The sequence below is a fragment of the Lygodium microphyllum genome, chromosome 26, assembly GCF_053477565.2.
Source record: "Lygodium microphyllum isolate KBCC chromosome 26, Lygodium_microphyllum_v1.1.10, whole genome shotgun sequence".
Taxonomy (NCBI): Eukaryota; Viridiplantae; Streptophyta; class Polypodiopsida; order Schizaeales; family Lygodiaceae; genus Lygodium; species Lygodium microphyllum.
In genome coordinates, this window is record NC_141160.1 from 75,606,512 (window position 1) to 75,750,690 (window position 144,179).

The 144,179-nt window shown below is 40.6% G+C and overlaps 1 protein-coding gene across 1 annotated transcript; it reads left to right on the forward strand.

Annotated features, from left to right (window-relative positions):
• The first annotated feature begins 56,190 nt into the window (after positions 1-56,190).
• On the forward strand, positions 56,191-116,459 carry LOC148013426 (uncharacterized). Its single transcript, XM_087668133.1, has 10 exons — positions 56,191-56,795; positions 57,398-57,482; positions 68,188-68,451; positions 68,766-69,068; positions 86,120-86,224; positions 87,294-87,393; positions 87,550-87,872; positions 87,973-88,158; positions 114,743-114,865; positions 115,721-116,459. The coding sequence occupies exons 1-10, from the start codon at positions 56,266-56,268 to the stop codon at positions 115,928-115,930; spliced, it is 2,229 nt and encodes a 742-aa protein (XP_087524259.1). The 5' UTR covers positions 56,191-56,265; the 3' UTR covers positions 115,931-116,459.
• The last annotated feature ends 27,720 nt before the right edge of the window (positions 116,460-144,179 follow it).

Sequence of the window (144,179 nt, forward strand, 5' to 3'; positions counted from 1 at the left end):
ATTAAATAAATCAAGGCTATACCAACAGTTTTTCAAGCAACACACTTCTTGTCTATAACTTGTTCAAAAGGTTCAAAGAATATGCTAAAAATAATTATGATAGAATTTTTTTCTCTCTACTACAAGGGAGAGATCAAGCTAATAAGGATATAGAAAGCATAGAAGATTAGAAACACATGTAAATTGGTGCCTTTCTAGAGCCCAACGATTAAATTTATTACTTGTGAAAATGTAGCTATTGATGTGCACTAATCTTAACAATTCATTACTCAACCTCACACTACCCTTGCAACTATTTTTTATGTGTGCAAAGACCCTTGGCCATAAAAGCTCTTGTTAGTCTAATGAGAAAACTTCGTATTTTTGTGCAAATAGTAAGGAATTTACAACAATACCTCATCCTTTTCTACCCATGCTTTATGGGCAATGATATTAGGATGATTGGCACTACCACGAAGGAGAATTGGTCATTCAACTTAGGAAAGTTGATCCCTTCCAAACTTGATCCCCGTACACTTGGAAGCCTTACCAGGCGTTGCAAAAAAATGTACTAAGAATGTAGCACACCTTTGTTTTTGTTCCTTAAAGCATATGATTCTTTCAATAAAATATACTCTCGTAAGAAAATGTTGAAAACACATAACAATGTTACTTAATGGAATTTGAGAACATTCTTCTATGCAAAGTAATGATGTCAATTGTTTATTAAACATAAAATCCTTTTGAACTTTATGCACATTGTTTAATGTAAAAAAACTAGTGTAAAACTTTCAAATGGATTTCATTCGCATCATTTAATGTAAATCAGGTCATAAAGCACAATTAAACAATCACAAACCATGCATTCCAATGTTTAGTTTAGAGGTTAGTGCCAATTGGATGGATTTCAATGGCTTATTGCATGTTAATTGTATTGGTATCCTTATATGTTTTTAAGATGGAGCACAACTTATACTGACTCATGTTGGTAGATTATGAATATGCATCATGTACCTTGAAGTACTAAATATGCATCTAAAAGAAGCTAAATAATTATACTCAATGTGGAGATATTTAATACTTTATATCCTAATATTTGTTATTTGTTATTTATTATTTAGTTGTTACTTGGGTTATGCTTTTTCCATCTTTTAGGATTGTCATAATTAAGTTCAAACAATTAAATTTCCTATTGTTTGTTTGCAAGCCATCTCTCAACTTATCAAATGAGTTGCTATCCTTTTCAATTTTTGGTAACATGAAATGGCCTCATCTTATAATGCATGTGAAGGATTATTTTTTGATGGGTCAAAGAGTCAATCATGTGAAGTGATTGTATTTGGACAAAGAAAGGATGATGTTTGTATTTGGACAAAAAAGAATTGGATGAGTTCCTTTTATTGAGCATGTGAAATTTGAAATGTTCCTTTTTTCATCATAATAGAATGGCTTTTCATATATCCCAACAAAAGGGCATGTGCATTTTTACACCTTACCTTTCAACTTCAAAACTGCCTCTTCCTAATTAAACCTTACTTTTCACCTTCAAAGTGCCTTCTTGTTTTAGAACCCTCAAATTTATGTTGATTTGGAGTAGCTCTATCTTTTCTCAAGGTGTTCATTAGTTGTACTAGTAAAATCTAGGGCCTCATATAGATAAAACTTAGTTCACTCATCACACTAACCAACACAATTGGTATATGTCGATAGGTATATGTAACGTGTGAAAATCTATCTACAATACTCAATTAGTTATGTGAATCTAGCTACAATCTTCAATTAGTGTGTTTGAACAGTGCACAACAAAGAACTTGAAGGAGATCACCAATTACATTCATATGAATTGAAAGATTTGATTCCATTGGTTGTTTTCTTGTGCTTTGTTGTACAAAAACTTGTCTATGTCTATCAACTTTCAAATCATTTCCTCATCAAGAGACTACTTTTCAAACTAGAAAATGGAAAGGTGTGCACAAACCATGTGGAAAATCAATGGGTTAGGAGGGATGTTTTCATATTGATATGGTTGGAGAGTTTGTGACATAAAATAGCAACCAAGAGGAGAATCGTCTTCTTGGGTTAGTTTGAGGGTAAAATGTCAATTTTAACTTCTCTCACAAGAAATAGCAAAAACAATCAACATAGTCGTAAACACCAGTGTTTTCTTGGTGAAGAGTTTTGTATACTTTCATGAACATTGGTTTGGATGATGTGGAGTCACACGATTTTAGAGAGAGGTACATAAAATATGTCATTTATATACATTAGAATAGTCCATTCAAGATAGAAAATGGAAAAATGACAAAAGATTTACATGAAATAATGTTTTCTTACGTTAGAAAAGGTTGTTAGATGTAACTTATTCATGGGATATGTTTGAATGACTTTGAATTTTGAATCACAAGCTACATTATGATAATTTGCAAGATCATATTTTATAGCACTTGAATCAACATGTGAGGATATTGGATCATATATTTATCTAATAAGAAGAAAGAACTAAAGCTAGTACCAAGGCTTTAGAATTTGATCCAAACCTACATAGCATCTATAAAATGATGCAAAAATTTCAAAAAATCATTTTAATAATATAATATATATTTTTAAAGTTCAAGCTGCTCCAGCTCTAACATACACACACATCCACACACACATATAGGAAAGGCAAATAGAGAGAGAAAATGTAGACAAACCTAGAAAAGATAGGGGGAGGAGAGAGAGAGAGAGAGAGAGAGAGAGAGAGAGAGAGAGAGAGAGAGAGAGAGAGAGATCCAGGATTCACACCTATTTTGTGTGAGGCTCACACATGTATCACTTATTGAGAGTGCTACAATTTCCATTGAAAGCTTACATTGCCATTGTCAATTTTGCCAACCAACTAAGAGAAAACATGAGCAACAAAAATTTTTCTTTGTCAAAAGACGATTACATAGGTAATTCTTGTTGTGATTATCAAAACATAGTGTAAAAATATTTGTGCTTATAACTACACCCTCTATCATCAGAGTCACACAATCTCGATATTTTTAGAGGAGGAGGAGGAGGAAAGGTGCAAGGTGCTGATGCATGAGCTAGAGCCGGTGTGTTAAACTCACTACATGGAAATTCCACCTAATTGGGAGCCTAGGTACCAAAGCAAGCACATATTTGTGGTACCAACAAGAGGCATCAATCTTATAATAACTATTGGCATTTACCAAAGGTTGCAAAGAATGGTTTCCTAGATGGCTTCATGTCCAAGGGTTTGTTCCCTAGAGGCTCTCATGTAAAATCACGTAGTGTTTTAATTTGAAATATATTCATTTCTGTGTGCATTTTACATATACAATATGTGTGCTCTATTCTAGTTGAGAATCTCTCATTTATAACACTATATCCTACTAATTATACTTTTGAGAGTTGTAAATAAGCAAAAAGCTTTGTAGAAAACTTGACTCAAATTATATAAAATTTTCATTCTAACCTAGAATATATAAATATTCATGAATCATGATTAATAAAATATTTTGGATTCATTCACCATTCCAAATTCAGAAGATATCAATGATATATTGGAAATCCAACCCACATTTACAACTGAAAAAGGTAGAACCCAAGTAGAAGCACACAAGTAGAAGCAAGAGCTACAAGAGAGAGAGAGAGAGAGAGAGAGAGAGAGAGAGAGAGAGAGAGAGAGAGAGAGAGAGAGAGAGAGAGAGAGAGAGAGAGATATGTGGAAACTCCAACAGCCACAATGTGTGACTGGCCTTTCCTTATTCAAAATGTCACTAAAAGAATAAATAGTGAAGTGACAGTGATGGGCACCCACCACCTATAGTGTACAAGTTTGTGGGTATTGTTAGTGTAATGAATACACATGTAGTTAAATACAGGTGCATTTATCCCCAACAACGTCCCACTCAAAGGCGAATGTGCTCCTAGTGAGGAGAGAACAACATAAAGTGACAAAGTACAACAAGATGAGGAATAGATGTCATCTCATCCTATGACCTCACCTTCCTAAGGTAAAATGTTTCACTAAGAGACTTTTAGTGAGCAAATCTGTAGGATTCTCACTAAACCAAGATCTTGACAAGCTCAAGAAACTTGTCCTCTACCATCTCCTTGATGAAATGATAGCACACCTTAATGTGCTTTTCCTTTGCATGGAAGATTGGATTCTTAGCCAACTAAATAGCACTCATAGAATCCAAATGTACTGTAGGGACCACATTAGTAATATGAAGGCCCACTAAACGACTAGAGAGTCTTCTTGTTATAAGCCTCAATGGTTGGTGGGTGGCTACAACATACTCTACCTTTGTAGTGAAAAGGGCCATGCATTTCTATACCCTAGGGACATCCAAGAAATAACACCTCCAAAAAAGATGAAGACATAGCCAAAGGTGGGCTTCCTACTTTCTACATGTTTTCATAATCAAAGTTGGTGTAACCCATGACTCATGTATCCTAGCCACCATAACATATGCACATACCTGCAATGCCCTTAAGGTACCTCATGATACCCTTCACAACATCCTAATGTTGCTTGCCAAGTGTAGCTATATAAGGTGCCACAACTCCCACTGTAAATGCTATGTAAGGATGAGTGGCTATCATGGCATACATCAAATTGCACATTGTGGATGCATAAGGGATCTTGGCCATGTCGGCCTTCTACTCCAGACTATGCACAATCGGCCTAACTAACCTTTGTATAAGAAGGTAAAGGATAGTCAATAAGCTTAACATCATGCATATGAAACTGCTCAAGAACCATCTAGATGTATTCCTTCTATGACGAATAAAGGAGACCCTTAGAGCGATCGCATGTGATATGCATCCCAATAATATGTGAGGCCTATCCCATGTCCTTCATCTCAAAGCTCTTCTTGAGCTGATTTCACAAGTCATCTGACTCATCATAAGTTCTCCGATTAATTAATATTCATCAATATAGAGTGCCAAAACCATAAGCTTTCCATCACAAGCCTTCTTCATGTATAAATACAGATCCATATTACTATAGGTATATCCTTGGGAATGCATAAAAACATCAAACCTGTGGTACCGTTTCCTAGGTGGCCATAAAGGCTCTTTCTTAACTTTCACATTAGGTGTTCATTGCCTTTTTCCTCAAAGCACTTAGGTTGTTGCATATAAATCTCATCTTACAAGTCCCCATGTAAGAAATTCGTCTTGATATCCATTTGATAAAGGTCTAAATCTAGCTTCCAACCAAAGCCAATACCAAAGATAGGTTTATCATCTTGATGCATAACATTGATCTCTTCAATTTTAACACTGGACTTTGCGGGCACTATGCTGCGATCAAAAGACTTATCCTGCACTTTGTCTTTCCCCTTATCTTTGCGCCTTTCATTGCGCAGTTCATGGCATTGTGGCCTAATATGGCCCTTTTTTCCACAATGGTGACAAGTAACATCTGCATTCTTGCCATGGGATTTGCTACGTGACTTCCCACGAGACTTGGACTGAGATTTCTGATAATCCCGTCCACGGCCACAGCCACTGCATGCTTTCCATATCCATCATTCCTGCCTCTAACTGTCATAGCATGCGACACATGAGAGGCATCCAAATTCTTACGGTTAACCTCTTCCTCTGCAGAAGAGTACTCTCATTATCAGATAACTTCAAGGTAGCAGTAGAGGCACATAATGCAGTGCGGAATACATCCCATGACTCATTAAGAGTACCAAGCAAGAAAAGAGGAGTGACATCCTCTGCAAAAGTGATGTCCTGCGAAGTCAAGTTCTTAAGTATAGCATGGAACTAGCTCAAGTTAGCAGACATGGTCACATTCTTCTTTATGTGCAGATCCATAAGCTGCTTCAGCCAATACATCTGACTCGCTGGACTTTCCTTGTCATATCCCACAACTGCCATGCACTCTGTTCTTCCTCAAGTACATTGTAATGAACCTGTTCTGTGAGAGATAATATAATAGTGGACTTGCATAACTCATCAAGCTCAAGCCATTCCTCATCTGGCATAGTTGCAGGCGGATGCCCGCTCAACCTCAAAGATTTGATCTGCGATTTCTGCACCAACACCTACCAAATCTGGCTCTTCCAATAAGAGTAATTCGTACCATCAAGCTTAGTGATGTTGAAAATAGCATGATCAGTGGATGAACTCGCCATAATGCAGGCTAGAAGACTGTAGACAGTTCAAAACTGCTTGCTGTTTATTGCAGAAAATGACCAAAAAATCACCAAAATAGAGAGAAAATGACGAGAAAAGTGTAACCAAAGCTGCTGCCCACTAAGTACTAGTGAAAGTACATCATTTTAGAATATTTCAGCATGAAAAATCCATGTCAGTCTGGAGTTATATGCTTGCTATAATAAATGACAGTAGGGTACTATGAGAGTCAATTGCTGACCAAATCACTACACCAAGTCAATAAATGACAGCCAAGACATGACCAGCCATAAACGGGCTGGCAAAACTTGACACCAGTAGGTGTATGCTCATAAAAGTGCAAAGCCCAAGCTCAGGTCAAAAGAAATTCCAAGATATTAGTGCATCAACCATGCAACATGTAAGTGTAAGAGATCCCAAAGTCTCAAGTATCTGCAAAATGCTCAAATAGCATAAACCTCCTACTCAATGTCGGTCAAGCATACAAGATGCTCCCACTGGCACAAAAGGCGGATAAACGAGCTCAACAGCTCAATCAAACCAAGTTAGAGTACCAAAGACAGGTAACCAAGACAATGCCTCAATAGCATCCCAAGAGCATGACGGCTACAAAGCAACTATAGGTAGCATCCATGAGCAAGACATACATCCCAATAAATATCTCTGACAACCAAAATAACAGCCAATATAAAATTTCGGAATAGTAAATGAGAATCGAAGCCAAGTCTTCAGAGAGCACTAAAGCTCAACAAGTACATGGTACACTGTGCCAAGACAAATGCATCAAGCCGTAGGCGTCGGGTAAGCATGTACCTAAATAGTATATAAGTGTCAAAGCACTGACCACTGTCAAGCATAGCTCAATTTCAATAAGTGCGGGTTGAAATAAGCTCAAGCTTCCAAAAGCATCTGGATCCAGTGGCAAGCTCAAAGTCGTCCCTCGAAGATCAATACATCATAGCATAACCCAAGACATACATCTGGAACCAATAGGCATATGTCAAAGCATGAAAGACAGCTTTAGCCCAAGAGTATTCAGCATGCATCTATGTTATAAACTAAGTATTTCCAGCCCTACAATTAGGCCAAAATCATAGCATTACATGTAGCTTCAATCCCCCAATCAATCGACATCAGTAGAAGCATCACATAAGCCATAGGCATACAAATACATGTTGTCTCATACCTGAAATCTATGGCAAAATATTCTTTCATCAGAATTTGGCAAATCCAACATCACCATCGTGTCTGGAGCATGCCAAAACCCCAACTTAGACTCTTACCTTGCCTGAATTGGGTTCCGATGCCCGAGATATGACAAAAAGAGTGATTTTTTTGCCAGATTTTAAAATAGGTGCAAAAAATACGTGAGCTGGCTGGGGGGGTCTATTGTCCCACCTGTCAATAATGGGGCCCAAAGGGGGCACAAATGGGGGCCAAAGAAGGTCTACACCAAGCCTCAGCAAGCTTTGGTAGGCTGGAAGCAAGATCCAGGTGAAGGAAGCTCCAAGAGGTGTGAGCTAAGGCTGCCCATAACCTGTGAAAATCTTGTTTACCTAGACCTGTGGACTGAGATAAATCTCTAAAATAATGAAGCAACACCTCAATGTCAATGCCCTGGTGATGCCTCAATAGGTCAGGAAGAAGCTCGGGAAGCCAGTGAGTGACTGGAGCTCAAGAGAATGAGCTATGGCTGTCGGGAAGGAGACCCAATGCGAGTGGGGAGTCAATGGGAAGCTGAGAATGCCGCGAGCTAAGCTCAAGAGTCGAGAAGCCGTGCTCTGGTATCGAAGCTTACACTCGAGAGATATGGCGGGAGAGCAAGAGCAAGAAAGAGAGAGATAAGAAATGGGAACTCCAACAGTCACAATGTGTGACCAGGCCTTCCTTTATTCAAACTGTCACTAAAAGAATAAGGAATAAAGTGACAGTGACGGGCGCCCGCCACCTACAGTGTGCAATGGCGATGATTGTAAATGTAGTAATACACGGGCGGCTAGGCGGAGGCGCCTTTACCCCCAACAACCCCTCTATCTCCATCCAACATCTAGGTGCCTTTGTATTAAGTAAAAGAAAGTAGTATAAGGGTAACTAATGTTTATATCATGGTTAGATTAAATTGCTCAAGTACAAGTTGATATTTTTAGAATCATTACTTGTAAGTGTGCTCTCAAAGAAAAGACCTTAAAGACTTTAAGCATTAAGCCTTAAGAAAAATGTCAAACTCTTGGGAAGAAAAGTATGATGAGACTGATACCTCTTGTAGAGAAATGGTCGGATTGCTTAACAAAAGGGTTATTAAACTGCATTTGAAATTTATATCAAATGGATGTCAAGAATGTTTTCTTGAATGGAACCTTGGAAGAGGAAGTATATGGAATAGTAAAAAATGTGTGTGCACCCTAAGTATCCACATTATATATGGAATCTAAGGGAGGCGTTGTATGGATTAAAGTAAGCACCTAGAGATTGGTGTGAAAGGACTAGGAGGTTTCTATGCCGCATGGGATTTCAGCAAAGCATGGCTGATCACTTACTCTATGTTAAACAATAGAGAATGGAATAGTGGTTTTTATTATCTATATTGACAATCGAATCATAATAGGTATACTTGAAAGAGAGATTGTTGAAGTGAAGCTTGGTTTCCATAAGAAGTTTGACATCAAAGATCTTGGATTGTTCTTGTATTTTTTGGGCATTGAAGTAATTGATACTCTACTTAGAATTTGGTCAGTGCAAAGGAAATATCCCTTGGAAATGTTGGAGAAGTATGGGATGACAACATGCAAGCCAATTGACACATCCTTAGACCAAAGCATAAAGATGGTTGATGATGGATAGCATGCAAAGGATACTACTATGTTTAGGAAAATGATTGGTAGCTTGATCTCCTTAACCATAATGAGATCCAAACAGACACATGCTTTGCTCATGCACTCACTAGGGTGATTGACGTGGGATTAGGACTCTTTGTTGATGCACCACTAGCTCCAGGAATAGTCACATTCCTGGGAAGAGCCACTACCACACTAGAGAGTAGTCTCACATAGGGAGAACTAGGAAACGAGAGAGAGAGAGAGAGAGAGAGAGAGAGAGAGAGAGAGAGAGAGAGAGAGAGAGAGAGAGAGAGAGAGAGAGAGAGAGAGAGAGAGAGAGAGAGAGAGAGAGAGAGAGAGAGAGAGAGAGAGAGAGAGAGAGAGAGAGAGAGAGAGAGGGGAGGGATCAAAAAGTATAAGCTGAAAAAAGGGGAAAATAGAAGAGGAGCAAGAAAGAAAAAGTTAAGCTTCTAGTAGAAAATAGAGTAGCCAACACATGGAAAGAAGGGTAAGGGAAGATAGTGAGGAAAGTTCACCTATCTTAGGCTTTGATGACAAACACACCCCTATGATAAACGAGCAATAACTCAAGCCACAGAGAAAACAAGTAAGAATAAAGTAAAAATAATAGAAACAAAGATGGAGAAACACACTCATGACATTCAATGGACCACCTTATAGTCATTTCCTAAGCAGAGATGGGAAATCAGCCTCACACATTTTCAACAAATTCGAAGAATTATGATAGAAGAAGAAGATAGCTCATGAAAGGAAAAAGAAAAGACCATTGAGACCTTGAAAATCCTTGACCTAGAAATGATTCAATAGCTAGTATATTATATATAAGGCTTGCAAAATAAAATGTCCAATTTGGAGACAATCAAAAGCATTGAAGAAGCCACAACCACTTCACAAGTTGATAGGTTGCAACAAGTAGAGGTCACCTCAGGCTCACAAGAACTTGGCTTAATATAAGTGCAATAGGGAACCTAGAAGCCTAGAACTGCTATGTGAGGATCTTAGAAGGGATAAAGAAGAGGTGGTTCAAGATAAATAGGAGCTATAGGATAGATTAGGAAACACTCTAGAGGCCTACCAACAATCTATAAGACAAGCCAACCATTAGCTTACAAGATCTCAAAACTCAACCAATGGGAAAAGACCTAGCACTAGAAGCAAAGGACAAGGTACTAGAAGAGCTTTTATAAAAAAAAGAAAGAAATGTAAGCTCAATTGGCAAACCTAAGAATGCAATTAGAGTAGGAGAAGTCTAAGACATCTGTACACCAAAAAGGACATTAGGTACAGTTAAGAAGCCCAAGAGTAATTAAAAATGGCTTGTGATGGTCTACAACAAATTGTCTCTAGAACTGAGAACAAAGGGAAAAAAAACTTTGGAGAAGTATTGAAAAAGTTAATTAATGAGCACAAAAGGTAGTTAACATGTTTACTTTAACAAGATCCCATAGATTATGAGTAGACATTGATGGTTTTGGATTGACGAGTTCACATTGACAAATCTACTTTTTGTGGCAGTTTCTTGTTGACAAGATCTTGTTGGCAAGTTCCCATCAAGAAAAACACATTGATAGTGTTACTTTGATAGTTTTCCATCCACGAGTTTACATCAATGGTTTTGGATTGACAATTTTACATTGATGGGTTTAGATTGACGAGTTCATGTTGATACTTTTACCCTGCCAATTTCCATCGATAAGATCACATTGATAGGATTCTAACAGTTGAGATATTGTTGATAGGTTTTTAACTATTGACAAGTTTTTCCCGTTGACAAGCTCCTTCCTATTGATAGGTGTTGCATTGATAAGTTTCTTGCACTAACGGGTTGTGTCGACAAGTTTCCTTCTATCAAGACTAGTTTCTCATGTTGACAAGTTTCTCACTGTCAACAAGTTTCTCCATGTTGACAAGTTTCTCATTGTTGATGAATTTCCCCTTGTTGAGAAGTTTCTAATGCAATTCCAACCCAAGCCAGCTTTTTGATAAGTCTTTTGATAGTTTAATAAGTTTTTTCACATGGTTTACAAATTTTCCCTTTGTGCCTTAACAATTTTGATTTGAGAAGTTTACTTGGGTAAGTTTGGTTTGATACATGTAGGTGGCAAGTTTGAATGAATAGTTTTTAGTTTGATGAGCTAGCTTGGCAAGTTTTGGGTTGATGAAGTCACATTGATAAGTTCTCGTGTTTTTTTTTTTGTCAAAAACTTCCTGTTGATAGGTTTCGTCAACAAGATAGTTTTTGTTGACAAGTAGTCATTGACAAGTTTTTCACATTTACAAGTTTCTCCTATTGATAGGTTTTTCACATTGACAAGTCTCTTCCCATTGACAAGTTTATTGTATTAACAAGTTTCTTACATTAACAAGTTGTGTTGATAGGTTTATCAGATTGACAACGGTATTACATTGATGAGTTGTGTTGACAAGTTGCATTGACAAGTTTCATGTTAACAAGTTTCCTTCTGTTGATTGGTTTCTCACACAGTACAAGGATATAGGGGAATAGCGATGACCAATTGCAACGCATATCAGCGGCGCCACTATTTGCATCGCAAATAGCGACGATACTCAGAGTAAAAAAATCCAGCCGAAACCTGAGCGCGGCATTTTGTCGTGAAGAGCAAAAGAGAGAGCAAAAGAGATCATGTGTTTGTGAGGGAGAGGGAGAGAAAGAGAGAAAGAGAGAAAGAGAGAGAAGGAGAGCTTATCACCACCGCCGCCGCCACTTGCAAAGAAAAGGAGAAAGTGCGCGAAGGGTGAAGAGGAACCGTTATGAAGAGGAGACGAAGAATCCATCCTTGAGCCTTTGCGGTGAGTACATTGCTCCCTCTTGGTTTGTTCTTATTCTTTCTTCTTTTCTTTTGTTTGTTTTTTGTTAAGAATGAGGTGCATCGAGGGAGAAAGAGAGGAAATGAGAGAGGGAGAATAAGAAAGGAAGAGAGAGAGAGAGAGAGAGAGAGAGAGAGAGAGAGAGAGAGAGAGAGAGAGAGAGAGAGAGAGAGAGAGAACATGAAACATAATAAAGAGAGAGAGAGGGAGGGAGGGAGGGAGAGAGCAGAATGAATGAGAAAACATGAGGGGATAGAGAGAAACAAAGAGAGGGTTTGTTCTTGTCCTTTCTTCTTTTTCTTGTTTGTTTTTTTAAGAATGATGTGCATTGAGGAAAAAAGAGAGGAAATGAGAGAGGGAAAAGAAGAAATGAAAAGAGAGAGAGAGAAAGAGAGAGAGAATAAACATGAAAGATAACAAAGAAAGAGAGAAAGAAAGAGAGGAGATAGGGAGGGAGAGAGCAGAATAAGTGAGAAAACATGAGGGGGTAAAGAGAAACAAAGAGAGGGTTTTTCTTGAGAATGAGGTGCATTGAGGGAGAAAGATAGAAAATAAAAGAGGGAGAAGAAGAAAGGAAAAGAAAGAGAAAACGAGAGAGAGAGAGAGAGAGAGAGAGAGAGAGAGAGAGAGAGAGAGAGTAAACATGAAAGATAACAAAGAAATGGGGAGAGAGAGAGAGAGAGGGGGGGGAAGGAGAGAGGAGAATGAGTGAGAAAACATAAGGGGGTGCAGAGAAACAAAGAGAGGGGCAACAAAGAGAGAGAGAGAGAGAGAGAGAGAGAGAGAGAGAGAGAGAGAGAGAGAGAGAGAGAGAGAGAAGAAGAAAGGAAAAGGAAAAGAGAACGAGAGAGAGAGAGAGAGAGAATAAATATGAAAGATAACAAAGAAATGAATTAAGAGAGAGAGAGGGAGGGAGAGAGGATAATGAGAGAAAACATAAGGGGGTGGAGAAAAACAAAGAGAGGGGAAACACAGAGAGAGAGAGAGAGAGAGAGAGAGAGAGAGAGAGAGAGAGAGAGAGAGAGAGATAGGAACTAAGAGAGGGAGAAGAAAAAAGAAAAATGAAGAGAGAATGAGAGTGAGAAAATAAACATGAAAGACAACAAAGAAATGGGAAAAGAGAGAAAGAGAGAGGGAGGGAGAGAGGAGAATGAGTGAGAAAACATAAGGGGTTGGAGAGAAACAAAGAGAGGGGCAACAAAGAAAGAGAGAGAGAGAGAGAAAGAAAGAGAAAGGGGAGAGAACATAAAATGAAGAGCGCAAAGAAATGTGCAAAGAAAGGGGGAGAAAACCAAGACTTTAGTTGATGTTAATTTTGTTGAGTTACAAGAGAAGAAATCCCTTCTCAAACAAATTAAGAAAGAAAAAGAAAATAATAATAATAACAAATTGTTTGTCGTAACGTAGACAAAATGGAAAACGATGAAGGTTGTGATGTTCAAGATCTCGAGGCATATCTTAATCAGTGTGTCCCATGTCCTTACTCTCAATGCAAGCTAGCAATCAGACGAAAGCATCACTGTCTATAGAACATGTACGACGCAACGAGTTTCAATAAGAGATCATTGATCAGACGATCTCAGACTTCGAGCAAACGGTAGGCTTAATGTGTATCAATCATGCATTATATTCACAAACTAATTGAATATCATATACAAAAACATTGGATGTGGCTGTTGTGATGTCTCATCCCAAGAAGAAGTACATCTATTGCGGCCAATAAGAAGAGTTTGTGGGTGTGCGATGAATGGAGTGCCTACGCCAATCCACCACTTGGATGGCACTACCCAATCAATACCATCAACACCAGAGGAGACAGGCAGCCTTTCAGACTTTCCTACAATCTTGGAGCCTGATAAGGAGGCAATGATCAATGCATTCATGCCCATGGATGCCGAGATATCTGATCTGCTTAGAGAGAAAACATCAAACGGCTTTCTTGTCAGAGGATCATGAATTGAGGGAAGGTTTTCTTGGACAACCTCCAACATGAATGAACACCCAAAGTTGGTACGAGTTGAAAATGGTCCACATGGAGTCGCATCCAAACAAAATGTAACGGTTCTCAGTTTTCTACGAGTTGCCATATTGGACCCACTTACAGATCAACCACTTGTTGGATCCCATGCATATTTTCAAGAATGTGGGCAGCTTACTATGGGACCACATCACAGGAAAGAGAGACACTATAGGGGCACGAATGAATTTGAAGGAGGTACGCAAGATGGAGGCGCTTTGGTGCAGATGGTCACTTGCAACTACCTCATACTGTTGGGTTTTGTCCACTAAAGAAGAGCGCATTTATTGTGAAGCAAATTATCACGTTTATCCGCACTGCGACAGGTATGATGCATTCTGTCAGATCCGCTTTTTCTAAAGATAACCAACTATCAAGGCTAAAATCCTATGATTGGCATAAGATATATCAGGTTTGTACTATGAATGGATTGTCAGTGGCCTGCATATTTTGCTATCGAGTCTAGTCGATGTTCGTAATGCTTCTTTATTTGTGGTGGTTTATGCTACCAATCGCGATCGTAGGATGCCTCACTCTAGAAATATACGGGCCGATTTACAGGTTGTCAAATTTAGTGCAATGGATCTCACAAAAGGAGATCAACACATTCTCTATTGAATTTGCAAGGCAGGGAGTAGTGGAGGAGGTTTGTCTCTTTGAGAAGTACCTGCCTACCAGCATACTCACGATACAAACCCACCTCCTAGAGCATCTTGTAGATGAACTGGAGATTGCGGGACCTATCCATACGTGATGGATGTTCTTCTTGGAGCACTTCATGAAAACCCTGAAAGGCTTTGTGCGACAATGAGCTCAGTCAGAAGGTAGCATGGCTGAAGGTTGGTTGGTGTTTGAGGCATTAGTGCATATTTCACAGTGGCTACCAATGGTGGATTCAGACAACAATATGCTATGATCGCTGAAGGATGATGATAGACTGCTGATCGGAGATGTGGTGGTTGAAAATGGGGTAGAAAAAAGGATGGATGCTGCAATGGAGGAGAAAATGAATCGTTTGTGTATGTTGCACCATGCCTCCATGGAGATGTGGCTCACTAGGTACGAGCAAGCTAGGAAAGATCGAGAAGAAGCGCGATCCAAATTTTAACGCAATACGTGCCATCAACCGATTTGATATCCCGAGGGCATGGAGGAGATGTTGCAGTTTATGTCTATGTGATGGTTACATGGAGCTTTGATCGCATCCTCTCACGAAGGGGTGGAGATCTCTACTGAGGAGTGGGAATTCTCGAGGGAATGTAGTCCAAAGGTGACCACATGTTTTATAAGCTGTCGTATCTAGATTTTATATGTGACAACTAATTAACCATTTCAATGTACATTACAAAATATATACTGCATCGTGGTTGTGCGGACGGTATTTTCGCATGGAGCACATCAACAAAATGCGCTCCACAATAGATCGTGGTGTCATGGCAAACTTTGAGCAAGAGAGTCGATGGTGAGCCACGGATCCAAACACCGTTATAGAATAGATGGAGTATTTTGGGAACTTGCAAAGTATTATCATAGTGGATTACCGTAGCTTCTCCATGACCCTATTCGATAGTAGGTAGTGGTTCAAAGTGGTACTAGAAGGAGCCAAGGCAACTGTTTGACAAGGTCCATCTGGATTTCTCAAAATAGATTCCGAAAAAAGATGGATGGATTTGTGTGACATGTTTGTCTTGCTGGCCCATTGTGAATAGGTACATGAACTCATGTTTTTTTAAAATTTTATTACGACATGATATATGTCACAAATGTTAAATCTCTCTTGTATGTGATTTTGAATAGGTAATTTTCTATCCAAACCCTCAACAACCTTGATGGTGGTATGTTGTACCTTCAGCTCCCCAAAGTGCGAGAGTATATGATGAAAGCAATGTTCCCAACGTAGATGAGGACAGTATGCAAACAAAGGGATCGATATTGCAAGGGGTGGAGGTTGCCCAAAGCTTGGAGCATGTAGACGAGGCAGAATCGAGTAATGATGATGGAAAGATAGGAGGCCAAGAATTCTTTGAGAAGGAGGTGGACTCATCCTTTTGTGGTGACCTTTCTATCGACCTTCTAGTGTATGCGGAGTTGTGTCAAGTGATTGACATGGGACCATAGGCTACATCATACTTGTAGCATCCATCTACTCAATTCATTGATGAATCGCTTATAAGGGTACTCTAGAATATGCATTTTAAGTAATCTCATTGTTTTCAAAGTTATATTACCATACTTTGCTTGAATCTTTATATTGCTTATGCTAACATCAATTTTTGTTTGTGTGTAGGTCACCTTTCTGGATATTTGGACAGACGATGAGTCGAGGGATGAGCAACGAGGAGCTACAGGAGGTCTTCACACGTATGTCTCCAGATTAGATGGCTCAATTCAGAGAGATGGTGGACCAGGAGCTGTCTCAGACACCATCAGGCCATTCCGTTAGATCTACTTTGGCACGCTCTGATGCTTTGGTTTCTAGTAGATGAGGTCGACACTTTAAACGTGGGCTAGATAGAGGGAGCGGTTTTGGGGGATACTGCAGAGACATGGATACAGTGAGCATGCGGTTGGCTTGAGATATAGGTGCTACTCCTCGCTCTCGTGCAGGTTCGAGAGAGAGTGGCTCATGTGGTTGTTGTGGAGGTACTGACGTAGTGTCTCCATCTCATCGTTCTACTGGAGTTGGGTCACCTATGGGATTTGCCACACTTGTGGGGACGCCTACCCCAATCACTCTAGCTTTTTCTCAGTCGTCCGCAGGTGGCATCCCTATGGGTGCTACTCCAAGGGATACCACCCCTGTGGGTACACCAGATGTATAGGGGTCTCCTTGATATGCTCAGGAGTGCGGTCGTAGGTGGGAGAGGACACATCTTTGACATACCCCAGAGGGGTATGAATACCTTGTAGATGATAGAATATGAGCCGCCATCATGAATTATGAGGGGAGGAGAGTGATGGCTCGTATGAGAGAGCTGTGTCAACAAGTTTTTCGGCACAACGTCTTGGATTATTAGAAGAACATATTGGAGGAAAGCAAGGACTACATAGTAGCATCCTTGCATGAGGAGTTTTCGGTACCCACCATAGCAGATAGGTTTTCCACAGGGCTGGATGATGGAGTGCATGTGTGCGTATATGTCCCACAGACGATCGGACACATGCAAGGCACTTAAGAGTGGGGCCTCAAAGCTTGAGTGGCTAGATGTAGATGACTGGCACTGACTCAGGGAGGAGGCTATAAATTCTCCAAGACGTTGGAGACAACAGCGCGAGGCAGCAAGGGCACGACTGGAGATAGGAGTGGTCCATCATCTTGAGAGTGGCAGCCACAGGACTTATCTGGAGAAGGACTTTGTAAGTTTTTCTTGTGTTCTTCTCGCTTATTTTTTTGCAATATCGCTTGTACTGACAATCATGTTTTTAACAGCTGTATTTTTTTTTCTTTACAATACTCCATTACAAACCGCGATCCCACTAGCCTAGAGACCCGATATGCAGAGAGACATGGTCTCACTGCATTGATAGATAGATTGTATGCACGCAGTGGCCCAGTAAGTCACTCATCTTTCTTGTTCGCAGTTACTATTTTTAATTAAAATGCATTATTGTATGGTGGATAGATGTGTAGTTGTTTCTTTTTTTTGCATCCGTTCGATGCTCCTTTGCGTCGGGATGAGCTTTCGGATGGCGAGGATCTATAGCTCGCGCTTGGATTCATGGAGCACACATCCTCTTCTTTTTGGGTCTTGTGATTTATGTAGGCATCTTCTATGCACTATGTTATTATCATCCTTTGAATCTTGCCATGATTCCATAAGCGCTTTTATTAAGCAATCTTGTATTTATTATATGTATCAATCTAGTGGATTCAAGTACACTTTGCCTTAATTTTGACTACCATTGTACACTTTATATGTAACCCATTTGTAGAAAGTAATTACAGCACATAGTGATACATGTGGGAGGGCAGCAAGCTGCCCTGCCACTAAAAAAAAGTTTCTCTATAACCGTCGCTATTAGCATCACAAATTTACTGCACACGTCACTATTAGCGTCACAATTTACTTTGCAAAGTGTCGCTATTGGCGTCGCTATCTGTGTCGTTATTGGTGTCGTATTTACGACACCAATAACGACACAGATAGCGACGCTAATAGCAACACCAATAACGATGGTTCTATGGAGATGCTAATAGCGATGTGTTTAGCGACGATGTGGGCATTTTTTTTGTGAACATTTTTGTTGCTTTAAACGTCGGTATGAGGCATGTATCTTGTAGTGACAATTGACAAGTTTCTACCCATTGACAAGTTTCTAAACGTCAACAAGTTTGTGTTGGTGGTTTTAGATTGACGATTTTGTGTTAACAATTTACATCGACAAGAGCAAGTTGACAAGTTCTTACAAAAAGATTATTTCAATATTTTTAAGGTGGGGACAATCCCAAAAGAACAATTTGCTGCAACCACTTTTTGGCAATAGCGACTTCTAGTTGTAACCTCCCTAATCAATGCTCCATTCTCTTCCCTACTCTCTTCCTTCAATGCACCATCCCCCTCCCCAATTTTAATGATGATAAGCACAAACTTTTCAATGTTGAAAACTAATTAACCTATAAGTGGTATCTTATTTGTGTTATTGTAGTGGCAACTCATGCTTAGCTCTAAATCTTGGTGGTTCTTTCTCTATTTAGAAATATTCCTCCCTTTTTGTTGAGATCTCCACTCCTCCTTGTGACAATTGCAGCAAGTCCTCTGATGATATAGTAGAAGCTCCTCTCTATTTGGATGTGGTGGCAGTGACTGTACGGTATGATGGGAAGAGAAGGAGGTGTAGATGGTGAGGGTAGTTGTCATGGTAATAGTGATATTGTATAAGAAACTAGGAAGAGACATTATTTTAGTGATTTTATTAAATAGTATTCTCTCACACTGACATAGGTATACAAGATATTAAGACATTTTTTTCATCATTCATTAATACAAGATTATAGTCTCTTCATCTCACCTTCTTCTCTCAGTTTTCATGGCTTCTCTCACCTCTCTTGTGTCTTCTAGTATTTCTCTCTCCTCTTTCATTAGTCTTTCTCTCTCCTCTTTTCTCTCTCTTCTACACTCTTCTCTCTCCACCACCCTAGTCCTCTTCTTGACAATGGTATTAGAGCACTAGTCTTTGATCCATCTAGTCACATTCTAAACAAGATTTTCCCATTCAGTTAGTCAATCTAAGCTACACAAGTATAGGCTGTACAACTCTTGAAGGGGACTGTGTAGAGACCAAGGGACCTTCACGTAGAGGACAACTTAGTTAGAGCTATTTCTAAGACATGGAGGTAAAGTTAGAGGAAAGATGGACAAGTTGGCATGTTGTCACCAAGATACATGCTATTTTTTAAGGTACTTTGGTTAAAGAAGAGGTCACGAGAGATAGTCAAGGTTTAAACTCCGATTACTTTTTGCAAGAGGCTTTCTCTCTTCTTCCTACAACCTTTCTTTTCAAGCTCATGGTGGAAATCCATTGATTTATTATCCTTCTCAAAAGAAGCATGATCTCTCTCTAACCTTGGGAAAAATATCCTTAACTATTTGCCAAGCATACCAACCACCATTGAGCAACAACATTACTAAGGAGAACATTAGCATATCAACCACAAGTTATCTTCATCTTCAAAGTGATTTGACTCCAAATTTGCTCCCTTTCTCCTCTTCTCTTCAAAAAACCCTAAAATATAACAGTATAGCCATAGCTTCACAAGCTTGAAGCTCTCACCTTCTTCAACTTTTGTCATCCCCTAACCTTCACAACTCTTCCACGATGGTTCTACTCAAAAATGGGACCAAGATTGCAAACACTGAAGAGGATTCAAACATTCAAAGGAATTATGGAGTAACATTTTAGGGATTTCACACATAGAGCTCAAATTTCTCATCAATAATCATTCATAGGCATTATGGATTAACATTTTGGGGATTTCACACATGGAGCTCAAATTTCTCATCAATAAGCATTCAAAGGTGTTGAAGACACTTGTAACTCAAGGCTTATATTCTCTACAAGTATTGGATTGATTGATCTATGGAGATTATGGCTATTTGGGGCTTCTCTTCTACTTGATTGTTGAGGCTTGATTCTCATTGAAAAATCAATCTTCTTCAATCTTTTAAGAGGTAATCTACCCATTTTAATCTTTGAAATCTCTTTTTATCCAATTGTTCAATCCTATCAAATTGTTGATAGGAGATAATGGTTTGCTAAACTATAAATTAGAGATAAATGCCAGTTTAGATTGGTTAAAGCCTCTTGATTACTTTTCCGTGTTCAATAAAGTTCAACTATTATCATATCTCAATTCTTTTATTCTTTTATTGAGAACCCTTGTTTGTACATTGGATCTTATTGTACCCAAGAATATACTAAAAAAGGGTAAGCTATGCAATCAATGAGTCATTTATTTGCAATGGTAAGACCCTCAACCCACTCTTCATTTCAATTCTCTATTTTTGATTGATCCATGCATTGCATTAGAGCTTGAAAGCTTCAATTTCAATGTAGATCATCCTTGTTTTCATAAAGTACCATGCTCTTGCCATAGGAAAAAGATGGATGATGGAAAGATAATGGGAGAAAAGAGAGGTGACCCTCCCTCACTATCAAAGATCTGGAAGGGATGTAACCAACTGACCCGAGGGAAATTTTACCTTGCTCCAATGATTTGGAGCCCATGTAGGGAGCATGTCATACCATTTATGAATGACTTTCATAACAAACCCAATGAAGAAGGTAATCCTACTTCAAGTTGTGGCAGCTCCGACCAATGAAGAAGTACAAGAGACTATGGAAGGATATCATGAGGAGAATGCTCCTATGGATGTGTTTCCATTTGATCTAGGTAGTTGGAAGTATACTAGCAAGGAGACATGGACCTTGTGAAATATACTCATGATGCATATCATGACCTAATGGTGGATAGATTTCCATTTGATCTTGGTGGTTTGTTGAATTTTGTCACAACAAGGCAAATCGCATGAGTATTGGCATGTTTCCATTCGAAGTTTCCTTTGGTTATAAGGTTCAAGTACCCTCAACCCTTTTGTGCATAAAAATATGAATTGTCAATCTAAACAAGAGAAGGATGGAAGCTATCATAACATAGTGTGATTACATGAGTTCTCCAAGAATAGGGTAGCTTGCAGTATTAGATTTCTATCACAAATTAAAGTGCTTTGACTCCATTAAAAATTTTCTATGTGTTGAATGCATGCCTTGTGATTTCTATTTCATATCTACACCTCATTTGACCAAACAAAGTTATCTAGCAAAAGTTATGGGCATTCTTCCAAAGGTAGCCTTGTTCTTGACTTCATGTAAGACACTTACAGTATTAGATATTTACTTGAGTCTACTTTCATCAGAGGACTTCTTCACTCTTTTATGGACCATGATCAGTAAAAGACCTTCATGACATGAGCTTCCTTGTGATGCACCTTACTATTTTTTTAGACCTTAGTAAAGAAAGAAATCATATGAAAGGTTCAAAGCCTACGTTTCATCCGCCTTCACATATAGTCCACAGAGAGAGAGAGAGAGAGAGAGAGAGAGAGAGAGAGAGAGAGAGAGAGAGAGAGAGAGAGAGAGAGAGAGAGAGAGAGAGAGAGAGAGAGAGAGAGAGAGAGAGAGAGTGTGTGTGTGTGTGTGTGTGTGTGTGTGTGTGTGTGTGTGTGTGTGTGTGTGTGTGTGTGTGTGTGTGTGTGTGTGTGTGTGTGTGTGTGTGTGTGTGTGTGTGTGTGTGTGTGTGTGTGTGTGTGTGTGTGTGTGTGTGTGTGTGTGTGTGTGTGTGTGTGTGTGTGTGTGTGTGTGTGTGTGTGTGTGTGTGTGTGTGTGTGTGTGTGTGTGTGTGTGTGTGTGTGTGTGTGTGTGTGTGTGTGTGTGTGTGTGTGTGTGTGTGTGTGTGTGTGTGTGTGTGTGTGTGTGTGTGTGTGTGTGTGTGTGTGTGTGTGTGTGTGTGTGTGTGAGAGATAAGAGAGAGTGAGAGATTGAGGGTCATATGTTTGGTTTGTGCTTGTAGTTTGGAGACCTTCATCGCCCCAAATTCCCTTGCCACATTCAAATCCATCTACTCCAAGGTCAAACCCACCCATATATCCATCTTCTCCATAAATACCTTGTACACTCTCTATCCATTGCCACTAAGCTTACTCTCTTAAGCTAACTTCTCTCTACTCAAATCCTGCCTATACTTCCTTTGAACTTGTTCTCACACTTTGACGAATATCGATTCGAGACTAAAATTTTGAAGAAGAAGGAAGCGAGGAAGATACCAACAAGATATCCCCAAAGCTGGAGCTAGATGTGAGGTCAATGTCCCTGTCATGCAAACCTAAGTCCAATTTGTTTCTTTGTATTCCAAAACGATCTTGTCAAAATAATGATAGAAAAATCTAGACAAACAACGTCCATAATCAAAAATTGCATCTATTAGATGGTCCAGGATCCTTGTGGCTACCTAAGATGTCCAGTTGAAGGACAAATAATCTATACATTCATAGGAGGAAATTCAATTGGGAGTTGCCCTCCCCTAATGGCATAGTTCTCGTATAGGAATCCTTAAACAAATTCGATGTTTTAGAGTAGCGAATGAACAATAGGTTTAGAGGATTCATTGTGAGAAGTTTAAATCTATAACCTAGAAATCTCATAAAGGAAACAAAGAAATATATTAGCCCAAAAACCACTAGGATATATGTTTAACAAAAGTACCTTAAATTAAAGGATAATATTAGTTGATCTCCTAAGGATAGATCCTCGATGCTCAAATAGATGTATCATTGTTGCCTAAAGCAAGATAAACTACCAGGAGATCCAAAACCATAACTTAAACCCATGGAACTTATGATTGTAAACTTGTGGCCTGAATTGGATACTTGTGCACATGACAAGAGCACTTGTCATACTTCTTATTGCATCAAAAAGAATATTTTAAATGCTTGTGCTTTTAGAAAAGAATACCTAAATACAAGTTGAGTGCACTAGGTCTCCCCCTAGAATAGTTGTGTTGGCTCTATACCAAGGGATTTTGTTTATCGCTCTGAATTGCTAGGACTTGCACAAGACATAAGACTCCATAGGGTCTCATTAGGCACCAAGGAGCCAAGGGGACTTTGACCATGATTCCTTTGGCATGCTAGGACTAGCCTACCCCCTACTAGCCCACATGGATCTTCTTGGATGGCCCTAATGCTAGCTGAGGGTGGGACTCTGGTGGTTTATTTTGGCATTTTATGGAGTCTAGATATGGACTAGAATAGTTATTGGAAGAAACATAATAGGATTTTCAAATATACATCTATTTTCTCAAAACAATTATTTTTACTATATTCGTATTTGTATCTAAATTGTGTGAATGAACATTGTTTAAAAGGGCTAATTAATGAAGTTTATTTTTATATGCCCAACTAAGGTGTGCTAGATTAATTAGAAAACTTAAGATACTACTTGAGGGAAGTGAGTGGTTAGATCCCTCACAAGTCTTTCTAATGACAAGGTGGTCTTGGTTAGCTAAGAGGCTTCCGTCATAAGTCAAATGGCATATTAGACAAGCTAGGAAGGGCAAACATTGGCTATCCTAATATGATGTCTTGAACCCAAAAAGTGCTATTTTAGGGGACCAAAGTTGAGACTATGCCTCATGGGTAGAGGGGTCGATGTACATTGCTCCCCTCTTTTCTCACTCTCTTTGAACCAAATGTGGCAATGATTCACTTTGGCTTGAGGGATTATAGCAAGGTAGTCACCTTAGAAGCTAATACTAGATGGCTAATAGGAGACTATGGTATTTCATAATAAGTCCCAATTTTGAGGTGGATCTTTATTCGGTTGAGACAAAGCTTTTCATGTGAGGTAGATTTAAGTAATTCAAGGTTACGAATGTTCAGTTATTCTAAGGATTTTAGAACAATTGTGATCTTGATTACTTCTTGATCAACTACTAAAATGCATGCTATCAATATTGGTTAGATAGACATATTACACTTGATATCAAAGCAAAGGTTAAATATTATTTGTAAGTTATTAAGGTTAGATATGAACCAAATTAAGAAGAAATTTTTATGATTTAATTTATCAACAATATCTTACAAAATTGTTCCAAAATGACAAATATTGGAACCTTTCCTTGTGTTTCAATCCATGTTCACATCAACCATGCACTACTTCAAATTTGGATGGAGAAATTGGTTCATGCACATGCTAGACCAAATTTATAATCCTTCCCTATTGTATCGTGAAAGACAATGGACACAAAATGGACTATATTGTTTCATTGATACCAATTACTTTTCATACATTAGAACTAACCTTGAAAGGCTACAATGGATGAAAAATGTGAAAGTCATTCACATATTTACTTTTGAAGAGTCTAGATTTAATCCAACTATTTAGGAGTATGGCAAGTCTATCTAAACAGTTATATTTATGACAAAGTAATCAAAGTAACCCCAACCAATAGAGTTGGTTTTTTAGGAAACTCTTGTTGAAACATTTATTATGAAGAAGGTTGCCCTAACCTTCCTTCCAAATACATCATCCTAGATGTGTTTGTCGAACCCCCATCTTATCATACTATTAATATATCATAGTTCCATGGTAAATCTCATAGTAGAACCCTATTCATGATGTAATATCTCTAGCTGCTAAAAAATAAATTGAATAAAAGATGTTTCTTTTCTCTTCAACCTATACCAAAATTATAGTCCTTAAAGAAAATCTTAAGTTGAAATGTGAAAGATATTTATATATGTGTATTAAACTAGCTCTTGCATATTTTTAATCCCAAGACATTCCATCTAAGAATAATCCTATCAAATTGCAAGAGAAGAAATCTCTTCTCAAAAAGATCAAATCTTTCAAATTTGATGGGAAGGGTAAGGGTGTGGAAATAGAAGCTAAAGTCTAGATTAAGTCTATGGAAAACTATTTTCGATCCATAAGGTTGAGCAGCCCTAATCAAACCGTATTGGCTAAGCTAGAAACTAACAAGGAAAGCATGTCACTAGTGAAAGAAATGGTGCACAGATACTAGGGTCTCAAAAACTACTATTACATGGGAACTCATAAAATAAGTTATGCATGGAAGGTATCTTATGCCTTCCTATCATGCCTTGAAGACGAATAATTTTTTTGAGCCTGGCCAACTAGGGTTGATATTGGAAGGGTATTACTCTCAATTTGTAACTCTTCAAAAGTATGCTCTAGTTATGGATATTTCCCAACAAGAGCCAAGTTTTGTCAAGGCCTAAATCCTCCCTTGGACACTCCAATTGGAAGCCATGTGCCCCATAGATATATAGAATACCTTGATAAGAGCCAATTTGCTTATTCTCCAAGCATGATTAAGAAACATAAGATATTATGGTCGAGGATTGCCCAATAAAGGACCTCGTGCCTTCATAAAGAGAGCACAAGGCAACAACAATTTGATGCAATGAAGAAGGCAAAGGTTAATTCAATTGGCATCTTCACTTGAATAAATCAAAAAACTAGTGCATAAAGATGTTTCCATTGTAGCAAATTGGGCCACTATAAAAGGAAATACCCCAAACCAACCATCTTGACAAGAATAATTTCATGGCCAAAAAAGAGGGGCAAGAGGAAGCGGAAGAGTTTCTGCAATAAACTTTGTTGAAGAGGGAGAAGAGGAAGAACCCTTGACATGAATCACAACTCGGCATTGTTCTTCAACCAACGAGAGCATACAAGCTTTATGCCAAGAAGAAGTGTGCATTTTTCAAAAGATAGATTGAATATCTTTGGTTTATAGTGTCAAAAGAAGGGATAGTTATAGATCCTACCAAAGTTAAGGATGTATAAGAATGGCCACCCTTAACATCAATCAAAGAAGTGCGTAGTTTCCTAGGATTGATTGGATGGTACTGGGTTTTTGTCAAGGACCATGCATTGATCACCATACCTCTTATAGACTTGCTAAAGAAGTAGACCTACATTGTATAGACTCTAATCAAGAAATCTAGCTTTGATCAACTCAAGCAAAGCTTAGTGATGGCTCCCATTTTGAAGCTTCTGCACGGGTTTTAGACCTAAATCAAGAATTTGAGATTGTGACAAATATAAGCTCTCTCGCATTAGGCCATGTACTCATGTAAGAGGAGAATCATATCACCTATTCCTCATCAATAAAGCTAAAGAGTTATGAAAGAAACTATGCAACTCATGACTTAGAGTTGTTGGCTGTGATCCATGCTCTTAAGCTATGGAGAAATTGCCTAATTAGCAATAAATTCACCTTAGTAATAGATCAGAAAAGTCTAAATGGATCTTTACCTAGCTGGATTCAAACATGAGGCAATGAAGATGGATTGAAGTCTTATAGGAGTATGACTTTGAAATAAAATATAAACCAACAAGGAGAATGCAAGTTTGGATGCTTTAAGCTATAAGGTATTCCTTCTCATTATGGAAGAACCCTCAATGGCAAAATCATTAGCTACTATAAAATCAATGCCCCACAACCCAATCATCCAAATGGCAAAGGAAGAACCTACAAGGGATCCTAAGTATCAATAGTTAAGGAAGAAAGTGCAAGTAAAGGATCAAAATCCTAAGTCGCAACTCAAGTACTAAGATTTCTATGCTGAGGAAAGAGCTAGTGTACTTCAAGAAAGATTATGCATTCCTTCTAGCCATGATCTAAAGAAAAAGAAACTCTGGAAAGCACATGATTCTCCTTTATGAAGACATCTTGGCTATGCTAAGACACTCAATGTAGTAAGGAAGAGCTATCACTGGGAAATACTCAAAGCTAATGTACTTAAGTATAACACTAAATGTCTTAGCTATCAAAGAGTGAAAGTGGAGTGTTTTAGAATGCCAAGAAAACTTCAACCTCTTGATATCTCTTAGATGAAGTAAGAATTCATTAGCATGGATTTGTGGTAGGTTTACCTTCAATCCAAAAAGGATACAACTCTATGATGGTGATTGTAGAGATGCTAACAAATGTTTCTCATCCCATTCTAGTGAAGAAAAACTACAAAGCTTTAGACAAGGTTGTTTGTCAATGAGATCTTTAGGCTTCATGGACTGAAAAAAGAATCATCAGTGTGATCAAGATTCTCTTTTTACTTCTCGATTCTAGAAGAGCTTATTTGAATCTATTGGCACGCAATTATACTTTAGCATAGCATATCACCCACAAATAGATGGTCATAGAGAGCCAATTAATTAGGTATTAGAGGATATTCTAAGGGCATTACTATTGCAAAGAACCTAAATAGTGGATGCAATATTTATCCTTAGTGGAATTTGCCTACAATGTCTCTTACCACAAAGCATTAAGATGGTTCCATTTCAGGCCTTATATGGGAAAAACTATCTTACTCTGCTCAACTTCTCCAATCCAATACTAAAGGTAGAAGCTTTTGAGAAGATGCTAAAGGAGATTAATGAGCAAGTTAAGGCCATCAGACAAGATATCCAAGCTACCAAGGATCATCAAAAAGCCTACATTGATCTTGGAATACAAGAGCAGGTCTTCAAAAAATGAGATATAGTGTTTCTATGTGTCCATCTAAAGAAGAGCTCACTATCATTGTATGAATTTAAGAAATATTGTGGACCTTACAAGACCCTCAAGTACCTAGGAAGCAATGCATACAAGTAACAACTTCTAGAGTGCTTAAAGATCCAAAAAAAAATCCATGGTAGTTTACTAAAAACTTACGTAGACAATCTTGATCGTGTACTAGATTATTAGTAAATTATAACTCCAAGCCAAGGGATCCTTGAGCTCCAACTTGAGAGAATACTCGATGTTAAGGAGAAAGTCCTTGGAAGTAAAACTTTAAAGGAGTACCTAGTACAGTGAAAGGATTATCTTGAAGAGGATGCCAAATGGATTGATGACAAAGCCCTTTATAAACAATATCCCCAATTTCTCTCGAGATGAGGACATCTCGATTCCTTTAATAAGGGGATAGGATCAAATACCCCTTAGTATTTTTTTAAACCTTAGCAAAGAAAAAAATCAAAATGAAAGGCTTAAATCCTTTGTTTCAAGCGTCACTTGTCCCTCAGTCAAATTTAGCAAAGCCCTATCGTTGCCACAAAGTTTGTCAACACAATCATCATCACAATCTTAAATTAGTGAACTAAAGAGAAAAGCTCGAATCATGACCATACTCAAGTTCAACCAGATCATATCATAAAGCTAAGTATGTTGAAATACTAGTCAAGCCAAGGCTATATAAGCCATGCGCCACTAAGGCTTATGCTTTTTAGTCGATCTAATACCATATTAGAGAATTTGGCAATCTCCCAAGTTCCACTTTCAAATAAGGAGTAAAGATTTGACCAAATGGCTAAATATTAACCCCATATTTGAGAGTAGGACTTGGGGGGATTGCTTATATAGTATCTAAGGAAAATCTCACCTTCAAGTAATAGGATAAGATTTGACCATGTGTCCAAATATAAATCACATTAGGAATTCCCAAATTTTATGAAAATTTCCAAATTCTTGAATATGTTGTTATATTATTAACATACCATTATACCCTAACTATGAGATATATATATATATATATATATATATAATATGAAGAGAGGGAGAGATGGTAGGAGAAGGGGATAAAGATATAGATAGTGAGAGAGAGAGAGAGAGAGAGAGAGAGAGAGAGAGAGATACTAAGAAAAGAGGGGTGTGTGTGTGTGTGTGTGTGTGTGTGATAAGAGAGAGAGATAGATCGAGGGTTGTGTGTTTAGTTTTTGCTCATAGTTTAGAGATATCCATTGCACCAAATTCCCTTATCACATCTCAAATCCACCTACTCCAAGGTCACAAATCCACCCATATATCCATTTTCTCCATAAATACATTGTACACTCTCTATCCATTACCACTAAGCTTACTCTCTTAAGCCAACTTCTCTCTACTCAAATCCCACCTATACTTCCTTCAAACTTGTTCTCATACTTCAACAAATCTTAATCCCAAACTCTAATTCTAAAACTGAAGAAGAAGGAAGTGAGGAATATACCAACAAGATGGTCCCAAAAGTGGTAAATGCAAGAGCTAGTTGTGAGGTAGTGTGTGAAGCAATACCGCCATCATACATACCCAAGTCTAGATTGTTTCTTTATATTTCAAAGCAATCTTATTAAAATAATGATAGATAAATTTATATAAACCATGTTGATAATAAAAATCACATCTACTAGATGGTTCAAGATCCTTGTGGATACTCGAGATGTTGAGTAGAATGACAATAAACTATAGATGCTTAGGAGGAAATTCAATTAGGTATTACCCTCTTGTGATAGCACCTAATCCTCATATACAAATCCTTAAACAAATTGGATGGTTTGCACTAGCAATCTTGAATGATGGGTTTAGAGAATTCATTGTGATAAGTTTAAATCTGCAACCTAGCCATCTCATGAAGGAAACTAAGAAAGATATTAGCCCAAAAATCACTAGGATGGATGTTTAACAAGTATCTTACTAAGGTTAAAACATAAGGATAATGTAGTTGATCTCCTAGGATTAAACCCTCAATGTGCAAATAGATGTATCATTATTTCCTAAAGCAAGAGACCCAAAATCATATCTTAAAACCACGAAATGTATGCTTGTAAACTTAGGGCCTAATTGGGCATTTACACACAAGAGCACTTGTCATTCTACTTGTTGCATCAAAAAGAATGTTTGAAATGCTTGTGGTTTCTAAAAAGAATACCTAAATATAGGTTCAACTTATGGTTGATTGCACTAGGCCTTCCCCAAGGATAGTTGCACTGGCTCTATACCAAAGTGAGTTGATTTACTACTCCAAATCACTAAGACCAACACCGAATGCAAGAGGTCTCTTTGTAGGGACTTGTCGTAGGCTAGGAGGAACCAAGGAGCCAAGGGGGATATGGCTATAATTTCTTTGGTATATTAAAACTAGCCCGCCCGTTGCAAGTCTGGGTGGATCTCCTCAAAAGGTCCCAATGCTAGTTGAGGGCGAATTTATTTTGGCCTTCAGAGTCAGACACGGCCTAGAACATTTATTGGAATAAAAAATAAAAAAAAATAAATATTTTTTTAAAAAATATTACTTTCCTTGTATTTGTATTTGTGCTAGAATTACGCAAACAAACATTGTTTAAAAGGGCTAATTAATGAGTGCGTGCAAGAAGCTAGCTTTTGGAGTGAGCTTTTGAGCAAGCTTTTTTGGCAACCTCAAGTTTTATTCCACATAGTCCACTTGGTTCTCTTTTTCTTTTGGACATATATCAAGCACCAATGCTACTCCTCCATTGCTACCACCACCACATCTTAGTCTCCCCCTCCTCATTAGAGCCACAACCAATTCTCCTCTCTCTCTCCTCATATGTTGGGGACCAACCATCAACATCTCACTCCCCTCCAATGACATTACCACCACTAGTACCACCACTACACCACCACATCTTACTCTCCTCCTCATCAGAATCACAATTCATTCTCTCTCTCTCTCTCTCTCTCTCTCTCTCTCTCTCTCTCTCTCTCTCTCTCTCTCTCTCATATCTTGGAGACCCACAACATGTATCTCCCTCTCCTCCTCCCCCTCAATAACACCCTCTCTCCTTCATTGCTTTACATCACTACACTAAGCTTGTGTGATTATTTTTTATAATATTATCACAATGTTAGTGGTTGAATTACACATACACAAGTGATATCACACTCCGTATACATTCACATCTCCCCTCTCTCAATTATTTGTATATATGTTATAATTACATCATGATGTATTAGTACTTCTATTGTGCATACATAGCAAAACCAGATACACTTACACATTTCTCTCTCTTTCTCTCGCTCGCTCTCTCTATCTCTCTCATATGTTAGGGACCAACCCTCGACATCTCACTCCCCTCAAAAACATCTCTCTCTCTCTCTCTCTCTCTCTCTCTCTCTCTCTCTCTCTCTCTCTCTCTCTCTCTCTCTCTCTCATATGTTGGGGATCCATGACATCCATTTCCCTCTCCTTTCTAAATAACAACCTCTTTCTCTCTCTCTCTCTCTCTCTCTCTCTCTCTCTCTCTCTCTCTCTCTCTCTCTCTCTCTCTCTCTCTCTCTCTCTCTTTTTCACCCCCAACTCTATCATTTATCCTCTCTCTCTCTCTCTCTCTCTAACAATGAATTAGTAGTTCTCTCTCAACTTATTTACATCACTAGATTAATCTTATGTGCTTATCTTTGATAATATTATCACAATGTTAATAGTTCAATTACCCATACATATGAGATATCACACTACATATACATTCACATCTCCCCCTCTCTTCTTTGCACATATTTTATAATTATATCTTGATGTGTTAGTACTTTAGTTATGCACACACGAGCAAACTATAGACACATCCACTTATACTTGCACATTGCTCTCTCTCTTCTTCATTTGATTAGGCTTACATATAGATTGAAGTTATGCATTCATTTACAATAGACCCCTGCAAACAATTGCTTCACAATCTCAGTAAAATATAGCTCTATATTACTTCATTACTTGTAGCTACTATTTTTTTCAAGAATTTTGCATTTTAAACTACAAACTTCAACAATCAAATATTTTAATATATTGATATATTTCACATTATACTACATAAACTTACTATAAAAACTACCCAAAAAATTCTAAATCCACAAATGCATTTGCAAGTTAGTGAGCTACTATATTCAAAGAAAATGAACATATTTCTTACAAGCATTAAATATCAATCCAGCTCCATTGCAAGAGGGTGAATGGGTGTTCTCTAACAAACTCCTAGACTCCCCTGTGAAAACTTACTAGCTCACTCAAACATGGAAGCATGTATTTCAAGAGGATGGTATTCAAGGGATTTTTCTCAGTCAAATAGGGAAGCATCTATTGGAAGAGGATGGTATCCATGGGATTTCTTGAAATGTAAATGAATATGTAAAGGAGTTAGGTGGGTTATATTGTATCTTCTTTATGCTATCACCCACAAATAGTATCATTGTAGGACTAAAGTGTGGCCAATCAATATCATCAAAACATTTTAGAAATTATGGCTTCACCCTTACTCCTTACCGAAGAATGAGTTACGAGAATAAATGCACTACAGGTATCACTTTCCTATGATCAGCCATATTCTCTTTTGAAGAAAACATAAAAGTGTGACATATTCTAAAGAATACATGTGGAATGACTTACCAAGAATCTAGATCTTTATGTCTCTTGCACTTTTTTTTCTTCGAGTATTTGTTGTATAATGCGTTCTTGTTGGAGGAAAATTCACCTTTATGTAGTCAAGAAAGATATGACATCTCCGGTACACCTCCTTGTTCCACTACTGCTCAATTTGGTGATCCTTATATATGAGCTACTCCTCCTTCAAGTGCACCTAATTCCTATATTTCCTTGACAAGTTTGCAACATCCCCTTCTCCAAATGCCTATACATGAACCTACCATTCATAGTTGTATTACATATAGAGAACACATTGACAAGATACCATTGTAAATATACTTCTATAGAAGGATTCCGAGTTATGTTTGTAGAGAAGTCTCCATGTTACTAACTTGCATGACTTCTGAGTCTCAATATCATCATTTGGTTTGAAAGTCTCTTTATCTCCTATGTGAACTGGAAGAACAAATCTTTGTCCACTTGAATGTTGTAGTAGTTTTCTCATTGAGAAAGAGAGAGAGAGACAGAGTGAGAGATTATGTGACTTTATCATCATCTCTCTAAGGGGACGTGATTTTTTTTCGAACAGGGGTTGCTAGCACCTTTTCTCAGAGAGATACGGAGAGAGAGAGAGAGAGAGAGATTTGAATCACAACTCCCCTACATCATCTCTCTAAGGCGACATGAATTTTTTTGTCTCGCTAGCAGGGGTTGCCGACAATCCCTTCTCAGTGAAAAAATTTCAGAAGTTGCCTCCATCTCTCTAAGGGACTTATGAAATTTTTTTTGGCTAGGAAGGTTGTTGATAGCTCCATGTTTAGTGAAAAAAAATTTAGAGAGGACGTGAAAAAAAATTTCACCGAGAAAGGGTTGTCAGCAACCCCTTGTTCATCGGCGGAAAAAAATTTCACAAGTCCTCTCAAAGAAATGATGGAGGAGACTTGTGAAAAAAAAATTCATCTCAAAAAGAAGTTGCAAGTAATCCTCTTCTTGATAAGTTACTAGCAACCCCCTTCTCGACCAAAAAAAAAAATCAAAGCAAGTCATATAATCTCTCTCTCTCTCTCTCTCTCTCTCTCTCTCTCTCTCTCTCTCTCTCTCTCTCTCTCTCTCTCTCTCTCTCTCGTGTCTTTGTCTCTCTCTCCCCTCTCTTTATATTTCTCTTTAGTAATTAACTAAAAAATGATTAGAGCTTCAGTTATTACCTAAGCAATAAAGTGTATGGCCCTTATCTTCATTTCTCATTATGTGTATCTCTTGCAACTCTCTCTCTCTCTCTCTCTCTCTCTCTAGAGTCATTAGGACTCAATAGAGTTGAGAGATAAGAGTGTGTGTGTGTGTGTGTGTGTGTGTGTGTGTGTGTGTGTGTGTGTGTGTGTGTGTGTGTGTGAAGAGGAGAAGAAAGTTTTAAAATAATGTCTAATGAGAGAGAAGAGATAAAAAATAATTACTAGCTAGGAAGATCAAATTATGTGTACATTTATGATATGTTTTAATGTGAGACATAGTAAATTGAGACTTTTTGAATGAACTATATTGAAAAGTTTGGATCTTATGAACAAAAAACAGTCCTCTCTTTTTGGAAAAAAAATTATCCTAATATAGAACACTAATAATTAACATAACATACAATGGCTATTGTCTTTTGCATTGTGTATTTAAAAAAATAAAGACCTTATCAAAGAATTAAAAAAGTTTTATACTATTGAAATTATAATCGAAATGTGACTTTTTAGTCTAATTGTACTTGGGCTAAAAACTTTTAAATAGAGGAATTTGATCTAAGTTGGAGAGAGAGAGAGAGAGAATGTATATGTATATTTTGATAAAGGTCCAAAGTTATTAATGTAAGAGAAGCCCAAATGTAGTATTATATTACTATAGGAGAGAGTTGCTATAATTGTTTTAAGCCACTATTAATGTATAGGAAAGGCCCAAATGTAGTATTATAAGAGAAAGTTAAAAGAATTTTTTGGAGCTGCACACATACACACACACAGAGAGTGTGTGTGTGTGTGTGTTTTTTTTTATAAAGATCCAAAGCTATTAATATAGGAGAAGTTCAAAGGTAGTATTGTGGTATTATAGGAGAGAGTTGCTAGAATTTTTTAAAGCCACATGAGAGAGAGAGAGAGAGAGAGAGAGAGAGAGAGAGAGAGAGAGAGAGAGAGAGATTGTGTGTGTGTGTGTGTGTGTGTGTGTGTGTGTGTGTGTGTGTGTGTTGATAAAAATTCAAAGCTATTAATATGTAAGAAATGTCAAAAGCTAATATTATAGTATTGAGAGAGAGAGAGAGAGAGAGAGTGTGTGTGTGTGTGTGTGTGTGTGTATAAAGATCCAAGGCTATTAATGTAGGAGAGGGTCTAAGGTAGTATTATAGGAGAGAGTGCTAGAAAAATTTGAAGCCAAAGAAGGGGGCGCTTTTGCTTCAAACTTTTCTAGCACTCTCTCCTATAATACTACAATACTACTTTTGGGCCTCATCTACATTAATTTGAAAAAGGTACCTCTCTATCCAAACTACTTTTCACATTTTTTTCGTCTTATTTTTTATCAATGATTTTTAAAAAGACACATCTTTCTTATCTCTCTCTCTCTCTCTCTCTCTCTCTCTCTCTCTCTCTCTCTCAGCATATTCAGTGAGCATCGAATTTATACTTGTTTTCACCAATCAATATCCCTTCTTGCCACCATAATAAATAATCCAAAAATGTGCAAGTTTTAATAATGAGTTTTTATTTTTTAACCAACATTTAATAAGGTTGCTAGAGCCATGTATAAAGAAAAATGTTCAGTGAGTATTTGGAATGGATGCAAATGAAGATATGTTTATACATCAACCCATGCTTACCGAAGAGAACTTACATCTCATATTTGGAAAGAGAATAACTTTTCCAACATCGCCCATAGTGTGACTAGCAAAGCAAAAACTTTGCTAATTATTAGAGTAAATGTATTTTATTTTGTTGAGAAAATACAAATATATATTGCTTTGGTTAGCTATGATTAAATTTATGATAATCTTTTACTCTTGTATTTTGGAGCTCATTACATGCTTGCGTGGCCAAAATCATTGCTTCAATTCGATTTTTTATCGTCGTTGTCTTCGTGCCGCTAGAATCAAACAAGGGTCGCAAGGTTCGATTCCCAGAATCGAACACTTAGACGTCCAATTCTGGGCGATTGGATGCTCGGACTACCTTTTGCCTCTATCCAATCGCGGACATTTGCCTTGCCCAATTCGAACAATCGGACAGCCTATAATCGAACATTCACCTTCCCCGATTCAGACAATCGAACACCTCCAAAATCGGATTTGGATGCTCAACCATCGACCATTCAGACCATAAGAATTGGATAGGGACCAATCCAAATTGGACACATCACAATCGAATGCCAAAATTGGACAAGTTTGAATCGGGCGCGTGAAGATCGGACAGTTGAAAATCAAACATCTGATTCTGGGGATCATACACTGCAGAATTGGACCAAAAATTTGACAAGAAAATAAACTAACAAATTTAGCGCATCCTGGATGAAGTAGAACACCTCTCGCAATAGGGAAAGACTCCAAAATCCTTACATGTGCAATTGACCTTAGAAATTGCCACCAGACAACTAGACACAATTGTTGATAGTCACATCAGCTTTTAGCCCCTCTTAGAGCCGTAAACTGACATGCACGCTCCAATTGACCTTGACTGAGCTGAATAAAGTAGCACAGACCCTAGAGACTAGTGAGAGTAGCCAGTGTGACTGAGCCTAAATCCTTATTTGGCCGAGAACATAGACCGGAGTGTAGAAGCAGCATTTATCATCTCATGTTCACACCCACATTATTTTCAACACTTGAAGTACACTTGAAAATATTGAAAGCATAATTTCACAATAGTGCACGAAAAAGAGCACCATGCACACACTGAGTGAATGTAAATTGAGGATTGTCTGTAAATTAGAAGGAACATGCTCAGACTTAATGAACAGAACGAACCCACCAATAGGAGACAACCCTCAAACCTAGATGGGTGATCAAGAACCCCAATTGATAGGACCAAGTGAGAAATGCAACACGGAAAGTCAAATACATAGAAGAATCGACATCATTGGGAGCGTGACACTACCTAACTTGATCAATCTCATTGACAACTAGGTGGAGCAAGAGACCGCAGATATGGCAGAAACAAGTAAAAACCGCAGAAATGAAGAGCTCGACCTAGGGGGTTTCCAAATCAAAATCTAGCAGATGGTGAATAAATATGATGCGCAAACCAAGCTAGACCACCATGGCAAACTGTTAGAAGACATCATAGTGGACCTCGAGGAGGAAATAAAGTTAGTGTGAGAAGCTTTGCAAAGCATAGGGGCATACAACCAATAACAACAGACTAGGAGATTGCAGCAGAACATAGAAATGTGAGAAGTCCAGTGTGTGCTAGCCCTAGCAAATAGAAATCCAACAGGACCAAATGCAGAGAGGGAAAGAGCGCTAGGGGCAGAGTTAACACTGAGCGAGCTTCTCCCACGAAGGAACTAATAGACAACACATCGGTAGAACAAAGCGCAATAGCACTAGCAATGTCATTGCATGCAATATTAGGAGTTACCCAGGGCTCCAAGAGCCAATCGAAAATCCGTGCAGTTGTGAAATAGCTAGACAAATACTAGCCAAGCAATGATCTGTATAGTTTTGTAGAGCAGTTTGAGCAAGTCTGTGAGGCTAACAACGTCACCAATCTCACTTAGCGCTTGCAAGCCTATGCTTGGGCGATAAGGGTAGGACATGGTACACAAGCTTAGACACTGCAGAGTGCAACAATTTTAATAACCTCAAGAGTCTCTTTATTAAAAGATTCTTGGAGGCTAGGTACTCAGATAATCTTTTAATGTGGATGTGAATGTCAAGCAGAGGAACAAAGAGGACATTAAGGACTACATTACTCATGTGCGGAGTCTCTATAAGAGGATCCCAGCTAACAAACGACCTACTGAGAGAGTAGTGCCCATTGTGTTTATCAATGGAATACGCAGTGAGGAACTCTACAAGGCCTTGGCAGGCAACTCAAGCTTATAGAGAGATGCACTAGCTAGGGTATTTGAAGAGGCCATACAAGTGGACAACGAGCTCAAGGAGAGAAGCTCCACGATCTTGAATCGAGATGAAGCCAAATCTAGAACCTCAGAAAGGGAAACAACATCTAGTGAATGATCAAGCATAAGCAACCAAGACAAAGGAAAGAGCGATAACCTAAGCTAGGAGTAGAGATGAAAATGGAGCTAGCCAGACTTCAAGAGATGATGAGAAGACCTACGCACCCACACGTCCAATGCATGTCTTGTGGTGAAAACCACCTTCTAGCTGAGTGTCAGGACCCTAGGTCCCGACCTTATGCCAATTGCAGTAGGTTCAGCCACGATGCCATGCATTACAGACTGCCGAGAAGACTCCCATACTCACATCCTTACAACTAGCCTTATTTCGAGAATAGGCATCCGAATTTCTTTGGGAGAGGAGCCCCATTGGCCCTTCCGGTACCTAACGATGCAAAGCTAGTCATCCCTAGGATGGAAATCAATCCCATAGGCATACGTAGGCCACCTACACCTTATGTAACCCATCCACCAAGCGAGCTCCAATCCACAACATGGAGGAGCGGAACAATGAGGAGCCTTATGTGAACCCTTACATCTTGTATGACGAAGAGGGCAATCCATTTCTCATGGACTATCGACTAGAAAGAGGGAGAGGTAGAGGCTTAGGAGGGCAGACCCAAGAGCCAATTTCTTGTTGTACTTGCGGTCACTCAAGAAACATCTATTTACACTACCCTGAGAGGAAGCAAGCCAATCGAGATAAGGTTGATCTCATATGCATTGAGTGTGGGATCACCTACCTCTTTGCCGATTGCCCTAGATGGAAATGTTGGGGGTAAAGGTACCTCTGCCTAGCCGCCCGTGTATTACTACACTGACAGTACCCACACTGCACACTGCAGGTGGTAGGCGCCCATCATCGTCACTTTATTCTTTATTATTTTAGTGATAGTTTGCATAAAGGAAGGCCCGGTCACACATTGTGACTATTGGAGTTCCCATTTGGTCTCTCTCTCTCTCTCTCTCTCTCTCTCTCTCTCTCTCTCTCTCTCTCTCTCTCTCTCTTTTTTGCTCTTGCTCTCCTGCCATTGCTCTTCCAAGCAAGCTTCAATCCTTTTCTCCTTTCAATTGGTATTAGAGCATTGTTGCTCGAGCATTCTGACTTGGTTCGTGACTCCTTCAACTTCCTATCAATTACCTACACTCATTGGGTCTCCTTCCCGGCAGCCATAGCCGACTCTCCCGAGCTCCCATCACTCCCCAACTTCTTGAGTACCTACTTGGCCCATTTGGGCAACCTCAAGGCATTCCTTCAAAGGTATTGGAGCTCTCTTTTGTTATTTTACTTCAATCCGTAGGTTTGTGAAGCAAGGCAGCCATGTCCTCTTGCTTCTTGTGATGCCTACTCTCTACCGGTGACTTTGCCCTTCAAGAGGGAGCTCCTGGGGGTCCTTGACTACTCCCCCAACCTTGCATTGACCTTGCCTAACCCTTTCACAGGCCTTAGATCAGTTTGGGCCAGCTTGAAGACTTACAAAAAAATCATTTTTAACTTCAGCACTCCCTTGGCACTCATTGGCAACTTGAAAACACTTCATTTGGCAGTTGGGAACACCCCCTTGATGCTTGACATTGGTGGTTATCATTGGCATTGATTTATGGAATGCTTGGTTGGCATTGACATTGGTTGCTTGATTGTGGTCTCGAATGCTCCCCGAATGCTAGGGGAATGTATGTCTATGATATGAGATGCTTTTGGGGCTTCATTTGCTAAGTCATTGACTATTTTACATAGTCCACAGGCAACCCAAAATAAAGCAGCCCCCTGTCATTACACTTTATACTCATGCTACATAGTCATTTGATGTCCTATTATGCCCGATCGGTGCCTATACACTATGGAAAAGTATGCCTATGGTTTGTCTATGGTTTTGAGCTTGGATTGAGCCACTGTTTGCTCAGTTTTGGACATTTATTTGGTGCTAGAATATTCAGGGCTGAAGCTTATTTGCTTATGTTTGGATATGCCTATTGGATTTGAGCTATGTCTTGGATGTATACATTGATGTAGTGACTCTCGGGGATCAACATAGAGCTTGGATTTGATCTCGAATTATTAGTTGAGCTTGAGCTTACTTCGCATAGCATTTGGATCTTCATCTTTGATGTACTTATGGCATGTACTTTGCTTATGTCTGACCGGTCTTAACATGCTTGGCCTATGTCACTACTACATGCCCATTACATTGTTTGGAGTTGGATGCTACTGAGCCTTGCTTTGGCTTGACATTTGATTTCCCATAGCTTACTTTGGCTATTTCTCGGCTTGTTAGAGTTATACTTTGGATGTACTTGATGTCTATGGATGCTATGTAAGTACTGATGCTATGTACTTGATGTCTATGGATGCTATGTACTGATGCTACACAGCCTATATGCTCATGAGGTCTTATTGATGCTTGATATTGGATCTTCTTGCATTGGTGCTATCATATGCCCTTGTTGAGCTTATTTGCTTGATATTTATGGCTTTTGTGTCAGTGGGAGAATCTTGATATGCTTGACAGGCATTGAGCAGGCGGTTCATGCTACTTGAGCATTCAAATACTTGTTGAGACTGGGATCTTCACTTAGATGTTGCATGGTTGATATGCCATGGTCCTCACAAATGTACTTGGGCTAATTTAGGATTTACACTCCCTCAGCATACACCTCTTTAAGGGACATGTGATTGAACAAATATGGGCAGACTCCAAATTGCAAAAGAAGAACATCTTTAGAATCAAGAAAGAAGTCATGCAAATGGATTGCAATCACGCCTTGTTGGAACACATAAGAGAGATTGATTATGAACAAGCAAGTCTTGCCCAACCAAGTACTGTACCAATATTCAAAACGGAATCACAATCTGAGCCACGATCTCCAGAGAGACTCCCTCTTCTAGCAAAGATGGAGAGAGCGGTTCCGAGTCAGAAGTAAGCTCAGATAATGATCCTGAGATACCTCGACCACCCAAGACCAAATGCACCAAGGGAGACTTATCAGTCCACCTAAGGCGGCGAAGGTTGAAGGAGGAAAGAAGGAAACATCCTAAGGATCCACAAACTGAGGAGCTGAGGAAGCCGTAAGACCTGTCAAAACAATTCACAAGATTTAAAAAGGGTGATAGGGTAGTGATCTTGCTATGAGCCAAAAGACAAGGGCAAGTGAGTGAACCTATAGAAGGACTTGCCAAAGTCAAGGAGGTCAATCTAGCTAAGGAAGGGGAGACGCCCCGACTTGTTTTCATGGTCGACGACTTGACCGAGGAAGAGGAGGTAAGTCTTATTGCTCTCTTGTAAGAGTACATAAACATATTTGCTTGGTCCCTCAATGAGTTGAAGGGGGTAGATCCAAGTGTTGTGACTCGTAACATCCTGATGATACCCAATGCAACGTCGGTCAAGCAGCGATCGTATCCAATGAATCCCAAACATGCTCACGCTGTCAAAAAGGAAATCGATAAGCTGTTAAGAACAAGATTCATTTATGAAATCAAGCACATGGATTGGGTCTCACCCATAGTGATTGTAACGAAGAAGAATGGAAAGATTAGAGTGTGCATCAATTACAAGAAAGTCAACATTGCTACGAAGAGAGACAATTATCCATTGTCGTACACTAAGCATATGCTCAAGAGGGTAGCTGGTAAAGAGTTTAGGGGACTAGGGTCTTTTCGAGCTTGCACTATCAGCCGAACCGGCAATGTAGAGCTTGAGACCCTAAATGGAGAGGGCATAGGCTTCTTCAATAGTAGTTAGCTATATAAAGAAGTACTACCCTCCCACACATCCACTGCACAAGCCTCCCATGCTAGAGTCCCTTGTGAAGGTCCGAGTTGCTGCAATAATGGAAACTGATGAGAGGAGGAGGAAGAGGCAATAGCACCTACTTACCTGCAAACAATGGTCACTGCCCAATAAACACATACCTTAAATGCATTGATCGATGAGGGAGCCGATTTTAATATCTTAACTCAAAATCATTGGACTCAATTTGGTCGCCCACAACTACAACCTACTAATGCCAAACTTAGCCCATTTGGGGATTGATCGTATGCCCTTTCAGGAAAGTGCAAAGTCACAATCTCTATCGAGTGTAAAAGATACTCGTATTGTTTTATGTGTTGCTGAATACAAAAGATGCTAGTAAGAAATTGTTGTTAGGATGCTCATTTTTAAAGCAAGCACATTGTAATGTCGACTATGAGTCTCAGTGTATTCACCTTGCTATTAGCAATGTACGAATAGTCATAACTTTTAGCAAGGGCAGCGCAGCTCCATGAAAGCCCGCAAAGCCACCGATAAAGAAACCCATCACCAAGCCTAAGGAGGGGGGTTGAGACTTATCGCAACTCACCAAGCCACACTGCCAACAAATTGCTAAGATCAAAGCTAAGGCCCCTGAACCACAGTTCAATTGGATGCCTAAACATCAAGGACTTAGGAGGCAAAGAAAAAACTAGAAACTCATACTCGAAACTTAGGAGGCAAATAAAAAACTATAGACGCCGACGAATAGTCAAGCTGCGATGGGTCCCCAAAACCTTATTGCAAGCATAAGGCTATTACGAGGGCAATTGATGCTAGAAGGCATATTCCACGATGGATTCCATGAGGTTTTTTAGTGGATTCCGTAAAACTATTTATTTGCCAGGACTCATATACAAGGTGGATTCCTTTACGCTTGTTCTTTTCAAGCGTTAGATAAATTGAATGTGCACGTAGGTGATTCCGTAAAATCCATGTTAAATTAATGGACATTTACGAGTTTAGAGTGCGCACTCGAATTAAATTAAGGTCAGGACAGAGTTCCAACCTATTTGATTATTTGTAGCTGAAGATTGCTAGGTATTCACTTTTGTTGGGTTTTATCTAATTATTTTGTAACAATTGTGAAAGCTTCAATTGATGTATAGAGCAGGCAGCGATGGCGTTGGGTAGCACCAGGCGATGATGTGAATCTAAATGCCTAGAAGAATTACTATTTTTTATGGATGCGCACCTTATCACTAAAGGTGTGGCACCAATATTTATTTAAGCGCGCATATTTATTTAAGCACTTGACAAAACATTTATTATATTGTATGTGTGTAAGCACTCGAATAAATATTTGATTATTCAATATTTGGGCATAGCCTTTTTGGATGCCCAAACGCCTTACTTTGTATTTGGGCAAAAGCAAACACAAAAGTCAAAAGCATGCTATTTGTAAAGTGGGCTATTTTTTAGCTAAAAGATAAATAAATCCATAAATACATGCCTTATGAAGTGCTCACACAAGGCACGGGAGGAGATTGCACCCAATTTGTCTTTTTGTTTCATGTTGTGCAAATTCTCTTTTACTTTTTATGAAGGTTTTGTAGAGTTCTTTGTTCTTAGGGACCTTTCGGCATTCCCTACGCGCACATACAAAATCCAATCTGTGCACCAGTGGTATCAGAGTGAATCTGAGATCAAGAGATTCCAATCGCTTACTATCTTGTGTGAAGGAAAAACTCCTAGAATGAATGGGCTCTACATGCTATCTCGCGATAAACTAACAATACAAGGATGTTCATGGCGGTGAAGAACCCCATGTTATCGCAAAGGACCTCTCCCAGAGGCAGAGGACCACTTTTGTAGTTCCTTTGCAAGTTGTTTTTGTTGACAATGAAGCAAACAAGAAGTTTATGAAGTTTGAAGTTCATAAGCTTAAAAATCTTAAAGGAGAAATAAACTTTAACAATTCAACGAATTGCGGCGGTAGTATGAATTGATCGTCGTCGATTCCAACAAGAACATGCCGCCATCCTGTCGTTGATCCTCAAATTAGTTAAGCTTTTTATTTAAAGCTTAAAGTTATCAAAGCTTAACTAAAGCTTCAAATCAATTATCAATCTCCTATCTAGCGGTTGTTCGCATTGTGGTATTTTTAAACCCGTTTCGAAGTTCCACCAAGCCCCTATTCCCACCTGCAATTTGGCAGAGCTTATTTACAACAAGAAGGCAGTCACATGCAGTCTATGCAGAAGACTATTTTTCTTGGAAGAAGACCGCTTTCGATTGCCATACCCGAGAAAAACAAGATCGTAAAAGTAAAGGTCTACGAATAAACAAAGCAGGCTCGTGGTGATCTTCTTCAACGTGACTAGAAGACGAGCGATGAATCTTCAACAAATCTCGGATGTCAAATCATAATTTGGACGATTTTATAGGCGAAGGTGATCTATCAAAGTCGACTATGAAGTAGAAATTGGATCTAATCATGATGCAGCTTCAAGAAGAGCGAAGGGTACATCAAAGTTGGAAGCACAATTGGCTACACTTCAACAATCCATTGTTGATCACAAGATGGAGTGCAACCTGAAGATGTTATTCGACGTACTATTGATGTGGCACTCGATGCGTAGGCTCTTAGGAAAGAGGCTAAGATAAGTAAAAGAAATTTCAAATTTCGTACTTTTAATGGGCAACATGATGGCAACTTTGTTCTTGCTTTTATCGGTCAGTTTGACAACTATTTTCATGAAGAGCAATATGTTGAAAAAGATAAACCTAAATGTGTCACTAACCATCTAGCAGGCAGAGCATCATTATGGTGGACTGTTTTTCGCAAAGAGTGTTGATTGTCCCTCTATTTGGGAAGCCTTTCAAAAGAAATTTTTGCAAAATTTCCTTCCACCTCAATTCCATGAGAAAGCTATCAAACAATGGGATCTCTTGCAATAAAGAGATTGTGAATCCATCCCATAATACACTGAGCGTTTCTGGAGTGCCTTACTTCAACTTTGAATGCTTGAAGATGTTTCCAAGGCGACCCACAAGCACAAATATATGTTCAGTTTGCTTGGTCACTTCTATGCGGAAGTGAATATGTTCAAGCCAAAGACTTTGGAGGATGCAATTTCTTTAGCGCATGATGCAAAGGATAAAATTCGTGGACGAGAAAAGCTACAAGTGTCATCAACCTGGACACTTAGCAGTGAACTATTAGTCCAAGAAGCAAGCTGTTCAAATCAATCACTTAGGAGCAATTGATGATGAGGGCCATGAAAGATATGCCAGACTTCATTGAAGATGATGATGAAATCGATGATGCTTCAGATACTTTACCATGTATGCCAAATCCTCATTCGTTATTAATAATGAAATGTTTTGTGCATGGTCAAGAAAAGATTGTTTTGCATGATGATGAAAGCACGCATGATTTTATTTCTACAAAGTTGGTAAAATAATTGAATTTACCTATTGTTCCAACTCATTATCACATAAAGGCTGCATTCTTATAGACACTAGATATAATGGTACACAAGAAGTTCATGATTTAGAGATTAGAATCGATGATTATATTGAGCGCAGAAATTTATTGGTTATACCTTTACAAGCTAGTGATATTATTTTAGGAATGCCTTGGCGTCACAAATATAATCCTGACATAGAATATTCCACACAGTCCATGAAAATTCATTTTAACGAAAACCAAATCACATTACATGGATTGTACATCTTTGATAATTTTCCACTGCTTAGTCACACACAGGCTAAACGTGCATTGAGAAAAGGTAGTAAATCATATTTAGTATGGGTGAATGAAATTGAAGCTAAGAAAAATCAGATGCATCCTAGGCATGCACAATTTCTTTCACAATTTAAAGATTGTTTTGCTACTGATTTACCACCTAGTTTACCACCTACACGTCTTGAAGACTACAAAATAGATTTAAGCCCAGGTTCTCAACCACCATGTAAAGCACCTTATAAACACAATCAGATTGAATAGAAAGAAATCCAAACACAAGTTGAGGAATTGTTGAACCGAGGACTCATTAGGCTCACTAGTTCTCCTTTTGGTGCACCTTTCCTATTAGTTAAGAAGAAAAATAATACCTATAGGATGTGCATTGACTATCACTCCCTAAACAAAATCACTGTTATGAATATATATCCGATCCTTAGGGTAGACGACCTCATGGATAAACTACAAGGGGCCACTATTTTTAGCAAGATAGATCTCAAATCTGGATATCATCAAGTACGTTTGGATACACCTGACATATTTAAGATTGCATTTTGAACTCAGTTTGGTCATTATGAATTTCTTGTTATGTCTTTCAGTTTTACCATTGCACCAACTACATTTAGTCGTATGATGAATCATATGTTTTTGAAGTATCGAAATTTGTGTGATTGTTTTCTTTAATGATATATTGGTTTTCAGTAAGGATGAGAATGAACATTGTAAACATCTATCTTTAGTTTTCAAATTGTTGAAAGAGAATCAATTGTATGCTAACCTTGATAAGAGTAAAATTTTCCAAACTCAGATTGAATACTTAGGTCACATTGTTTCTTCTGATGGTATTTGCTTTGATCCTAAAAAGATAGAGGCAAATTTGAATTGGTCAATCCCTAAAAATGTGCATGAGTTATGTTCTTTCTTAGGCCTCGCCAACTTTTATAGAAAATTTGTGAGAAATTTTTCATTGCTTGCATTGCCTTTGACGAAATTGTTAAAGAAAGGTGTTGTGTATCATTGGTCTAACAACCAACAAAAGTCTTTTGATTTGTTGAAACATGCTTTAACACATGCACCTATCTTGCAATTACCTGATTTTAATCGACCATTCTTTCTAGTAGTCACTGATGCTAACAGATCAGGAATAGGAGCTATCCTCATGCAAGATTCACATCACATAGCTTATTCTAGTTGCAAACTTAAACCTTCTGAATTGAAGTATTCCACCTATGATAAAGAATTGCTAGCTGTAGTTCAAGCCTTACGTCAATGGAAACATTATCTGATAAGATCTGAATATATGATTAAAACTAACTAGTAAAGTATCAAACATGTCATTAGCCATCCACAAATTTTTGACCGTCATATTAAATGGGCTACTTTCATTCAAAGTTTTCATCCACTTATCCAATATCAGCCAAGAAGAGAAAATGTTGTTGCCAATGCATTGAGTAGAAGACCAAGTATCCATAATATTTCCGTTCTATCTATTGATTCCCTTACTTCTATGAAGGATACTTATGACCATGACCCCATTTTTCAAGCTAATTGGAACAAATTAGTTACTAATAACTAGATTCCAACTGATTCTTTATCTTATTCTGATGGATTTATGTCTTATGAGAAAAGATTATGTGTCACTGTTCAATTTAGATCATTTGTGTTGCATGAAATTCATTATCCTCCATATCAAGGGCATAGGGGTATTATTTCCACTTTAAGAACATTGGTTGAAGATTTTTACTGGCTGTAAATGGAATCTGATGTTTCTAACTATGTTTCTGAGTGTTTAATTTGCCAAAGAGTCAAGCGACATCATGCTAAGCAATATGGTTTGTTAATACCTTTACCAATTCCTGACCATCCATGGGAACATATTTCAATGGATTTTATAATTGGTTTGCCTAATACACAAGTGAATCATGATATGATTTGGACCATCGTAGATCGATTTAGCAAACAAGCATATTTTCTACCATGTAAGAAAACATTAACTGCATCTTAAGTTGCACAATTGTTTTTGAAGATTGTTTTCACTAATCATGGTTTGTCAAAAGTTATTATTTTTAATCGTGATTCTAGATTTTGTAATAATTTTTGGATTACTTTGTTTGCTAATTGGGGTACTAAGATTGATTTCTCATCTGCATTCCATCCTCAAACCAATGGGCAAATAGAAGCTACTAATAGTACAATTCTAGATCTTTTGTGTGCATACACAATTTGAAAACCACAAACATGGGACACACATTTATATCTACTTCAATTTTCATATAACAATACACCACACAAAGCTACTCATAAAGCGCCTTTTGATATAGATTGCCTACACGTGTCACATCACTATCGAATAAAGTTAAAGCTGTTGATGATATTGCCAATACGCATGCTACTATTTTTGCTCAAGTTAAAGATATGATTGCAAAAGCCCAGCAATCATACACTAAACAAGCTAATAAGAAAAGACAATCCATGAGTTTCAATGTTGGTGATTATGTTTGGTTACGCATTGAAAAGCGAAGATTGCAAAGTGTTGAGAAACACCATGTTGTTAAATTAACACCTAGATTTTATGGACCTTTCAAAATAATTCACAAGATCAACGACAATGCATTTAAATTAGAACTACCCAAACATTGGAAGATCCATAATACTTTTCATATCAATTTTCTACGACCTTTTAGAGGCCAATTACCTTTCCACCCTGTCTATGAAAATCCTCCTTTGTTAGAAGAAGAAATTGAAATCCTTGAACCTGAAACTATTCTAGACACTGACTTTATGACCACTAGAACTGGTCGTAGATATTCTAGATATTCGGTTAAGTTTAAAAATCATCCTATTGAAGAGGCCCAATGGATGCACACCTACGACCTAAGTGCTTACCCCTCACTGCTCGCTTCACATTGAGCTAATAGCAATTGAGGACAATTGTTATCCCACCTCGAGGTATGATGCCAGGAGGCATATTCCACGATGGATTCTGTGAGGTTTCTTGGTGGATTTCGTAAAACTATTTATTTGCTGGAACTTGTACACAAGGTGGATTCCTTGTGCGAGAATTTGACGGGGACGTCTGTCCTTTTCAAGCGTCAGATTAATTGAATGTACACGGTGGTGATTCCACAGTAGGTGATTCCATAAAATACATGTTAAATTAATAGACATTTACAAGTTTAGAGTGTGCACTCAAATTAAATTAAGATCAAGACAGAGTTCCAACCTATTTAGTTGAAGACTGCTAGGTATTCATTTATTGGGTTTTATCTCATTATTTTCTAACAATTGTTGAATGCTTTAGTTGATGTGTAGGAAATCACCGAAGTCTATTTTGCTTGCATTTTGATAGAGGAAGAGTTACACATTGCTAGTAGAATAGACTTCGGTGATTTCCTAATGGATGTCCTTACCTACATCACTCATGTAAACATCCGACCTTCCGACATGGACCACTATGCTAATATGGAGTACAACCCAAACTTCTACACTTGGCTCATGTGAAAGTGAAGCATCGTGAGAGCATGCATTGAATGCCCTTAAACCTTCAGATCCTAGGAAGGATTCTTCTCATCTCCCAGGGGGGAGGGAATAAGGTGTGAAACATAAAAACAAACCTTAAACCTCAATCAACGCCCAAACAGATAAAAACCAACTAACCAATCAATGCCCAAACGAATAAAAACCAACTTATGAGTGAGGAAAAGTGTCATAATTTTTTTGTGGAATGCATGGATTGTTTAAAGGAAAATTTTCTCTCTATTTAAGAATTTCAATTTTCCACGAGCACACAACCATTTTCTACATGTCTTTCTACAAGAAATTGTTTTTAAAAACACTAATGATGAGCAGTGGCTTCAGACAGGAACCTACAATGGCAAGACAAGAGAAAACTAGCAAGCTGCCATTCTCAGAAGAAAAGCAAGCAAAGTATGGCCACTCAGTAGAGACGTGGGCCTTCAACCAGTTCAGGTTCATGCATGTCCTAAACTTGGAAAATGTGGCCATGGAAGAACAGTTCATAAAATAGATAGTGAAGCAATGCAATCTATAGAAGTACCTGAAGAAAGTTCGACTTCCATGGATTATGAAAAGTGCACGGAATTCCTTCGAACCTTCAACAGGAAACCACGGCACCATAACTATGCATCAAGAAAAGGAAACTTGCTAGGTGGAGGTCGAGTTGAACCTTGAGTTGGTGGAGAGAGCATTGGGCCTACCCAACAAAGGCGAGAGATGGCCCAGAAGAGATGTGTATGATATACTAGGAGTGGACAAGATTTTGGTCCACACCAACGATGGCATCAGTCTTGCCGACATTCCAAATCCAAAAGTCCCAACTGCAATCAAAGATGGTCCATGTTCTCCAATCATAGGTACAATGGATTGATGAGTCGGATCAACGTACCTATGTTGGAAAGCATTGCAACCAAATCCCTGGACGAAGTAAACCTGAATGGCTTCATGCAAAACTTCAGCAAAAGCACTGGCCACAAGTGGAAGATCAATGGTGGGAGGTGAGTCTCTGGCCTCCAAGGCAAGGAAGAAGTTGTCGTCTAAGGCCTCGACCATTGAATTTGGTGGGGTCTTGATGGCCATTATTAGAGAGGCATTGGGGAAAGTGCGAGACGAAAAGGGAGTTGGCGAAACACCAGACAAATCCCCTCTTCACCAAGAATAAGAGCAATCCAGTGAGGAGACCATGAGTGATGAAGAAGGGGAACATGAAACGCAGTCTAACCATGGAGAGGACAAAAAGTCCAAGAAGAAAACCCCCAAAGGGAAGGCAGAAGAAGAGAGAAGGAAGAAAGAAAGAGATGACTACCCCAAGCATAAGTTGAAGAATTGTTTAACCAAGGACTCATTAGGCCCAATAGTTCTCCTTTTGGTACACCTATCCTATTAGTCAAGACAAAAAATAATACATATAGGATGTGTATTGACTATTGTGCCCTAAACAAGATCACTGTTAAGAATAGATATCTGATCCCTAGGGTAGACAACCTCATGGATAAACTACAAGGAGCCACTATATTTAGCAAGATAGATCTCAAATCTAGATATCATCAAGTACGATTGGATACACCTGACATTTTCAAGACTACATTTAGAACTCAATTTGGTCATTATGAATTTCTTGTTATGCCTTTCGGTTTGATGAATGCATCAGTTACATTCAGAAATGGCCCAAGAGGGAGGTGAAGGAGTTCTCACAACAAGGACAAAGAGACCAACAGCAAAGATGCTAAGTTGAGGTAGGATCCTAAAAGACATAGAATTGAAACATCCACAACCACTACCCCCACCGCATTGTCATCGTCCATTAACTATGACGACTATGTTAAGGAACTTTTGTCATAGCTTGAGAGGGAAAAAGAATAAAAGAAAATAGTTGTTGCTGGGTTAGAGGCTGAAAATGAGACTATGGCATCCTTTCACCTAGAAAAAACCCACCAAGTGGCCATGTGTCAAAGAGAAATAAATGAGCTAAAGGAGGCGCTCAAGGCCAAGGAAGGAGAAGAAGAAAGGTAGTAAGCAAAGCTTGCTGAAGAAACACAGGCTCTCATGAGCATGCAATGACTGAATAAAGAGCTAATAGTGCTATATGAAGAGCTGCAAGGGGAGATGAAAAACATCTAGGATGCTACAGAGATGTTAAAAGCAACAAGAGAATAGAGGGTCCAAAGGTATCAAGAAGTCTTGGAAATTTTGAAGAAGAAGGTAGCCTTAGAACTAGAAGACCAGAAGAGATTAGAAAGGGAAATTGAGGAACAAGAGTAGAGGCTAATGATCCTAGCTCAAAGGCAAGGAGAAAGCTTCGAAGAAATGAAAAATAAGGTAGAAGAATAAAAACAGAAGTGAAAGAAGAGTAAAAGACTTAGCACACCATCTAGCTCATGTAGAAGGGGACAAGGTGTTGAGCAAGGCAACCGCACAAGTAAGCTTAGAAACCCAACAACGTGCCTTCCTCAACACTATCATGGATGCCACCCAAACAAAAGAAGGGGAGGTCATTGATTCATTAAAAAGAAAGTTGGGGATTGCCCATAGGGCCTTGAGACAGGGGCTGCATATGCCACCATAAGCAACAAGAGTCAGCCTGAGCCTATAAGATCAAAGGAACTATTTGCTGAGGGCAGGCTTGATGATGTAAGAAGTGGATACTGTAGGATTCATTGAAGGATCACCACAGGAACACAGGGAGGAGGAAGAGGCATAACACTTTGAGATGGGACAATAAGAGGAGGAGCTAGTCCCAGAACTTCCTTCCCCACGACCCGAAGTGCAATAGGAGGTGGGCATCTCTATTGAAAGGAAAGTCGAGCTCAAAACGAAGAGAAAGTAGATTCTAGAGAAAGCACGAAGAAGGCTGGATGCTCAACCGGCATTGGTAGCGCCCATCTCATAGAGGGAAGATTGCTTCCCGATAAATTATAATGATGAACTCATATTCTGGGAACAGAGAGAGAATAACCATGAACTGTTCAACTTTGATTTCTGATTCCCCACTGCATTGAGCAGAATATTATCAACCGGGGTGGTGGAAGAGGTGATTAATGTCGAAAGGAGGTTGGGAGATAGGTGGACCTCTGAGAGAGAGAGAGAGAGAGAGAGAGAGAGAGAGAGAGAGAGAGAGAGAGAGAGAGAGAGAGAGAGAGAGAGAGAGAGAGAGAGAGAGAGAGAGAGAGAGAGAGAGAGAGAGAGAAGAATCCTACCCAATGGGGAATAGAGGCTCCAGACTACTGGGAGAACAAAGCCTATGAAGTGCCGAAAACAATGGACTATGAGTGCCAACCGAAGTGAAGGAGCCGCATTTGGGAAGGCAACATGGACACATGGATGTCGTTTTGTAATACCCTACCCTTTGAAAGAAATAACACTACTTTCATGCCATATCCAAGAAGGGTAGGAGTGGATTACAATCCAGATATCCATGGTCGAAATGACTTCCCAAGGATATATAATGTCAACGCCACCAAGCCTAAGAAAGCCCTCACTTTCATGCTGCAAGACCTATACGACTCAATAGCCCACTTTCTTAACGAATTCACTTCATGCCCAAACCTAGCCTTCCTAACTATGCGTAATTATCTTCGATTGCTTAGAATACTATTAAAGCAAGATCCTACATTGCAAGAGTACCGCCTACTGCCACTCTTTTTTAATCTAAATGGCATAGACATCTACATTATGACTAGGTTAATGATGCTAGCTATCCTCCTTCCCTCTTTTTGCTTAGCTCTTTTAGAAGATATGAATGATAGCTACTTCACTCGCTGTAGTCACTCATTTCTTTCCACTACTCCTCTCCAGGCATGAATGAACCTCAAAGGATACATGCAAGGCTGGAAATTCCTTAACAAATCTCTTAAGCCCCCAACTCCTCCCTAAAAGAAGAGAAAAGACAAAGAAAAGAGAAAAGAAAAGAAAAAAAAAGAGATCACAAGAAGCAAACCAGAGAAGAAAGCAAACGAATCATCTTACTACACGTAGGCCACAATCACTGCACCTAGGGTCCTCAAGTTAGGTGCGTTTGGTGGCTTTAGTCGGCCAGCTCCATCCCTAACCCCCTAGTCCATTTTGATTCCCCACATCATGCTTAGGGCACATCAAGGGCAGGACATACCTAGGGAGGTCACCCTCAAGACCTGTTTTCTTAAGCCACACTCACCGCACCACCCTTAGGCATGAACTGGGTCCTCAAGTGTGGGATAACACCCATGCTTGCTTGTGGTTTGTTTGTGGTCAGTAGACCCAACTCCTAGTTCTACTAGCACGAGCACAATGCACCATATGGTAAGGTAAACATACCCCCTAGGTAGTGCATCTTCTTTTCTTTTCAAGCAAATACAAATGCTACAAGCCACCAACTTCGAAGGCCCTGTCATCCACTCAATCCACTCTTGGCCTCCACCACCTTAATCATATGATTAGCTTCTCCCCATGACCAATCCCCATGAGGTCCCATCATCATCGACTCACATGACCACCCTTCAAACCACCGAACCCTCATCAACACAAATCCGCAAGTGCTATGGGACTGGCACTCGTCTAAGAGGGGGGTAATGTTAACCTCGATGCCAGATGGGAATAAGAAAATTCAAAAATATAGAATAATACAAAAAAGGTAGCCACACAAAGGAATAAGAGAAGAAAGGCCAAAAACGCAAGGGCAACCTCAAAGGCCAAGTCAAAGACAAAGGCACATCTTAAAATGCAAAGGCGCCACTAAAATTCTGTAAAAGAGTGCCAGGGTCTCTCCTATGCAAATTGTAAAGTCTAAATGGGCATAGGTGAAAGGACAAGGCAACTAGAAGGGAATAGGAAAAGAGAACCTTGGCAAGATGCCTAGTTATATAAAAAAGGGGATAGGTGCCTAAGGGATTTAGGACTTGTATATAAACTCAAAAGTGAATGAGAAGCTCATTCTTTGGTGTGTGACTAAAGCGATCTCTTCTTCTTCTTCTCTCCTTTATGCTTGCTTGTGTGTACTTAGGAGAGGGAGTGTGAGAGTGTGAGGGAGAGAGTGTGTGAAGCTCTCCATCATCTCCTCTCTTCTTATTCTCTTCTCTTCTCTTCTCTTGTCTCACGCATGGCTATGAAGGATGGAGCTTGGAGGTGGAGACGAGGTTGCTTGAGCTCACATCTCGAATTGTGGAGCTATTGGTTTGCTTGAGGGAGGAGGCTATTCATTTAGGCATCAAGGTAAGCTCACTACATCCTTGTGGGATCGAAGGCATGTTGGCTAGGTGAGAGATAGCCATTTGTGCTCGCTTAAAACACTTGAAGTAATAAGCTGTCAGTGGGTTTTGGCAGATGAGCTTGAGCTCCCACTACAACCATCCTCCTTATATACAACATCATTACCACCTTGCCTTTCAACCACTTCCATATTTTAGATTCCTAATTGCTCACAAGACATGTTGGTGTTACTATTAACACCTTTCTTTCTTGAATTTAATGCACCCCATACTGATGACTACAAACTCTTACACCTTGATTTTTCCAAAGGATTTTGAAAGGAATGTACTTATCATCAGAATTCATAGTTTCCCTACTTTTGAATAATTAGGTGTTTCCTAGCAATAAATTTTTTCATTTATCAAGAACTTGCTGTTACATACATGCATCAAAATCCATATAAGCAACTTCTTCACTTTTAGAATCTCCGAATCTATTATCTCCATGTAAGCTTTCAACACCCTTCTTACCACATGTTGCTAAATATTCTTGAATTTTGCCATTCTCACAAGCTTGATTAGATAATCACAAGTTCCATGCATTATGCCTTCCATGACCTTTGTTCTCTTTAAACATATAAGTAAGTCCAAGTATGTTAGCATTATCAAAATTTTTATCATGTTATGCTTCTTTCATAGGCAACTATAATCTTGATGGTGTCCCTAATTGATCCATACACATGACATATATTGGTCCAATATCAAATTTGAGCTGGATGTTCACCAAATCTTGCCACATTAACTAAATAATGATACTTCATCAAGGAGCCAATGACTTCACTTTGGAACATATGCCCTTCCTTTAATGTTCGAGCCTTCACAAACATTTTGTTTTCTTCGAACATACATGCTTTGACATAATGCAAAGTGTCCTAGCAAGAACATGCTTTGAAATTATATGTTGTGCTCAATCAAACATGATTTGAAGAAGTGCAAAATTGAATCCATGCTATGCAATCAAACAAGCGATGTTTGACAAAAAAAATGTATGCACTGGAAAATGGTGCCTAGCCTATCTACATGTGCCCGTCTGTCATGCAAGATGCAAATACAATTCCTTAATTATTTTACATCCTTAACCTCACCTCTCATCACTTAACAAGAAAATGTTGTACTCCACTTCACACTCCCAAAATCTCACAATCACTCAAAAATAATGGTCCTCGAGATATTGACCAAGAATAATAACCCATCTCACAACTGATGGCATCCTTTATGACCCTAAACTCACCCAACCATCTTTTCCACTCAACTAGAGATTCCTAACTCGGCGATGAAAATCCCAACTCTCATGTGTGCACAATGAAGGTAATGGCAAGAACATGCTTTGAAATTATATGCCGTGCTCAATCAAACATGATTTGAAGAAGTGCAAAATCGAATCCATGCTATGCAATCAAACAAGCGATGTTTGACAAAAAAATGTATGCATTGGAAAATGGTGCCTAGCCTATCTACATGTGCCCATCCATCATGCAAGATATAAACACAATTCCTTAATTAATTTACATCCTTAACCTCACCTCTCATCACTTAACAAGAAAATGTTGTACTCCACTCCACCCTCCCAAAATCTCACAATCACTCAAAAATAATGGTCCTTAAGATATTCACCAAGAACAATAACCCATCTCACAACTGATGGTGTCCTTCACGACCCTCATCTCACCCAACCATCTTTTCCACTCAACCAGAGATCCCTAACTCGATGATGAAAATCCCAACTCTCATACGTGCACAATGAAGGTGCTCTCTCAAGTGCGCATGCAACTAAGATTTATTGCATATAGCTACAATGGGAATCATGCCGTGCTAGTGCTCAACGATGGTGCAAAACATGTATCAACCCAACCCATGGCATGGAAATAATTGATAAGATCAGGAGACAACCCCCGAGTGTAGTGCTTTCGACAAGTGCACCATGAAGTGCTTGTGAACCCAAAATCCTTGTGATGTGCAAAAAGTATCAGCAAGAAATTATACTTGTTCCAAAATGTTTGGCAACTAATAACAAACTCCAACTCCAACTTGTCACAAAAACTACAAACTTGACCAAGGCTATCAAGTTTCCACACTCAAAAATTCAAACAAAGTGACAAAGACAATTCCTAAGCTAGATAGATATAGAAAATCCAACTATGAAACAATAAAACAAATAGTCACAGAAACAACTAAGCTAACAAAAATCCAACCTATCTATAGATTTTCTAGGGGTTTTTAGTTTTCGCAAAAACACTTGATAATAGGAGGGGACAAATTTGATGGAGGGATTGGTAGGGCTCTGGCTAGAGGGGAGTCACACACACACACACACACACACACACACACAAATATATGTATGTATGTATTTGTATAGAAAAAAAGAGAGATGTCAACGTTTGCAAAAGCCTAGTATGCCTTATGAGGCAAAACCAAAGTATGTCTATGTCCAATGTTATCTCATGGAGAGAGAGAGAGAGAGAGAGAGAGAGAGAGAGAGAGAGAGAGTTTAGGGGTCTAGAGATTAAAAGAGGGAAAAAAGAAAAGGGAAAATTTTGGAGAGAGAGGAAAAAAGAAGAGAGAAATTTGGAGAGAGAGGGTGAGAGAGAATAAAGTTGAGAAAATTGGAGAGAAAAATGAGGAAAACGAAAGATAGTGTGTGGGAAAGAATTAACCAAAGACAATGGGTGCCGAAGTTACCATTAAACAACGTAGTGTTCCTTAAAATGCTAGTGAATCTTAGACAGATACCCTTGGCAAGCTTAAGAGGTTCCATGAATCTTTTAGATGCCATTGGCAAGCTTAATTTACCGTTTTACCCTATGGATAAGGTAAAGTGCCCCACAGAGAGAGAGAGAGAGAGAGAGGAGAGACGAGAAAAGAAGGGGAGAGAGAGAGAAGAGGAGCTCCTGGCTATGGAGCTGCTCGTGCCAGCTCCAACTAGGCTTCAGTTCTCGCCCTTGTCGACATGCCACCCTACCCACGTCCTCCTCTTTCGCCTCGCCCCCCATCGCTTCCCTCACAATAACTTCTCCGCTGACGCCCTAGAGGAATCCTTTGGCCAACCTGCAAGCATCCATGGCAGGCCAGCTGTTGCTTCCATGCGCTTCGGATACGACAGCGATGATCATCGTAGGGATCAATACGGTGGCAACTCTCTGCAAATCGATGATAGGGGCAGTGACGCCGATATCGCCAGCACTGCCTCCCCGGCTATGCTTTCTCGAGATAGAAATGGACCTTTGCAGCAAGAAAACCCCGGGGCAAACGAGGAGGGAAGTAGAGACCAAGAGGATCAGGACCTCACTGGGGCGCTATCTAAGTACCTATGGCCCCAGAAGACTGAAAGACAGGAGAAAGTGAGGCAGCTTTCATTAGAGGAGCGCCGAAAGCTTGCTCATTCCGTCTCGGCAGATGACCCTGAATTGCTGCATAAATTGGACAGGTTGGGACTTTCCCTTATTGTAATTTTGTTCATCCTGCACTATAATGATGCTTTGAATTGAAGTAATGTGCGTAGAGCACTGGTGCATTTTACTTTGCCATGATGAATCTTAAACGTCATATGTATGTTTGATGCCTGGTGTGATGGCCCGTGTGCGCTGGTTCTTGTAACGACATACACACAGAGGAAATGTGAATTCAGGCATGCAAGCATGCAAACATGAACACACTTGCTCTCGGTCCCCGTTCCATGTTCCAGGCGCATTTTCCTTTGCTGTGATGAATCTTAAAAGTCATACGTATGTCTGATGGCTGGTGTGATGGCTGGTGTGTGCTGGCTCTTGTAACAACACACATACAGAGGAAATGTGAATTCAGGCATGCAAGCATGCAAACATGAACACACTTGCTCTTGGTCCCCATTCCATGTTCATGTTGTGTGAAAGCTATCTTCATTTATGGGAACCTTCCTCTTCTACCCTGAGTGCAAACATGTAGAAATCACAGGTCTTAGTGTTATGGGCTTTATGAAAGTATTTTTTTGGGTTCTGTTCAGACTGTTTACACATATGTTTTTTGATTATCTTTTTGGTTTCCTGTTAGGCTTAAGTTCAAGCTCATACCCTCAGACTTTGGTAGCATTCTTCAACGATTTGGACAACAGAAAAAGTGGGACAAAATGTGCCTGGTACCAAATGAATTGATAATACCTTGCTTTTCCATTCACTTACTTGGGAACGTTTACAATTAACAAAAGTTGCTTTTTTTGGTCCTTCAAAGTAAGCATGTATCAAGTCAGTGTTCAGTTCAGTATAAAGCTGATTGTTAGGATCTCAAGGGTTTATGCAAAGAAAAGATTATGTGAACCATTCTGATGTGGAAGTTTTTGAGGTGCAGAACTCTCACTTTTTACACCAGATATCGTAGGCCTCAATGCCCATATACATGTGCAATGATCAAAGAACTTATGACAGCTGAGTGCTGATAAAGAAAAACTCCACTTTATTGCCTCACAAGGTTAAATATCACCAACCTCAACACCTCAAAATTGACCCCAACCACCTTTGAATGGGTGGGCCCATGTTGTAAGTATGAACGTGGATAGTACACCCACCCACTCTGTATGACTTGAATAGGTGCTTGTGATAACCTTAGTTCCACAATATGGAAATAACTGTGTGGGACTTTCACTAGAAAGCTGAAGGATGCCTGAAAAACTAAATTGCCAAACTCAGAACTGAAATTCAAATGTAGGATTGTAATCACTGTTTAAAGATGGCAGGAGACTCAAGTGATTCATCCCAGAATGAGTTCAGCCATGCTTTGAGCTAGAGACAACAATCTATAGGTTTTTCCTTTATCATGTGAAGCTCTCTAGAGTTTCACCAGCCATGGTTAACATTTTCTGTTGCCATCATCATTTCCAATAATATCTCTACACTCACTCTCTTCATCAAGTTTTTGGTAGAAAGTATTTCACTTCATTTTTATCAGGCAAAGCTGTCCTCAGCTTTGTTTTCATCAGTTCTTCACCAGATTCCACTAGTATAGGAATGTTTGTTCGTGTGACAAATCCACTGTAGGAGTTGTTCAAGGTTGATTTTGGCATTCTTACCCGTCTACAATCTTAATTACTATAATTATAATTACAATTATTTTTGCTATCATAGAAAACTATATTTGGCTAGTGCATCAATTAGATGTCAACTCTTGAATGGTTATTTAGATGAGGAAGTTTATTAACTCAGCCACCTTGTTACATTCTTGCACATCCAGGGATGGATGAGTGCAGCATTGGCCATAGCCTTGGGTAATTGTGAGTACTAAGTTGTGTGAATGTGCCCTTAAAAGAGTACAGCTATCAAGGAGTGTCCTCAAAAAGGGACTTAGGGGGTCATCTGTACGACAAAATGTGTGATCACCAGAGGACTCTAGGCCGGTAGGCCATCATGTTCTCACACCAAGATGGTGTGGTCTGGTGGTATGGACAGCAGCCCTGGTGATGTGCAGGTTGGATCCTAGGAGGATGTCTTATTGACATCAGTCTTTAGAGCAGTAATCTGCACTTTTATGTGTGATACTATGATACGCACAAAACCACTAGAAGTGTAATGAACCTGGGCACTACCCACAATATGTACTTATATGCAAGGCGGAATGGACAGGTAGGGATGGATCATGTGGCAAGAGAGCTGCATGGGCAGCAGGATCACTTAAGTGCAAGAAGGGGACCACACAAGTGGGAGAGATGATCCCATGCAGGGTTGGCAACAGATCACATCATTCTTTTGGCTGTTTGGTTGGGCAGTCTAATAAGTTTTGATGGAATGGAAAATTAAAGGTGGCTGTTTTTTTCATTAAAGGTGATGATTGCATCTAGTATGGTGGTGGATTGTGAGGTCAACGAACACAATAATCTCCTACTTGGAGGAGCAATGAAGAGACATCTTGTTGGCGAAGTGAAATGTTCACAAGACTAGTTGACCCAGAGGGTTTATGACTCATTGCAGTAGGAGACTGATTGAGGATGAGTAGTATGGGTGTTGAAGAGCTACTAGATAGGATAGTGGGGTGGCTTACTGGATTTGAAATGAAGTGTGCTAGGATGAGCTTGGGCTCTCAAAGCCATACATGTCAAATCTTTTCTAACTGTTTCGTATAAAGATTAGAGGGTTGTTTCAGCCTATGATTTCTCTTAGTCTTTTCTGTGATTTGTGCAAAATTATGACATAGTCCTTTACAGTTGTATCTAGGACAACTCTAGATGACAAGAGAGGAGTGATTATATCAGAGGATTTTGGTTTTGCTTCTTCTCTATAGTAGGCTCCAATGATTTTCTTTTTCCGACCATAGAAGCGTTACTTGAAGAGCTTGTGTTACTCTTAGAGGCAACGTGCATATGTGGCTTGCATGGAAGTGATGATGCTACGACATGAATTGACTCTTCTCCAAAACCAAATGGAAAAATTCTAAAATTGATGGTCTCTTAACTTTGAGGAAATTTTTTTGATTTTGGACGGAGGATGGCACAAATTGAGCAATTGGTGGTTTTGGATATGGTGGATTGCATTAGCATACTAGGCACGGTCATTGGTGTTGTTGGGTTGAGGAGCACGTGTAGAATGTACGTCTAAGGTGGATGGAACTCCATGGTGGAGAGGAGAGAGAGTGAGAGACAAAACTCCTTTGAATACACACAAATTGGAAGAATAAATTGATAATGACAAGTGAGATAATAGTACAATTGATAGGGCCTCTATATATAGGCTAAGATGTGTACCTAACCCTTTGATTCTTATTCAATGATAAATTGTGTAAAAGATGCTCACACCTAAATATGCATTCTTACACACACTAATGTGTGTTTACGCTTGGGAGACAATAGAGTAACTAACAAACCTTCCTTCGTGTCATGGGTGATTGAACTCGTGACATGAAACATAAGAAAAAGGAAATGTTGGAAGGTCTTATCTCAATAGAGGTAGAGTCTAATTCCTTACAATAGATTTTGGAAAGGAGATATACATAAGACAGGAAGATATTTGCAATTGAAGCTAGAACATGATGTGGTCTATTGTCAAGTTTAGGGGCTTATAGCTGGGGTTGATGCAAAGGTGCATGTATGTGCCAAAGTGTAGCAAATGCGGAACCATATATGTAAGCGTGGGGAAAAACAGGCTTATAGTTGGGGTTGATGCAAAGGTGCATGTGTGTGCCAAAGTGTAGCAAATGCGGAACCATATATGTAAGCGTGGGGAAAAACACAAGAATGACAATACTTTGAACTTAACTTCATCAATTATCACCATGAAAATTGAGAGAGAGAGAGAGAGAGAGAGAGAGAGAGAGAGAGAGAGAGAGAGAGAGTCGACACCATGTTGAGAGGGGAATCGGCCCCTCTCCCTCTATAGGAATTTATTGAAATAAACCACTGGACCCAGTGCTTGAACCATATACAAAGGGCTGATTTGTTACAATTATGAAAATTAGGGCTTTGAATTTCTACACACTCTTGACAGCAAGCTGATTTTCTTTTTTAGTGCTTGGACTAGATCAAACTAAGTAGCAAGTACTTCTTGGATGAGTGATAGAAAGGAGAGTACAAAGCATGTGGCTGAAATTTCAGCATGAGAGCTTATTGGAAATGAAAAGACATACTTGCAATATATAGGGTGTTGGCTTGGGTATTGAAAAGTAGAAAATAAAGGCTCCAAATGACAAGTGTAAGAGCCATATGTCACTTTTTTAGAGAAATGAGCTTCTAAACCTTTTACTCTAAAAATCTCTCAAATGGTTAAGTATTTGAGATTGCCGTTGAAGACAAAATTGTTCTTTGCAAAATTGTAGAACCTTTGGCGCGAATAGAATTTTCATTTGAGCAACTTGCAAAAATAATAACCTCTTTAACTTTTAGGAGTCGCCAAATTTAGATTCTGGAGAGCTTCATTATATAGGCTCACTGGTGGTTTGTTTCTTTGATCACAAGTATTTGGTTTCACTTTCCAAAACTACTCATTATATGGGTCTCTATTTAATATAACTACTTGAGTATAAAAGTCTTAGTCATTTGGGCTTTTTGGTTAATTTGATCGCCAAACTATACTTTTAATTTCTCTTGGGTATCTTGTCAATGACGACCCAAGTATAATTATAGGGTGTTCTGGCTGTTGGTCACCCTTGAATAGAAATATAATCATTTAGTTATATTTTGAAATACTCAAATAATATAATTCTCCTTTCAAAGTATATGAGCATCATGTCTTGGCAACAATTGATATATGAAAGGTCGGTTACATCCCGCCCCCTTGAAATCCATCTTGTCGTCAAGACATTGTTTGAAGTATTTTTGGTCCTAGAGCTTCTTCATAAGTTGCAAGTATATCTAGATAGTCTTTAAAATACCCTTTTGGCATCCATTTGGAATCCAAATGAGAGCAATTTTTAAATTCAAAAAGAAACTTTTTGAAAATGTTTCTTTCTCATTTCTTGATCATATGAAAGACTATTTGCTCTGGTTGAAGTATCTCTTCTTGTTCAGCTATTTTAGATGGATCCTCTATTACAGGTTTCAATGGTGTAGGCCCTTCATAAGTTTTTAGAAGATGGATATCAAAAGCATTGTGAATTCTCTGAATTGGAAGTTATAACTTATAACAAGTATCATTCATCTTTTCAATGAATTGAGATGACTCATAATTTCTTGTTGCGAGCTTAGTGACTTGCAATGAAGGCTTGTTAGAGCTTCTTAGATGAGTTTTGTCAAATTTCAGCCATAACTAATCTCCTTCTTGTAAAACCAAGTGCCTTCGATGCTTATCTCCTGCTTGCTTTTGTTTCGCTTGAGATCTTTGGATAGCTCGTTTGACTTGGTTAAAAGTTGTATTCATATCATGCACGAACTCATGGGCATGAAATATTTCCTCTTGTCTTGAGAATAGGTAGCAAGATCTTAAATAGTGCTTTACCTGTAGGAGTATGAATTGTGTTGTTATAGGCATATTCTACCAAAGGTAAATACTTTTTTCATTATTGGTTGGCTTCATGGCAATAGTAGCATATCCAATATTGTGAGATTGGCTATCGTGTTAGAATTTGCCGATTCTATGGGCAGTGCCCAATGTAATTTGTGTGGTGTGGACACTTATTAAAGTGTCAATGTAAGGTGTGTACACCTAGTTTCTTAGAAAATTGAAGTAGTGACACTAGGCTCTAGAGTAAAATAAACCTAATTCTAGTAGGTTGGTGGAAGGCTGGTTAGGTCAACCATTGACCTAAACATAAGTTATACTTTCACTCTGGGTTATTTACCGTCTTTGAGGTATGTTGATTTTGAATAGTGTGATCATTGCATTTATGATAAACATGCTCAAACGTCATACAACAAATCTCTTTCTCTAAAGTCTTTACCCTTAGAGTTAGTACATTCAGATGTATGTCAAATGCCAAGGTTATCTTTAGGGGGAAGAAGTATTTTATTACCTTTGTTGATGCCATACACAAAGTTTGGGTTTATCCAATCTGTCGCAAAGACTGAGGCCTTGGATAAATTAAAAAAATTCCTGGCACTTGCTGAAAATTAGACCAGCAAGACATTAAAATGCCTTTGCTCTGACAATGGTGGGGAATATGTTTCCAAAGCCTTTTAAGACTTTTGTGATAGCAAAGGGATTAAGAGGGAGCTTACTACTCATAATCCACCCCAAAATGGTGTTGTAGAGCGTATGAATCGGACCATTCAAGACAAGGTCCATACAATGCTGTCACATGCTGGTTTACCCCATGGTTTTTGGGCAGAAGCTATTATGACACTGTACACTTGATTAATCGGTCACCAAACAGGTTTTTGGGAGGGGAGTTCCCCAAGAAGCATGATCGGGCAAGCCACCTTTGTATGCACACTTGAAAGTGTTTGGCTCTGAGGCATTTGTGCACATACGCAAGGAAGAACGCAACAAACTTGAGCCAAAGTCATGTAAATGTATTTTCCTAGGATATAGTGATGAAGGTGAAATGGGGTATAGATTATGGGATCTCGAGAAAAGAAAAGTAGTATGCAACAATGATGTCATCTTTCGGGAAGATCGCATGCACAAACAGCCCGAAAGAATAGAGGAGGTCCGAAGGGTTGTATTCTAGGAGGATGTACCAATAGGACAACAAAGAATGCCCGTTAGACAACAACAAATACTTGTTGAAAATATCCCTGAAATTGTAGGGAATGATACTGTAAATGATCAGCAAGATCTTGCCCATGATTTCCCACAAATTCAGCAAGAACATGTGCACTTGGAACAACCTGAACCAATGATACAGCAAGTTGTACCTGCAAAACAGCAAGCTGTTAATGCAGTTTTACATGCTGAACAACAAGCAAATATTGATCACTGGGTTCATAGGTCAACCAGAGTGCAAAAATAGCCAAATAGATTTGTCCTTGGAGTAAACTATGTGGCTGATTATGTTACGTTAACAGATTCTGGTGGTGAACCGTCATGCTTCCAGGAAGCAATGGATAGATAGAATAGTAAGAAATGGCAAAAAGCAATGCTGTCAAAGATGAAATTTCTCATGAAGAATGACACTTGGGATTTGGTAATTTTACCAAAAGGACAAAAAGTACTACCCTGCAAATGGGTTTACAAAATGAAAGTCACTTTTGGTTCTTTGCCCAAGTAGAAGGCATGCTTGGTTGCTAAAGGATACAAGCAAGAACATGGAATTGAGTTTGATGAAATCTTTTCTTCTGTAGTCAAAATGACTACTTTGCGAACCATCTTGGGCTTGGTTGCATCTGAGGACATGGAATTCATATAGATGGATATAAAAACCGCCTTCTTACATGGTGATCTACATGAGGAAATCTATATGCAACAGTCTGACGGTTTTGTTGCTTGCAAAGGGAAAAGAGCACATGGTATGTAAACTCAACAAAAGTCTGTATGGGCTGAAGCAAACACCGCGCGAATGGTATCGCAAATTTGATACATTCATGCAATCTCAGGGATTTCATCGTTCTCAAGTTGATTACTGCTTATATACCAAGAAGGTAGTAGATGGCAATCTTATTCTCTTGGTATTGTATGTGGATGACATGCTAATTGCAGGCAAGGATGTTCATGCCTTGGACTCCTCGAAGCAGGGTCTACACAATAGCTTTGATATAAAAGATATTGGTGAGGCAAATCACATTCTTGGCATGCGTATACTTAGAGACAGATCAAAGGGTCTTCTTTATCTGTCACAACAGGAGTATGTTATGCAAGTTTTGTAACGCTTCCATATGGAGGGGGGGGAAGCATATTAGTATACCATTGCCTCCATATGTGAAACTTAGTGCAGATGACAGACCTACATCAGATGATGGTAAGGCTGAAATGGCCAAGATACCTTATGCTTTAGTTGTTGGTAGCTTGATGTATGCTATGGTTGCTACACGTCCTGACATTGCATTTGCGGTGGGAGTGGTTAGTAGATATATGGCATATCCTGGCAAAAAGCATTGGGAAGTAGTGAAGGGTATCATGAGATACCTCAAGGGCACAAAGGATTTGCGTATCTGCTTTGGTAGCAGAACTCATCTGTTGTTGGTTTCACGGATGCAGACTATGCTGGCCATCTTGACTGCAGAAAGTCTACTTAAAGATATGTGTTTATGTTCATAGGAGGAGCAATCTCTTGGTTATCTAGGCTGCAAAAGTGTGTTGCACTGTCTATTGTAGAGGCAAAATATGTGGCTGTCACAGAGGCATGCAAAGAGGCTTTATGGCTTTCACGTCTGGTAAGAGAGCTTGGGATTACAAAGGTTCCTATCCTCCACTGTGACAGTCAGAGTGATATTGTCACGAGGACGTGAAAATTTGATGCTTTGCTTATGTTTAATTGACATTTGATTAAAGGATTAAATAAAATGCGCAATTAAAAGATGCACATGTGTTGCACATGTGAGGTGCAAGCTACTTTTTTTTACAATTGAAGGCCCAAGGACCCTATGAAAAAGATGGGTGTCAAAGGCAAAAGTTGTAATAAGTTATACTTGCTAGGTTCTTAGGTGAACTATGGTGTCAATTTGCCCCTAGGACCATTATTGGCCATTAAGTGTCAGTGGTGACACTAGGGTCTAGGCATTAATTAATGGATTAATGCATGTCCAAGGGTCAATTAATGCATGGGACCACTTTGGGTTGCAAATGGCCTAGCCAATTAATTTTTTGGATGGGCAAGGTCAATTTTCTGGACATGGATTAAGGGCTGAATTAATTTTCAGAGTCAATTAATTTTGAAAATTAATTAAATGGCTGGAAATTGCTGAAAATGGATTAAGAAAGCTGCCACTTGGCAAAACTTTCCCATGCAAGTGGGGGAAAGGTTAAATAGGGCTGAAGGGAGAGAGAAATCTCGTTTTTTCATTTTGGAGCTGTTGGGAAGAGGTGTTTGATGGTTGCTGCCAGCTTTTGGGGCCATTTCCCAGTCATTGGAGACCATTTTGGTGATGGAAATTGCATATTCTTGACCTTGGGAAGCTAGCAATTGCTGCTGATGCACTTTCTCCTGAAGATCACAGTCTCTGATGCTCCTATTGTTGTTGATGCATCAGTTTGGGGTTGGTACAGCAGGGCAACAGCTGATTTTGATCAGTTCTTCATGACAAATCTCAGAATTTTCTCTCTCTACAGCATTCTCTCATCTCCTTCAGTCTATGCTCAGCCATTCTCAGCAATTCTTAGCCATTCGGAGGAGATCTCAGCCATTTTTGGTGGGCTGATTTGTAATTTCTGCGGTAAACCCTAATTTAGCAGAAATTAGGGTTTAGCAGCCACCTTGGGATCCGTGCCAGAGATTGAAGGCTCAAGGGACTGAAATCAGCAGCTGATAATTGAAGATTATCAAGGGATTTCACGAGCCAGCCCATCCCGAATTGATTTGGGCAGCATTTGGCCAGCCAAGGGTCAAATTGGAGGAGAAGTCCTGGTGAATTAAGGGGCAAATGACCCAAAAGGCTTGTTGGTCATTTATGACAGCAAGAGCAATTGGTTAGCAGGAAGAGATTGAAGAATCTCGAGTTGTACTCCTTCCAATTGAATGAAAGCTAAAGAAATACTGCTAGAGGCGCCAATTTTGGGGCCAAGAGGGTGTCTACTGTCCAAGAATGTTATGGTCAAGTGTGTTTCATTTTATGTGCATTTATTTATTGCTGTAATTAACTCTTAAATCAGGTTATGACCACCCATTCCGAGAAGAAAGGCTGGTTTCAACTATCATGCTAGCACGGAATCCTCTCTTTCATGCAAAGACAAAGCACATAACAGGTGCAGTATCACTTTATCAGGGATGTACTTGACAGCAAAGGCATTGAGCTTGTCAAGGTACATACAAATGATAATCCTGTAGACCTTCTCACGAAAGGTCTTCCAACCGAGCAGTTTGCTCATTGTCACCAGATGATGGGGGTTGGATAGTATATGTGTCTTTCAGCTTTGTGCATACATACACTTAGCTGATTCTTTCCTTTGCCTTCAGGCACGTTGCCTTTAGGTGGAAGGTTGTTGGGAATAAAGACTCACCATACCTTTTACCGTGTTCGGGTGTGATCGCACCTTTACACTTTGTACTTTATATATATTCAAAACCTAAAATGTGGTACACAAGTCTTTGTACCAAACATCAAGTGTCGTGCTCACTCTCTCACTCTTCACACTCTACTGCTCTCAACTCCCTTCACTCTCAGCTCAGCTCATGCACAGCCTCCACAACACCTCTTGTTAAGAGAAATACTAAAAACGCAGGCAGCAGGACTGTGATGACGTGGCAGGCTGTACGGTAGCAGGTCTACACAGGAACAGTAGTCGCCTGACTGAAATCAGTTCCAAACTGCATGAAGAGGGCTGGAAATCAGGCGCCAACTGATGGAGATAGCAATGGACAGCTTCGGCTGAGATGTTCCCGTGAACGGGGTGTGGGCAGCAAGCTGAAACACCTGAAATTTGCAAAACGAGATTGAGGGAAGAGTGCAGGGCTGGCTGCCAATTTATAGAAAATTAGGGTTCTAGATCCTCTCCCACTTAACTCTCTCGATCCACTTCCCATTTTAGGGTTTTGGCTAAAATAAGCCTAAAATAAGCATGTTTTGGGGCTGGCTAAGTGACTAAGTGCATTTCTTAGCACAACACCTCTTACATGCCATGCAGCCTTTTCCCCTTTGCACGAAGGTACCCCTTGTGGATGATTGATGTTCAGCTGCGTTTGGGCCATGTTTCAGTGAATTAGATATACCACTTGCTTATGCAAGACAAGGGTTGCCTTTCCCAAAAGGCCAGCAACACTTGGAGTTTCCATAAAGGTAAAGCTTGGTGGAAATCTGTGGTGATGATAGGCTGGCTCAACAAAATGCCATTCAAATACAAGGTCTTCATTTGGCAAATGTCAACAATCGGTGCTCTTTCTCTGGTCTCTGCACTCTCCAAATAAAAATATTTCAAAGGGATGCTGTTTCTTTTGTATGACATCTGTGGAAACTTCTTGTCATCGATTCCTTTGTTGGCAGATATGGACTGTGTGGAATGCATTCGTTTTCGATTCTTCTTCAGGAGTGCAGAGTTATATAGTCTGCTTGAGAGGCCTCTTTCATTGGCAGCTCGACATGATGAGCTGGCAGATATTCTCCCTTGACAGGATTGGCTTTTTTGGCACACTGCAGTTTCTTCAGCTCCTCTATTAGTCATATAGACCCTTTGTACTTTTGGTCATGTTGTGTCTTTGTACTCTTATCATGTTGTACTTTTGAGATTATGTTAGGTAATTAATATAATTACTATAGAGAGAGAGTATATTGATTGACTAACTAATTTTAACCTATACAGGTATATTGATTGACTAACTAATTTTAACCTATACAGGTTTTTGACTGGATGAAGGTCAACAAAAAGCTTAGGTCGAGTATTGTGGTAAGTTTTATCATGATGCTGGGAGAGGCAGAGCTCCATTGGAAAGCTTTACGAGCTTACAAAGGGATTCCAGATTCAGCAATAAGGCTTGACAAGTTTGTTTGTAGGGCACTTCTAAGAATACTTGTACAAGCAGGGTGCATTGAGAAGGCTTTTTCTTTGTTTGATGAGATCAAAGTGCAAGGTTTTATTCCAGATAGTATTATCTTCAACACTGTAAGATTCTCAACATTTTCTAAATTGCTATTTTGTGCATCATAAACTTAGGTATTGCTGCCATTGCATGCTGTTCTCCCCCTTTTTTATTTAGCTAGCTGCAGTAATGCACAAGTAGTTTTGTACTCTGGAGCTGCAGTTGATCTTCAGATTTGAGTTGCTGGAAGTTAAGCATAGAGCTCTTGAAGCTGTGGTAACTGTGGTTGGGCATTGCATTTGAGTTGACTATCCATGTCTACAGTAATTTTTTCTGCATAAATGATGAACATGTGTAAGAAGAGTCTGACACGTCTATTGACCATCTGTGAAAACAGTTGATTTCAGGATGTGCAAAGCAACAAAATGGATATCCCAAAGCAAAGAGACTTATCGCAGAAATGTCTGATATGGGTCTTAAGCCTGATTCCTTTATATATGCATCTCTTCTTCACGTGTGTGCAAAATCTGGGCATGACAATGAAGCACAAGCTGTATTTGAAGAGATGAAGATGAACAAAATCGAGCCTACCATTTTCCACTACTGCAGCTTATTGAACTGTTATGGTAGAACAAGAAAGTGGGAGGAAGCAGAGAAAATTTTTGAAGAAATGAAGGAAGCAGGACTGCCAGTGAATCAGGTGTGTTTATATATGATTGAACTGTGTTAGATCCTTGTGTAAGCCTGATTGATTGTCCTTTTGTTTTCCTTTTTCGGTAATGAGTGATTGTCCTTCTGTTTTTTCTCAGCTCTCAGTCAAATCACAGTAACATTTCTCTGTGGTACTAATTATTTTTATAGACCATGTGTGTCTTATGGTTCGAAAAAAGTGGTGAGCTAATTGTTTTTCTTAGCCTAATTCATCTTCAAAAGGTGCAATGTGTGTACAATATGGTTGAGCAGTTGCCAGTTTTAAATTGAAGAATTACTCCTCACAGGACTCTGGAGCAGTCTAATTATGGTGGTTATCATGTGACAATATAACATGTATGGAATGATTGCGTTATGATATCCTAAAGAGCTGGCTTGTGTTATAAGCATCAACACTCTATTCAACAAGGATATAGAGAGTCAATTAAGTAGAAGCTTAAGAAGTTGCAACATATACTTGGGATATGAGCTACTTGTTTTTTCCCAGATATGAATGATATTCATCCTTAAGCATAATTACAACATTTGTTTCCAGATGCAAACCTAAATTCTTTAGTTTATAATGCATATTATATTCCCACACTCTAGCGTTTAGGCTTGCCTAACCAGGACTGAGCAATCTTCTGAGTCTACGAGTTGGGCAGTCTCCTGGGCGGTTTGTGTTAGCTGTGAGTGTGGAAACTTAAGTAGGCTAAGGAGATCAAATGGAGGAGGTGAAGGAAGCTTATAAAGTATGACCTAGTAGAAGGAACAGCCAGGACCTGTTTTGCTTGGCTTTGGTGGAGATTTGCTGCTGATTTGTGGAGAGAACAGCGCAAGCTTGTGCATGGATAAGGGCAGTAGCTCATCTTCTTCCCTATGCTTTGGGAATCAGCATGGCAGTTTTGATACACTGAAACCAGCCTTCTCTTCTTCTGGTTTTCTTCTCTTTCTCCTCCAATTGGAAATTTCTCCCATCTAGGGCAGAGATCTACCATTTGCTTCAGGATTTCAGCATTGCAGCATTTTCTGGATACTTTTGTCACGAAGAAATTGAAAATTTGACAGTTTTGTGGCATGAAATGCCTTGAATTGTGAGAGGATTGCAAGGCTGAACCAAGGAGGCGACATTGGGCAGAGAGTGGAACATCTGTCCTTTCTCATTTGAAACCAATTTGCTTCCAGTTCATGACTGAGTTTTTAGGGTTCACTGGCTGACCTACTACTTTGGTCAATTGCGAGTGCCTGGGATTTAATTGGAACTAGAGCACTTGCAAATTTCAAGCTTGGAACCAAGGCCAGCATTGATTGGGCTCAATTATACCCTGTAAAGGTTGATTCTCCATGAAATTAAACAGATATGGAAAGGGGTGCCAGGCTTTGGGGCCAATGGGTCTTTGTGCTGAGTTGGAGCATTCTAGCTTCCCTTTGTGAGTCTTTTATTCACTGAATTTACTATTAATGGTGTAATTTGTGTTTGCAAATTATCCAAGGCTGGTTTTGTGGTTCCATTATTAGCACATCACCATCTTCTTTAATGAGGTGAGCTTGTGGTCATCTTGTAGAGTAAACAGACATTTTTGGCTCACTGCAATATGATTACAGCAAGGCTTTTACTTATTGCACATAGTAAATACGAAGGAAAAATCGGTGATATTGTCTCACAACAGTTGTGATCCGAGTGAGGAACGAGAATCTTGTCTAAAGAGGCAATTGATGGGTGATTTTGAGTCACTAAATGCTCAAAAATGTCAGGACTGTGAATGACAAGTGTGATAGTGAGCGTGCAACTCATTCACATGTGACCCCTCAGGTTTAAGATGAATGGGGATCTAATGCAATGAGTACGGCACAATTGGCAAGTGTTGTTAACACTTGCAACTATTGATTCAACAACCTTGATTCGTGGAACTTATGTAGGCTACTCTAGATGTGAAGGTGAAAAGGGCACAGTCTTAGTCTATACAACCACTTGATGCTCGTGTACATTCATCTCAGTCGAAGGTATTGATTGGGTGCACCACCACCAATGATATAGAATGTATAGGGACCTCTCAGTAGTTGTTCCTCTGCAAGGACATAAGGTATACCATGCCTCCTATGGACAATGGATAATTCTTTTTCCATATATACATCTAGGTTATTTGGGGGTGGTGAAGTGTTTCATGCTATGGATATCTCTACACTTGCCAATGTTAGCATGCAAAATAAAATTGATTTTTGTACATGCAATAGTGAATGTAGGGAAGTAGCTGTGGATGTGTGCCATAGTGTCCAAGACCTCAATGAAAGTCTTAGTCCAAAGGGAATGGGGTAGCCCAAAATGCTCAAGTATTGAATGGGCCATCTCCAACATTGTCTTGTATCGCTCTATTGCACCATTCTTTGATGGTGTGTTAACACTAGCATTCCACCCTAATTTGTTCGATAGATTGAACTCTATGAATAGATTGCCGCTCTACCATGCTCTTCGAATCACAAATGTTCTAAAACACCTCTAGCTTGACCTTTAGAAAGAAAGTCAATACATAACTATAGAAGTCATGAACAATCATCATGAAATAAGACAACCATGCCCAACATAGGAGTGTATATGGGGTTGCACAAATCCATGTGGACAAGATGAAGAGCAATAGTGGCTAGGAGAGGGACTTTTGTGTGAAAGGATCTCTATGTTGCTTGAATTGCATGTAATCGAGACAAGGTGCTGGAAGGTGAAACCATCCTTCCTTCCATGGATGGGTGGTAATTTCTTGATTACAACCTAGTTACAGCAGCAACATTTATTACAAAAATTAGAAATGTAAACTAACTTACAATCTTAGACAATGGACACCCTTTTGGCCCCAAAATTAGTGCCCCTTTCAATATTTCTTTAACTTAATTGAAGAAGTTAATGTACAATGGGATTTTCCCAATCCCTTTCAGTATTCCAACTCCCCTTGCTGTCCAAAATGACTGGCAAGTCTTCAGTCTGATTTGCTCCTTGATTTCGGCAGTCAATTGGTCTTCACTTGCTTTGATGGAGATGAAAAATGCCCCAAATTTCATTAATTTTCTAGTCCCTCCACTTGAATTTGACTGAAAACAGCTTTAGCCTTGTTGAATCCAAGTCTTGGAGCTTCCAATTTCTGACATGCTTCGCAAAGCTACTACTAAACCCTAATTTATGCTGTAGATTAGGGCTTATAGTAGAGAAATATGAAATTTCTTAGCCTTTGGTGATCTCAACGTTGTAATCTTTGAAGCAAGGTTGTAGAAAGGTCGGGAGATGAGAGAGAATGCTGAGAAGAGAGAAAATTCAGAGTTTCTTCGTGAAGAACTATAGAAAATCAATCATTTACTGCTGTTGTCCTATCTCAACAGCCTATATATGTTGTCTCCTGTTGTTGATTGGTCTCCTCCTGCCTATGGTTGCCTTAGAAGGTCCTCCAATGGCTGCAGATTAGACTTGTAGCATCTATTCTCTTTCTCTTGTAGATTGAATGCACTAAAATGCCTCTCTCTAGCCTCTAAAGACGTTTTTCAGACTTGCATGGGCATTTTCGATAAGTAGCAGCCTTCCTAAATGGATTTTCTAGCATGATCCATAATTAAATATTAATTTTCAGTCTTTAAATACTGAAAATTAATCTAATAGTTATTTTAGTGTCCGAGAAAATAATCTAACTGGTCAATACTTAAATTGGCTAGGCAACTTCCATTCCGGAGTATTTGTGTGCCATCTTTGACCACCATCAGATTGGTGTTAGGTACCATTAAATGCCACTTCTCTAGTGTCACCAACCGACAGTTATGGACAAATGAATGACCTAGGCCAACAATTGGCACTAGATACCACCAAGTACATGTGCAGCATAACTTATAACAACTTTTGCCTATGACATCCTGTGATTTCCTTGGGTCTTGGACTCATAAATTTACTCTAACCCTAGTTACACCTCACATGTGCAACATTTACTTAACCATGTAATTAAAAATTAATACAGATATTAAGTTAGATTTCAAAAATACATGTCCTCACATGATAGAAGGCTTGTTCCAAAATTTGGTAACTCCTCTAGCATATGTGTACTGCTAGCTAATCATGAGGCCTCATAGTACTAGTGGCCATCTTGGGCATCCCATGCAAGTCATCAAAATCCCCCCTTTTGTAAATAACATGGGGAGTCAAAAGATTAAACCCAAATCTGGAACATAGAAGACCTAAGAAATTGACTTGTGGCCTTGCTGGTTCAATAAAATCACTAATACTGATGGATCATCCTTGGTCTTAGACATGTTACAACCACTCTGTGTGCAAGGTCAAAAGACTAGTGGCTCCAATATTGCCTACTAGGGCTTGGATATAAAGATGCTAGAACCATCGTCCTTGCATTACAAATAGTAGCAAACATGCACTTTATGGCTTGCGCCATGGATGAAGAACCCTTAGCAACTGAATGGAATGCCTTCTCATCCTTGAAGGACATAGATGGGGATGCTTCCGTCAATAGGGCCCAACATCGTGTGTGTGTTCAATGGAAGAGAAACATGAACAAGGAGAGAGAACAGAAGAGAAAGACTGCAAAGAGAAAAGATAATAATGAAGTGATAACTCTGCATTGAATCTGAATAGAAAGGTGAATGTAATGATGGACTAATAAATCCCTGCATGCAGCCCAAGACATTAGTGAGGGCAATGGATCAAGCTGATGAACAACGGCAACACTAGAGATGGAGGAGAGGCTGAACCCAGAGTGTGCTGAAGTGATCTACAGCTGAAAACATGTGAATGGATGCTGCCACTGAAATTGCCTTGCTATAAATAGTGGAAACTATCAAAACTAGCTGACTTGGTCAAACAGGAGGTAAAAATGCTGGCCGACTCGCAATCTGGGAATAACATAATGCTGCCGACCAGGAAAATGCTGATTACAGTGTGCAACAATAAATTGTTATGTGATCATTGTGACCAAGTCCTCCACTAAAAAGGAAATAGACACAAATAGAATGGGACTGAAACAATGAAAGCTCCTATGTCTTCGTTAGAATCTAATAGAGCTCACAACTAGGAGATGAGAGATTGACAAAATGTAGACTAACAGCCCCTCTCAAATCCTAGGAGTGTTTGAAGACCCAAATACCTCATATGATGAAGCATAGAAGCGTGAGACAAAGGATTTGTAAAGAGGTTCACTGCATTGTTCTCTGTTGGAGAGTATGCCACCTAACTCGGAATCCACAAGCCCCTCTTGATCAAAATGGTATTGAACCTCAATGTGCTTGGTGCGACCATGAAACACAAGATTCTTTGTCAGAACAAGGGTACTCTGGTTATCCACGTGCAACTGAGTGAGTCCTGCCTATGGAAAGCCAATCTCCACCAACCACCGACAGAGCCAAATCACCTCTTGTGTGGTAGAACAAAGAGTTCAGTACTTTGCATGAGTAGAAGATAATGTCATGGTGGGCTGCTTCCTACTACTCTATGAGATAGCTCTCAATCCAAGGGAGAAAGCAAACCTTGTAGTGGAGTGTCTAGACTCCACATCCCTTACCCAGTTTGAGTCACTCATCCAGTAAGAGTGGCCCTCTCTCTAAACATAATCTCATAGGATTTGGTCCCCTCTAAATAGCATAGTATGCACAAAGTGGCCCTCCATCACGCCTTAGTAGGAGTCTTCATAAAAGAAGGTAGCAATGCCACCACAAAAGAATTGTCTAGGCCAACATATATAAGCCAAATCATTGAGCCAACAAGGCACCTATACCACGTGGCATCTAGAAGGGGATTGCATTTAATGCCCCTAATACACACGTTTTTGTCATTTGCATTTGCATTTTCAGCATTTCGTGCTCCCGTTGGCAAGCTGACAATATTTCCAGCCTTTGCCAATGTTTGTTGGCCGTGGTCACTCTGACTCTCCCATATTTTGCAAACATTTTGTGATCAGCTCCTCTTGACACTGCATGTGAACTCTTGATAGTGTAGTCTATGTTGAAGTGATTGGTTGTACTCTCTCTCTATTCTTTATCTTCTCTTCCTACCCTCTCCAGATGGCTCCTTCCTATTGTTCTATTGATGATAAACTTCAAGGCCCCGCTTACTTGATGTGGACTCTGGAGGGAATGCTGTCATGAAAGCATGGTTGGTGCAAAAGCGATTGTGGTATGTGATTTTTGGAGCTATTGAGTGTCGTTAGCCTTCCACTCTTCTTCCAAATGGTTGGGACTAGGACAACCATGAGAAAGCTATGCTTACATGGAATTCTGATGATGCCCATGCGTATTTTGCTTTTCTTCGATATATCTCTAAATAGGTTCTAGTGGCGTTCACCTCTAGCAAGACAGATTTAGTAATATGGGAGAAGCTTCATATACTATATGAGGCTCCCTGGACCATGTGTGTAGTTACCCTTTATGGACAAGGATACTATCCAGTCATTCTTACTTTGTGTTACATAGGTATAGGATCATCTTTGGCACATGTAGTTCATGCTTCTAGAGGCTCATCTTCTGGGGATTGTGCTCTACAAGCTCCCTTTGGAGTTTGACGGAGCAGCCAATGTTTTGTGGGCCTAGACATCATCGAGGCCAATCAGCTTTACCCGTATGTCCTTAATGTTGCTTGAGCATGAGGGATCTTTGTGGTTACAAGGAAGGCTTCCATCTGAGTACGGTGGCTCCAATAAGGCATTTGTAACTTCAAAAAGGGGTGACAGGAAAAATTTGAAGGACCCGTGTTATCACTGTGGTAAGAAGGGACATTGCGCAAGGATTGTAAGGAGTTAGCTGCTTTGAGAAAGAAGAAGAAGAAAAAGCAACAGCAGGATATGGACTTTTTTGCTAAGACATTCTCCTCCAACTTTGACTCAGATCCTTCGGTTGAGGCGAAGGCAAATATGCGCAAGGGATCATTTTTTGCTAAGAAGGGGAAGGGCTTGGTAGCCCCTCCTATTGCTTTCTAGTATAGGTGATGCGGTCATTCCTCATGACTCTCCAATGCTAGTGAGGGAGTGTGAGAGAGGGTGGTGAGGTGGGTAGGTGTGCCTCATGTGAGGAAAACTGCTAGGGTTTGCACTGAGGACACACAGAGTGTACGACCACGACAAAAACACAAAGAGACAGACACAGAGGGCAAAACTCAAACCCTAAATGCAAAACTCATAACTCAAACCCTAAATGCAATACTAAAAACTCAAATCCAAACAGAAGAAGGGAGAGAGAGAACACAACTCTGAAGTGAATGAATGCTGTAAATGAATGTAAGAGTGTACAATGTGCTCAAGGGCAGAGCAATGTCGGAGTGTGACATCCACCGGGGACGGATCCCAACTTTGTGACCACCAGTTGGAGTGTAGGAGTTCTGAATAGTGAATGGCAGCAGGCTGGTCACCAAAACGCAGCGGTCTGGAGGCTGGAAACTGGTAAACGCAGCAATGTACCGCTGATTGGAGGCTGGACACTGCACACAGTTTGCTGTAAACAGCAGGCTGAAATAGTGTCTGATGTGGTTGGCGATGATTGGATGATCAGATTGCAGCAGATGATGATGTCGCCAGCAACTGACGTCAGCATGAATGAAGGAGCTAGTAGTAGGAGCAAACACGGATGGAGTGGCAGCAGTCTCGCGGGCTGGACAGCCACGTGGGAAGAGGCTGATGGCTGAAATCTGCACGTGGAGTGAGAAACCTGCACAAACGGAACGAGGCTAAATGGGGGTAGCCTGTCTATTTATAGATATGGAAGGGCGCCCCAAAAATTAGGGTTTCCACTGAACTCTCTCGAACCGCTCCTTGTTTTAGGGTTTTCACTGAACTCTCTCGAACCGCTCCCCGTTTTAGGGTTTTACTCTAAAAGAGCATTTTTTAGTGTGTTTTGAGGCTGTTTAAGAGGCTAATAAGCACGTAATGCATATTTTAGCTCAACACCCCCTCTGAGGCCCAAAAGTGAGCTGAAAGGTTAGACCAATCACTGTGATGTTTATTGACCCCAAGGCGTCCCATCCCAAAGCAGCCAGGGCATCAGACAAAGGGTGCATGTCGGCTACCCAGTGGCCTACCAAGACTACAGAGGCGATGGTTGTCTTACCAAGAGAATCCAAGTAGTCACCCCAGAGAGGATAGGGCATCGGACTAAGGGTGTACGTCGGTTGCCTAGTGGCCTACCAAGCTCTACGAAGGCAGATAGAAATACATGCAACTCTTTTTTTTTTTTTGGAACAAGTGAGGTAAATTTTATGGGATGCGGCAGATTGAGTAAAAGTGACCCAAAAGACGGGAGTAGGGAGGGTACACCCAACACATCACAAAATAGAACAAGCTAACCCATCCACTCAGGGTGTTGATGATGAGGAAAAATAGGTGATGAGATATCCATGTGATGGAGGATGGTGGTGTGGTAACAATTGCCGCTGGTGGAAACAGCTTAGGATCCACTCAAGTGGTGCTCTGCACAATGAGATGCAAAGTATGCTACATGTTGAAGAATGCTCATGCAGCAGGTGCCACCTGGACAGTGTCCCTCATGGGAAAATTGTTCACTTGCCCAAACGCCCTAGTACAAAGATGATGAAATCATCCGATGCAAAGGATAAGGTACAATAGGGGGGGAAAAGCCGATGTCGAAGACAAAGTGTTGAAGCTTGTAGAATACCAAGAAGGGTAGGAACCCCCTCTCAACCTGGAGGTAGATGCTGAAGAAGAAAGAGGAGCTTGATGTCGGTCTTTGTATGGTGTCTAGAACCATAAGGAATAAAAGAAGAGAAAGTGGATGAAGCACCCCGCTAGAAGAGCAAGGTAGAAGTCACCGCCATGATAGCATCGAGAGAGATGCTGCACGATCCGCCTTGGGAGGGGAAACCACCACGCTGGAAGAAGAGCAAGCCCTCCTAGGATGATGAAACCATGAAAGGAATGGTGTGCATCCCCATGTCTCTAGCCCAGGCAGCACCAAAGCAATCTGCAAGTTAGCCCTACACTGAAAGACAAAACCCTGTAAAAGAGATGAGAATTTGCAAACACAGAGGTTAGTGGTGAGATGCTTCAAAGCAAAATAGAACAAAAAGAAAATCTAACTCAAAATAAATGCAAGGAATGTGTATGTGTGAGTAAATGCAGTTGAAGACAAAAGAAGGAAAAAGCTAATGACAATGAATCCTATGGACCCGACTCTAAGAGTGCGAAAAATGAATGCTAGACCGACCTAGAGTAGCCGAAATGACCTAGAGACATGCTTGTCTAAGAACGTGGCTACCATCGCGTACGTCTAGTAGCAGGGCTTTGCCAAGGGAACGCCTCACAAGGTGGGGAGGAAGGCGAGATAGATGCATGAGGTGTAATGGGATCAGAACTTGATGACCAATCAGCTAGTCTCTCAGGGATAGTGAAAGAGATGGGCTGCTGAGGCTGTACTTGAGCCACATGTCCAGTAGCAACGACAGGTGTTGAAGGAGCAGAAGAAGCAGGAGTGGAATGTGCAGTTCCACTGGACTATGCAATTGCAGTGGTCTGTTGAGGCTTTTTAGGTGGAAGACCTTGGGCCTTGGAGCGACACTCCTCATCCACAGGGCCTGCTCTCTAGCAGTGTATGCAAAACCGGTTTTTCTTAGGGAGTTGCTACCAGATAGGTCTAGATTCTTTGGTTCCATTTGAGGAAGAGGAGTCACCCTTTGATTGGCTTGCCTTCGCATCTGAGGAAGAGGAGCCACCCTTCGATTGGCTTGCCTTCGCATCTTGCGAGTTCTTGCCACTGGTGGTTTTGCCTCCCGAAGAAGAGGCAACCAATCCCCTCGGCTCTGAATAAGGCTGTGATGAGGATTTCTTGTCCACTCGATCATGTAGCCTTGCGTAACGCAAGAATTGATACTTAAACTCATAGAAGGTTGGAAATCGAGGTTGGGAGATGATGTGTTGAATGAAATTGAAGTATTCTTCGGGCAACTTATTCAAGAAAAATGTAACCTGATCGTCATCTGACTTTGGAGAGCCAGTAGTGGTGAACTCGGCAAGTAACCGCCTATAACCAGCCAACTTGACTTTCAGATCATCCCCTTCCTTAATAGAGAACTCTTGAAGCTCAAAGTCGAGATTGATGCGCCGAGTACGATCACGAGCCACATAGCGGTCAAGAAGGTGACTCCAACGCTCTGACGCGAGCGTGAAGTGTTGCAACTGAGAGTGAAAGTCAGGAAGCAATCCCTGCATCAGCTCAACATTGGCTATGGCATTGCGGGCTCTCCATTGACGGATGTAATCAAGGTGAGGTAGTCGAGGGTCCAGCATAGGCTCTAGATTAATGACGAGGTTCCAAAGACCCTGAGACACAAGCACTTGTTGCATGAAATTAGACCAAATGGTGAAATTTGACCCGTTAAAACGTGTCTTATCCGTGAAGGTATTCTTGGCCATTGCAACAGGAGTGGTAGTGCTCGGAGATGGATAGTGTGAAAAAGTGTAGTGTGGGTAGGAGGGGGGATTGGAGTACACTTGGGAATGGGCCCTAAGTGCCCACCAGGTATGCGTGTAGTGTGCAAGGTGGATCCATAGGTAGGGATGGGCTGACTAGGCATGGGCATGGTAGCCACATGAGGAACCCAAGGAGGCAGGATGGGGACACAGGAAGCAGAAGATGGGAATCTCGTTGTAGGTGTAACCCAAGGAGAGTGTGAAGACACACCATAAGCTGAGGATGGAAACCTCTGCATATGAGTGGTCATGTGAGATGTGAAGCTGGGGATAGTGAGGGGGATGCCCATCACAGTCGACCCACGAGTTATCGGTGTGCTTATTTGTTGAAAGGTCAGACGCACTGTGTTAAAGGGTGGCATTCCCGCTAAGGAAGTACCATGTTGCAAAGAGGTAGAGAATGGGGTGGAGAAGGAAAAGGTGCTAGGAGCGGAGATGGAAGATCCAACCCCTAGGGTGTGTGATGCAGATGTGGAGTGTAATTCAAGGTTTTGGAAAGACAATGAGAGGTGATTAAGGTGTGATATAGAAGAGGGTGGGATGGCAGGGACGTGAGAAGTGTGTGAGATATACTGAAATGAAACAGAAGCTGTAGATGTACCTGAATTTCATCTGCTTCACGAGCCCCCTCTATTGAAGTTCACATACGCAAAGCCATCTGGATCCTATATCTCAAAAGAAGAAACAGGTGAGGGTTTTGATTTATGCAACACAAAAGAATTGTACAAACTTGACATTGCATCTGGCTGAGATGATGAAGATGGATCGCCAGACGTTCTGAATGCCATATGTCCTTTATGATTGGTGAGGTAGCTAGCCTCACCAACCAGTCTGAATGTGGTAGCAAAACTGGTAGAAGGGGTGTAAAAATCACCGTACTTATTGTGATAGTACCCCTCAAAGTCCTCCTTTGTCATGTCAGTGAAATTTGGTGAAGGTGGAGTGTCGTCCTCCTCACTGAGTCCATAATGCCGTCTTAGGGCCTCCAATGATGGAGAAGTCTGATAAGACATCATAGGAACTAGAGAAGAAGGTGTTTGGGACATTCTGATTCGGTTATGAGTTGTATTGTGTGCCTTGCACAAAGACTAGCTAAGACATCATAGGAACTGGACAAGAAGGTGTTTGGGATATTCTGATTCAGTTATGAGTTGTATTGTGTGCCTTGCACAAAGACTAGCTCTCCACAATATCCGTAGGATGCTCTTTACAAGAGCACCGGCTCTGATACAACGTGAAGGAAACTGCTAGGGTTTGCACTGAGGACACATAGAGTGTACGACCACGACACAAACACAAAGAGACAGACACAGACACAGAGGGAAAAACTCAAATCCTAAACGCAAAACTCAAAAGTCAAACCCTAAATGCAAAACTCAAAACTCAAACACAGAAACTAAAACACAAACAGAAGAAGGGAGAGAGAGAACACAACTCTGAAGTGAATGAATGTTGTAAATGAGTGGAAGAGTTTACAATGTGCTCAATGGCAGAGCAATGTCGGAGTGTGATGTCCACCGGAGATGGATCCTAAGTTTGTGACCACTTGTCGGAGTGTAGAAGTGTCGAATAGTGAATGGCAGCAGGCTGGTCACCAAAACGCAACAGTCTAGATGCTGGAAATTGGTAAACGCATGGAATTTGGTAAACGCAGCAGTGTACCGCCGATTGGAGGCTAGAAACTGCACACATTCTGCTATAAATATTAAACAGCAGGTTGAAACAGTGTCTGATGTGGCTAGCGATGACTGGATGATCAGATCGCAGTAGATGATGATGTCACCAGCAGTTGACGTCAGCATGGATGAAGGCGCCAACATCAGGAACAAACACGGATGGGGTGGCAACAGTTTCGAGGGTGGGGCAGCCACGTGGTAGGAGGCTGATGGCTGAAATCTGCACGTGGAGTGAGAAACCTGCACAGACGGAATGAGGTTGAATGGGGGCAGCCTGTCTATTTATAGATGTGGAAGGGCGCCCCATAAATTAGGGTTTTCAGTGAAGTCTCTCGAACCGCTCCTTGTTTTAGGGTTTCCACTGAACTCTCTCGAACCTCTCTCCGTTTTATGGTTTTACTCTAAAAAGAGCATTTTTTAGTGTGTTTTGGGACTGTTTAAGAGGCTAATCAGCAAGTAATGCATATTTTAGCTCAACACCTCATCTATATAGGGATAGAGGTACACAAGTTCCAGAGAAGGACTTTTCTGATGCATTGACTAAAAGTCTGCCCAGTTTTGAAGTCTTGGGGTTGCGATTGACATCTAGGTTCATGATGGGTTGTTACTTGATAGAGAGCGGGATTGGATCCTAGTTCGAGCTCACATGGGGAGACACTTTGGCAGTTTGGCCGACGTTAGGGAATCTATGGCCAGGTATGCTCAGAGGCATTTTTAATAGGATGGTCATGTTTGCTAGTGCGAGGCATTGTTGACATATATAGAAAGCTGCTATGTTTTTTTAAATCTATTTTCAGTTTTTGGTATGATTGACATCGACATTATGTTCTCTTTGAGGCACCCTTGTGGTGGCTTGATCACCCATTGCTTGGGTATCCATGGTCCTATTGTGGTGGTCTTTGTTGTATGGACTATGATGAGTCATTATCATTGTATCATTATATTGTATTAGATCACCTATGATTTGAGAGGGTGTCAGCAGCCTAATCAGCTCATGAGTGAGTTTGGGCATGTGCAGTAGAGGGCTAGGCATTACTCTTTATTTTAAGCATTTTTAATTGTCATTATCATGGTGATTTGGGCCATTATTTGTTGGCCGACTACATTTATCGTGGTCCCAAATGCTAGCCAATTTGATCATTTTTATTTCATATTTTTGTGCTATATGTTCAAGCTCTCCTCCATGGATATTCAATTCATCACTTGGAAATTCCAATGTAGGTCGTGTTGGAGAGAGGGAGCCGGTGCCAGATGCAGTCAGTGACTCACTACTATATGTGATTGTCTTGTGTTTGGTATATGGATTTCATTTCTTGAGCATATCTTTGAGTTCTCCCTTTGCCGTGCTCTTTTGTTTTCTCTTTTCTCTTGTGTTGTGCAATTTATTAGAGCAGTCTTCTACATTTCCATTGTTGCACCCACTTGTGACAGAAGCAAGTGTTGCATCTTTGACCTCAAACAGATGAATGAAGGCGGAGTTTGTAGTAGTAGGGGCTGTCTTTGAATCCTTGGAACCTTCCTTTGGCTTCAAATGGGGATACACTTGCCAACATTTCTCATCCAGCTAAGTGCCTTTCCCACAATGGGGCCACTTTTGAGTTGGACTTCTTTTAATCGTTTTTCTCATCCTTCTTATCATCTTGCTTTTTGTTATTAGCCTTCTTGTTCCCTCCTCTTGTACCTATGGTAAAGGCCTTTGTGGAGTCAGATCCATTGGTTCATATCTCCTTGAGTCTCTCATTGTGCTCCAAGCCAAGTGGAGCTAGCTCTTCCAAAGAAATGTCTCACAAACCATGGAGATAAGCAAGCTAGTGTAGAAAACATTGTAGTTCAGAGATGGCAACCAGGTAAGGAGAATCATTGTGATGTCCTAGGATGAGATAGTTCAACCAAGGGATGCAAGCTCATCTTGCATATTCTCCAACTTATTGATGTGATCCTTTGTAGAAGGAGTATCATCAATAGAGAGCATTTTGAGTTTCTTCTCTAGGGTAAAATGGTGGGCAAAGGTCTTTTGATGGTAGAGAGACGACAACTTCGTCCATACTTCCACGTCTATTAGAAGTCTACATACATGGACAAAGATAGAATCTTGTAAGCTAATGAAAAGAAAACATTGGGCTTGAGAGTTGAGCCGATCCCATAAGGCAGTGTGGTCCATCGTAGAACCAATGGTGGGATCCTCCACCAATTGAGGAATAGGGTTAGTAACAAAAGACCATAGATCAAAGGTGTTGAGAATGCGCTCCACTTTGCAAGACCACACAAAGCAGTAAGGTCACGTTCTTCATGACAAATTTGCTCCAATCAGCAACTAAGTGTGGTCTTCTCTTTGTAAAGTCTCGAAGTCCTCACTTTGGCGATGATACTATTTGAGAGTGCCCAATGGAAGAGAAGCATGAACAAGGAGAGAGAAGGGAAGAGAGATTCTGCAAAGAGAGATGAGAATGAAGCGATAACTCTGCATTTGAATCTGAATGGGAAGCTGAATACAATGATGGACTGATCAGTCTCTGCATGCAGCCCAACTCCTTAATGAGGGCACCGGATTAAGCTGATGAACAATGTCAGTGTCGGAGATGGAGGAGAGGCTGAAGTTGGAGTCTGCAGAAGCAATCTGCAGCAGAAAACCTGTGAATGAATACTAGGCACCAAAATCGCCTGATTATAAATAATAGAAACTGCCCAAAACTGGCCGAGCTGGTCAAACAGGAGACAAAAATGCTAGCCAAGCTGCAATCTGGGACTAAAACAATGTTGGGAGCCATGGAAAATGCTGATTGCAGCCTGCAACAGGAAATCACCACTTGACCAGTGTGAACAAGTCCTCAAGGCACTAAAAAAGAAATTGAGAGGCTGGAAACTGTCCTCTAATACTGTGAACACACTTGAAGCTCATGGAACAAGAAATGCACACAATCAAAATTGACTGAAACAGTTAAGAGCTCCTATGTCTCCATTAGACTCTGATGGAGCTCACAATCAGGATATGACAGATTGACAAAATGTAGGCTAACACATTGATCCTCCCTATGGTTGCTCCTCTTGAAATGAGGACCTGTTTGAAGATCCATCCTTGTTTTTATTGCCCTTGCCCCTCTTTTCTTTCTTGCCCTTCTCTTTGTGCTTCCCTCCCCCACTAGAATTTGCAATGAAGGCCTTCGTGATTGCCTCCAATCCACCATCCAAGCCTCTTGCTCAAGCACTAAAGGAATAGTGTCCTCTCATGTCAAAGTCTTCACCTGCATATGATGAAAGCAACTTGATATAAAGGCCGCCATACTTGGGGGAGGGAAGATTGGTAAGGAGTGTGACCACAAATCCTTGGAATCGACCACTCATCCATTGAATGCCAACTCAGATTGAATTTTCTCTGCCTTGTGGATTTTATCCCTCATGCAATAAGACTCCGGGTTTGACATATGCCAAAAATGTGTCTCCATGTTGTCAGAAGCGCGTGCAATGATGGAAGTGTAGAAGACTAATGTAATAGACTGCACAACGCAAGAGAAAGAAGAGAAAACACAAGAACAGAGGAACATTGCAAAAAGAGAACTTAGAGATATGCTCGGGAAATGGAATCCATATACCGGACATAAGATAGTCGCATACAACACTGAGTCATTGGTGGTTGTGTTGGCAGTGGTAGTGGCTTCCTGTCTCCAATGGAACCTGCTCTAGAAGATTGCAAGTGGATGAATCACTGAGGAGGAGGGAGCCCAAATAAATAGGCATAAAATAATGCCTAAAATGCGTCAGGTCAGCCAGCAATTAAATTATCATAAAAAGATGGTCAGCTATAAAATAACGCCAGAAACCACAAAAATAAGCACTAGAAAAATGCCTAAAATAAGCCCTTTGCCTAGCCCACAAATACACATGCACAAACTCACTCATGAGCTGACTAATCTGCTAACACATGTGAGTTGATTAGATAAGTGGGACCTCATGGAGGAGATTGAAGGGTTGACATTTATGAAAGCTGGACATTTATGAAAGCTGCACCTTGAATGTGAGCTGACGAGTGAGTGTGAACCTTGTGGTGGTTATTAAGGATGGTTAATTTAGGAAGAAGAATGTTAAGGCTCTAGACAGTCCCCCATAGATCAGCTTGATCCTGTGAATCTCCATCATCAAGGGTAGATGCCAAATAGGGTATAGGCTGGGAGACGAAAGTACACATCTTATAAGTGTGGAGAATGAATGAATGTGGCCTTCACCTTCAATAATGCATACTTGGTGCCATCCAACTTTTGAGCATACCCTTCTTAACCCTAACCCTAGCCCTAACTTGTTCTCCAAAAGGTGCTGCCCACTTTCAATCACTAGATTGCAGGCCATCTCCCTCCCCTCCTGCTGGTCACTCCATACCCATGGCTACTGGTCTCTCCACCTACTGCTGTAGCAACATCAGTGACTCCTGTTTACCGCTCTTTTGCCATCCACAACAGCCTGTCCTTTCTGGTTGCTTCCTTATTCCATCATATCCAGCCCGTTCTTGAGAGAGCATATGCCAAGCCGTTAGGAATTTTGACTTGGCTTCATGGGCTTCCTTGAGGATTGAGGGGTCTCATGCCTTCAGTGATGTTTAAAACTCAGACACTGCATGAGGGAGAAAAACGGTGATAGTTCATGTTACCATTGTACATCACAAATGTCTCAATGTTAGATACATCAAACCTATTAGCTTAACATACTGCACCGAATTAACACTATGTGAATACATATGCATTAACATGGTTGTTGCAGGTGTATTTAAACGATGCATAAATTCATGGATTCAAACCTTTTCTATCCAGACATGCGCAGTAAGGTTTTGCACGACTAATACATCATACTTTTTTCTGCTACAGTTGCGTCCCTCAGAGGACAAAGAGGTGTTATCACATAGCAACATTGAGCAAAGAAACTGAATTAGAGTGTTTCTTTCGATGCAGATTGTTATCAATTGTATGTTAAAGGCATACTCAAATGCTGGGAAGGTGGAGAAAGCAAGGCAGTTGTTTGATCAGATACCATCACTTGGATTATCACAAGGAGAGGTCAGTTTGACTGAAACAATCCTACTGGCCATTGTATTTGAGAAGTAAAAGACACTCAATCTATGTGAGATGATTTGATATTTTGCAGTTCAACAAATTGGTCTTGTTATGAGTTGTTCCTTTTACAAGTCCTTTATCTCTCAATGCAACTAGGAGAAAGGTTTTCCTCACTGGCAATTATAATGCAATTTGGTCTTAGCGTGCTGTGGATACGATGTTGGTTTTGCACCAAGGGTTTCAACATGATCAAATCCATTAGGGGCACCCTATAGATTTGGCAGAGGATAATCATAATGTAAAGCACCTTTGCTCACAATCTTCACTATCAGCTGCTGCAAATCACTTCATAGTGCCAACATGTACAAGCATGCCTTTTATTTCTCTCCAGTTCTTGTGTGCTCCTTATTTTCCAACAGCAATATTTTAACCTTCAAAGATGTTCTTAAATCTAATATGATTAGCATCTGTCTTGTACTAGCAATATGCTTCAATCCTTTAAATTACACAGATCATGCAGGATACCTAGAGATTGAATCCAGCCATTTCAAACTATGCTTTACCTTTTACTAGCAAGGTGCTTCAATCATTTGAATGTAGCAAAATATGCAGGATACTTGGAGATGAAACCCAGCTGTTTGAAAATAGGCTTACCTTTTTCTGGATGATAATGAACCTGAGAAAAGTGGTGAATAGCTAGGTTATACTACTACTTTTATCCAGAAGCTTATTTAGATGGGTCAATTTCTTTTGATGCCGATTCATACTGAGTTTAGGATTTGCCTCAACCTTTGGATAACCTGCGTGCATGGATCTAGTAATTTTGGGTGTCAAATCCAGCAACATCTGCAAATAAAAGAGGCTTCTGCTCTTGGTTTCTGAAATGTTTAATATTTAGTTTCAATTTGATTTATAAGCTACAAAATGAAATTGATATCAACTGTATTAGGTATTTCATTCACCTAGGTCATGTTTAATTATTCACTAATGAAAATTGATATAAACTGTGTTAGGTATTTCATTCACTTAGGTCATGTTTAATTATTCACTAATGAAAATTTGAAGACTGTAGATTTCATACTGTCTTCTTTTGGATCTCTACTGCAAAGCCAAGAAAATGCAAGAGGCAGACTTACTCTTTCGGGAGATGAAAGAAAAGGGCTTCAAGCCAGGTACTGTTTTATTTTTTTCCTACAACAAACAAGTTTTGTTTGGTTAAGTAATTTGTCAACTGAATGACTAGATTGCAGGTTGTCTTTGGTCTCACCTGAGGATGGTTAACTTCAAGAAGTTGGCTCATTTTCATTAATTATATCACATGTTTGCAGGCAGCTATGCATTCTCCTGTCTCATCTCAGCTTATGCAAGGATGGGGAGAATAGATAAGGTTGAATCTCTAAGGAGGGAATTAGAGAATGCAGAGCCACCAGTAACAGATCCAAATGTATACAATACTTTACTGAAATCATTTTGTGAGCTTGGCATGAGAGATGCTGTTGTGGAAGTTCTAGAAACAATGGATGCACATTCTATCACTAGAGATCGTGCCACATTCAACATTCTTATATGCTATTTCTGTAAAGAGCACTCATTTGACCTTGCTCTTCACACACTTGCTGGATTGAAGGTCAAAAAATTACGTCCAAATTTGGTATGTTTTATCATTTCATGTCTTTCTGGTAGTTCGCAGCAGGAATTTTATGGAACTGGAGTTCCATGGGCTTTGACATTTTGGTTTCTGTTCTTTACAGAATAGCTATGCCCCGCTTATTCAGGGACTTGCAGAATCAGGAAAATTGGATCAATCGCTCAACCTTTTTCTGGAAATGAGAGAAGCAAATATTATGCCTTCCTCTGCTCTATGGAGCATCATGATTGAGACTTTTTGCAAAGATGGGAAAGTAAATGAAGCCTTTCTCCTTTTCAAAGATATGATGGTAATGAAAGACCATTGATTGAACTGCACAATTTTTGAGGTGTTATCCTTGTTTATGCAAACGTGCATAGTGAGCTGTAAAAGATGTTCCCTTTGTTTGACTAGTTCATTATTTACTGAGTTGCTACAACACATGATCAGGATTCAAGGTCAAAAACACTTACAATGTTATTTTAGCTAATAGTTGGACACTGTCTACTTTTCTGAACAAACTCATGACCAATACAATCTTTTGGCTCTAAAGGAGCTGCTCAGAAAACAGTCTGAAACTTGTATGTTTCAGCAAGAATTCGGGTTTGCTACTTGAAGTTACAGTGCTTCTCCCAAAGGTTTCTAGAAGGGGTCCCAGAGCTTTTTCACCTATTGGTTTAGAGTGGATTCAGCAGGGTCTGATAGTCGTTTTTGACAATTTGTTGGTGGTATTGCCCCTTCCTCTTCCATCTCCTAGCCCTGCCTATACTATTTTTGTAATGTCTTTGATGAGGGTGTTCTTGTTTAGCATGTACCCCCTTTATCCTTTGCACCTGCACCACACCTCTAGCAGTCCATACACCTTTGCACCACTGCCCTCTCTCCAGTGTACTATACTTCTTTCAGTCAAGTGCTCCCTTCTATCCAAACACGGAAGCATCCTCAGTCTTTGCCTCTGCCCCTGCAGCCTTCATTTGGTTTCTCTCTCAAGCTGCTTTCACCTCCCCCTCTCTCACACAACATTCACCTCAGGGATTGGAACCAGCACTACAAAGGTGAGAATTAGACACTTGGGAAGGCTCAATGTGAGAGACACATGAAGTGAGCCGGACTTGCACATTGCAGCTGGTCCCCACCACTAATAGCAGACTCTAGTGCAGCCACCCTGCATACCCTTGATCGATGTGTTCCCACTGATTTGTTTTGCATAGGACATAGAGCTTGCCCTTTGGGATAGAGTATTCAGTGAAAAATGCATTACATACTGATTACCTCTTTATTACAGCCCCAAAACATGCTTATTACGAGAAGTTTGATTAAATGACCACTTTCCTAGAGAGTGTCCCACGTGGCAAACTCTTAATTTTGGAGGATATACTCATCTATAAATAGATAGGCTGCCCACCACTCAGCCCATGCTTGTTTTGCAAATTGTTGGCACCTGTTCTTTGCTATCCACACCCCTCCCAGCTGATATCTCAGTTCGAGTTTGCTGTCGACCAGCTAGCGTATGCATCCAGCCCTTCTCCATCAGCTGGTGATCAGTCCCCAGCTCTCCAAGCCTTGCATTTACTGCTTGGAAACAGTCTGCAGCTTGCTAGTGGCTGTTTCCAGCCATTGCCATTTGTCAGAGGAGCTGTTGTACATTGCATTTGATGCTGCCAGGTGGTTTACTGCCTGCATTTTCTGCATCCTACTCAGTTCTTTTGTCAATCTATGTTTTGTTATATAATTGTATTTGTTTCTTATGTTCAAGTATTGCTTTACATGGTATGAGAGCTAAGTACTCTTTGAAGAACTCTTGGAGAAAGAGTTCTGGAGTATGTTTTCCAACCTAATATATCCACTTGAGTGCGAGGTAAATAAGTTTCTACTTCAGACCCTTTTTCTTTTGCTTCTACATATATTGAAGATCGTGGAACATGTTACGAGAAACATAGATTTTAATTTGTTCACTATGGAGTAAGTCCTAAAGAGGTCCGATTTCTATATGTTCACACATAGAGGTGGATATAAGAAACAATTAGGTGCTTCTTCTTCTGGCTTTCTTTCTTTGAGTTTTGCATTTGATAGTCTCATATTGGTGTCTCATCTTGATTTCCATCATTATCTACATTTCAATTTCGACCATAAAATTCTCAAAATTGATTCAATGTATTCACTTCCTCTACATCTTCACCACAATTTGAAATCCTACCCATCCTATCCATCTCTTCTATTGCACCTGCATTACATTTATATTATTTTCCACATCAACATTCACCATTCCACATGTACAACTGCACGTTACAATTAGGGGATCTTCAAATGTAGGTACATTCTATTTCTTTAGTTCCTTTGCTTTTGCACATCTAGGTGGGGGAGGTGCACTGGTGGTGGAAATTGGTTCGCCAACATCCATGGAGACCTATATATGTATGGGTATCCCACCCATGCATCTTACGTCCCACCCTATTCTTTCATATTCTAGATGGCTATATGGTTTTCCAACATGACAATACCTATCCACAATTTGAAATCCTACCCATCCTATCCTTCTCTTCTGCTGCACCTGCATCTACATTTATACCATTTTCCACATCCACACTCACCATTCCACTTGTACAACCGCACATTACAACTGGGGGATCTTCAAATGTAGGTACATTCTATTCCTTTAGGTCCTTCACTTTTGCACATCCAAGTGGTGAAGTTGCACTGGTGGTGGGAATTGATTCGCAAACCCAACCATTCATGGAGACCTATATATGTACGTGTATCCCACCCATGCATCTTACGTCCCATCCTATTCTCCCATCTCCTAGGTGGCCACGTGGTTTTCCAACATGAGAGTACCTAGTGAGTCTTCTTATATCTTTTCGATACGTGGACCATCCACAAGTTAGTCACCCCCTTTCGGATATATCCCTAGGACAAACACTTCGATGACTCATGTAGTATGTAGTTAACCCTCTTTCTATCCTATGCCACTCAGCTATCCCCATCATCATCAAGTCATCCATCCATTTGCATCAACTAAGCGTGCGTTTACAGATAAGACTCATTTTAACATGTCGAACTTTACGACTTGGTCTAATTTAATGCGTGCCAGGCACGTCTTGAATTTCCATGGCTTGTGGGAACTTGTTTAGGGAAAGTACCCTGGCTTGATTGAAATGTTCCCCTAGGATCCACCTTGCACATGAGACACCACACAAGCCAAACTCACAATAAGAGGGACTGGATTTAGACTCAACCCTAGCCGTAGAGCTAAACGGGCTTATGCTCGAGCCTTGGAACTAGCAGCACTCTAGGTCACGACCATATCCCGGGGGTTGGTGTCCCGTACGATCAACCCACACCATCTTGATGTACGGATGCGTCGGCTAACAAGTTGAGAGTCCAAGAGTGGTGATCGCACAATGAATGTGGTAATAGATTCTTAGGTTCTATAAATAAGGCTCAGTTGCCTTAACCTCGAAGTGCCCTTAGTGCATTTGCAATAAGTCACTTCATGACCATTGTGACCAATGGTACTAGCACCCATCTAGATGTCAAGGGACATGAGACTTTTCCCTTTATGAATAATTGTTGTTCTTAGCAATATCCTCAAGGATGAAGTGAGAAAAACGACTCTTAATTGAACGTACTAACTCTCAAGTAGCCTCCACATTCGGGCAGTTTTTCCATTTGACCCAATACTCAGGATAAATGGCTCGAGAGGATCATTTAGTGCTAAAGTCAAGGACCAATTCAAGTTTGAGTGGAACATAACGAGGAGTATCCTCAAACCACGGGAATTTCTCAATGTCCTTGTTATTCTTTCAAATGACCCATGTGGAACTCAGGATGAACTTGAATTTCCAAAGGTAAATTGAGCTCATAGGACAACAAACTAATCTTTTTAATAATTTGAAAAGGACCACAATACCGGGAAGATAATTTGTAGCACTTATGAGTAGTCATTGAATGGGAGTCCTTTGGGACTTTAAGGTGAATCCACATACCTTCTTGGAGTCTCTAGGAGTACAATGTTGGTTAGCATAAAAGATGGCACGATCTTGTGTGACTTTAAGGTAAATCCACATGCCTTCTCGGCACTCTCTAGGAGTACAATGTTGGTTAGCATATAATGTGGCACGATCTTGGGCTATTTTAATGTTTCCCTAGCAATCGTCAATATCTCTTGCATATTGTGTAGAAAGGATGACTTTAAGGTAAACCCACATACCTTCCTGGAGCTCTCTAGGAGTACAATGTTGGGTAGCATATAATGTGGCACAATCTTGGGTTGTTTTAATGCTTTCCCTGGCAATGGTCAATATGTCTTACATATTGTGTAGAAAGGATGACTATAGAGTGCATTTTCACCCCCCTGAGCTTTGTGGCAATCTAGGGTTTCGGCTCATAACTTTACATAAGCATAAACGGGTTATAGCCAATAGCCAAATGCTCAACACTATTATAAGAAAACTCAATCTGAGGAAGATAATGCTTCCAATCAGATTGCCTATGGGAAACATATGCATGCAACATATCCTCCATGGTTTGATTCATGCGTTTGGTTTGCTCATCGGTTTCAGGATGTTCGGAGGATGACATGGACAATTGAGTTTCAAGTTTTTGAAAAACCATTTGTTAGAAATGACCAATGAACCTAGGGTCTGGTCACTCACTATTTTATCGGGCAAATCATAAAATCTATAAAGATATTCGACAAAGAGACCAGCCAACTCATGGTTTTTCATGATCCTCTTTGTAGGAATGAATCCAATCATTTTTGCCAATTGGTCGTTGCATCATGACCTCAATTCATACCAAGAAATCCTACTACAAAATCCATAGAAATGCTATTCCACTTTATATCTAAATTTCATAAAGGATGCAACATTTCCGCCTGTTTGTGTTGTTCAGCTTTATTAAGCTAACATTGCGGGCACAGGTGCATATAAGTTTCAACCATAGTCTTGATATACAGCCAATAAAAATCACGAGTGAGCAAGGTCAAAGTCCAGAGTATACCAAGGTGTCCAGTGCTTGGCGCATTGCAACACTCATATAAAGTTTTCTTGTGGATATTCAGAGCATTGGACACATGTACTTTGCCTTGTTTAAAAAGTATTCCATTATGAATGGGATACTTTTCCACCATCTTTCTCTCAATAGCCAGCTTGGCCATCCAGACCGCCAAAGCTCCTCGGGCTACTAGGTCTCTCTTGAACTAGTTGCCAAATCTTATCAAAGTGAAGATCATTTTGGCAATGCCCTTTGAGAGAAAGGTAGAAATCAATAAAAATTTCAGAGAAGGATAAGACATTGACTTCAGAAATTCCACTAAGAGCATCGACAACCATATTACTTGTGCCCTTCCTATAGTGAATTTTGAAGTCACACTCTTTTATAAGCTTTGCCCATCTCGCCTTGTGGCCATCAATATTGGACTGATAACATAGGTGCATAATCTGATGATATTGTTTGATTGAAAGATCCAAGTCCGCTGCCACTTGATCCTTGTGATCAATCATAGGGTCCTTTGCGTATGAAACATGATAAATTTGGTTAGCCAATACATTGCAGTCTTTGCACCAAGCGAAAAGAAATAAAATTATGATTAAAATCATTATCAAATGAATTTATAACCTATTTATTGTTTATAGAGCCAATGACCTTTAAAAGGTCAATCAAACAAAAAATAGTTTTATTTATGGAAGTACTATTGCTATTGCTAGCACTAACAAAAGAATCTTCGAATAAAATTTTAAAAGATGTATCTGGAGCTTTAAGTGTATTTATCAAAGTCTTTGAAGTAGACTTCGCCTTTTTGTTATGGGGGCACTTATAATCACTATGAAAGTGATCCGTTTGATGGCAAGTGAAGCAACGACCCTTAGAGCGATCCTCGCATTGCAAGTGACCTTGAGTTTGTTGTCCTTCTTATGCAACTCTAAAGATGGCTGACGAGCTGTTGCTAGGATAGTTGACTTCTTTGACTTAAAGATTGAGGCAGCTCGATGGGAACTTTGGTTGATTGGCTGCTCTACTTGCAACCAATGTTATTAAAATTTTTTGAATACTTGTAGACGTCCTGAAGCGAATGAAGGGGATTACGGAGCGACTCATTTTGGTAGTCTGATGGCAATCCAAAAAGGTATTGCATGTAGAGTAGCACTTGAGGTTTGTCTAAGACCTTTGTTTTATGCAATAGATAGTTAAACTCTTGTGAGTACGCATCCAAGCTCTTCTTCCCTATATTAAGCTCAAATAATTTTGAAAAGTTTCAATTCGATCATCGGTCACAAAATGTTTTCAAAAAATGGATTGAAATTTAGTCCATATCATAGGCTTGGGGCATAGCCCCGCTCACCAAGCATACATCTTTCCTTGTAACATGATTTGTATCTGTTCGATATGCTGAGCATAATCAAATTGATACAAATCAAAATATGCCATCCATTTGGTGAGCAATGAATTGATGTTTGTCTCATCACATTTCTTCTTCTCCCCTTTAAAGGGATCGGTTGCAATTAAAGAGGCAACATCCTCGTGGTTGTGGGTACAAATGGAAAATGGGGAGTGCGTAGCTCGGCCAACTGACGATGCATTTCTTTGACTTGAGCTTGGAGAATTGCCATGAGGAATGAATCTCTAATGGATTTAAAAGAAGAAGAGGCTTGGGGATGTCGCCCATACGGTGGGTACATCAAAAGGAGATACCTTGTAAGAAGCTATGATTTTGGTAAGAGAAGGGAGTAGAGAGAAAGGAAATTTCGGGGGGAGAGAGATATATGGTAGTTTGAAGATCATGGAGGGCAAGAGAGGAGAGTAGAGAAAGCATAAACAATTTGCATTTAATGCAGAAGTGGATCTGTATATTCTTTTTTAAATTTTGGTGGGTGGGTCAATGAGGGGGGAACTTCTTGTTAGGCAGTGGGAGAGGTTTATTAATAATTATGCAAATGTTTCTTTGAAAGAAAAGAAGAATCAAGTAATCAATTCAGAATCTTTCTTTAGGTAAAGCAAGAAAATCGAGCGTGGATAAAAGAGGATTTGTTCACGCTTATTACAAGCATGACCTATCCACTACCTTTATCCACCCAAAAGGGAATCGATTCCTAAGAGTGATGATGTGGGAGTTTGAACGTCAAAACCCCCTTCCCTAGGCAACTTTTTGCGATTGTTGCTAATGGTTAGTCCATTTAACGGAGTTTCGAGATGTCAATTGAAGCCAGTGCTGTTGGTCCCTCCCCCACAAGTGTTAATTGATGGAAGCTTGGGAGATGGCTTCCATCAAGCCCTCGTTGTTGGTCCTTTTGTCTCTTTCCCCCTTCTCTCTCATTCGAAAGAAATGATTGTCCCCAACACATAGTTGACAGCCCTATTTGTTCAGCATACAACTGACAGCCATGTTTGTTCAACACACATCTCTCTCACCGCCGCGCCCCCCCCCCCCCCCCCCCCCCCTCTTTCACAACCATTTTTCTAATCTTTTTCTCTCTCCACGATTATTTCTTTGAAAACAATCTGCCTCTTTCTCTCCCCTCGATATTGTTAGTAGTCATGTGTCTTGTGTGGTCATCTCCTGTGTGTGAGCTTGAGTTTGAGTTAGGCGAGGATATTAGGAGCTTTGACATTGTCTTTGTTTGCCATTTTACGCGTTTTAGACACTTTAGATGGAGGGCACATTAGTGCATTTCTTTTTGTGCACTTTTAGCTATTTTTAAAGGGGTTTAACCACATTTATATATAGGCAGCCTGCCCTCCCGCTTTCATTATCCATTATCCATCATTGATCCTTCGTGATCAACCAGCCCTTCTCATTCTCTCATCCTCTTGCTACCGTCTAGCGCCCACACTGACGTGTAGAGCTATGTGTTGGGGCTGAATGTTGCAGCCTTGTACCTTCAGCCATTGCATTCACACTGTTTCTTCTTCTCCTGCGTTCTATCTTTGTCTCCTCCTCTCCGTGTTCACTTTCCTCTTTCCATTGCGTACTCTCACATGGTATTAGAGTCATGTGTGAGAGCTGAAGATATAGAAGAGGAGTGCGTGGTCTGTGACAAAACTAGCTGGGTGCCTCCACATGTGTTGCAGTCCCTGCATTCGACATTCAACAGTGCATGGCGGCCTGTTTTCAGGTCTTTTTTTAAGGCTGCCTTTACTAGGGCAGATTTGCGTTTTGCTCTTGGGTGGTCTCTACCATGTTGGGCGGCACCATTAGTGCACCCAAGCAGCGTCAAGCAAGCTGGGCGGCCATTCTATTGGCGGGGCGATCACAATAGCAATGGAACGAGGAGGAGAATAGGAGGTGTGGAGGGAACACAAACAAAGCTCCCTAGGGAACGAGAATGCAACCAGAAGAGCAAGGGGAGAAATCCATACCACCCAAAAGGATGGTGAAGATGAGGCACAAACACAAAGAGCAAGTGGAACTAGCATGTAGGAAGCTCCAAGCTAAGCCATTGCAAGTTCCACATGTGGCTATCCCTCAAAGCAAGGAGTGAGATCCTATAAACTAGGGCCAGGAACTTGTAGTGTGGGAGCAATGGGAGAATTGCAGCCATCCTTCTGAATTCTCCTTCACTTTCCCTCGTATGTTGGACATGGTACTATCTCCAAGGTTGGTGGAGGACTTAATAAAGCTCTTGGTAAGACTAGAAAGGAGATGGTTGGAGGAAAGAACGAGACACCCCATGAGTGGCGGGAATGACCTCTACTATATACATGATTTATGTATTCTAAACTATACTTTTATATATTTGATAAAAGCTCTTGAGAAATGCATGTATAATATGCAAAAAAGGATAGTCTTTTTCATAGACAAAAGGCTGATTACATTGAAATGGCACATAAGACCCAAAATAGATGATAATCTAAGATCATACTACATAAAAGAGTTAAAAAGCATCAAGTAACAATTTATTTTTTTGCAAGTAAAATGTGGCTGATTATATTACTAAAAAAAAACTGATTACAATGGAGTGATCATGCTCACAGACTAGTTGGAGCTGATAAAAGTCACAAGTACATCATGTATACAAGCCTCTCAAGGCGGTTTGGGGGGGATGGGGGGAAGAAGCCATGGAGGGGAGGGGGGGGGGGTGTATCGCCATTTGGGGCTGCTTGCTTGCATCACGAAAAACAGGTCCTGGCCGCTATCCCAAGCCTCTCAAGGCGATTTGGGGGGGATGGGGGCAAGAAGCCATGGAGGGGCGGTGTATCGCCATCTGAGGCTACTTGCTTGCATCATGAAAAACAGGTCCTGGCCGCCCCAAGTGTGCATGAAATGACATCAGAGCTCCTAACGAGCCCTGGACTCGCCTTGCACTTGATCCCATCGGCCGCCGCGGAGGGAGTGGACGATGGAGGTCCAGAGCTCTGCCACCAAGGTCGCCTGTATTGAAAGTCTCTTTGTTGAAAGCATTCTGACACCACGCCTTCCTGATATGCCAACCGGTAAGACTCTCTATGATCTCCCATACCTCAGAGCGGTTTGCTGTGGGCTCCAGTACCTGGCGGATGGGTAGAGCCTCTAAACGGACCATTGCGCACGACCTTGCATCGATAATGAATATCGTGTCTTGCATCCCAGCCTCATACAGAAGGTGACGGCCTTGGCTGACCGCCTACCAGCAGAAAGATCCCCATGAGATACATCCAAGGTTGGGTGCTATACGGCGAAGGATGCGGCATGGTCCTCTCCACACAAGCTGCGCCGCTTGACATGCCCGAAGGTAGTGCTTTGGAGTTTCTAGAGGCTGCTGTGTACAACACTTACAACTTGTCTCCTTCTGCATCTGGGCAAGCCAGTTTCCCACCGCCAAGCCTCCATGTGTTACCGGCCATAGAAAATATGATACCCTCCTCAGCCTCCAGCTATCCCATAGGCGGCGCCAAAAAGTCCGCAAAAAAGGCTCCATGATGCTGTGCTCCGCCCAATGCCTGCTACGTGACGACGCCCAATCTATATCCTTCTGTATCAGTATGTGTCTACCAATCATGGCAGTGTATTTCAAGAACCTCGGTGGCTTCTTGGCGACCGTAGTGGCCGGCCATAGCCACTCTCCCGAATCCCACTCCAGCTCATCAAGTGGCCTGCCCTCCCAGATCCAATGGCACCACTCCTTGAGCTCCTGCGAAAAGACGAAAGGGTCCAGCTGCCATGTCTTCCCCTGAAGGCCAATCACCCGGATCCTCTTCCATGAAAGTACAGCTATCCCCTCATCCTGCTGCCCTCTGTCAAGAGCCAGATGCCCCCTCTCTTGTACGGTGAAGAAGGTCCCAAGTGGAGCGCCGCCCACTCTACCTACCATCTGTAGGGGGATACCTGCTAGTGAGAACCTAGCGCCTATACCTCCCTGGGCTCTATTGACTCTCGTATCGGGGGAGCAAGCCACTCCTGAGGTATTGTTGCGTCTATCTCCCTTCTCCTCAACTCCACTCCTCTTTGGCAGCCTGATACTCATTGCAGCACCTTCTTGTTTACCATCCGGTACACCTTCCGCCATGTCTTGATGGTATGAGCTGGGCCAGCCTCCCAACCAGCCCATTGGACGTGGGGGCGCTCGCCAATTTGTGCCCCTTCCCGATCCTTGACCTAGGGGTTCTAGATTACTGGCTGACGGTGTATCTCCTCCTGGCAGCCCGGGGGGCTTTGGATTAGGGCCTTACAGAGGCCTTGTCACACACGGAGCAAGTTGCATAGGAAAGGTGATCTAGGGGGTTTGATCTGAGCTGATGTGAAGATCCATCTCAGGGTCTGCCTTCACTCACCGCCAAGCCTCAGTCTACAATCCTGAAGACCCTCCTGCAATAGGACCTTCCAAGTCAGCCCTCCCGATGTGAGGCCGCGGACAACTAGCTTGCCCAAAGGGCCATACTTTGATACTCTGGGCCTATGATCCCAAGCCCTTCCTCTGACCGATGTCGTATGATGGCCGTCCAAGCCACCTTGGCCGTGGAATCCTTGGAGCCGTCTGATGTGGACCAAAGGAAGTTCTGCACTAGGCGGCGAAGCTGCACTACACAGGATGAGGAGATGCACCAACACGAGGCGATGTACTAGGCCATCGCTAGGAGGACCTGGTTAACCACCAGGGCTCAGCTGACTAGTGAGGGGCGAGCCGTGCTCCAGTAGGTCAGCTTCCTCCGATTAGAATCGAGGATTGGAAGAACTTGCTGGGCGGAAGTGATATCGAGTCCCACGTGGAACTCTAGGTACCGGAGGGATTGTCCTCTGCTCACCCATCTAAATCCCAAGTGGACGTCCCACTCCGTGCTAGAGCTCCGGTTTAGGAGGAAACCAACCGACTTTCGCCGGTTGATTTTCGCTCCCGTTGCAGAACAGAATATCTCAAGAGCCAGCCTCACTCTCTCTAGGATCAACTCATCGTCCTCTATGTAGAGTGCTGTATCATCTGCATACTCTGGGTCTAACAACTAATTCTCCTCTCTTACTAGAAGTTTGAGGCCACGCAATCTGCTCACACGTGACCTGAGGAAGTGAGACATCGCCTCTGCAAAGAGTAGGAATAGGTACGGGGCTAGGGGGACAGCCCTGCCAGACCGATTTCTCTAGCTAAAACTCCTCCCCTCGCCTACCACCTATGAGGACCCTGCTGGTAGCCGATTTGTAAAGTGTGGAGACCCCATGAATCCAAGCTTGGGGGAACCCAACCTTACTATGGTGCCCTCTAGGAAATCCTTGTCCACCACCCTCTCATAAGCTTTCTCGAAATCCAAGAGTAGTACGGCCAGTCTCTGCCCACTGTGCTGAGCCCACTCTGTCGCCTCAAAGAAGGTGAATACATTGTCTAGGATGCTCCTATCCTAGACAAAGCCTGTTTGTGTGTCGTGGATGATGTCTGGAAGCATGGGGCGTAGTCGCGTACCAATCATCTTTGCCAGTGCCTTATAAGCCATTGACAATAAGGTGTTCGGTCTCCATTGAGAAAGCTCCAACCGGTCTCTTCCTTTTTGGGGAGAAGATTGATAAGGCTTGCTGAAAGGCTCCTTGGCATCTATCCTGAAGTGAAAATCTCTTGAAAGGCTATCAATAGGGGGTCCTTCACCACTTCCCTGGCATCTGTCTTGAAGTGAAAATCTCTTGAAAGGCCATCAATAGGGGGTTCTCCCTAGCATCTGTCCTGAAGTGAAAATCTCTTGAACGGCCATCAATAGCTGGGCCTGGGTGGGAGTGAGCTTGTGCTCTTGTAGAAGTAAGATGTCGATTTGTCCGGCAAGGGGAGGCTGTAGCTCGTGCCGAACAATCAACTTCCTGAAACCATGTTTCCCATTGTAGTGGAGACTATTCACATTCCAGGATGCAAGGTGTAAGCTCATGGGGAAACGTGTGACTTACCGAACAAGCATATGTTCGGTGTGGAGGCTGTTGATGAAAAGAAAAAACTATGGGGTATGCAAGTACGCTTTGCCGCAAGTCTGGACGGCAAACTCCAGTCCCCCATGGTGGTCCTCAATCGCCGGACCATAGGGGTGATAGATGCTCTAGGTGGTACTATCAATGCATCTATCAGCCATGTTGAGTGTTGTGACTCTGTACACTGGTAGAAACGGGCCGCCTGTGCCAGGGGCCACTCAGTCACATCCTTAGGAGCTCTCCACTGTGGAGGGGCTCGGAAGATAATGCTCAATTATGGGACCTCGGTACCAGCCCACTAGTTAATGTCCATCATGCAACCAAGCCATTGCTGTGCAAACAATGCTAGTCCTTCTCCCATCCACTGGGAGATGTGGTCCACCACTTGACTCTTCAACTCCTCCTCTATTTGTGTCGTCGTCCAATCCCCTGAGTGAGAGGACTGAAGAAAAAAAGCGTAGTTTGGTCAATCCGGTGGTGCCAGTAGATGGATATTGCCCCTCCTTGACTTGCAAACCACGAAGATCCCCACCTCCAAAGGTAGTGGGAACTCTCCGCGCTCCGCAACTCTCAGGTAGGACCATGGGCCATTGCGGAAAAACTCCTGTGATAACAACTGTTCCTGTCTCGGGAAAGTGTGACGGTCGGCAGGGGCAGATGAGTTGGTGGTTGTGTGGGAGGGGGAAAATTGCTGGTGCGAGGAGGATGTAGGCGTGTGTGGCTCATCACCTCCTGTGGGAGGGGGGGGTGGGTTTGGAGGGGATCACCTGAATCGGGTGCGGATCAAGGGGGTGCTCGGCAGGGGAGATGGTGGGGGGGGGGGAGAGGATCGAGGAATGGTGGGATGGTCAGAGTTACATGGCGGGTGTGGGGGGGGGGGGGGGGGTGGGATGTGGGGGCTTTGGGATCTCAAGTGAGGTAGTCTGTGGCGCGGGTGGCGGCTGTGGGGGATTGCGGTCCTGCTGGGTGGGGGGGATTGCGGAGTGCTCTGCAGAGGGGGCGTCGCTCGCCCTCGTGCTCCTTGCTGTCGAGGTTGCATGTGAGGAGTTGACTACGGCCCCACTTGCCATCTCCTTCTCTGTCGTCTTTGGATCCATGTGAAGTCGTCAGCGTACACCTGCGGACCTGTTGGCGGAGCCTCCTTCGCTCCGAAACGCATACGATCTGTTGCCTGATGCCCAAAGTCGTGGCAGTGCAGGCACTGCCCTGGTTGCCTAGTCACAATGACCTTTTGCCTAAAGGAGTGATCTCCTGCCTCAATCTCCACGAACTTTGGTATACTCTTTGTCTTTCACGGCCACTCATACCTTTGGGACTCTTGTAGTTGTCACTGCATCTTGGAAGGAGGTAGGAAGAACTGTGCCAAAGAGCCGTCCAAAGTCCTACACTAACTGGCAGTACTCTACCGCAAGTTCGGGGAATAGTAGGGTGACTGGGTGTCTGAGAAATCTGTTGTGGAGCGCAAATGTCTCCACTGTGAAGCCGCTATACCACGGAACCATGTAGATGACGCCCTTCGTGGAGGCATAGGGCGAGCCCTCCACTAACTCACGAGTTGCATCCACAAAGGTGAGTTGAACCATGAAGATCCCTCGGCCTATGAGGACTGCCTCCACGATCTATGTTGTGCCAATGCGCAACGTGGAGTGGAGCCAATCCCGCAGCTAGGCCCTCGATGGGGAGTGTCCTACGACCTGCATCAGCAGACCCAAACCTTCCCAACGTGTTTCTATAAAAAGCAAGATGGTCTTTCACCAATCTTTTCTTAGTGTCAATGTGAACCAACCTTGAGAGCACTATGTCCCAACCCTGCATTGCCTCATCATCCTTCTCTTGATCACATCCTTGGAACTTCGGATCCAATACATATGCTGTTGCATGCATAGGTGAGTAATAAGCATTCCATCTTGCCTCACATAAATCTCAGACTTCTTGATATTTTGCATTGTTCAAACCAAGCTGTCCTAACTTCTCAATCATGCGATTTGCCTCCTTGTAAACCTTTCCAACGCATGGCTCTCGTCCATCTGCAATTTGTATCAAGCGCATGATTGGCTTTATGACAATATTGATGCTCTTCGATTCATTCCAAAATGCATAATCTGTCAGAAGATGACATACGAGAGAGACAATAGGATTTGCGGGGAGGAACACGGAGTGAACTTGGTAAACACTGAGAAGAGAAGAGAAGAGAGAAGAAACTCTGATGAATGGAATGATGAAGATTTGAATCATGGAGTGAATGTGATACAAGGGAACAAGGGTGCTGTAGCACAAGGAAGATGATGAAGACAACCACGAATTGCGAACCGCAATGTTCTCCTGAAGGGGTGAGAGGGTAGTGGAGAGGTTGGAGAGAAGAGGTGATGGACTAAATGAATCAGCCGTGTCAAATGAGTGACAGAGGCAGCCTATAAATAGGCAAGAGACTGTCTAGGGTGGCGCGCGGAGGGAGAGCGCCAGTTGTCTAGGGTGGTGCCCCATTGTGGGCTCCTAGCCCCTTTTTGGGGTTGTCCACTGTGAAGCCCTAAACACAAAATATAACCGTAAACGCAAAACACAGAACGGAAAACTATGCGTGAAGGGTTTCTCAACACCCCCTCTCAGGCCCAAAAAAGGGGAACAGGAGAGAGAGGTGGAGATGCAATGCTACATGATGAAGAATGCTCATGCAATAGGTGCCACTTGGAGAGTGTACCTTGTGGGGAAATTGTTCACGTGCCCAAGTGCCCTAGTACAAAGATGATGAAAACATGCAATGCATAGAAGGAATGTTAGACCTTGTGTGGTGCCGAGAACCATAAGGATATGCTCGTACTCGATCTCGGGAGTTGGCTCTGTGTTGACCAAGGGACGAAGAAGATCCACCCTGTAATCTGAGAATACCACAAGCGGGTGGAAAAGAAGGAGGCTTAGGATGAGCTAAGGGTGGGGAACAGTCACGGGCTTTCAGGAGAGTGGAATGTGGAGGAGATGTGGACCGTGGAAGCCACTGTACCCAGAGGTGCGTGGGGGAAACCTCCACGTAGTGGGGTGGTCTCCGGGAGGGCTTATCGCCTTGTAAGGTCTTAGAGCCTCTGTGTGCTCGAAAGGACTTAGTGCGCGTCGGTTGCGGCTTATTGCCATGAGCATAATACTCCGATGGCCGATGCACAACGATCTCTGTGGCCCAGAAAGGAGAGGTAGCACAAGGAGTGCTTGGTGGAAGACACATATACTCCGGAGGGGTGGGGAGCAAAGGTTGATATCAACAATCATTGGTGGAATGACCATTCTTGCCGTAGTAGGAACACCCAGTAGACTTGTCATCTGTTGGGGAAGAAGTCATGGGTAGTGAAACCGGTCTATGACTCACATAAAGCGGTAGTTCCTTCAATTAACACTTGGTCCTTTCACACACACACACAAACAGAGATCTCACTCCCTCGCTCAACACTAGATTGGCCCCGAAGACCGGCGCCCTTGTCGGTATTTCTTTATCAATTAAAAGATGGAAAGTTACAAAAATGAAATGTTCCAAAATGCATAACCTGTGAACAGTTAGCTTTCATCTTTTCTGAGTAAATCCCAGCTGCATAAGGACAGTACAACATGACCAGAACAACATCCCTTTTAGGAAAGCATTTTCTGTGACCATAACTCAATAATTCATGTGCAGAATTGCAGTCTGCAGAACTCTGTATTTACTGTTTTTACTGTCTAGCATATCCAGAACAACATCCCTTTTAGGAAAGCATTTTTTGTGACCATAACTCAATGATTCTCGCCCCGACGCTTTGCACCGGGGTGAGTACGATTTTCGTGGCAAGGGCGGGTGCTGGACGCGTGGCACCCGCCCCCGCGTTTCTTTGTGGGGAGGTTGGGGGCTGCCACGTTGCACCCGCCCCCAACCTCCCCTTAACTAATAGTAAAGATGTGCAGAATTACAGTCTGCAGAACTCTATATTTACTGTTATTACTATCCAACATATCTAGAACAACATCCCTTTTAGGAAAGCATTTTTTGTGACCATAACTCAATAATTCATGTGCAGAATTGCAGTCTGCAGAACTCTGTATTTACTGTTATTACTGTCCAGCATATCCAGAACAACATCCCTTTTACCTTGACATCATTCCAGCAGTGAAACAGTCCCTCAAACAGCTCTAAATTAGAGCTGAAAAACCCTGTTCTTGTGTGGCACGGTCATCACTTTCTTTAGTTCTTGCATTGGAGAAGCCAATAGTTGCTCCTGAACTTGGACAATGATGCTCTTGCCTCAGCAGAAGTGCAAAGAAAACACAGAATTGTACCTTCAATGAAATCAGCCCATCATGCAGAGCATTTCCCCTGAGAATAGAGAGAGAGTTGACTAGGGGGAGCAAGCTCTACCTCGGTACATGAGTCAGAGACGAAGAAGTACTCTCCATAGCTGATGTACTTGGAGCAATTTGCCCTCAGCTCCTCGAAACTTCACTCTCAGATTTGTCTCATGTCTATTACGTTTTTTTAATGCTCTCTCTCTCTTTTGGGAATTTGTGCCACATCGCATACATGTAACAATTTTGCCGTTTAAACCTTCCGGTCTAAAATTCTCCATGATCAGTGCAAAATTTGACCTGGTCACAAAGCAAAGAATTAATCCTCGTGCAAAAATGAAGATAATGACGTGAACAAATTCTGGGGTCCAAAAATAGTAACTCCCTAAATTTTAGGGATGGTGACCCTTGCATGCCTCAAGTTGTTCTGAGTAAGTTTTATTATTGAAACCACATCAAAAAGTGTAATGTGTCTTAGTTACAGTGACTTTTATTCTGTGAGTATTCTCCCATGTGCATCTTCTGTCTTGGTTAGGCTCATTGTCCTGCACCATCTCTAGTGGCTAAGCACAGAGTCCTAAACCACTGACATTCTATTCTTTAGTGTCCATTCAATATGCAACCGGTCCTAAGGCTCAGACAAACCATTAGTCCAATTTGTCCTAATGGCTACCTCTTTTGGCCATGCAAAGACCTCGGCTTAATCCAAGAGAACTTTGGGAGTAAAAAGCAATAACAACTAAAGAAAAGAAAAATAAAATATTTATATAAGTAAATAAGGAAAGCAACTGCAAACAATATCACCACCTGGTGATAGGTACCAATGTACCTTGCTGAAGAAGGAAGAGGTCAGCCACGAACCACAAATTGCAATGTCCGCCTCAAGGGGTGTGAGGGCTGGAAGTAAGTTGCTAGCTGCAGGAGGGTGCTTCCAGTAGTATGAGGTCAGTTGCCAGGTGCACTAAGTGCCGCCAACTGTCAGGGAAGAGCCGCTAGGTGCTGGGAGGAGCCGCTAGCTGCCAAGGAGGCTGTGCTAGCTGCAAACGCAGCTTGCAGCAGTGAGGGAGGAGCCACCGGCTGTAGAATATCATTGCCAGCAGTCAGGGAGGAGCTGCCAGTTGCTGCTACCAAGGGTGGATAGAGCCAAAACTCAGTGTAGACTGTTGGTTAGAGAGGGAGAAGGTTATTGCTAGATGTTGCTTGGTTGAAATGCAGGCTGAAAAGGCAAGGGGAGGTGGTGTCAGTGGGTATCTAGCTGTAATGCAACAGGGGGTAGGTGTTGGAATACTGCCAAGTGCAACAGAAGAGCTGCGAGTAGTAAACGCAGTAAAGGGGAGGTCGAGGTGGCAGCAACAACTCTGAATGCAGGCTGGAAAACAACAAACGTAGGAGGAAGCAACCGCCAGTTAGGGTGTTGATGCAGCGGAAGAAGAAGAGAAGTGGATGCCGAACTCGCCACCGGTCTTTGCCTTAACTAGAGTGGAGGATCTTTGCCACTGTTTGAGTAGATCCAGCTCTGATATCATGTCAGAAGATGATGTACGAGCGAGACAATAGGGTTTGCTGGGAGGAACATGGAGTGAACTTGGTAAACATTGAGAAGAAACTTTGATGAATGGAATGATGAAGATCTGAATCATGGAGTGAATGTGATACAAGGGAACAAGGGTACCGAAGCACAAGGAGGATCATGAAGACAGCCACGAACCATGAACCTCAATGTCCTCTTGAAGGGGTGAGGGTAGTGGAGAGGCTGGAGAGAAGAGGTGACGGAGTGAATGAATTAGCCATGTCAAATGAGTGACAGAGGTAGCCTATAAATAGGCAAGAGACTGTCTAGGGTGGTGCTTGGAGGGAGGGCGTTGGCTGTCTAGGGTGGTGTGCATGCCCCATTGTGGGTGCCCAGCCCCTTTTTGGGGCTGCCCACTGTTAAACCCTAAACGCAAAACTACGGTGAAGGGTTTCTCAATATAATCTTGTATGATGTTTGCACCCTTGATTTAGAAATGGCCCATACCATCCACTCATTTACTACCAATTGCTTTAGGGGTAAGCTTACCTTCTCAAGTTTCTTCATCATGAGAAAGGTATAGCCAAAGCGTGTCTCAAAGTACTTTAAGAGATCTTTTTCAGGTGATCTCTTGCGAAACTCACTAAGAATGAACTGATGGCTTTGGATGAAACTAATTATATCCTTGCCCTTTTGGATAAAAGGATCAATCCATGACAAGCTGCCAATGTCTTTCAGCAAATTGCTCAAACAATGAGCAAAGCATGGGCTGAATGTGATATGAGGGTATGCCTCCTCAAGTCTCATACGTGTTGCCCTATTTGTTGCCTCACCATCAGCAATAAATGGGACTACATTTTCAGCCCCAACTTTTTCAACACCTTCAGCCCATTCCTCCACAAGCTGATTTGCACTTTTTCCTGTGCTTGAGGCATCATGTGAGGAAATGAATTGCATCTTTCCTCGGGAACAAGCAACCATTCCATGGATGGACCGTTTTTGAGTATCACTCCATCCATCAGCTATCAAAGAGACACCATTCTTCACCCAAATGGGTCAAGCAATTATAGTCGTATTCGAAAGTGGTTCTACTTATAATGTTCTTTCTTCTCGACTGCAGTACGTTGGATGCAACCTTATTGGTTTAGCTCGAAAGAGGAAGACAATATAGCTAGGTGACTTCATGATTACCTAGCAAAGGATTGTATTGAACCTAGTAAATATCCAACAAAATGACGTGCCAGTCCTCCTTGCAAAAAAAAAAGGATGGCATGGCGCGCTTTTAGATAGATTATAAGGATCTCAATAAAGTGACCATGAAGAACAAATATCCATTACTTTAGATGGAGGATCTTATCAATCAAGTTTGTGGTGCATGATATTTCATGAAGATCAATTTTAGGTCAAAATACAATAAGATACAGATAGCTCTAGAGGATGACTTGAAGACTACATTTCAAACGTGGTACGAATACTATCAATTTTTTATCCTACTTTTGGATTAACTAATACTTCCGTAACTTTTCCAAGAGATGGTGAATGATATTCGGTGTATTTCTCAGAAAATGCACAATTGTTTTTCTGGAGGATATACTTATGTCAAAGTGCAAGAAATGCAGAAGTGTATGGACAAGACTTAAGGAAATTGAACATGAGAGAGAGGGAGAGAGAAAAGGTACAGAAGGACACAGAAATCTGCAGTGAATGAATGCTGAAATGAAGATGGCAGATACGCAAGGGCTGTCGATGTATCTCCTTGAGCCGGATCTCTCCCACCAATCCCTGCAAAGACAAACTGGAGAGGGCAAGCTGAAAATGGGCTATAAATAGCTTGAAAAGCTTGAAAAGGAAGGGAGAAATAAGGCAAGTCAGCCAACCAAATCTGGCTAGTCGTAAGCCACCAAAAATGGCTGACTAAATAGTTGCAATAAATACGACTTGCCTGCATGGCGTTGTCTTGCCTATGAAACCTACTTGGATAGTGACGAGTGCTAGAAATAATACCCAAACTAACAGGAATAATGAATAATGCCCTACAAGAGTACCTTTGCAAAAACTAACTGCACCAATGGTAACCTGAGAAATGCCAGTCTAGGGGATGACTAATCTCTAATACCCCCTCTTAGATCCTGGATGCGGCATAAGGTGCAAGGATCTGGAGTGCTGTCAGAGAAGAAGTTGAGGAAGTACCTTTGGAAACAAATCTGCGAGATTATCCTCCATCTTGCAGTAATCCATATCAATGGTCTCATCGAAGATCTGCTCCCGAATGAAATGGTTCTGAATCTCAATATGCTTCGACCTAGCATGAAACATTGGGTTCTGTGCCAAAGAAATACAACTCTCATTGTTGCAACGAAGTATTGTAGGACTTGTCTAAGGACAACCAAGCTCTCCTAGTAACCTCCGAAGCCATACTGTCTCACATGTGGTAGAAGATGCCGCTCTATACTCTGCCTCTTTGGAAGAAAGGGAAATAGTGGGCTGCTTCTTGCTACTCCACAAGATAACATTTGCACCCATAGCAAAACAATATCGTGTCCTCAACCTTCGGTGGTCAACATATCTGGCCCAATCTGAATCCGTCTAGCATATAAGAACCAAAGGTGAATCTAGAGTATCTGTTGAATAATGAATACCAAGATTGAGGGTCCCCTGCAAGAACCGCAAAATCCTCATAGCACCCTGCCAATGTACCATCTTGAGTTCACTCATGAACCTTCTAACAGACCTACAGGAAAGCATAAATTAAGCTAAGTGTTAATAAGTGAAATCAAGGACCCAATCAACTGCCTGTAGCGGGTAGCATCTGCCATGGGAGAATTTGCATGGGCCATAGCCTTGCAGTTCAAATCCATAGGGGTAGAAATGTCCTTATGCTCCCTCCATTGCAAAGCCTGCTTCACGAAGGTGGGCTCCCTATCTTGTATGGTATGGGTCATTGAACAATAGTTAGTACATATAAGCTTGGTAATGTGTGTGGTTTCTCTGACACCACTACGGTCCCTCTTGTGCCTGCCACTCCTTAGGAACTCCCTCAATCCCTAAATCATGGAGCATGTCTCGTGCCCAACAAGGAGGCCAGATCTCTCCTCTATGTGCACCATCTGCCGAAGCCTCTGGAACATCTACCGGTGGTGGCACAGTTGGGGAAGCCAGTAGGGAAGTAGTATCCTCATCTAAAGAGAAAGCATCTCCGCAAAGCGCGGGCTCCAAAGCTACAGTTGTTGGTGCCCAACTATCTCTTGAATCTCCAAGCATAGGGTGCTCCTTACCCCCCTTTGAGATTGGAAACTCCACTAACTGAATATCTCTACTCATGTAGATATCTCACTTAACGGGATCATATAATTGGTAACCTTGGGATTGTGAGGTGTAGCCCACAAACAATTGACTTCGAGAGACTGCTTTAAATTTATCATGTTGTGTCCTCGAGATGTGGACATAGGCATCACACCCAAAAACCTTGAAATAAGAAACGTCAGGCTTAGACCCAAAATAGGCCTCATAAGATATCATACCAACAATAGCTCCATCATGGTGCGAGCCATCTCAATCACACTTTGGTTCTTTTGCTTCAATATGGCATTTTCTTGGCGTGTGTTTGTGTTTGCAAACTCCTAGTGGATACCATGAATCTAGCAAGCTCATTAGAAAACAAATTCTCCTTCCTTATCCGATTGTAATGTCTTCAGTTTCTGACTTGATCAGTTCTCCTCAAAGAGTAACAAATCCTTGAAGTGGGAGAAAGCCTTTGACTTCAATTGCAAAATATAAGCCCATGTCATCTTGCTAAAATCGTCCTCAATCAACATGAAATACAAGCTTCCCTTAAGGGACTCCATCCTCATAGGTCCACACAGATCTGTAGAAATAAGCTCCAAGGGTATTGAAGACCGCCTTGAAACCTTGCTAGGAATGGCATCACGATACTCTTTCCCTTGAATGCAAGATACACAGGGCTTATGGCTCACCACAATGTCCGGCATACCTTGAACAAGCTGTTCTCTAGAAGCCTTTCAAAGGTAATCATAATTTAGGTGGCTAAAGTGAGCATACCAAAGCTTGGATTGTGTCTAAGTGGTTAGAAAAAGAGAGATCAAGGCAAGAGGAGACCTAAGCTCGTAGACTTTTTTCTCCTTATAACCAAAAGTAAGCATGTGTCTCAATACAAGATCAAGAACCGAAAGGAATCCTTGTCAAACTCAACCAAGAGGCGGAGGGTACAAATCTTGTATGTTGAGAGAAAATGGTAACCCAAGCTTGGTGCATAAAGCACCTCTGAAGTATAAGCACCACCCTGCCCATCTGGAATAAGCTGTATATTACCTCTCCCTTGAATAGGGACATAAGAGCTATCGCCGATGAGAATCTTTGCATGTGAAGGCCGCAAATGTGCAACACCTGCTACAGAAGAAGTCATGTGCCGAGAGGCACCACTGTCAACAATCCACTCATGAGGACGTGGAACCATCAAGGCAGTATCAGAAGCCCTAGGGGTCAATGTCTCAATCACCTGCAAGTGGAGGAAGGCAGCTAATGAGGGAGCAGCCACCGCTCGTGAATCCTTTGAAGACTTCTCATTTTTCTCCTTGTTAGGGAATCCTTTTTGCAGTGACCTGTCTTACCATAGATGTGATAAGTGGAATCCTTCTCTTTGTCCTTCTTTTTCTTCTTTTGGTCCTTCCCCTTCTTCTAAGAGGACTGACTTGTCAATGCCTCTGATTTGAAAGCATTCTGTTCTTTCAATTGCTTCTCCTGGTCTAAAACCATAGAAACCAACCCTTCCCAACAAAGAGTCTTTGGTCACCCTGAAGCAATCAAGGTGGAGTAAAATGCACCAAATCAGGGCAATAATTGAGAAAGAAGAGTTATCGCCATATTCGCTTAGGTAATCACCTTCCTTGCGTTCCAGACTTGCATTTGCAGTTGCCGAAGCTTATTGACATACTGCCACATAGAAGAAGACTTGTTAGCAAAATGAAAGCCCTCATCTGAACCTCCGTAGACACCCACTTTATCACGGTCATTTGATTGTACATTTGATCCAGCTCTAGCTATATGTTTCGTGCCACAGTCAAGTGCTCAATGCGAGCAATGATAGCTGGAGAGCATGAGAGAGAGAGGAAAGAACAGATGTGGTTATCTATGTGCTTAAAAGAAGAAATTGTTGGTGGTTATCTATGTGCTTAAAATTTAATGTCGTTTGTGTGGTGTGTTTCATTATTTGGATTGACAACCATTCGTTAAAGTAACTCCCTGATCAGCCCAATCTTTGTGGCTGTAAGGCAAGATGAGTGGAGTTTATGCAATAGCTTGACTTTGACATCCATTATCAAAAGGGCGCAACTAATATGGTTATTGATTCCCTTAGTTGAATCGTTGAAGCTAATGCCTTGTCCTTCTTCGAAATTTTGATAGATTTCCATCTTTCTCTCAAAGGGCGCTACCAATACGATCCTCATTTGAGTAGGATCTTGCAAACAATCCAAGATAGACCTAGTAGCCCTAGGAGATTTGCTAGTCTTGATGCTTGAAAGTTGGCTACTAAGAGAAAGACGATGGGAAAGTATTCCATTCATAATGGATTACTATTTAGCTAGGGCAAAGTATGTGTGCCCGATGATGAGGATATCCATAAAAAGATTTTGTACGAGTCATAGTGTGCAAAGTATAGGGCACCTTGTGATGGACTTTGGCCTTGGTTACTTGCTACCTTTAGTGGCCACACATGAAGGCTTTGGTTGAGTCTTACATGCGTGAGGGCTCGCAATGTTAGCTTAACAAAGCTAAATAGTATAAACAAGCAGGGATGGTACATCCTTTAAAATTTCTTGAGAAGAAGTGTAGTGTTTCTATGGGTTTGGTAGTAGCATTATCCCATATGATTGATGTCATGATGCAATCTACATTATGGTTGATCGATTGATGAAAACTGCTCCATTCATTCCCACAAAGACGACTATCAAAAGCCACAAGTTAATTGGTCTCTTTGTTGAGTATCTTTATAGACTTTATGGTTTGTGTGATTGAGACTAAGTTCTCTGGCCATTTCTAGCAACAGGTTTTCTAGAAATTGAAAACTCAAATGTCCATGCAATCCTCAAAGCATCATGAGACCAATGGATAATACTGCTAAGCATTCGGCTATTAGGTATAGCTTGTTTATGCATATATACGGCTATGAGCCAAAACCACCAATTGCCATTGAGGTCAAGGGAGTAATGTAGTTCGTAGTCAACATCCTGTATGATATATGGGAGATATTGATGATTATGAGGGAAAGCATTACAGTGGTCTAGCATCGTGTCACATTTTATGCTAATCAACATTGTATTTCATGAGAGCACAAGAGCTCTAGGAAGGCATGTGGGTTTACCTTAAATGTCCCAAAGCACTTTGATTCAATAATAAATTCCAGCAAGTACTAAAAGTTATCTTGGAGTTATTGTCATCCTTTTGAGATCACCAAGAAGATAAGTACTTGTCCTATGAGCTTGATTTATCTCCGGAAATCCAAGCTCACCTAATGTTCTATGCGAGTCATTTGAAAGAACGATTGGGAAAACTTGAACTGATTGTTCAGTTTGAGGAAGTCCTGCGGCTGGAGGACATCACTTGTTATGTTCCACTTGAACCCGAATTGATTCTTTCTTGACCATAGGAGTAAACAATCCCATGGGATCATCAACAAGTGAAAGAATTGCCTAAGAGGTGGAGGCTACTTGGGTGTTGGTATGGTCTTGAACAATTGTTCTCTCCACTTTGTTCTTGAGGATATTGGTGAGGATAGCAATCATTCACCAGGGGACAAGTGTCACAGGATATTGGTGAGGATAGCAATCATTCACCAGGGGACAAGTGTCACATCCTTGAACATCCGAATGGGTGCTAGTAGCATTGGTCACAGTGGTTACGAAGTGACTTAGTGCAAATACACTAAGGGCACTTCAGGTTTAGGGCACTCAAGGCCTATTTATAGGACTTAAGGCCCCATTGTGCACATTTTTTGTATAATCACCACCCTTGGGCTCTTGGTGTATGCTGAAGTGTTTGTATACTAGGATGGTGTGGGTTGGTGGTATGGGACGCGAGCTCTTGGGACGTGTCATGGCTGGGAGTGGGGCTAGCTCCAAGGCTTGGGGGTGAGCTTGTTTGGCTCTATGGCTAGGAGGTGAGTCTGATATCCATTCTCTATACATTTGTGGATATCGCCTGTGTCCTCTCGTGTGCAGGTTGGATCTTTGTGTGCAGGGTGGATCTTTGGTGGACGTTTGACCAACATAGCAGTTTTTCTATTCAGCTTATTCATTGACCATCCACATTGAGTATCCAACATAGTGATTCACTTGTTGAAGGTGGACTTAGTGCCACAATTAGATTTTTCTCTTTAAGCATTGTTGTGTGCTTATAGTGATTATCCATACTAGAGCTTTGGACTGGTGTGTGAGGTTGGGTAGGAGAACCAGTTGAGACTACCAGATTTGATCTCGCCATCCAAACTAGCACCTCTTGAGCTCAGATTTCATACTTCTCCAACTCACAATGTATGATGTCATACAAATTCCTGGTCAGTATGGACATGTTTAGTTTCGTGTGAGGCAGGTAACTGGATTGTGTGGGTTGTGGGACTGCAAAGGGCTGGAGAATTAGGTATGCTACAGTCAAGAATTTTTTGTAGAAGCTACCTTCATGTTTATTAACCCTGTTCTATGGGGCAGCCATGTGCATTATTATGTAGCATATGTTGGAGGTCAGAGAAAATATGGGCCTTTGTACACACTGTTATGATACCCAAAAGAGAGCTGCTGGACAGTCGAGAGGTCTAAGAAGTGAGTAATCTGCTGGAAGCCTGAAAGTAATGGTGAGTTTGCATGCTTACTGTGTAAGATAGCTCAGTCTAGGGGGCTTGCAAGGGAATGCAAGATGCCTTCAAAGTGAGAGTGAAGAGGGTTGTCTTTTTGCGAACATGGCATCACCATAATAGTTTGTCCTTTTAGATAAGGGCCAGGAAATGTGCTTCACTGGCTGTTGATGAGTGCTATGGCACTATCAATATTATCAATTAAATGCTCACCCTGGCCACAGTTCCCATACACTTGTCCACTTAATTGAATTTTCCTGTGGTGTTATTAAAGTAGTATTATCAGCTATTCATTATGAATATGGCTGCTCTTTTAGGGAGGAATACTCAAAATGGGCCTTTATATCACCAAGAAAGCTGTGAACAGTGTCATGGAGCAGTCTGTTAATTGATTTAGGTGCTGACCCTGACCAAAGGTCCCATCCACTCTTTAACTCAGTTGAATTCTGTATCTTATCATAATCACGTAGTCATCTGTGCCTTTAGAGATCAGTAGTCCTACTAAGGTATAATTATGTTATAATTTGCTATAGTCATCTGTGCCTTCAGAAATCAGTAGTCCTATTAAGGTACCATTATGTTGTAATTTGGTAAAGCATCAAACCAGGACAGTTAACATAGCCAATGCATAATTGATACTTCAGTATACCTTCAACCTATAGATTACCATTAGAGTAAGCTCAAATGAGATTATGCGAGTTTTGAGTTTTGAGTTCATTTTATCTGTTACTGCCAGAAATTTGAGATGTATTTGAGTGCTAGACAATTTAAAAAGCAAGCTCACAGGAGAGCATACTCTCTCTTTGAATGCTTGATAATATTAAAGATTGTCACTTTGTTATTTCTCTCTTTTTGTGTGGTGGCAGGACGTGTCCATCTCCCCCTCTCCTAGCTGTGTAGAGCAACTTCTCATTTCAGTGGGTGATCAGTTGGACCTCCTGGATCAAATTCTTGGGAGCATTTCAAAGACCCATGTTGATTTGAATCAAGTGAGGACTCAAATCTTTGCAGCTTTTTGAAATAAGTCTCTCATGATGCTCAAACATGTGATTTAAAGTTCGGCATTCAGGAGAAACTCAGAGGCCTTTTCACATAAAGTGAGTAGTTTATCAAACGATTACATGTATCTGCTCAGATGGATAAGGTATTAGTAGATACTGACACGACTGCCACGTGTTCATTATCTCATAATCTGTAAAATTACCTATCTAATAAGGCTACTCCAAGAGTTCACTAACAATCAGGTGGACCAGTGCTATCAACTTCAAGTGTTTTATGTATGTTTAGTCTTACAGGAACCCTGTTCCACTGAGTTTGGTAGGTCAAATTACAGACATTGATGGAGTTACCCCTCCTAAATTGCATGAGAGGCTCTCTGTCTTTACAGAATCGATTGGTCATTACTAAGAATATTCCCCCTTGCTAGCAGTTTCAGGAAGCACAGAGGTTCTATATAGAGTGCACAATTGTTAGAACCTGTGATTTTCTGAGTAGCAGACTATCTTCCTATTACTGGTTGACACGTTTGAAGCATTCTTCTGACTGCTTTGTATTGCTAGGAAAATCTTCAGCCATATTGGATGACTGATAGTTAGGAAGTGTGTCAAATTCCACATTGATTGAGCTGTCATGTCAAGTTGGTGCATTTTCCTTTTCTTTTTCTTTTTTGGGTCACCGAAATGCAAACCAAGGAGGGCACCTTCCCTCCAAGTTTGTGCATCATCTGATTGGGTTATCAATGCATCTTTGCAGGTGAAGAATCATGCTGAGTTTTTGCTATTGCTAGATTTATCAGGTCGAGTTTTGTGCATAATTTGATTTTGAGTTATGGATGCATCTTGCAGGTCAAGCTTGGGGCAGTGTTTTCAGCCTACCAAAAGCAAGATGCCAATGGGGCAATTGACAAACTGTTGGGTTACATGAGAGAGCATGGCTATGAGGATGCAAGCAACAGGTTGATAGAAAGCTTAAGGGAAGCAGGTGAAACAGCAAATGCCAACAAGTTGTCAGAGCGGTCCAAGGCATTGCAGGCTGCTGAAGCTACTGCGGCCTAGCTTAAAATTGTGTGTATTTGATCACATGCTTGATGCTATCCTGATTGTTAAGTAAAGTTACAGGATTGGGTCATTGTGTGTGGTCCCTTTTTCTTGCCATCAGTGTGCAGAAAACAGAGCCCAGGATGACACAAGCATTGCAAAACCAGTGCCCTGTGTGACCTGGAAGCCATCAATTCTTAGAGAGACAACAGAAACTCAGTCTCAGTGCTAGAATTTGAAGGGCTCTACTAAAACCTCACTTTCTTTGTGAAAAGATTGGAAGGGTACATAATAACTATTCTTATCCGAAGTATAAAAGCCCCTTTGAAGGATGATGCTTAAAAAACCTTCAAATTCAATCTCTCTGCTGGATCTTCTTGAGAGGTGACCACAAGCTGCATGCATTCAAGGTCCATTATTCAAATGTATGCCCATGCAATCTAACACATGCTTGGACATTTCCAGGCATTTTGACTGAATTCTATTTGTCATTGTGAGTGGCCAACGAGCTTCTTAGTGTTTCCCTCTCGATTGTCAATGATTCCAATGTTGGGAACCCTTTGGTTTTATCCAAGTCTGTGTGTGTATGTTTTTTAGTAAGGTTGCTGAAACTAAATAATAGCTAGATTTAGGCCATTTGGCCAGCATGCCAAAGCATATTCACCATTGGGAAAATATTTTTTCGTGAAGTTTGAATCAATGTACAAAAATATTTACATCAGGCCTTTTGGCTAGCCAAGCATGATCAAAGACCAGCAATAAACACCCGTGAAGCCACAAGGCTATAAAAACACCATGCTAAAGAACTAAAGAAGAGGATCATGAAGTGGAACCAAAAGATTGCCAAAACATAATGCATGGACATCATTTGGGTGGCACAACAAGAGTGGAGCAACCAATATGCAACCAAAGCAGCAGCCCCAATGGGGAGGAGCAAGTGTGTTGAAACCGTGGAAGCTCTCTCTCTCTCTCTCTCTCTCTCTCTCTCTCTCTCTCTCTCTCTCTCTTGTTAGGTGACCCTACCGTACCCAATAATTATCGGCAACAATTATCGGACTATTATAGTTGGCTACACATTCGCTAAGCCATATGTGTTTATTCTTGAGTACGAGCTTAGCAGATGGGTAGAGATGTAGAGCCTCATAGCATAGGGACATGTAGGCTTTTAATTGGTACTTGGATATGTCTCTTATTGTATGCAGATGACATTGTATTGATAGTTGATTCTCCACATGGTTACGAAGGCACTTGGATACACTATGCTCTTATATGCAAGATAGTGGGCTATTAGTGAACCATGGTAAAACCAATGTCATGGTGTTAAATATCACACCACAATGGGCCAAGAGATCAGCATCTAAGTTTATTTATGGACGAGGAGATGGAGTACATGGACTCTTATACTTACGTGGGAGTTTTTCCATAATTGAAGCAACCAATCATATCACTTGGCTTACTATGTTGAATATGTCACACGTTTTTTGCTTTCTTAGTCACCCATCATTTGTTGTCCTTAACATTTTGTGGTAAATTTGATTGGCTAAATATTTTAGAAAATCCTTCCATTTTTTCAAAGTCCAATCTAACCATGGAGATGAAGGTTGAAATATAGGCAAGGGAAATGCCTCCAAAGTCATTTTTTCAAGTTCAACCAAATCAACACCTATAATCTCAAGGTATCCTAACATAATGATGGATATTGTGGAAAGAATAGACTTAAGTCTTGACGAAGAATGATAACATGTGATATAGTCTTGAAATTAAATCTTGTCATCTTGTTGAACTTACTTGCTCCATGTGCTTATCAAGCTAGTCCGAGAACCTAGATGTGGCCAAAACTTCATCTTGCAAGGAATTAGCTTCCTTTTTGGAATTAGGACGATGCCATACAATGAATGAAAGGACCTCTTGCTAAAAGACTATTAGGTGCAAAAGAAAAAAAGATCGAGTTTTGATTGTTTGAGTTGAATTTAAAACATTTCACCATGAGGCTTGGATTTGTGTATAGTCATATGAGATGCCAATTTCCTCAATAAAATCTCTAGCAATATTTGTGCAATGGTGTTGTTGTACACACACATGCTGCAACAAAGCCAAGCACAAGGCTATCATATGAATCTTGATGTCCAACAAGGTAGCATTCCCTAACCATTTTAGCATCATACAACATCTTGCATCAATTCTTGCATTGAGTTCTGTATCCTAGTAAGAAAATGCAAGAAATAGGGGATCATTATCATGACTGCCTATGCAACTCTCAGTTGTACATATAAAGGCCAACCCTAAGATTTTCAATACATAAAACTCTCCATAAATACACATGAGGGACCACAGGGATAATCCAAATGTCTAGTGATCTCACCATATGATCCTTGCCAATTGAAAGCATGTAGATCTCTCTATAGAATCGATCAAAGTGGATTTTGTGTATTGATATAGAGGCCCAAAACCAAACCAAATAGGCTCAAAGTAATCATTGCTCTATCCACATTAGAATTCTCAACCTTAAGAAACATAAAGGAATCATCAATGAGAGACTATCATAGAAGCTTAGCTTAAGTTGGAAGAGCCAAATCAATGTTTTTCCCATCAATTGCCAACTTATCTATTAGGAGCATCATTGGATGAGCCACCAATGTAGACATCGAAGGACTAAGAGAACATCCTTGGACGAAGTTAGTGAGTGAGAGTAACTTCGTTAGTTACCCACCCATTTAGCACTATGCGTACACTTGCATTACAATTGATTGTGTTTAGTTGACATTAACTATGAGTAGCTAATATGGTTAAAAGCCTTTTAAATGCCTAGTTAAACCACAACCACATGCTAGCTAGAGTTTTCAACATAGTCTAGCGCCAATTGAACAGTTAGAATGTTATGCAATATATCACGTCCCTTAATCAAACTATATTGTCATGGGTGAATCAATTGTGGAAATGATCCCATGAAAAAGATGGGCCTCCATTGCCTCAACATTCTAGAGAAGGGACCTTTGGCAACAAATGAAGCACAGAGGTAGGAAAATTTTCATGCTACAAGCAAGGGAGAGTAATCCACAAAGGTATACGGCAATGACAACGAGCTTCATATGTCTCTTATTAGGAAACTATTTCTAGCCATCAAGAGCAACAATGCAAACTAAATTTGTGCATCATCAGGGTCATCAATCAATGTGTCCAACAAAGAAGTTCTTCATCAATAAACTACTTGGAGGATTTGAAGACAATCATTTTGTACATGCTAGGTTTTTGTTTTGATATATTTTCTTGCAATCTTTGACTTACTGATTAAGTTTCTAAAGTATTTTGTCTTGTAATCCTAGACTTCTTGTTAGTAATCCTAGTCTTTGGGTACCAAAAGGAATTTGTCTTGTAATCATGGACTTCTTGTTTTGAAGTTTCAGATGTTATCTTGTCTATTCAAAGTGAGTACCCCCAAGCCCAATTATCCCAATTATTCGCTATTCATCTCTTGCCTATTATTCGAGCTAGAAAGGATGTTGAAACTTTGAGCATGGGTAAACCTGAAAAAGGTAATAATGGCTATCAAAAGAGACCATTATCCACTACCTTACACTATGCGCATGATTAAGCAAGTGAAACTCAAGGAGGCATATAGCTTCTTGATGGCTTCTTAGGATACAATAAAGTGCAAGTACATTTGAGCAACAAGTACAAATGACATTTTCTACTTAATGGGAGCCTTTGCATACATAGTCATGCCTTTTGGCTTAACAATATACCAATCGCATTCCAAATCTTGATGTGCACAATATTCAAGGACATGCTAAGAAAATTGCATATTTGTGAACAACTTCTATGACAATTGTAGTTGGAATAACATTTAGAGAAATTGATATTGGTCTTTGAGTAATACATGCAATATCAACTTGACATGGCGATGTTGCTTATTCCATAGAAAACCATACAAATATTTCGCCAACACATTTGACTCTAGTTGCTTGACAATAATTTAGTTTTGTGTGAGATTATGGACATTATATCATAGCATTGGCACTCACCTGATATAGTGGCCATCCATTGAATCAAATATTGTCTTGGTGCAAGACCATACCGATTGCATTTTTCCAAAGTAGAATACATTTTCTTGATTTGATTGCTATTCAAACCATGATATGATGATTTAAAGGTATCATGAATTGTGTTGTGAAAGTCCTTTGCATAAAAGTTAGTTGGCTTACATGACAAGAGAGTTTTTAGAGACTTAAGCCTTTATTACATTTGCTATTGTTGACAACATTTGGCGTGCAATCCTTTTGAGTAACCTGGTCTTACCAATCATTCCTGAGTACATTTTCATTATTGTTAAGTAAGCATTTCCACAAGTAGACACCATAAAAATTATGGAAGGAAGAACTTTCAATCAAGCTATTGCTCACTTGATGATTACATGTCTAATGAAATTGCAAGAAGGAAGAAGTTACAACCAAGCTCTTCCCCACTTGATGACTACATGCCTAATGAAATTTCAACAACTTGATGATGTGTGTATTCCCATCAATGACCCTTTATTAAATAATTCTTATGGTCTATGTGGGGTTTTTAGTAAGCTTATAACTACGGATTTTCCTCCTTTCCTTCCGCCATCCCCAAGTTCTTCTTTTGCATTCGCATTACATGTGTTTAACATTGGAAGTTACGTTATCATTCAATTGAATTGTTGCTAATTGATTTTATTTTTCTTTGCATCATCTTTGTATATTTGAATGAATTTATAAAACAATGAAATAAAACCCTAATTTCAAAGTTAACCATTTCATGTATTTCAAAGTCCAAAGTACAAAGAATTGTTGGAAGTGAAAAATTTGTATTCCTGTATGCCTAGAAAACCATCTCCATGCTTCATAGAATTTTAGATCTTCTTCAAGTCAATGTCAATCATTTCCTTTTCCTAGCAAGTTTAAGAATCCATGGTTGCATCATAATGTTCCTCCTTCCTTGGATGAGTCTACAAGTTTATATCTCATTGGAACAATTTGAAGATTTCATAGGCCTATGGCACGAGGAAAGTTGAAGTATTCATGGGCTTATTTCTATTCCATTATCACGCCACTTTAATATAATGGTTGCCCACAACCATTCGTTTCTCCTTACTAGAATTTATCTTCTAACTTAGGTCTCCAACCATGACTTTGTCATGATATCTCTTCTCAAATTGAAGCAAAAAGATGGTGCTTTGTATGTGTCAATGTTAGCACCCTATCAATGTGTTTGCCCTTGCTCATTGTGGATCATCTATCTCTTGGTTCTGCATTTAGGACATTATGATGGGGTTTCACTTTATAACTGTGAACCTTTTTCTACAGTATTAGATGAGAAGAATAGGCATGGGGCATTATGATGGGGTTTCACTTTATGACTCTAAACATTTGTCTATAGTATTAGATGAGGAGAATAGGCATGGGGCATTATGATGGGGTTTCACTCTATGACTATGAACCTTTGTCTACAATATTAGATGAGGAGAATAGGCATGGCACATTATGATGGGGTTTCACTCTATGACTATGAACCTTTGTCCACATTATTAGATGAGGAGAATAGGCATGAGGCATGGATTCATTTGTTAGGGAAGCCTAGATTGGGGGATGAATGGGTGGATGATTTCTTTTAGGAGGCACAAGTTTTAGGATAGTTGGTAACACTAGTAGGGAAGAAAGGAAGTTGCATATCGAATGAAGGTATATACACATCCTAGATTATCATGTGGGATGTAACAAGCTTGCAATTCATGGGAGGAGAATTGAATACCATACAAATGACTAGTAGTGGCTATCCAAAATCACCTCATTATCTTATAAATCTTAGTCTAAATCCATCCTAATTGATTGTCTACCATTACCATTTGACCTAAATGGAGGACCACTATTAAGGATAAAGAGAAAACAAGGAATGCTAATCGATTGAAGAAACAAAGATGGAACTCTCAAGAGAACACCAAGGAAACATGGATCTTACTTTAAGAAAATCTATCTTATATGCATCAATTTTTTTTTCATTATTTATGTAACCACAACAAGAAAAATAACATCGGGCACAACAAATCTTCACACAACATCATAACAAGAATATCCCATGGCTTTATCTTCAACAAAATTGTTCACATTCTTCATATTAATCTTAGAATCCATTTAAAAAACCCACAAAAACACAAACGAATGCTCCACTTTGAATGGAATTTCATCACATAGTATTTATCTTCAATGTCTTCATAGTGTCTCATACTACAAATACAATGTTTTTAGCATAGAAATATGACTATCTCTCACACTTAATCTCTCTCACACATATTAGCACTAAATAGTACAATGAAATTACAATTAATAATCCTCTCGTGGTCGTGGATACCCCTCCCAAGAGGTATGTCTGAAACATAACAAAGACAAAGGCTCTATAGAAGCTCAACAAAGGATCAATAGAAAGCATAAAAACCATATAGCTTTAATCAAAACCACTTCAAACCATCCAAAACCATTCAACACACTCTCAATCAATCCTCAAAAGACTTATTCACAATCTTAACCTCACCAACAGAAAGAAAACAGAGGCAAAGCAAACCATAGCATAGAACCAAACAAACTAATCACAAAACCTATCAGAACATCAAATTTCAACCAAAAACCATCACGACTCTCCCAAACATAATCAAAATATCCCAAAACACTTCTAAAGTCATCCAAGTTCAATCAATACACCCTCATATCAACCAAAAACCATCCAAAAATCAATAAAACACAGCTAAAAATACAGTCATTCTAGCACTCAACATATACCCACACTTAATCAGGGAGTGTCCTCGTGACCTTAGAAAAGGGGAATAGAAGCTCAAAATACTAGCTCATCACTTTATCTTCATCATCAATCAATGAGCATTTAGGAATTAACCTCGACCCCATCAGCCTTCAAAAGAACCTGGATCTAGCAAAATAGATTGATGAAAGGAAAACACCTTAAAGAATAGATCAATCCTTAATATGCCAAACTAGAACCAAAAAAATTAGTAAAGGATATAAAAGGTTTTGGCATTGCAGCACATAGTCATCAGGACAATCTTTAACTTCAACCTCTAACCAGCTTTGATAAGCTTCAACTTCAATCTTCTTCAATAGCAACTTCATCGTCTACTCGTGATGACAAGGATAATATACTCAGAATATAGAACACGGAACAAAATATAGTTTGAATGGCACCAGTCCCAAAAAATGGAGAGCTAAATAAGGAGAATTTTCATTAAAAAGATGGTATATCCAAAGACTATACCAGTACTATGCAAATGAATATATCTCTTCTTAAAATTCATGCTAAGCTTGAGACGTTTGAGGGTTTTACTTTCATCCACGAAATGGAGAGGTACATTTTGATTGAATTGTAGACAACACATCCTTTCCAACAAGATAATGAATCTGGTAGGAAATCCTTGTGCAAAGTAGTATAGCACATCCATCTAAGAAATAGTGACATCTTCATTAGGATTGACTATCAAATTTGGAATGGTCTTTTGAGTGTTCAGATATTGGACTATTGATGCATGAAGGTAAGATACAAGGAGAAATGTGTACCAAGACGTATAGAAGTATCTTCAGACTGAGCATGCACATGAGGAAATTGAAGATAGCAATTCGAACATGTTGAAGAAGTTTCCTAGGGCCCAAGAATAAGAGGGCAATTAAATACAGGACTTGCCATAGAATCATGCAAAGTCCACTCCCATCGACAGAAGATGTCATTATCAAATCCAAAAGTATCCAATACATACTGAGGTAGAAGATTGATATATTTCGTAGGAGGTGCAATAGGAATGAGGGTAGAACATTAAAGAGGTGGATATGATAGATCATAGAAAGAGGGAAAGTGTATGGTAGTGATATCCCTACTCTCCATTGCCAAGTCGAGCTAGTCATACCATGAGTATAAATCCCCCAAATAATAAATCTCTCTTTTATCAAATGCCTTAACAAAATCGTTGACAATAAGACTTTCACCAACATTTGTAATTGTTACTTTCTTAACTAGTTGCATGTCTTGGATAAATCTCAATGCACCATTATTCTTAGACAAAATATTGATGATGATTTGAAAATATTCATCAATCTCTTCTCATTTAGCAACTCCGTTAGTTTAGGCAAATAAGTTGTTCGCACTAGAATTAGCCTCAAATTCCATGGAATATGCAGAATGGTAAGTATCACCATCGCTTGGAGCTCCGAGATCCATACAGCCTGTTTCAGCTGTTTGAAATGATACTAAAAAGGATTTAAGTGATTCTAAACAAAAGGTGGAAAGAATAGGAGGAACAACAAGATAAGGATATGTAGGAGAAGAAGAGTTAGTAGGATCAACAATAAAAGGATATGAAGTAAAAACTAGAATATATGAGGAATAGAAGCATGGGTAAAAGATAAAAGAGAAATGGAATCAATATTAATGGTAAGAAGATGAATATAAGAAGGAAGGCGAGCACCCAATGAGGGAATAGGAAATAAGATCATGAGGATAAATAGAACAAGAGAATTTAAAATTTTGGAAGAACTCCTCAGTAAACAAGGGATTATCAACAATGTGCTGCAATGCTTTAGCATGCAATTGTTGGATATCATACTTATAAAAAGTACTATGTCGACAGCGTGGACCCATGAAAACATCATCCAAAGGAGGATGCCAATAAACTCCTCTACACCATGATGTGTGTTGATGAAAATTTGGCAAATCATCCACAAGATCAAACTCCACAAAATGCACATACAATATAGCTTGCAAAACCACATCCCCACATAAATATTCAAATCCTCCTCATCTAGAATCTGCAATTCCCTTTAATATACATGAAAGAGAGCAATCTAACTTGAGGATCAAACACGTCATCCAAGGCTCTGTCAAACACTGATTTAAGCAAATCACTCGATCGAAGATCCTACCAACCACCTCTTTGGAGGTTGTAAATCCACATTGCTCAAAAAGATATATAAAGCCATCTTGTGTTGATAATATTTAAGCCAAAAAGAGGGCAGAGATGAAACAAATTCGCTGTAATGAGCAAAAGTTTCTTGCACAGAGTCCATACGGTGTTGTAACCTTTCCACATTGGCAGCAAAGGCATCAGATAGCCTAGCCTGTTCCTGTAAATTTTCCAACTCCTCCTTAGAAGACACAACAGAAGGGTTAATAGGAGCAGGAGGGGGAAGAGAGAGGGCAACTATTTTAGACTGCAACTCATCAATACGTTTCTATTGAGATTTCGCAGTCACTTGGGCATGTTTCAATACACCCTCATAAACACTAAGCTTTGTCGCCAAAGTAAGCATCTCTGCCAAAGCGTCATCCTTTTGTTTAGTGGTGGACACCTTATCTACCTCTAAGCTTGCAACTTTAACTTCCAGCTCTCTAATGTGGTAGCTTTCTACTAAGAATCCATGACAATAATAGCTCCTTGCATTTGCATATGCCCCTACACCCCCCCCCCCCCCCCCCAGAATGGTTTGGCTGAGCGCATGGATAGAACCATCTAGGAGCATGTATGCAGTATGCTTAGCCATGCAGGCCTACCACAGAGCTTTTGGGCTGAGGCAGTTAGTACAGCTGTGCATATCATAAATAGATCACCCTCTAGTGGTTTGGATTTCCAGGTTTCCGAGGAGGTATGGACTGGAAAACATCCCTCTTATGTGCATCTCTGTGTCTTTGGATGTGAGGCATTTTGCCATGTGCCCAGGGATAAGAGAAGTAAGCTAGATCCTAAGAGTATCAAATGCATTTTCCTTGGTTATGGGAATGCAGACAAGATGGGTTACCGTCTCTGGGATCCGCAGGCATAGAAATTCATCCGTAGTCATGATGTAGTCTTCCATGAAGACAAGATGCCTCGGCAGCCTAAGAGAGTTGTTGAGATCCGCATGGTCATATCTCAGGAGGAGCCAAGAGCTCCCGCATAGCCAGTTGGACAGCCTAAACCTGCAGCAGATGCTCATGGTTAGGGTGTTGGACAGGCAACTGGGCAGGTTGCAGAGCCTGGCATGAGACGGTCTACTAGAGACAAATGTCCACCTGATAGATTTCAGCCCTCGATGCATTATGCCTTGGTTACAGATGCAGGAGAGCCTTTCACATATGATGAGGCTATGCGTAGGGGTGACAGTCACTCCTGAGAGAGGGCTATGCAGTCTAAGATAGACTCCTTGCATAAGAATGAGAGTTGGGATTTAGTTTCCTTGCCTGAGGGCAAGAAGGCTTTGCCATGCAAGTGGGTGTACAAGCTAAAAAGTACCCCTGGATACCCCAAGCCAGCATACAAGGCTAGACTGGTAGCAAAGGGTTTTAAGCAGGAGCATGGTGTGGACTTTGATGAGGTCTTTTCTCCTATAGTTCAGATGAACACCCTGTGCTTAGTCTTGGATTTGGTTGCTCAGCTTGACTTGGATTTATACGAGATGGATGGCAAGACAACTTTCTTACATGGGGACTTGCATGATGAGATTTATATGGAGCAGCCTAAGGGCTTTGCAGAACCTAGAAGGGAGCACCTAGTGTGCAAATTGAAGAAAAGTCTTTATGGCTTGAAACAGGCACCTAGGGAGTGGTATCATAAGTTTGATGCCTTTATGCAATCATAGGGCTACAACAGGAGTGCTATGGATCCGTGCCTTTACACGAAGAAAGCCCGTGATGGTTCTTTATTGATTTTGGTACTCTATGTGGATGATATGCTGATAGTAGGGAAAGCTCATGATGAGCTAGATGCTCTTAAGGCTCAGCTAAAAAAGATCTGGGACATGCCTCTCACATACTTGGTATGCACATTAGACGTGACAGGCATTAAGGACTCCTCTACTTGTCACAGAGGGAGTACATTCATAAAGTCCTTGAGCACTTCCACATGCAGGACGTAAAGCCTATTGGCTGTCCATTGCCTTCTTATGTGAAGGTATCATAGGCTAATTGTCCGCAAACAGATGAGCAGAGTGCCGAGACGGCCAAGATTCCCCATGCATCCGCAGTGGGCAGTCTTATGTATGCCATGATCACCACTCGTCCAGATATTGCCTTGGCAGTTGGTGTTGTGGCACGCTATATGGCTACACCTGGCAAGAAGCATTGGGATGTTGTGAAAGGTATCATGAGGTACCTAAAGGGCACTACAGATATGTGCATATGCTATGGCAGCCAGGATACATGAGTCGTGGGGTACACTGACTCTGATTATGCAGAACATGCAGATAGTAGGAAGTCCACTTTCGGCTATGTATTCACCTATGCTAAAGGTGCTGTTTCTTGGATGTTCACGGTGCAGAAATGCACGGCCCTTTCTACTACAGAGGCCGAATATGTTGCAGCCATTGAGGCTTGCAAGGAGGCCATTTGGTTGGGTCGTTTGGTTGCTAACCTTGGTATTGATGCTACCCCTACACTGCATTTGGATTCTATGAGTGCTATTCAGTTAGCCAAGAATCCGGTCTTCCATACGAAGACAAAACACATTGAGGTGTGGTATCACTTCATACATGGGGTCATTGAGGACAAGTCTGTTGATCTTGTCAAGATCTTGATAGACCAGAAACCTACAGATCTGCTCACAAAAAGCCTCTCTACAGAGCGCTTTGCCTTCCTCAGGAGGTTGATGGGCATGGGATGAGATGACATCTTTCCTCATCTTGTTGTACATGTGTACATGTTGTACTGCCTTTTTTCTTTTTTTCTTTTCACTCCTCACTAGGGTAGATTGGCCCTTAAGTGGGAGGTTGTTGGGGGTAAAGGCGCCTCTGCCTAGCCGCCTATGTATTACTACACTGACAGTCACCACCATTGCACACTGCAGGTGGCGGGCGCCTATCACCGTCACTTTATTCTTTATTCTTTTAGTGGCAGTTTGAATAAAGGAAGGCCCGGTCACACATTGTGACTGTTGGAGTTCCCATTTCTTGTCTCTCTCTTTCTTGCTTTTGCTCTCCCGCCATAGCTCTCGAGTGCAAGCTTCGATCCTTCTCACATTTCAGGGGTTCCTATTGCTTGTGCAACTTGTCAGCCTACTCTAGATGTACTCCTGTTAGGTGCCATGATATACACTCCTTTGGGTCTCCAATGTCCCAACTTAGCTTACTCCATGAACTTTGCTGTAAGAGTGGGTACCTTATGCTTGCCTAGAAGACACACAAGTGTCTCTCTCTCTCTCTCTCTCTCTCTCTCTCTCTCTCTCTCTCTCTCTCTCTCTCTCTCTCTCTCTCTCTCTCTCTCTCTCTCTCTCTCTCTCCTTCTCTCTCGATCAATCTTTCCCTCTCTATATCTTATTATATATCTCCCTCAATCTCTCTGTCTCTCTCTCTCTCTCTCTCTCTCTCTCTCTCTCTCTCTCTCTCAATCCTTCTCTCTCGATCAATCTTTCCCTCTCTATATCTTATTATATATCTCCCTCAATCTCTCTGTCTCTCTCTCTCTCTCTCTCTCTCTCTCTCTCTCTCTCTCTCTCTCTCTCTCTCTCTATGAATGATTAAATCATTAAGAATGATAGCCTCAATACCCTTTCTCTATTTCTCTCTATTTCTTTCTCAATGTTTAATTCATTAAGAATAGTAATCTCAATACCCTTATCTATGGATATTGTATAGTCCCCTTCCTTTGCATTGCTGTCACCTTTTCATCTTACTCCCCCTCCTTGGCTTGATCACTCATGCCTTTTTCTTTGCCATCATTTTTGGTGCCCTATCATTCATCCTGTCCTTTTTGTTTCCTTGTGGAAGGTGGCTATTGAAACTCCCCTCTTCTCATTGTTTAGTATCAATGGTGATCATTGAAAAGTGGTGGTTATGTTAGTGTTTGTATAAGTGGAGAGATGATGATAGTTGTACTTGTTGCAACCATGTCAATGATGACTATGAGGCATCAAAGATAACTACTTGATGGGGAATTCAAGGTTTCATCCACCATTGGTGACAACGACAATGGCTTCATGGATTCATATTGGTCATTGGCACTCTTCTTGGTGATTACAGTGACTCACGTTCTTTATGGGATCCTTTTTTTTTGTTAATGAGTGTTTGTGGAGGTGGAGAGAGGGTGATAGCTATACTTGTTGTAGCCATGTCAATGATTACTATGAGGAGTTAAAGATAACTTGATGAGGAGTTCGAGGTTTCATCCACCATTAGTGATAACACAAATGGCCTCATGGATTCATATTGGTAATTGGCACTCTTCGTGGTGATGATGGTGGTTCACATTCTCTAAGGGACCTTCCTTTCTATTAATGAAAAGGAAACAATTAGTTTACTAAGGTTAATTTATCCTTTAGGTTTATTTCATGCTACTTGGGCCTCATTCATACATAGAACTTGATTTTGGATCGTAGGTGTGAAAATGGATCCCTTGCTAGTACACATCTCCATAACCATATGATGATCCTCTAGCTCTCGATGAGAAACCAAGAGCTTTATAATGGTAGATTACATAGTCTTGACTAGCATTTTTCCCACTACTAGATGCATTAAGACCTAGTTTTATTTCTTTATTATAAGTACTAAGGCATGCAACTCCTCAAAGTTAGGCTTCCTCTCACAGAAATAGAAGTGTCAAAGGACTTGTATGCCTGGATGTGTCATAGAAATAGAAGTGTCAAAGGACTTCTATATAGGGCCAAGTCCATTGAAGATGATAAAAACCAAGTCATAATAATCCATAGGTGCATTAATCGAAGTAAAGTCCTTTGCAATCCATTTTATCTCTTTAAATAGTCAGTAATGCTTCAATTCCCATGCCATACACAATGTGTTCTTTTCTTTAATTATATCTTTGTTGCTTGCGTATAAGTGATATACATCTTCTCAATGATCTCCCTTGCATCTTTACATGTGCTAGCTTTCTTGATGTGTGGGATCAAGGTCTCTAAAATGCATATGGATATTCATTGTAAAACCTTCATATTTTTACATGTCCAATATTTCTAGCCCTTCTTCTATTTCTCCATGAGATCATCAAGGAGCTCAAGACATGCATCCTCTCCTTTTATGAGGTCCCATAGACCTCTTCGCATCCAAAATTTTTTCTAATTGAGAGAACCATATACTATAGTTGTCTTTTGTTAATTTGTCACCAACAATTTAAGTGATTTCTACTATTTCTAACATTATGATTGCTATAATATTAGAAAACCAACAATATGTAGTGTGCCAAACCAATATTTAAGTGTGTGAACAAGTCCTAAGCATCAACTACTCAATTTCCAAGACCATAAAGCATTAAAAATGCCCCAAAAATTACATGTAAAACGAATTTCAATAATATGGATGTCATACACGTGTCTAATTGCTACCAAATACATCTACACATCATGCCCACATGTCATACATTAACTATTTAGTAAGAAACATTGAAATCAAAGCTCTAATGGTGCTCGTATGATCCAAAATGCATTGTAATATGAGCTAAAAAAGACAATTTTACTGTTTTATGCAATTTTTTGTGCCAAGGATGAAATAAGCTCAAATCGTAGTAAATTTTTCAATAAACATTTCCATCCAAAATGGCACCCAAAAGTTGCATAGAAACTGGTATTTTTAGCCTTTAAAACAATTAGTTCTTTCTTCTACAATGTGGACACCTAAATTGTGAATTGCTTTGGAATTAACCAATTCCAGCCCAAGAAAGTGTGAAACAAGTTTTGAAACTATCCAGTTGTTCCAAGCTCCAATGTGAACACAAAAGGTTTGAACCAATTTAGGATTCACAAGTGTGAAAAGGGCTTAAATGGGGGAGATTTTTAAAGCTGTCAGGACCAAAAATGGGCCCGACATTGGCTCTTGGCCTCCTATTCTCACCAAACCACTCTCACGGCCTCATGACCAGGAGTCTCTAGAGGTTACACACACTGCTCTAAATAAATCATGTGTTTGTATCAATTTGTAGTCCAACGATTTTTCCCCCTTCCTAGCTCTAACAAAGGGAGCATACTACACATATAAGTGATCAATACCCCATTTTACACGCATACAAAGCACTACCTAGCCGATCATCACTGTGGCTCCTACGGCACTCCTGCACCCGGAGGATTGGCCCCAAGATGCACCGTCTAAACATAAAACACAATCGTAACCTTGTCCACTCTCTTTCCAAGCTGCACATTCTAGGGGATATTTTTATTTCCTCACTTAATTAGTCTCCAAAGAAAATCGTACTATCCTATAGATCAAGGATCCTCACACTCTCATTGTCGTTAGCCAATAGTTTTAGCAACCAATTGCAATGCATCAAGAAGACTTATTCTTTCTTAATACCATGTATAAGAATGAAAATGCAAGGTATAATGCCATACAGTGCTCAAATGCAAGGTTTAATACCATGTATAAGAATGCAAATGCAAGGTGTAATGCCATGTAGTGATCAAATAAATTATCCACAAATTAGCCATCATGTTATGTGCAAAACATTCTTTCAATGATTTTCCTTTCTAATGAATTACTTCATTGCTTAGAAACAACACGGGACTAATCCTTAATATTGTCTCTTTAAAAATATTGAATGAACAGTGTATACTTCATTTCAATGCACAAGCACTTATGTTTCTATGTAAAATTCTTAACATTTCAACTTCTTTATGTTTTCATTTATTATGTAGGATGTTTCCTATGTTTCACGATTTTTTCAAATAAAAACACCCTCTAAACGACCACTTCAATACACAAATGGGTGTAGAGTGAGGCCAACCTCATGCTCTACAGCCATTATACACTCATGACCTTTCCCTAATTTTCAATAAATTTTCTTACCCTTCAACTAAAATTTTTCATTAAAAATCCAATTTATGACTATTATTATTTATTTTAATATTAATTAATATTTTTAATTTTTGAATTTATGGAGCTTATGTGGATTATGATTCAGCATTACATTTAATATAACTCCATAGGAATACCATTTGAACCATAAAAATCCATGAAATTGCCATTTTCTTATTAAATCCCACATTATGAGTTTTACGGTTTCAATTTTCATTGTATAAATTGGTGATTATTCTATAATTTTAGAAATATTTGACCATTTTTAATCATTTTTCATCACAAGAACGAAAGATTCATCTCATAAAACTTCAATAAAAGACGCTTACACTATAATCCTTATATGCATGCATCATGTTTCAAAAACGAAAAGTCGTTGATGTTTTTTTAATGTTGCTGATGTCTCCTTTGCACTTCCTTGATCCATTCCTTGCATCTTGTCACAAATTAGCATCCATTCCCCCTCATTCTTTCAGCCCATGTGAACCACATTTATGGCGAGAGAGAAAGAGGAGAGAGAAAGATTGAATTTCTATCTTTTCATTCAATACATCAAATCTCACATGGTTTGAGCAATTGGGAGTGAAGAATTGTAGTATCTCAGCACACCAGGAGGAGGAAGAATGATTTAGACAATCACAAATCTCAAAATTTTAATCAAATTGAGGGGTTGGCAAAAAATGGCACACCCCCTTCCTCCCATTCATGATGTGTCATGCTCGTAAGCTTCTTTAAATCAAGCTTAACTCGTAACTTGCCAAATAGTTGATTCACTTTCTTGCGTTCACACTCTCTTGTAAGTGGTTTCAGTTTGAACGGAGGGGAAAACGACCTCGAACTTGTGATCCGACTAGATGAGTGGCTTTTGGCATTGAAATTTATAATATTGGCCTTCATCACTTGCTTTCCAACTTTCAGATCAGGCAGCTGCTTCATAATGCCAAACCTTGTAACCATTAAATGGGGGGTCAAAAGGACTTCAATCGACGAAGAGACACTTGCATTGGATTCCTAGCATCAAAATGCATCTAGAAAAACTCCAGCTCCTTGATTTGTGTTTGTTTCATTGTTTGCCAAAAATGTCTCTTTTATGGATCTCATGCCACTTTTGCACTTTAAATTTGGCTCTAAAATTTAGCTCTCATTGGTGACAATGGGATAGGGTGACTCAGCCCATCAAACCCACAAATTGGTCTACACAAACATAAACCATAAAGAGTATCAAGCTGCTTCAAAAAAAAATACACAATAGAGCATAAACTATAGCTCTCACCCTATCCCCTAAAAAAAAAAATAAGGCATGAAGTTCACAAGGGATAGGCCAAGTATAATCTAACAAAGAAGTCAAAAACTAGTTACTAACCAACTACTCCAACTCAAACTAGTTAAAAGAGCTATCAAAAGAGTCATCCTAAGTGGTGGTCTAACGTGCCTACTTGACCTAAGACAACTGGACCATGAACTTCTACTAGGTGAGGACTCCTATAGTCAGGTCTATAAAAATTTACATATTTTTTCATTTTACCACATTCTTTTTTCTTCATTAGTAACTTATATTTGGGCATGTAAAACGAAGGAAACTAAGTGTATTGTGACCCAAGGAGAACAAGGCATCAGCCTCAGGCCCAATCTTAGTACCCAAGAACCTGCCAAGCTCTTACAAAGTGACACTTAATCCTTTTTCTTCCGCTCACTTTTATTTTTACTCCAACTATCCTTATTTATTTTTTGCCAGCTAAATACCACCCTTAGGAAGACAAGGCATTGGCCTTGGGTCTTGACTCGTCCCTATAGGCAATGAACATTTTCTCTTGGAATATTTCTTTCTTTATTTTCTAATTTCAAGAGTTAGAACCCCTTTTTGCATACCTTTGTATGATATATATTTGAGATATATTTATTACTTTTTCTCTTTTATTTGGTAGGCTTCCTATCTGCCTCACAACTGACAGGGGTTCTTAGAAATAGATGCCTAGCAGGCTAGCAAAACACGATCACTAGGACTACCCTAAAAAATGGCCCTTAGAGTGCCCAACAATGTCTTTATAGGAAGCAGACAATTGCTCAAACCTCCCTAGAAATACCTAACTTAACCCTAGGACTTCATGCCTTAAATGTTGGTCCCCAACAAAAGAAAATACCCCATATACATATACACATACAACATAAAGAAAAATAACTCATAAAGGAAGGATATCACATGGACTTGTCCACGATAAGCTTTTGTGTAGCAAGAGGCTCCATATAGGTGCTTCGTCGAATCTATTTAGTGTAGCACTAAAAGAAAACCCGTCAACTATACCCACGCTAGACAAAAAAATGGCCCTTTTGGCATAAAAAAATATAACCATAAAGCACACCATTCAATAACCTACTACTGAAAGCAAACCCTTGGTCTCCACATAAACCATATTGAAGCACAAAACTAGACCAAGGGGATGGCCATTCAAGCCCTACACTAAATGCATCAAAGTACTAGCTATCCACCTTGTATTAATGGCAAGGGGAGTCTGATAAGTATATTGTTGAACGATCCGATGCATCCATGACAGAGTAGAAAGATGGTCAATCGCTGCTTGGCTCATAACCCATACCAACCATTGGTGACCAAAACAGGACATGTCAACGAAAGCAATCCCCACAATGGCCCTAGAATAATATCAAGAGGCAATTGTAAAAACCCCTGAGGACCACACTTAAGAAAGATATCGTCAACAAATGTATAATTAGCCAGGGAATCTGCAAAGTGATTTCATTGTCAAGGAATCAACTGGCAAGTCACAGCCACAATGATCTCAAGGGTGTCCAAGGTTGCACGAAGGTATATCCTTAGAATGGGATCCCTCTCACACTATAGGTCCCATTCAATTAGTTAATCACTAATTACGAGTCACCTTTCACAAATAATCAGAGAATACCACCACATTTGGCTAGATTTAACCCCATAAGTAAGACCTTGTATTATACTATGTTATTCATAAAAGCAATGCCTAAATACACTCCCACTTTTAAAACCGCTCAATGATGCGACGTTTTATGACAACCCCCACACTCACATACTTAGCAGGTCCTCAAGAAGATCCATCAAAATATAATGTGTAAACCATAGTGTAACTTGCCATGGCAATCAACACATTCATACTTATGATAATCAAAGTCTAATAGAGAGAGGGGGTTGTAAGACACCTGTACAACCCCTCCTTTTTCACTAAACTTAATAGGGACACTAATAAGAATCCGATTACAATGATGGAAATATATATATGAATATCCCCACATGAAAGATCCATCCTGCCACTTAATAATGTGATAACCCTTATTTCACTAGATCACTTTGCCTTGGTAGTAATGCTACTCTAAATATGGATGCTCAAGATAAGGAATGACTTTCCGCATCCAATAGTCTTGGTGCCCTCTGCAAGTTTAAGCTAGATCCTGAAGGACCTGCAAAGGCACCAAGTTCAATGTTAGCCCCTACACATAACAGGGCTTCAATTGATTAAAGTTTACTTTAGTTTAAACTCTACCCATTGCAAACCTATTAAAAGGGCTGTAAATCCATTCTTTCCTATATGGATAATCTATTTGGATTCCAACTTGCCTGGGAAGAGCTCACAATGGGCATCATAATATAGGACCAATTGACACTTAGCAAATTTATGCTTCTTAGCATGAAGATCGTGAAGCTCCTTCATTCACTTCTTTTCTACTTCCTAATGTAACCATGCTTGCAACTGAATCTCCTCAAGATGTGTAAGGGAAGTTAGCCTTTCTTGCAATGCTTCCTCTTTACCCAAAGAATGCTCTAGATGCTTCCACATGGGTTACTCCCAAGGGTTCAATGATATACCTAGTGTGAAGGATCTTCTTAAAATCTTTATACATTCCTGGAGATAACTTGATTAGTTGTGCAGGAGATTCACATCAGGCTTTACCTCACAAAGAGAATTGCCTAAGTTAAATTCGTGATAATTGGCAACGGTCCTCTTTTCCCGCTAGACCATTCTTTTACTTGGTTCATTAAACATACTTAGTCGCCTCTTTCTTGGCTTTTACCTTCTTCTTTCGCAACTCCTTATTGGAGTCAGCTTTGCCATCAATAGCTTTTAGAGAACCAGCTTCCACATCACGGTTAAGGACTTGTGTTGGGTTTGCCTCAACACATTTTACATTATCCCTATCACCTTCTTTAACCTTCTATCCTCTTGTAATGGCTCATAAATTGAAAGTCTCAGTGGTGTTGACAAGCATGGCTTCAATAAGGTTGACACCACTACCACTAGGCTGAACTTCTATGATAGCTTTTTCTCTTTGCAATATTTACTTTGGTTTCTCATCCTGCTAAAGGTTATTCTTTTGTGCTCGATGATTAATCGAACCTGGCTACTTACTCCCTTGCTAAAGAGAGCCGATCTTACTCCAGCAAATACTAGCTAGATGGTGGGTGTGGGGACCTAAAATGGGCCCAACACTGGCTCTCTAGCACTAGCCGGACGTCTAAGACACATACAGCACCCCACATGGCCTCACGACCAAGAGCGTCTAAGGCTCATAATACACTAAACCCTAATATAGATTTTGTGTTTGTAATAGGACACAGTCCAACGTTTACCTTCCCTTCCTCCCCAGAGGGAGATCCCATAACATATAGGTATAATACCTCGTATCACATACACAGGAGGCAACCCCTCAGCTGAAACACCACGGCCTCACTACAGCTCTCCTATATCAAGGGGATTGGCCCCAAGATGCACTACCTCAACATAAATAACAAACATACAAGATCTACTCTTTGATTTATCGAATGATCCAAGAGTTGATGTTTCCTCACTAAACTAATCCCAAGGAACTGCTCGACTAACCTACAGCAAGGACTTCCTCACACTCTCAGCATTGGTCAATGTTCTACATACAAGTGCTATGCATTCAAGATTTTATACCATGTGGCATGCAAAATGTATAAGTGAATGATTATTGTGCACAAACATTTATCATTATAATGGAGTGTAGAAATCAGCCCTTCAATGATTTTCAATCTACTTGTTGTTGCTACATTGCTAAAGACTAACACTGAACTTAATCGTGCTACTAGCCTCTTAAAACTTAAATTAATATTGCCCTATATGATGTGCACAACCAAAAGATCAGACTTTACTTCATTTTCAGCACTTAAATGCCTCCACAACCCTTTTTTCCTCCTACCGCTTTTTTGTTCCATCGTTGCATAGGTGTAGGGTTTTATTTTTTTGTCATTTTCAATATATAAAGCAATAAAAACACACTAAAACATACATACAAGGGTGAACTAAGGATATACCTTATGCCTCAACCTTGCCAAACATGCACACACATTATCCATATTTTGTCGCATTTTTATATCTCGAAAATCCTAATTTTTCCAATTTTTGCTATTTTTTCATGTTTATTTATCAAGAAAATAGAGCATTTATTGGGTTTTTTAAATTATGACAAGTGAGAATCACTCATTTTCCACATTTCATCTCTCATGCATCATTTTTATCAAACCTGAAATGACAAAAGATCCCATTTTCTTTGTAAAATGCGTGTTTTTTTGGGTTTTAAAGAATTATTTTTAGAATTATATATTCTGATTTTTTTGACATAGAATCATCAAACATACAACAAAAAACATTTCTACCAATTTTCATCCAATATGAACATCATTTGGCCAACCAAACCTAAAAAAGAATCATTTTTCCTTCATAAAATAGAGTTACCGGGTTTTTTTTGTGGTTGCAGGTTTCTAAAACTAGATTCAAGACATCAAAAAAATCCACTATTAATGCTCAACCCATCTCCAATCATCCATCTCCAGGCCCAAGTCGATTCGGAAGCAATCCAATGCCACGTCGGACAAGCATTCACCACCCGGGCTTCATCTCCCTTCACACAAGAACTGCCCCTTGCAGGAGAGAGAGGGAGAAGAGAGAAAGACTAGGTTGTGATCAAACCATTCGGGCAGCCATTTCTAAAGCTGAGAGTGGCGATGGATAGCGAAGATCTTTGGTATCTTGCGGGTAAGATCAATTCATAAGGCTGCATTGAGGTGGGAGATGCCTTATAGCCCCCCTCCCCATCAAAAAACTCTTTGTGTGCAGCCGCCATGGCCATTTTTTTCTTTCGCCATAAAAAAGATGATGCCCCCCTCCCCTGTTGCATGAAAAATTGGGGGGTGGGAGGCCCCAAGGGTCACCCCTCTTCCCTCTCAAGTCCTTTTACACTTAATTTTTCCATTTGCCCGATTCGTAATCCGAAAAATCTTGCATGTCTGTCTCGAAGTCCCCCATTGTTGGGTAGCTGCTGTGACTCACCTAGGTGTACGAAAAGTTACTAAAATCTAAAACTAATGCTAGGGCGGCATTCAAGGCACTTTTGAAAACCGTCTTTTGCTTGCCGCTTAAAATCGACCCAATTTCATCCGTCGCCTTTGACAAAGTTTAATTTTCCCTTGAAATTCAAAAATTTTGGCAATTTTTAAGCACCTTTCCGGGGCAAAAGTCCATCGCTCATTGGTGACCACAAAGAAATAGCACATTTTACTGCAAACTAACTGGCCCTCTTGGCCTAAAGACATCAAGCAAACCAGCTCATATATATCCCCCCTTGGAAAATTTTATTAATAGGAAACCAGATGCTCCATCCCAAGGAAAAAAATAGGACTCCTGCCCTAAACTGAATGCATCAAATTGTGACCCATACCTCCTACATAGATAGCATGAGGGGTACACATAACATGTCGTCTAACCAACCTATGGGTCCAAGATAACAGAGGTAAATGGGTCTCGGCCAACCTTTGCATTACCCATACCAACCATCGCCTGCCATATAGGACATGTTCTAAATCGACCAGGTCCTATCGCATCATCCATAGAGATATCCACACTAGGACCATAATTAAAGAAAAGGTCTTGTTCATAAGCAAAGTTTGCTAATGAGTCCGCAAACTGATTCCAATAACATGGAAAGAGAGCCAGGAAAGTTATGTACTGGCTGTCTATCAGCATTTCAGACTCTATGATTGTGCATATTCAGGATGCAAGTACGCCAAAGGAGGCATGGGATACTCTGTCAAAGATGTATAGCACAAATACGCAAGCCAGGAAAATGCAGCTCAAGCAAGAGTTGCATAATGTGCAAAGAGAAAATATGAGCATCAATGACTACCACATGAAGGTGAAGAAGATTGCAGATGCACTTGCTTCCATTGGGTCGCCAGTGGAAGATGATGATTTAGTTTCTGTGACCTTGAATGGTCTAGGAAAGGATTATGCACAGTTTCGGACATCCATTTTAGTTTGTGAAAGATTTCCTGATTTTGAGGAGTTGATTGCTCTTCTAATTTCTGAGGAACAAAGAAATGGTGGTGCATCTTCTTCAGGAGGAACTTTAAAAGAAGCTGTCTTCTACTCAAATGCTGGAAGAGGTAGAGGCAGAGGTAGAGGAGGCCGATTTGGAGGCCGTGGTAGAAATCAGAATATGCAGCAAACTCAAGAAAACCAGTCCTATGGAGGAGGACGTGGTAACTCTAGAGGCAGGGGGAGCCAAAGAGGTCGTGGTGGATGGCAAAGAGGTCAAAATGCAAACAGTAATGTTGAATGCTACTACTGTGGTAAAATGGGTCATATGGCTAAAGACTGCTATAAAAAGCAGAATGACATCATGAATGGAAAACTGCAATAAGGGAATTATGCATCTTCTAGCAGACAGGGTGATGACAGAAATGAGCATTTGTTCATGGTGCAGCATATGAACAATTCTGTGACAAGTGCAGAAGAAAGCAATGATGTATGGTATGTTGACTCAGGTGCATCAAACCACATGACAGGTCATGCAGAATGGATGGAGGATGCAAGGAAAATGGAAAAACCAGGATTTGTGGAGACTGGTGATGATACTGCACATCCTATTGTGCAGATTGGAAAAATTCCCTTGTCTATGCAGGATGGGAAAAAGAAATACATGTCCGATGTATTTCATGTCCCGAATATCACCAAGAATCTGGTTTCTGTTGGTCAAATGGTTGAGCAAGGCTTGCAGGTCAGATTTAATCCTCATGGATGCTTTGTTGAGGATATGAAAAATAAAGGTCGCTTGATAGCAAAAGGAAAGAAGAAGGGCAGAATGTTTACGTTGGATGCAGACATGTCTGAATTGAGTGCAGCAATGTTTGCACATGGGACCGGTGTAGTTGCAGATTTTGATATCTGGCATAAACGCATTGGTCATGTTAATGTACAACGACTTAAATCAATGCAGGCCCAAAATATTGTTGCAGGATTGCCAAAATTCAAGGTTGCAGAAATACATAAGGTATGTGAAGCCTGTCAGTTTGGAAAACAAGCAAGGAAACCATTTCCTAGACATGTTCAAGAGAGTGAGAAGCCATTGGAATTAATCCACTCTGATGTGTGGACTACTAAAGCTGCATCTCTTGGAGGCTGTCATTATTTTATCACTTTTATTGATGACTATAGCAGAAAAGTTTGGGTGTATTTTATGAAAAAGAAAAGTGAAGTTTTTGGGCATTTCAAAACTCTTAAAGCTATGGTTGAAAAAGAAACAGGCCTACAAGTAAAATGCCTAAGGTCAGATGGAGGGGGAGAGTACCTCTCAAATGAGTTTGCAAGGTTCCTGCAGGAGCATGGCATAAAGCAGCAATATTCATGCAGTCATACCCCACAACAAAGACCTGCCAGATTTTTATTGGGCTGAAGCAGTTGCTACAACAGTCTACATAATGAACAGGATTCCCACTACAGCAATACATGGAATGACTCCAGAGGAGAGGTATACTGGTAGGAAACCAGATATTTCTCATTTGAAAATTTTTGGTTGCATTGCCTATGTACATGTGCCAGATGAGTTGAGATCCAAGTTGGATCCAAAAGCTGAGAAGTGCATCTTTATTGGTTACTCTCTGCAGCAAAAAGGGTATAGATGCTATAACCCTTCTACTCGTAAGTTTACAGTGAGCAGAGATGTTGTTTTTGATGAGATGAGTAGCTGGTATAAACAAGTAAATGTGATTGATGATGTAGATGCACAAAATGGTAATGCTGCACAGAATTCACAGCAGCAGTCACAAAATATTAGTGGAACTGGAGCGTCCTCTAGCAGTGGTTCACATTCTTCGCCATGGACAGGCAGATTGAGATCAGGAGAATCTTCTCAAAGCAATGCAGATAGTGGTATGCAGGTATCACGAAAAGGAAAAGAGAAGGTTGATCAGCCCATGTTTGATGTGAATGCAGGTCACTCTTATGTGGATGGTGAATCCAGTGGCTCAGAACAGAGCATTGATGATGAGTTGGGCATTCCTTCTATTGTTACACCTGGAGTAAGGAAGACCAGGGATGTCTTGAGAGCACCTGGGAGTGAACCTACTTTGCGCAGGTCTACGAGAGCGAGGTATCCTGTGGATAGGCTGAAATATGATGGATTTACAGCCATTCACTATGCATATATGGTTAAAGTGATACAGGAACCAGAACCCACTTCTTTTGAGGAAGCCATGGGAAAAGAAAAATGGGAGAAAGCCATGGATGAAGAAATGGATGCCTTGGAAGCAAATGCTACATGGGAATTGGTACCTTTGCCTAAAGGTAAAAATGCAATTGGCTGTAAGTGGGTTTATAAGGTGAAGCACAATGTAGATGGTTCTGTGAACAGATACAAGGCAAGATTACTAGTCAAGGGGTATGCACAAACATATGGCATTGACTATGAAGAAACATTCAGTCCGGTTGCAAGGATGGCAACCGTAAGAGCAGTCATTGCTATGGCTGCATCAAAGGGATGGTCTTTACATCAGATGGATGTAAAGAATGCCTTCTTGCATGGTGATTTGCAAGAAGAGGTATATATGGAGCAGCCACCAGGTTATGTGCATGCTGTTCATCCTGAGTTTGTTTGCAGGTTGAAGAAAGCCTTGTATGGCTTGAAGCAAGCACCTAGAGCATGGTCTGACAAGATAGGACAGTATCTTGTCACTATTGGCTTTCAGATTTCCAAGGCAGATTTCTCACTTTATGTGAGAAAAACAAAGAAAGGTATTATGCTACTTGTCATTTATGTTGATGATTTGATTATGACAGGGGACAGTGATGAAGATATCCTTCATGTGAAAATGCTATTGAAGCAGAAGTTTGAGATGAAGGATTTGGGAGAGCTGCGTTATTTCTTGGGCATTGAGGTGATTAGATCACCAAGTGGGATACAGCTCTTGCAGAGGCAGTATGGATTGGACATGCTATCCAAATATGGGATGATAGGCTGTAAGCCTATTTCAGTTCCTTTGGAGCAGAATGTGAAGCTGAGCGCAGATGCAGGTGAGCTTCTGGAAGACCCTACTATGTACAGACGCATAGTAGGAAGTTTGATTTATATGACTATTACCAGGCCAGATTTGAGCTATGTTGTTGGATTGGTAAGTCAGTTTATGCAGGCTCCAAGGAAACCACATTTGGATGCGGCTAGACGCATACTCAGGTATGTGAAGTCCACATTGCAGTATGGACTTTTTTATGAGACTGGGGTTCAGATACAGTTGCATGGATACACTGATGCTGATTGGGCTGGTAGTATTTCTGATAGACGATCTACCAGTGGATATGTGTTCTCTTTTGGGAGTGCTGCAGTCACTTGGAGCAGCAAGAAACAGCCTACAGTTGCCTTGTCGAGCACAGAGGCTGAGTACAGGGGTGCAGCAATGGCTGCATGTGAGGTAGCTTGGTTGCATAAGCTACTTTATGATATGCATCATTCTACAGATGGGCCAGTTGTCATTTATTGTGACAACATGAGTAGTATACACTTGGCAAATAACCCAGTCTATCATGCTAGAACAAAGCACATTGAGGTGCATTATCACAATGTGCGAGAGAGGGTTTTACTAGGTCTTATTGATCTAGTTTATGTCAGCACAGAGGATCAGGTAGCTGACATATTCATGAAGGCATTGGGCGCAGAGAAGCTGCGCAAGTTCAGAGACCTGCTTGGTGTGCAGAAATTGGGATTGAGCTCGAGGGGGAGTGTTGAGATATCGAGCTCCACTCGTGATATGCCAGGGTGACCGTTGTGCATTTATGTCACCGACGTGTTAGTTGCAGACGCGATTGGTACACCGCCATGAATAATAGCTACATGATAGCTATCCTTATCTACTCTAGTTCGTGGCTTGGTTAGTATGCCACCTTAGTTAGTTGAGTTTGGTTTGAGACCCATATATAGGGTTCTTCTATTTCTTTGTATGAGAGTTCTTTTTGGCTTACACAACTAAGAAGAGGAAAACTGTTTTTAGCCTCCACCCTTGTGTGTATTCCCCCATTGTGCAAGCAAGAAAGCTACAAGTGAGACTCCTTCCTTCTCTCCCACAATCTTGACACTTCATTGAATGTAACAGGGATGCTTGTCAAGATTTATAAGCAATGAAGACAAAAGACTTTGATTTCCCAAACTAATGATCCGTCCTCTTGCTCAAGCACCTTATATCCTTTACTCCACTAGATAAGCTTCCCCTAATGATATCTCTGCTCCAAGTATGGATGTATCTCTTGCAGGTTCTTGATGAGCCTACTATTGATATGCAAGGCATTCACGTCGTTAGTGCATTTAGAAATAATAAGGTTTAATCTTATTAAGATTAACCTTATTTTTAAATTCCACTCTCTCAAGATTAGCCAGTAATGTTGTGGATTTATTCGTCCCTATTCTTACAATCTTGTAGGGACCGTCCCATTTGGGCTCAAGCTTTCCTAGAAACAGTTCTCTCCGTGCATCATTGATGCCAGGAGGCATATTCCACTGTGGATTCCGTAAGGTTTTGCGGTGGATTCCGTAAAATTTTATTACTGAGGCTCATACACAAGATGGATTCTTTGTGCGAAAAGTCGATGGGGATGCCTATCCTTTTCGAGAGTTTTATTAATTTAACGTGTAAGTGGGTGATTCCGCAAAATACATATTTAAATTAATAAATGTTTATGAGTTTAGAGTGCGCACTCGTAATAAATTAAGGTTAGGATTGAGTTCTAACCAATTTATTTTTGTAGCTGAAGACTGCTAGGTATTCACTTTTGTCGGTTTAATTGTATTATTTTTCTAACAATTGTGAATGCTTCAGTTGATGTGTAGAGCAAGCTGCGGTGGCATTGGGAAGCATTGGAGGATAGCGGGTATTCAAATTATCATCAATTTTTGATGGGCGCGTATCTTAGGCATGGTGCCCATATTTTGACGCGCTTATTTATTAAAGCGCTTGATATTTATTTATTACTTTTGTATACGCATGGGCGCACAATTTAAATATTTGTATTTGACGTTGTATTTGGGTACCGCCTGACTCCTTGGGCGCCCCCAATAGCTTTAATTCTTTAGTGGCACAAAAGCAAACACAAAAGCTAAAGTGTGCTAATTGTAAATAGGCCTATTTTTTGAGCTTGAAGATGAATAATATATAAAATACATGC

Bases quoted from the DNA above. Each gene is read 5' to 3' on its own strand.
- LOC148013426 (XM_087668133.1), top strand. From the start codon at position 56,266: ATGGAGCTGCTCGTGCCAGCTCCAACTAGGCTTCAGTTCTCGCCCTTG. The intron at 87,394-87,549 runs GTACTGTTTTAT...ACATGTTTGCAG, and splicing joins AGAAAAGGGCTTCAAGCCAG to GCAGCTATGCATTCTCCTGT. The intron at 87,873-87,972 runs GTATGTTTTATC...TGTTCTTTACAG, and splicing joins AAAAATTACGTCCAAATTTG to AATAGCTATGCCCCGCTTAT.